Source organism: Mugil cephalus, chromosome 19, assembly GCF_022458985.1.
Source record: "Mugil cephalus isolate CIBA_MC_2020 chromosome 19, CIBA_Mcephalus_1.1, whole genome shotgun sequence".
Taxonomy (NCBI): domain Eukaryota; kingdom Metazoa; phylum Chordata; class Actinopteri; order Mugiliformes; family Mugilidae; genus Mugil; species Mugil cephalus.
In genome coordinates, this window is record NC_061788.1 from 1,311,589 (window position 1) to 1,452,782 (window position 141,194).

Genomic DNA, 141,194 nt, shown 5'->3' on the forward strand with positions numbered 1-141,194 from the left:
TGTAATGTACGACTTTGAGGAGCAAGTCTTTCCTCAGCACTTAAAGAAAAAACAAACACATCCAGTTAAAAATGCTCACGAGTCTCCACACATTGATCAGTCCAGGCTGAAATCACAACCTTGCGTTGCTTCTGGTAGAGGACTGGAGTTCACTGAAACACAGCAACAAGGAGTTTATTTATTTATCTGCATAAAGAGTCGAAACGTTTTAAATTGGGACTTTTCTCACCAACTTTCAGGTACTGGAAAACAAACACGACCACCACAAAGAGCAGGTTCATGATCTCCTCTGGACTCAGGACACAGACTGACGCCTCCAGCTCCTTCATTGGAATAAGTCAGATCAGCTGTGAGCTTCAGAGGAGGCGTCTCCTCAGCAGGTCGACAATGAACACATGAATATTAACAGATAAATGCAGAAAAAAAAAATAATAGTTTTACTTTTCCAGCTTCACAAAGATTCAGATTTACAGTTTTTCCTTTTATTTGTTTACATTTAAACTTGATTTTAATGAATTTACAAAAGTATAAGTATTAAAACTAAACTAAAAGTATCCACTGTTTATGCAGGATGATCCGTCATAATAATATGAATTAAGAGTCATAATTAATAATAATAATAACAACTTATTTTATTTTATTTTATTTTATTTTATTTTATTTTATTTTTCCAGGAGTCTGCTGACAGGAGGCGCCAAAGCGCAAGAAATTCACAGACGAAGAAGAAGAAGAAGAATCAACACTGCGCATGTCCGTGGGAGAAAGCTACTTCCTGTCAAAACACAAACACATGGGATAAAAAGTCGTGAAGGTAAAACAGCCTAAGTTCATTTTGACTTTGCTTGAAGTTATATTTTCACAGAAAGTTATTTTTATCTCGTCTTTATGTTCGATTATCAATCGAGTTTTCTTCTTTATTCAGCGAGAACAACAGTAGCAGCTACAAACTGCTAAAGGCTAATGCTACATTTTGTTTGTATTCCTCAGTTATTTAAACTAAGAAAAGGAAACTATCATTTAATAGAGTGTAAAATGAGAACAAATGTAAAATACAAATGTGTTTCAGTTTAGGACGTAAATAGATGGAAGGAATAAGTTCAGGAACGAGTTGAAGTTATATAGTTTGAGTTTTAAGAAATAACGTAAAATAATGAATAAATATTAATCGTGATTCTTTTTCTTTTATTATAAGTAATTTAATTTCATGTGTTTAGGGCAGAGAAATATAAACCTTACGCTATGATTTGTTAATTTATTAATTGATTTATTTTTGTGTGAAATGTTTGACATTTGACATTAATGTTGTAATAATTAAATATTTAGTTTGAAATCAATACAACTACACAAGAACACTTAATATAAAGGTATTTATCGATATTAATATATGATATTCATGATGTTTTAAAGCCACTTTCAGATTTGTAAAACCTTTATTTAATTTTACAAAAGCAGAATTAATACAAATGCACCTTAAATAAGATGCTTTAGGACAGAAGATGAAACTTATCAGCTGTCCTAACTCTGGCATATTTATTGCATATTGATGCTTTTTGCTGATGTGTTGATGAATGTGCATCGTCCTAATCAAACAATCAAACAAACAAACAAACGTTGTCAGTTTAACCCCAGAATGTTTCCGTTTTATTTAGTTTCTACTTCTCCAGGCGTTGATCTGCAGTCATGACGCGATGGGCGAGAGCCAACAACGTCCACAAACACAAACCAGCAGAGGCCACTCCCTGGAGTCAGCTGAGAGGAGGAAGACCGAGAGGAGGAGGAGGAGGACGAGGAGGAGGAGGACGAGGAGGAGGAGGAGGAACTCAGAGCGACCGTCTGAGGAGGACTCAGCCCAGCGGCTCGGATGTGAAGAAACCGAACCGTAAGAAGAAGGAGTACATCGACGAGGATGTGAACGGCTACATGGAGTATCTGCAGCAGAGCGGACGGCAGACGCCTTCAAGAGGAGGAGGAGGAGGAGGAGCAGGAGGAGGAGGAGGAGGAGGAGGATGGAGGAGGGAGGAAGAGCCGGGGCTCAGGGAGGAGCTGGAGGTCGCCCTGAAGAAAGACCAGAGGAGGGAGGACCGGAGGATAAAGAGGCAGACGGACAAGAAAACCAAAATGGTGAGTGGGTTCAGATCAGAGAAAACAGGAGGAAAATATTTCTATGTCCGTTAAAAGAACAAACCAGAGACGTCAGATCTGATGTTAAATGTCCTGAAGTTCATTATCTGTAGATTCCTGAAGTCTCCTCTTGTCCTAGAGTTTGACAGGATTCAGATCATCTCATCATTCAGGACGTAGCCAGAATAAACTGAACGCTGCTCATGAACATGTTGGATCATTCATGGTCTTTGTCTCTTTTTAAAACCAAGACTCTGAAGTTTCTATCACTAAAGTCAGAATCTCTCTAAGTGGTTTAGTTCTGGAGGAATCAAATCTAAAAAATAAGAAGAAGTTAACGGGTTCACTTGAATTTTGATGAACTCATTGACTTACATCAATGAAACCAGAAGAAAATGACATATTACATCATGCAGCATTTACTCAAACACACCTGACAGAGTCCAGAGCTCTGATTGGTTCATGAAGCTGCTGCTGTCACATAAACCACCAGAGGAACCATGGAGGGTTCATAAAGCTCATTATCGGTATCAGATAAATAATAATAATAAGTTTGTTCTTTCTCCTCAGCTGTGCTTTAACTGCAGGAAGCCTGGTCACGGTTTGGCCGACTGTCCCGAGGCCGACAGAGACGAGGAGATGGGCCGAGGCATCTGTTACCGATGTGGCTCCACCGAACACGAGATCCACAAGTGTCGAGCCAAAGTGGATCCTGCTCTGGGTGAGACTCAGCGCCGACCTCTGGTCTAAAACACTGTGTCTTTAAAGCTGCTGTAACCATGTGGTCTCTCTCAGGTGACTTCCCCTACGCCAAGTGCTTCATCTGTGGACAGACTGGACACCTGTCCCGGTCCTGCCCCGATAATCCCAAAGGACTCTACGCTCAAGGTGCAAACACTCTGCAGTGAACTGACTCCTGTTTCAGAGCTAATGTCTAACATGGATTCTATTATGTGAACAATGAGAGACCAGGGTCCACAGAGACCAGGGTCCGTAGAGACCAGGGTCCACAGAGACCAGGGTCCACAGAGACCAGGGTCCACAGAGACCAGGGTCCGTAGAGACCAGGGTCCACAGAGACCAGGGTCCACAGAGACCAGGGTCCACAGAGACCAGGGTCCGTAGAGACCAGGGTCGGTCCTGGAGCTGGTCCTGATTTGGTCCTGATTTGTTCCTGATTTGTTCCTGGTTTGTTCCTGGTCTTTCAGGAGGCTGCTGTCGTGTCTGTGGTTCGGTGGAACATTTCCAGAAGAACTGTCCAGAGCATCAAGCTGCCAGTGAGTCTGTTTGAGTCTGTTTGAGTCTGTTTGTGTCTGTTTGTGTCTGTTTGAGTCAGTTTGAGTCAGTTTGAGTCTGTTTGTGTCTGTTTGAGTCAGTTTGAGTCTGTTTGAGTCAGTTTGTGTCTGTTTGTGTCTGTTTGTGTCTGTTTGAGTCTGTTTGAGTCTGTTTGTGTCTGTTTGTGTCTGTTTGTGTCTGTTTGAGTCTGTTTGAGTCTGTTTGAGTCAGTTTGTGTCTGTTTGAGTCTGTTTGAGTCTGTTTGAGTCTGTTTGAGTCTGTTTGAGTCAGTTTGTGTCTGTTTGTGTCTGTTTGTGTCAGTTTGTGTCAGTTTGTGTCAGTTTGTGTCTGTTTGTGTCTGTTTGTGTCTGTTTGTGTCTGTTTGTGTCTGTTTGAGTCAGTTTGTGTCTGTTTGAGTCAGTTTCAGTCTGTTTGAGTCTGTTTGAGTCTGTTTGAGTCTGTTTGTGTCTGTTTGAGTCAGTTTGTGTCTGTTTGTGTCTGTTTGTGTCTGTTTGAGTCTGTTTGAGTCAGTTTGAGTCTATTTGAGTCTATTTGAGTCTATTTGAGTCAGTTTGAGTCAGTTTGAGTCAGTTTGAGTCTATTTGTGTCAGTTTGTGTCAGTTTGAGTCTGTTTGAGTCTGTTTGAGTCAGTTTGAGTCAGTTTGTGTCTGTTTGTGTCTGTTTGAGTCTGTTTGTGTCTGTTTGAGTCAGTTTCAGTCTGTTTGTGTCTGTTTGAGTCTGTTTGTGTCTCAGATATTTGTTTTTGTCTCTGTCCACTGACCCCGGTCCTCGTCCTCTGGTCTCCCCCCTCCAGCGAACTCCATCACCGTGGGCTGGTTGTCCAACAACATGAGCGCGGACCACGAGGACGTCCACGTCCCAGTGAAGACGGTCAAACCCAAGCAGACTAAAGTGGTGACGTTCTGATCTGAGGACGAGGTCTGTCTCTCAGACCGTGTCCTCAACACGGACTAATAATTATAATAAGGAACTTTATTTAGCTGTTTCATTAAAATAAACATTTACATCATCATCATAAACTCCAGAGACTCTGTCACAGGATCCTCAGGCTCCACCTCAGAAAATACTTATTTCTATATAAATTAAAACACGAGGAAAAGTCTGATGTGCACAGAAGCGTTTTTACATCCTTCAGAAATTTCTACATTTCTGCAGAAAATTGACTGAAAACATCAACAGATATTCAGAGACAAGACAAAGAAAAATGAAACTTAAGAAATGAAAGACGAAAGACCAGACACAATAGAAAAGACAAAACAAGCCATGTCTGTCTGTCTCTGTGATATTGTCTCATTTTATCGTCTGATGTTTACATGTGTTCAGTCCGTGTCTGATGTTCTTTTTTATTTAAACATATGTAGTTTAATGTCTCATTTTACTCTGAAATGAAAGTAAAGACCAAATAAACAACTTTAAAGACAGAGTTTAAAAAAAAAGTGTGAACACACTTCATTCTTTCTTTCTCAAATGGAAATCAAATATTTTTCAGAGTTCTTGTAGCGAGCTTTGCTTCCATTCTTCACAAACCAGCTCCACAGGGTTAAAGTCTAGACTCTGTTTCCATGTTTTCAAGCTTTCTGTCTAGTTTTTATCCTGAGGTGGTTCTGGTAGAGCTTTGACTGAAGCTTTGGGTCATTATGTTGCTGTAGGATGAAGCTCTGACCAATTACACCAGAGGAGACTGATGCTGTAATGTACATGTTGCACACATACATAAAGAATATAAAAAATAGTGTAAAACGTGGAGTAAAATGCAGTGGGATGAGGCTGAAATGTAGGAGCCTCTTTATTCTGTGGCAGCTGTGATGTGGAGACGTGGCCACTGGGGGGCAGCACTGGTCTGAGCTATGAGCTGCAGCAGATGTTTGTGGCTGGTTCTGGATTTTTTCCCCCAGAGACTCTGATGAGAACTGAAGACACACGTCTCCTTCTGGCCTCGTTCCACGTGTTTCATTTATTATTTCTGGTGATTTGTCCTTTAATTCAGATAAAGTGAGGATCTAAACGTCTGTTTATCGTTTTCACGTTGAATCGACTTCGTCCTGAACTAAACAGCAGCCGCCGCCTCGTAAACACATCATTTCTCTTTCAGACGCTCCACATTTCTCCTTTGTTTTATGAGGATAAATCTTTTACAGCCTGAGTGGAGGAGGAGGTCTTTGTGTTTTTGTTTTTTTACTCCCCTCCTCCTCCCTCCTCCTCCTCCTCCCCCTCCTCCTCCTCCTCCTCCCTGGAGAGGGTGATAAATGCTCCGTCGTCACTGATGATGTAAAAGTTTTCCCGTTCGCTCCACAGAGGAGAAAAACACTTTCTCTGAATCCTGAACGCACCGTCCAGACGACTTGATGCTTTTACAAGTTGGATTCGGTCGGACTCCAGGAACAAGTCCAGGATCCTCTGGTCCAGACACTTAATTAACCAATCAGAGGGCAGGAACTCAAACATGAGGCCCGTGGGCTAAAAGCAGCCGCCAGAGGATCTGATCCGGCCCCTGGGACGGAGCGAAGAAATTACATTTAAGATATAAAGCGTATTTTATTTCCAACAAAAGTAGATCGATGAACTAGTTTGGATTTGGAAAAGTGGATTAACCTCAGTTTCAGTTAGTTTCAGGTCTGATAAATAAAGCTAAATACAAGATGCTAACGCTAAGAGCTTCACTGAGAAGAACAGTTAGTCGTACTAAACTGTAGAGACGTGATCACAAATATTCACTTTATTGTTTTATTGTTGTAACTTAAGAAGTAAATGTTAAACTGAATAAGAGATGAAGTAATAACTAACGAGATAAAAACAAAGCAAAAGAACTAAGAAAAACTAAATATCATTATAACAGCGATTACAAATAATTCTTACAACTCAGATACTGCAAACAAACAGAAATAGGCACAAACTAAAACAGCTGAATTACTAATGTTTCTCAATTTATTTTTAAAACCAACTTTGCAGATAATTGAGATACTTGACTTTTAGGATTCGGTTCCAACAGGTGATATCTCTGTTTTTGGTTTAGACAACTTGAAACATTAATTATAAGTAATTATAACTGAGCCTTGATAGTTCCAACACCATGAGACTTTATAGTGGTTGTTTCATTAAGTCATTCATTTATCTGTTGATTATTATTATTAATATCATTAAGACCGTCCTGTGCCTCTGTGAATATTTGCTTGAAAAGGAATAAGAGGAACTTTTGAAGAAGTAAATCTGTGTTTCGGTTGTAGTGGAGGTGAAGTGATCTGCATCCAGGCGCCGGCTGCTCGCTGCCAGCTCTCGTCCTCCGAGGCCGTCGATTGCACAATTTACCCCCGAGTTCCACAGAGCGAGCGCCGAGTTTGTCTCATAACAAAAAGCACAGAGGCTTCATTCACTCACGTCTCCTGGTTCCAATTTGAGAGAAGCTGAGAGGAGGTCGTTTCTGCAGCTATTGTCTCTCTGCCGCCGCGTTGCCCAACATCCATCCGTCGTCAGAGGTCGGCGCCCCCCCCAGGACTGTCATCGGCAGCGTTTAGCAACAACGGGCCCCCGAGCACCTCGCTGACGTGAGGAGGCCCCTCGGAGGATATTTAACTCCCCTTGTAACTGGTTTGGAGTCGTTTTCATCATTTTTCAGACTTGTTGTTGCTTTTAAACTCTGTATAGAGGTAGAGCTGAAACCATGGCAACTAGACGTGTTTACGTTTTGTTACACAGCTAATATTAGCTCTTCCTAGCCTCCCAGCTAATATTAGCTCTTCCTAGCTTCTTAGCTGGTAGTAGCTCTGATTATTTTCCTGGTCTCCCAGCTAGTAGTGACGCTTCTTAGCTTCCCAGCTAATAGTAGCGCCTCCTGTTTCATAGCTGTTCCTCAAGTATTAGCACTTCCTAGCCTCCCAGCTAATATTAGCTCTCTCTAGCTTCCTAGCTGGTAGTAACACTTCCTGTTTCATAGCCTTTCAGTTAATATCATCTCTTCCTAGTTCTCTAGCTCTCAAGCTAATATGAGCATGGTCTAGCTTCCTAGCCTCCCAGCTAATAGGAGCTCTTTCTTGCTTTCTAGTCTCCCAGCAAGTAGCAACTCTTCTGAACTTCCTAGCCCACCAACTAGTAGTAGTTATTCCTAGCTTCCCAGCTAACAGTAGCACTTCTTGTTTCATACTTGTCCAGCTAATATTAGCTCTTCCTAGCCTCCCAGCTAATAGGAGCTCTTTCTTGCTTTCTAGTCTCCCAGCAAGTAGTAACTCTTCTGAACTTCCTAGCCCCCCAACTAATATTAGCTCTTCCTAGCCTCCCAGCTAATATTAGCTCTTGCAAGCTTCCTGGCCTCCCAGCTATTAGTAACCGTTTCATAGCCTTTCAGCTAACAGTAGCTCTTCGTAGCTTTCCAGTAGCCATTACCAGCCATCAGTGACTGTGGGAGGCGTCCACATGAACCTCAGGTGAGTAGTGTCTGTTTATGTTGTGTTGTCGCTTTGCAATCGCTTCCTATCCTCCTGTAGTTGTGTGTTTCTTCGTCTCCTGAAGGTTTGTCTCAATAAAGTCATTTTGTTTGGTGTCTTCTTGCACTTCTGTCCCCATTGGACATATGTCTGGTTCAGCCCTGTCCACTAATCCAATGCTAAGGTTCACGCTAAGCCCTCCATTCAGAACTGATGCTAGAGTTTCTAGGCTCGATGACGACCGCTCATTGAGATCCCTGCGATGGTAAATATCTATATCCCTGCTAACGTTCCCAAACACCCCGGAGACACAGATCCAGGCTCTGTTGCCCCTTTTCCGGTGCCCCTGCCTCTAAAAGAAGTAGGCCAGCGCTAATGAACTCCGCTGCCTGGATTTATAGACTGTGGTTAAACGGCCTCCCTGTGAGAGATGCTGAGAGAGGAGAAGGAAGAAGTCCAGCTTTCTGTTTCTTCTTCTAATGTAGCAAAACATCACAGGTTAACTGTCTGGACCGGCCCCCGTCCAAACCTACTGCATGGAGCCGTAATGGAAACCTTACTTCTCTTTGCTGGCTGGTGGCAGGGAGGTTTGTTTAAAATGTAAAATCACCAAAGTCTCAGTGGGTTTTACAAGAAGCCAGCGAACCAATAAACCACTCGACACTCTGCTGATGCTGAGGAACTGTTTGACGGGATGAGTCAGAAAATTATCTGCTGCCTTCGGGGCCGCGACACACGGAGAAGAGAATAAATGTTGTTTTTCATCTTCACCTCATGTCAACGTTCAAACACAACATAAAGGTCTAGAATTAATTAACTGTAGAAAAAAACTCATCAGCTGAGTCAGGAGAGGACGGCTCTGTGTGATGGTTCGTAGCTCTTCCTAGCCTAGCCACCCAGCTAATAGTAGCACTTCCTAGCCTCCCAGCTAATAGTAGTTCTTCCCAGTTTCCAAGCCTCCTAGCTAATAGCAGCTCTTCCTACCTCCCAGCTAATAGTTGTTTCAGCTAATACCTTCATAGCCTCCCACCTAAAAGTAGCTCTTCCTAGCTTCCTAACCTTCCTGCTAATAGTAGCGCTTCCTAGTTTCCTAGTCTCCAAGCTAATAGTGACCTTCCTAGCTTTCTTGTATCACAGCTAATAGTAGCTCTTCCTAGCCTCCCAGCTAATAGTAGCTCTTCCTAGCCTAGCCTCCCAGCCTACATAATAGTAACTCTTCCTAGCCTCTCAGCTAATAGTAGCGCTTCCTAGTTTCCAAGCCTCCTAGCTAATAGTGCTCTTCCTAGCTTCCTAGCATCCCCGCTAAAAGTAATTCTTCCTAGCCTCCCAGCCAATAGTAGTTCTTCTTAGCCTCACAGGTAATAGTAGCACTTCTTATAGTATCTCTTTCTAGCTTGCTAGCATCCCAGCTAATAGTACTCTTCCTAGTTTCCCAACCAATAGCAGCTCTTCCTACCTCCCAGCTAATAGTTTTTTCATCTAATAATTTCATAGCCTCCCACCTAATAGTAGCTCTTCCTAGTTTCCTAGTCTCCAAGCTAATAGTGACCTTCCTAGCCTCCTAGCAGCTAATAGTAGCTCTTCCTAGCCTCCTAGCAGCTAATAGTAGCTCTTCCTAGCCTCCTAGCAGCTAATAGTAGCTCTTCCTAGCCTCCTAGCAGCTAATAGTAGCTCTTCCGAGCCTCCTAGCAGCTTTATCTTATTTGTTTTCAGACTGAATCCATCGAGGCCCGTGCCGGTTGCTCAGGAGTCGTCTTGAAGCTGCCACCAGGAAACGCTTGTTACCTAAAGACTGAGCTGGAAGTCATTACTGCTCGTGTCCGCTCGAGGCTACGAGGTGCAGGCGATGCTAAAGACGAGCGGAAGGAAGGATCCCTGAGTGGTGGAGAGGAGGAGGGAGAGATGAAAGTGAGTTCCTGTTAATGACGCTGGAGAGGAGATCAGAAACTCGAGGCCCCGTGTGGATCTGTTAGGAGCCTATTGGAGCTAATAAGGTCGTCTGCTCGGAAACGTGTTTCTGTTTATCTGATCAGCCTCTCGTTGTGTATCACTGTGTCAGTTTGCTCTATAATATCCCTTATTCTATCTTTTTTGATGCCATTGTTCCAGCTATCATCCCAGATAATAATAAATAAAACTAAAACAGTCTCCTAAATACAAACACATGTAAACTCTGACAAAATCAACAATGACATATCGTGTTGCCAAATATTTAAATAATCCTCTGAGTTACGACTTTATTCCCATTTCTCATCTTATATTGGTTTAGATTAGGTTTAGAAACCATAGCTGAATTAGTCCAAGAAGAAAACTTCCTCTTATCTTTTCCCTCTGATGTCTGAATCTTTATTTATCACAGTAATTAGAGGAAAATACTTTTTTTTTAAACTCACATTCAAACTAACAAATATGTGCAGCAGGTTCAGATCTGATTCCAGATTTCTGTTGTTTCTGTTTCTCGTCTCCTCTGCCGTCTTATTCTTTTCACATATCTGGTTGTTTCTAACTAAAATATGACGCAGCCTCTAACTATTACTCTCAACTTTATCTGGTTAATAATGTTTGTTGGGTTAGGGTTATTTAGGAGGCACTGGATGCAAACAGATAAACAGGAAGGAATTAGTTTTATCCCAGCAGCTTCCACCACTGCAGGGTAGGAAGCTCAGAGTCTCACCAGACTGAGGCCGAGAGGGACGAAGGCGTCAGAGGTCAGACTGTGGACGTCTGATGTCTTCGTGTCTGTTCATCCAAAACAACTCAAACATGTGAAAAAGATCTTTAATGTTTAGTTTACAGCTGATTAATAGGCGGCTGGTTTTGGTACAATCAGCCAACAGACATCAGACATAAATTAAACTTGATTTTCAACAGTAAATTCTGAATTCTACCAGTGAACTGAAAAAGAAAAGGACATGTGGAAGGAAGGAAGGAAGGAAGGAAAGTGGGTGATGGAGGAAGACAAGGAGCCCAAGAACACCAGTGGTTCCTAAAGAACAGTTAAAGAAGAACCAGATGAATGTTTAGGAACGTTTCATGTGTTTGTCTTTACTTGTTTTTAATCCTTGTGTTTAACACGTTTATCATTTTTATGAAGAAACTTAAAAATCTGTGAAGGATTCAAACACATTTAATCTGCTCTGTTTATCCTGGTTAACGTGTCTTTGGCTCCTCTGGGTCAGACTGAAGCGTCCAGATGGTTCCAGGAACCACTGCCTCTTCTTTCTTCTTTCATCCAGAGATGAAACTGAATATGTCAACACACACATGTGCTGTTGAACCTGGGGAGGCTGCACAGGTTCCTCCTCACGTTTCTCCAATCATGCAGCTACTATCAACCCCCCAGAGAAGATCAGCTGATGCCTCAGTGTGTGTTTTAACTCTACACAAAGTGCACTGTGATGCCTCTTCAAGTAATTAGTGGTGGGATGAGCGTCTGTTTGCAGAACTCAAATCACAGTCCAGAGGAAATCCCTTCATTTCCCCCCTCGACTACATGACTGCGAGGCCTTGTTGCTTTAGCCTCGTACACTGATCCCCAAACAACTCTCATCACATGAAAACGGACTTTGCTGATTTCCTGATTGCGTGGATAAACTGCTGCGACGTTCAAACTATCAGAGAATGAATGGAAGAGATTCAGACACAGAGGCTGAGATGGAGGATAGTGCTTCTCTTAGACAGGCTCTACGGCTACTTATTGTTCATCTCCAGCATTTAGCAAACAAATTAATAAAGGATGAACTGGACGAAACAAAACGGTCCCTGGAAAAGCAGCGTTCTTCATTCTCATGTTAGATGGAGGATCCTTCTCTGAGAAAAGGATCCTTCTGCTTCTGCAAAGACAAACGCCAGAATCAGACACAGAAGTTATACAACTCATTGGAAATGTGATGCACAACACTCACCGTGAACCTGCATAATTAAAAAACACGTATAATAACTGGCTGCATGTGCAATGTGTAAAATAAACCAAAAACTATTCATATTTTCAATCAAACTCTAATTAACCATCTTCATTATAATGTTTAATATTCATATTTGGTTCCTCTGATACATTTTATATATTAATATCTATTAAAATGAATTAAATGGGCTGGAATAAGTAGTTACTTTACTTTTAATCACTTTAACTTGAGTAGATTATCATTTTATAATGATTTCTCTACCACTGACTCTGTAAAACATTTATTTTTTGTTCAACTTATATTGTCATGTTTTTGCCTGTAAACCCGTTATATAATAATAATAATAATAATAATAATAATAATAATAATAATAATAATAATAATAATAATCTCTATACACTCGGTGCTGACAGCCCTGAGGGGATCAGCTGTTCGCCCGTGTCGCCGGGTGATGACGTAGTAGCCTGCGTTTCTTCCCGTCGCAGCTTCGTCTTGTTGTTGTTGTTGTTGTTGCTTCAAACTCCAAACGTCGGGGTTTCGTCCAGAAGCTGCAGCCGCCGGAGGCTCCAGGTGAATCCGCAGGTAAGTCCGCAGATACCGCGATGTTCTCGGAGGTGACAACGAGAGTTTGTTCGCTCCTGTCGTCACGTGTTTTAGCTCCAGATTCAAACAGCGCGGTGCGCGTGGACTCAACAAACCCAGAACACTGAGAACAGTAAGAGTCACTTTAATGTGTTTTTAAATGGGACGTTAAGATTTTATCACTGAACTCTGACCAGATTTTAAATTTAGTCTGTTTCTTCTCCTCCTTCAGCTCTTCCTCCTTTTTTCTCATCCTCTTCCTCCACTTTCTCCTCCTTCATGTTCTAGATGAATTTACTCAAAACAAACTAAAACAGTTTCTGTGCTTCTCTTGATATGAACTGAAAACAAATGTGTTGAACTCAATGTTTCTTTGAGCTTTTCTGGAGACGATAAACGTCATTTAATGTGTTACTGACGAAAGACTAATTACCAAGAAAACCCCTGCAACTCAAGACTGGACAGAAAAACTCACAGAAATATCTAAAAATCCACTAATGTGGAATAAACGAACGCATATTTTAAGATTATATATTAATCTTTCAATAAACCAGTTTAATTAGTTTTATGTAAAAAAAAAAATAAATGCTTATAATCATTGTCATTTTGTCAGGAAGAAAGCAGAAATCATTGTGAAATAAATTAAAGGAAGGACTGAGGTAAATGACCACATGATGATATAGGAAGGACAGAAAGAAAAGGAATGAAGGAAAGAGAAGAAAGCAGAAATATCAGGAACAACATAAACAACATTCTTAACGTAATATTTTCAAAACAAAACTAAAAAGTCTGTGACGTCTACAAACCACAACCTCCACGATGAAAAGACAAAAAAACGACATCTCAGTTATTTGAAACTAATGCTTCAAAATCAACTGAAAACTGAAAGTCTTCATCTTTCTGGCCGTCGACTGGATAAGACTTTTTTTTATTTGTTTTAAAGAACCTGTGTGTCCCAAAATAAACCTAAAAACCACCAGGAATAAAGCATTCGTCATCCGATATGCGCAGACCTGAGGAATGGAGTTATGTAATTGCTAAACACCGGTTTTCCTTTAGTGCCATTTAGTGGCGTAATGGAGCAAAGTGAGCGAGGCAGGTTGGAAATGATGAGTCGAGCTTCATGCAACCGTGTCATCACCGCTCCGGCCTCTCATTAGGGTCTAAGTAGAGACCTAGCAGCCGCTCCGTTAGCTGCTCGCTAATCACCGACCACATGCTTCACATTTAACCACATCCTTCCAACACCTGCTTCATCCGACTCTAAATACGAGCACAGGACGGAGAAACCTGTGGAAATGAGATGCTGCAGAGTTTTAAGCCTCTGGTCTTTGCAGCAAGAGCTTCTCCTGTGGTAGTTTCCATAAAATCTGGTCTGCATGAAAGTTCGGGTGTTCAGCTTTAATAACCGAGAGTTGAGTTTTTAAAGCAACGCCTGCTTTCTATTAAACTCAAATAACATGTTTGCATTAACTTGTTCCGAATCTGAGTCAGCCGAGTAAGAAAGTAAAAATCTACCATAAAAATGTTTGCAGGTTAGGAAAAATCAAAACCTTTGGTTTTAGGAGTTCCACAAGGCTCTATTTGAGATCCTCTTACTTTTAAGATAATGTGTAGATGTATTTTTTTTAAATGTGTTCCTTTTGTATTATTTACGCACTTTTCTAAAAATCGATAACACATATACACTCATCCATCGGCTGCTTCATTTTTGAAGCTGTTGTCATGATTTGAGGAGATGATTCATATTTTAGAACAAGATGTAAAGTCTCTCTCACTCATTCAGAGCAAAAACTTTATTTTTTTCATTTTTTTTTAGTTTTTTGAATTTCAACTAAATATCAAATAACAGTTTTCGTTATTTTTAGTTTTAAATGAAAACTTGAAATAGAAAAAATAAATAAATGAAAATGCACCCGCCTTTGACTTAAATTAAACCTAAATAAACTCAGAGGAGGTTATTTAAATATATTAATCGACAGCTGATAAGATCCTGATTTAGATACGGTTTAATGGTGGAGTTTCCTCCTCCTGCTCGTTCTGGACTCCTTTAAATCCACGGTTGTGGTTTTTATGTTTGGCTGAGGCTCGAGGGGGAATCTGAAGGTTTACACATTCACTTTCTCTTCTCTCTGTGAAACTAAAGATGTTGAAATCTGCCCCGGATGAATCCACGACTCGTCACAGACCAGATCCTGGTCCAGTTCTGACCGACGCCAGGAAAATGACGTCAGACTTGTTTTAGAGTTCTGGAGGAAAAGACGGAGAAAATGAGATCATCACAAACTGGCTCCTAATTTTTAATTTCTGAATTTAGTCGAATTATGACACAGTCCAGACTGAGGAGGAGGAGGAGGAGGAGGGAGGAGGCTGTGGTGATGGTAACCATGGTAACCTCTGCTAATTAATGATCTCCTCATAAATAAATGAATGAAGCATCAGAGAGAGGAATTTCCAGGCGCATTCTCCTTCCTCCTCCTCTTCCTCGGTGAATCTGGTCGTATCCATGGTAACGGGCTGTCTCTTTGCAGGGATGCACACGGAGGTGCGCCGGCTCCACGTCTCCTCCCAGCCCGATGACTCCGCCTACTTCCTGCGCGTGGACTGGAGGGGGTGGAGCTTAGCTACGGGCTTCCAGCTGCTGCTGACGGACGGACGGGAGGCGTGGAGAGGAGGAGGTGAGAGATTAACGGGACGGCTTCATGTTCTCCTCACCTAGGCCTCCTTTACTCCTCCCTCCACCTGATGGAGTTATAGCTCAGGTCAAAGGTAAAATAAATGAGGAGGGACTGAGGAGGAGGAGGAGGAGGAGTAATGACTAAGAACTAAGAATTAATCTGGTTCACGTCTCCTGTCTTTGAGTCTTTGCTGGTCTCACCCTCCTCTTCGTCTCCTCTTCGTCCCCGTGCAGTGACCCAGGAGGAGGTGCGTCAGGAGGCCGAGGAGCTGGAGATGGAGACGGACCGATACGTCCAGGACCTCCTTCAGGCTCTGACCACGGAGGACACGTCCTCCTACAGCTTCACCCTGACGCCTCCTCCCCCCGTCCACAGCTCCACCCTCACCCTGGACTACGACAAGAAGCAGCAGGACATCTCAGTGAGTGTCCCCATACTGTCCCTGTAGTGTCCCCGTAGTGTCTCCAAACTGGTAAAAGAAACTGTCCAAAATTTTAAATTGTCTTTTTACCTTATTTAACTTTTTTCAGATTTCCCACCAATAACAAATTACACCAATTAAAAGGCTACATTTGAACGCATCATGACAAAGAAATTGACCATCGCCCGATGCTCATAATTACTGAGTAGAACTTGAATGCGTCATAATACGGTTCAATGCTTTACTGAGGCACTGCCCATAGAGATAATATGAGAAACATACAGATAACCTCCAAACTAGTAACGTTCAGTTAGCTACACTAGGAATCGTTGGTCTACGATGAACATATCCAGAGCCTCTGCTCGGCTCTGCTGCTCCTACTCCTGCCCTCCCTCTCAAGTCTTTTCTGGAGTCCAGATTTATGGTTTTTTTGGGGGGCATCATCTTAACTGTTCTTCTTTCTATGCTGCTTGTTCACGCTCATTTAATCCACATGTGGTAGAACAAACCGTGGACCAAACTGGCTTTGTTTTAGCTCATATTCCAGTATGAATATATATAATAGTTATGTTTATTGCATTGTCATCAGCTTATACGACAGTGCTGCGTCTGGTCGCCCTTAAAAAAAAAAAAGGAGGACGAGGAGAAGAAAGAAAAGGAGGAGGAGGACAAGATGACACAGAAATTGACATAAAAGTAAAAAGGAAAAAAGGAGGACGAGATGGAGAAGGAGGATGACTAGAAGAAAAAAAAGTGATGATAGGGAAGACAAGAAGAAGAAGTAGAAGAAGAGAAGAAGTAGTTCTTTGTGTGTTTGACATGTGAGAACAGTTTTAAATCCGTCAACGGAAACATTTCAGCAACTTTCGTAAAGGACGTGACTGGTGTGAATCATTTCATCTGATTTTAGACAGAATCAGGTTTAAAGTGAGGACAGAGCAGAAGGACTGAGTCAGAGGAGAGGAACTGGAGGGATGCCGTCCAGGACCAGTCGTCCTGGGTTCCTCTTCCCTAAAAACAGAAAGACTGAAGTGAGAAGTGGTAATGAAAGGCTTCTGCGACGTCGGCTCGTTCCTCCTCTAATCTCAGCTCCAGAGCCCAGGACGGTGCAGGTGTTACCTGAGGTGGTTAGCATACCATCCACCAACCTGCCCCCCTTCACCCTAAAACCCCTTTAACAAGCTTCTCTGGGTCAGAATCCTTAAAAGAAGCCTCAGATGTACCAGAGCTGGGCATCGTTTAAAAATTTACCGATACCAGTACCGATACCAATTGAGTACTTCATTCGATTCTCTTAGGAATCGATCACTCGTCCCCAGGGAAAGGGGAAAATCTCAGATTACTGTTTTTATTTAATAACTGTATAAACATGCTAGTATTATTTGGGCTTTGTAGTTTCATCACAACCATGAACCAATATCTTCTGACACGATGAAACTCCTCATCTTATAGTTGATAATTAGGTTAAAGTTAGCGAGCTAGTTAGCGTTAGCACACACAGCTGCTTGCTACAACGCGCTGAGAACGATTTACTTAACAATTAATGTTTTACCACACAAAGGATGAGAGCTGTTGGCCTGGAAGCCGTTTATATACTGAACCCTGAAGTTATTTGTAAACACAGAGCAACACCTCAAGTTTCCTCCCTGTTTGGTGACGTGTTTTATCCGGTTGCTCATATTCCCCAAAATAATCTTGCAGCGTTTTCTGTATGTACTCGTACCAGCAGGTGTGTAGTACAGTCATACTTTTGAGACTTTTGGCAGCATCTTGGACACTGAACAGTCACGCTGCAAAAAAGGAAAAGGAAAGTTAAAAACGCTCGTATCAAAAAAATACATCTGTGGCTCAGAGACAATAACTTTGTTATTGTTGAAAACCCCATTGGCAGATTTACTTCTCCTGTCAGTGGTCATAATGTTGTGGCTGATCAGTGTATATCCCTAATCAAAGCTGAGACATTGGGTCTTGTTGGGTTTTCTCCAGACTTTTCAAACAGACAACATATTTCATATTCTTAGAATAAAGTGGTAATTTTAGCCGACCTGAGAAATTAAACGTTTACTTTGATCACGTTTAGACGTTTTTGTTTTTTTTTATATAAACTTGTGCTAAGGTCCCGACACCTTGTTTGTTAACAGGAACATCACATCCAGGCTTTTAGTTCTGTAAGTGTTGCTTTTGGTCTTTTGTGGAGTTTGAGTCTAAATTGGCTCCAAATAAAAATGTCGTGCAGTAAACTGACCAATCAGAGCAGGGCTTTGAAAAGGCGCGGCGTCTCCATGACAACGGGAGAAACCGTCGCCCGAATCAACACTTGGACCACGAGTTCTCAGGTGACGGGAGTCGCTGATGAGGCAACAACTGGGAGAGTTTAGCAGACACAAGGTTATTTCCAGCTGTTGCAGTGTTTCAGCCTGAGGTTTATTTACTTAACATTTGTGAGAGCGGGTGAAGTAATGGCTGGCAAATACGAGGCGCTGCAGAAGAAGAAAGACAGAGCCGGCAACACGACAGAGGCAAACGTTTGATTTTCTGCAGGAGTTGGGGGAAAAAAAAATGGAAAAAGAAAGACGGCGTTGACCACATAGAACGTTTGAGGAGATAAGGTTTAGACTTGTGGCTCTTCTGGCTGGTTATTTAAGGAGCTGCTGGTCACGAGGGTCAGCGGTGATAATTCCCTTCTTATCTCTGTGAAAACATGTTTGAGAGAAGACTTGGCTTCACTCAGAGGTGGTGGGTGGTTATTTCATGACGTCCACTCAAAAGATCTCAGAGCCTCGGTTAGATAATATATTTAAATCATTTGTAAACCAGCAGCTGTGTGAAACGTTTAATAATTTGTGGTGTAACCATGGAGACGCTCCATCTGGATTACAGCTGATACAGGGAAAATAGAAATATTTCAACTAATTCAACTCCACTCAGATGACGTCTATGAATAATGTTACTGTTACTCTATGTCCATCACTGCATTAAGCCCCGCCCCCTGTCGTTAAGCCCCGCCCCCAGACGTTCTGATTGTTGTAGCTGCAGCTCTGAATCGTAGAACATCGTGGTGGTGTTGGTGTTCATGGTGTCTTGTCTCGGTTCCTCCTCCAGTTCAGACTGGGCTCCGTCCAGCTGAAGGCCGTCGCTGAGCCGGTGGAGGCGGTGAGGGAGTTCCTGACCCACAGTCTGCAGAGAGGAACCGTTCTGCACCAGCACAACCAGGAACTGGAGGAGGAGAACCAGAGGCTGAGAGGAGAACATCAGCGCATCGCTGCAGAGTAAACGCCCTCAACACACGTCATCCAATCAGTGTCGTATTGGGGAATATTTTGGAGGTTTTAGTTACAGGTATGAAGTTCTGAACGGTGCCGTTAGGTTCTCAGTGGACAGGGTCAGGTTCTCAGTGGACAGGGTCCGGTTCTCAGTGGACAGGGTCCAGTTCTCAGTGGACAGGGTCCGGTTCTCAGTGGACAGGGTCCAGTTCTCGGCTGTAGTTGACCTCTGTAGCACGAGACCTGTTTACATCATGTTCTAGTTCCAGTTCCTCTATCATCCATCATGGGGGTTCCCTCTGAGTCACCTCACGTTTCCCGGGACGGTCCACTTCCTTCAACCCTACGTCACAGCTGTGAGGCAACGTCCACCATGTCCTCAACGTCCACCATGTCCTCAACGTCCACCGTGTCCAGCTCCACTCATCTAGAACCAAGTCAATGTCTCTAAAGTCTGATGGAGCTGATTTAATCCTGGATTTATTCTAATAAAACATTTAATTAAAGGATAACCTCATCTTCCTCCTCCTACTTTTCCTCCTTCTCCTCATCATCATCTTCTTCCTTCTTCTCCTCTGTCTCCTCTTCTTCTTTCTCCTCCTCTTCCTCCATGTGCTCTTCTTCCTCTTTTTGCTATGTATCATCTTCCTCCTCCTCCATTAGTCTCAGTCTGATGCTGAGGAGCGCTTGTTTTGTACTCGGTGATGCTGAGGAGCGCTTGTTTTGTACTCGGTGATGCTGAGGAGCGCTTGTTTTGTACTCGGTGATGCTGAGGAGCGCTTGTTTTTTACTCGGTGATGCTGAGGAGCGCTTGTTTTTTACTCTGTGATGCTGAGGAGCGCTTGCTTTGTGTGTCAGGATGCAGCGATACGTCGGAGGTAAGGAGGCGCTGGAGGAGGAGCTGTTCTCTCGCTTCGTCCTGGTCCTCAATGAGAAGAAGATGAAGATCAGGAGTCTCCAGGAGACCGTCACCAGCCTCCAGGAGACCAGGTCTGGACTCCTCCACCTCCTCCTCCTCCTCCTCTTATACCACCTCCTCTTCTTCACCCCATTTGTTTTTCCCTCCTCCTGCTTTTTCTACATCTTCCTCTCTTTCCTTTTCTTCTTACTCCTCTTTCTCCTCCTCTTCATCTTCTTTCTTCTCCGCCTTATCCTTCACCTCCTTCATATTTGTCGTCTTCTTATTTCTCCTTCTTTTCATCCTCTTCTCCATCCCATTATTTGTCCTCCTCCTCCTCCTCCTCCTCCTCCTCTCTCCTGTCTAGTCTCCTTCGGATGAATCATGTCTGACCTTTTGCTGCAGGAGCTCCGATAAAGAACAGAAGAAGACGACGAAGAAGAAGGAGAAGAAGAAGAATGAGGAGGAGGAGGAGGGCTCAGTGAAGTCAGCTGACGATGAAGAGGCTGAGGATGATGACTATGGAGGGAGCACTGATGAAGAGGCACCAGAGGAGGAGGAGGAGAAGATGAAACGTCCTCCAGCCTCCGAACCATCGTCCCGGGGTAACTTCTTCTTCTTCTTCTTCTTCTTCTACTACTGTTATATTTCTGGTCCCGTTGCCGTGGAGACGTTCCTCTTACGTCACTGATGGAGTATGTGAGCGGTGAAACACCTTTAAAACATGAGTGTTGACATTATATTACCCCCCCACAGACGGCCTGGGTCTGATTAATGCGGCGTCATCATGGGAGTGTAAGGTTATACTTTAAAAGGGGCGGAGCCTCCACTGTTTACATGGCAGGTTTTTCCACTTTGTAACGTTCCAGCTCATATTCGTTGTATTATTTTTATGCAGGACTGTGGAGGTGTTGGGCTTCCCCTCCGCTCTGATGAGGGGAAAGTTGCATTTGATTTGTGTTGTTTCTGTTGCTGCGACGACGGCTCAGAGAACCAGTGAGATGTGGGGGGGCATGAATCTAGTTTCATTATGAGCAAAACAGTGGCTCAGTTTTACAATGAGTTAGACATTTAGAAACCAACTAGAGTCTAAACACACAGGACCAGGGACGACGGGACGACTCTGACATTTGGGCATGAAAATATTCAGACTATGGATACATGGGCCGATTCATTTTTTACATTTTTCAATAAAGAAAACGACGAAATTCTTTTGATGGATTAAATGTAGTTCCATTTTACTGTTTTAAAATACTTTTATTATCAGAACTTGTGAATAAATCTAAAACATGTCTGTGCGTTATGCTAATCAGCTCTGGTCTTATTATTATTAATATTATTATTACTGCACATTAATCAACATTTTGTGTAAATGTGCTGGAATTAGCACAAATTCTAAATGTAGCCTGGTAGCATGTAGCTTTGAGCTCTGTTCATTTCTGTTTTGTTCAAGAGAAACTCCTAAAAATAAAGCCCCTCCCCCTTAGATCCCTCTACTCCGAGCCCATTGGACGACAGCCTCAGTGACATCACAGACGTGGCGCCCTGTCGGAAGCGGCGTTTTCGTCAGCTCCGGTCGGCCCCGGAGGCCCCGGCGGCGGCGGCGAGGGCGGAGTCACGGCAGCAGAGCTCGGACCAGAAGAAGAAGAAGAGGTAACGCCTCCCTCTGTTCGTGTCTGACGGCTGCCGCTCTTTATTTGTTTTTACAGCCTGTAAACCGACGTTTTTATCCGCCCATCAGGGCGACGTCTTCCAAACTAAAATAGAACACGCTTCATTTACAGGAACTTTTACTGCGACGAGTTAAATGAGTTAAATCCACCTCCTGGTTCACTGCAACAAACAAGAGAACAGAAAACCTCCCCGAGACCCAAACATACATCCATCCTTTCCTTCCTTCTCTTTCTTTCTTCTTTCCTTCCTCCCTTCTTTCCTTCTTTCGTTCCTTAATTCCTTGCTTCCTTGTCTTTCCATTTCCATTCCCACTCTTTCTTTCTTTCTGCCCCCTCCCATCCCTCCTCTCTCCCCCCTCGGGATCCTGTTCAATGGGAAAATCAAACATCATAAACGTTCCCTCTGTGAGAGGACCCCCCCCCCCCCTCCATCTACGAGAAGAACACACAAAGAGAAACACAATGAGCAGCGTAAACGTGTGGAGGAATGTGAGGAGCTGGATCACAAAGAGTCTGTTCACACAAACAGTCAATGAACAGTGATCAAGGTTCTTCTTCCTCCAGCGTCTTTTAATCCGTGAATCAAACGATCACGTCTCTAACTCCCCATTAATCACATTCTAGATGCCCCTGAAACAGACATTTCAAAGTTTCGAAACAATGGGGATGAATAAAATGTGATTGCTTCAGATCTGTTGTAATTATTGCAACAATCTGTTCTGCAATCAAACCTCCTCAGAATCAGCTTTCAATTTCTTCTTCTTCTGGGATTATTAGCAGCTTTGACGCCATTAAAATAGAAGAAGGAGTTTAGATGCTGCAGGGACGTGGTTCTGGTTTATGGCTCACATGAAATGATTAACTACAAAATCTGATTTGATTATTGTATAAATGTCTGGATCTGCTCTGATACCGGTTGGGATGAAGTCTAAACGTTCATTAACCTCCTCAGACCTAAGCTCTGTCTTTATTTGGGATCAGTAGGACTAAGAACTTTAAAAACGAAGCATCGTCGAACAGGAAGTAGTTTCTTACATGTGGACACTGGGATTATTTCACTCAGTATTATATATATAAAACTGTTCATTTTCATTCATAACAAAGTCCCAACGTCCTCAATCGAGTACTTGATAATTAGCGAAGTTATAGCTCGTTACTATTGATGAATTTGCATCTGTATTAAACTAGAAAAGTTAATAATCATAAATAAACAAGTTTCAGCTGTAAAATCTGATGAGGTTTTTTCCATGTCCACGTTTGTTACGTGATCATCTGTAGAACAAATCCACGGAAACGACGCCGTCATGTTTTTACACCAACTAGTATCTGGTCAAGAGGATAAAAGTTAAGATCAAGTAGAAAGATAAAGTAGTACAAATATAAAAACAGTAGAAAGCACCATAAATACAGCTGAACTGATCTAGACCAGCATCAGTCTCCTCTGGTATCGTTGGTCTAAACCAAGAGAATGATCCAGAACTTTAGTCCAAGCTCTACCAGAACTACCTGAGGATAAAAACCAGATGAAAAGCCTGAAAACACGGCGTCTTTAATGGAGCTGGTTTCAGACAGAGATGTGACTGGGATGAGTCCAAACTTAGGACAGATTCTGGGCTATATGTTGATTCCTTGATTATTATTATTACTGTTTGACCAGTAGTGTCTACATACAAAGTTAGTCTATTAGTCTCATTTATGGTCAGTAAACTTTTGGATAGTAACCGATGGTTTGTGAGTGTGATTCAGGTGCTTGGTGGTGGAGAGTTTTGGAACATGCATGGACTGTTTGTATATATATAAAACACCACAGAGAGGGAAGGAGGCACATGATTGGTTGATGAGTCAGAAGTGTTGATAAAAGAAGAAGAAGCAGTTTGACCTCGTTCCAGTTTCTGAACTCTGGAAGCAGCAGTTTCCATCCTGGTCCAGCTGGAGACCTTCAGGGCGTTATCACGTTTACGGGCTTCTTCTGGGAAGGAATATCAAATTCAGCTCTTGGAGTTTATAGGTGATAAAGGACCACCGTCGTCCTGCAGGTTTATGATTTGTGCCGGTCTGTTTTATCTGCTTTGAGGAGACAAACACATGCTGCCTTGGCTTGAGGCTGGACAGCTGGTGATGAGCAGGCTGGTGGTTTTTAGCCTCGGGAGAGAAGAGCTTTCCACTCTGGGCTTTATGTGAACACACAGCTCCACTAATGAGGCTGTGGAAAACATCTGACCTCTCGTGTCCATATCTGTGCATGTGTCCACGCTGGGTCCAACCGCTTTTTTCACTAAATCTCAACAAAATCAAAGTATTTTCGTTAGCTTGTTAGCTTGGTTGCTAATGGACCAATACATCTCTCAGACGTGTGATGTAGGACATTTTTATTTCCTGGTTTGGTCTTATATTTGATTTTCAGAACATCCAGTAATCTATCAATCAATCAATCACTCACTGACTGATTATAAAGATGGATGAATCCTCCATCAGTCTCCATCTTGGCAGTGTCTGGCTCCTGTCAATCAAAGAGGCCACGCCCCTTAATTCTGCAGAATTTTCATCCTTTAATTTCAGCAAGTGACTTCTAATAAACATTCATCATGAACAGAGAAATTATTTCTGGTTTAGCAGCAGTTGATTTATCGTGGAGGTCGATGGTGGAGCCTCTAGTGGACGTTAGAAGAACTACAGCTTTTAGAGCATAGTTTTTAAGCTTTGGAAGTTTCTGCTCTGGAGTCTGTTTAAAAAAACGTCACACAATAAGGTAAACTGATAAACTCTCTGACATCCCGACAATGTGCAGTAACGTTTTGCGGGAGCCTCTAGTGGCCGTCGGAGGAGCTGCAGCCTTTTGGCACGTCGACGCTCAGACTTCATGTTTCCAGCCTCAGACTCTGCTGCTTGGTAAAGTCGATGGAGGTGGTCTAGACATAAGTGAGTTTTAAATGTGTTATTTTTTTTTTAAAGCAGTGAAAGCCATTATTCACGGGGGCCGCAGAGCAGCAGGGCGATTTCTAAGGATGTGAACTGAGGAGCCAAAGTCGATCACTGGACTCAAAGAAACAATTATGCAACTTTCTTCTTTTCTCCTCGAAAGACAGAGCATCACACAGCTCTGAAACCCGCTCACAATGCCCCCGCTCTTGTGCCTGTGTCTCTTATTCGCCAAGTATTTGGGCATTTAGACAACATCCCAAAGACGTGTCTCAATCTGACGTTGTTTCTCCAGCGATGCTCCAACAGGGGGGCGAGTATATCGCGTCCAAGCGTCTCCCTGCGAGTGCCAGCGACTGTAAACTGTGCCACATGCAGATGGCTCTAAGTGTTGCCATCCATCCTCGGCTGCTCACGGTGGCCGCTGGTTGTTGCCATTAGCCGGAGCTTATTAGCTCCAACAAGAAGCAGCAGTGAGCCGATGAGCAGCTGGAAGGACGTTTGATTTCCCCCCCTCAGCCTCGGAGCTGGCAAACACAAAAGAGGCTGTTAACGTGCCTGTTGGCAGTCCCACACCCAGCTATTGTTTTTCACATCTCCATCACCACTCAACCCGTTCACCTTCTTCTGTTTCCTCCATGTTTTTGTTATTTCTGCATGCAGGTCTTCCATAGGGAGGGCTGAGAGCAGGAGGCGCAGGAGGCGCAGGAGGAGGAGGAGGAGGAGGAGGAGGGACTAAATGAAGGCCACATGAACAGAAGAAGATTGATGGCTAGTTAAAGGCATTGCTCAACGTTTTGAGAAATAGTTGCTTGACATCGAGTTGCTTTGTCCTGCAAATGGTTTAACGTTGGAAACGTCTTCTGTTTGGTTAGAAAAGACTCGAGTGGAGGACGTCATCCACTCACAGGTTAAATACTGTGAGGTTCCAAAGACCAGACAGATCATAGAGCACAAAAATCTGTTCTTAAATAAAGTTGGCCCTTTGTAGCCTCCTCAAGTGTTTTCTAGAGTCGACAGGATCCAGTCCAGTAAATGTTCTGGTTCTCCAGCGCTGCCATAAACTCCCTAACTCTCTCTGCAAGATTAGTCTCCAGGAAACTTTTCTTTTACATGTTCAGTGTTTGTTGTTGTTTGGCTGCAGCCTTTAACCCTCCGGAGTCGATGGTTCGTCCAAATCACGTGACCAGTTTAAGACGATGTAGCAGCAGGAAGCAGCGTCGCTGAGTCTCTGTTTCAACGTTAGTAGAAAGTGATAACTTCAACCTCATTAGGAAGCAAAGCGCTAGCAAGCAGATATCACCAGCCAGCTTCAAATGCAAGAACAAAACACAACATAACAGCCTCTTTCCTATTGGTGGAACATGCATCCATCAACCAATCGGGACATGATGTGTCAGTGGTTGCTAAGCAACAGTGAGGCTATATTCAGTCTATGGAGACAGGAGACAGTTTAGAGACATTTAGACATTATTACTGGTTGGACACCTGATAGTTTGTAAATTGTTGTAAATAGTTGCCCCCTGCATTTTAATGGAAATAGTTGTAAATAACTTTGTTGTCATAAGCTTTTGAAATTTACACCTTAGATTTACAGTCAAGTTATAGAAATGTTTGGTTCAACATGTTTGTGGTTTTCATAGTGAAAAATCAAACTTTTTCCTACTGGGATTTGATGGTTTTAGTTTGGTTTTAGGTCTAATGTGTTAATACAGTTTGTCACAATGAAAACATAATTGTAAAATGACACAGGTGAGGCTGAGCTGAAAAGAACGAACCGAACAAGGCAACAAAACGCTACAAGGTTCAGCTTCAGCCAGAACACAACACGTTTTAAAGACGTTTTCATTCCAAAATGCAGTTTAGATGTAGTTTGAATGTATTGGTGGTACAGAACAATGGTCTCCTATTCCCATTGATACTGCTGCTACTACTACTACTACTACTGCTACTACTGCTACTACTACTACTACTACTACTACTACTACTACTGCTACTACTACTACTACTACGTCTTTTTCTGGTTCTTCTTCACAAATTTATAAATGTCAGTCTGATGTTTAGTTTGGCAGCTGCGACGCTACACGACAGCTATCCAAACAGTAGAAGAAGAACGCTACAGGGACACGGTTTATTTTTGGTAAAACTAGAGAAGTTCAGACTTGGCTGAAGCCTGATTCTGATCCGAACATTTTAAAAATGCTTTGATAAAAACAGCCCAACTAATTATTTATGGACTTAATGGATATTGTATTGATTGATATATGTCATCGTGCTAAGCTAAGCTAAGCTAAGCTAACAACATCCTCCTTAGAGATTTACTTCTGTTCCAAAGTGTTTCTCTAACGAGGGTTTAACACTTCCTCAGACGACTTCTATAAACTGCTGATCTTGAGATTTTCATTTCTGACTCACTTTGGTTCCTGTTAAGTGTTTGTGTACTCGCAGGACACTTTTCCCATGAAATGAAAGTCCTTCACACACACACACACAGAAACTGCTGCTGTAAACCATCAAACATCGCTGCTGGCCATCACAGATAATCACTACAAGACCACTGAAGCCAAACCCCCTCCTGTGGGTTTGCGTTGTGCTTGGTACTGGGACCTGTTGTGTTTCTACTGTGTAGTGTGAGAGGTTTCCTTCACTGCGCCAGGACGACGGCAGCAAACCTTCACGAACCACGTCCACAACAACCGATCATGATGCTGCTCAGATTCTAGAGAAAGTTGAGTTCTTGTTGTGTTAATTCAGTGATGTGGTTGTGTCGTAGCCTGATGTTCACCTTCCTACGAACTAAACTACGTAACAGTGTTCATCATCGTAATGAATTGGAAATATTTTTGCACAACGTTTGGGTGTGATTGCCCTCAAAAGCGTCTCAACCCCCTCGATTTAACCTGACAGAGAAAACAAGCACAGTTCAGTCCACTTACACTTAGTTTATTCCATTTGACCAGAAAACCACGTGTTACGTTCAGGTACATACTCTGAACAGGCTGCTAAACGTTTCTAAATCCTAAATTAACGTCATTACGGTAACTTAATGACGAACTCTTATTCTACGTGCAGACATTTCATTAACTGTATGAATTGTTTTTAATTGGTGGGATCGTATCATAATTTAAAAAAAAAAATAACACAAATAAAACACCAGGTCTCTTGTCACAAAGTGATTATGTCATTAACAGAAGCTCAAATGATGTAAAGAATAAAATCCTGATAAAAATATCTGTCACCTTCAGGCTCATTTAAAGTGCTGCCGGACACTCGCTGTGTTTCCATTACAGCTTTTCACAAAATAAAAGCAGTATTTCTCAAATTTTGATAAAATCCAGTTGTTTCCATTGAAAGGTGTTTTGTGAATAAGCTGTAAAGGCTACATATCTGGGGATATCCCATAATTCTCTTAAATTCCCATCACTTTGAGGAAGATGCATCATCTCCAGTCCTGATGGGGAAACACCAATAAAGTGTTTCCATTGCACTTCTGAGATAAACTTTTACATCGATACGTCTGAAAAACCTCCTCATGAGAGAGTAAAAGTGTTTTAGCTTTAGATATAAGAGGTTTTTTGAAATGTAGGCGTTTCCATCACCAGTTTATTATTGAGGTTTAGGTTTTGCTCATTTCTGGGGGGAATGGAAACGCAGCAGTTGTCACCATAACTTGTGAATGAAATCGTAATGTTGATGTGAGTCAGTTCTACCTCGTCAGTCTGATTCGGTCTGTAACAACTTTTTTTGCCAGTCGGGTAAATTTTTGTTTCCACTTCCTGCTTCACTTTCAACAATAGTGAAACTTTCACCGAAGATGAGTCGTACAAATGTTTGTTTCTCCAAACCTCCTCAGTTAACCTCACCCATTCTTACTAATTATCCAAAATTATCAGTATCACAGCTCTTCTGTTCTGCATTGCTACGCAATATGTACGACGTGACCCCGAACCGTCTGATACCAGCTAGCTAGTGAAACACAGTCTGTCCTAGTTGTCCTCCAGTATTTCTTTTTTTTACGTATCCCTCTCCAACTCGTTGTTTTCTCCACGTATCTGGAACAAACAACTTTTTAGTCTCTAATCAAGACTATTCTTTTAAATCGAGACCTTTTTTTGGTCCAGTTTGTGCCCTTGAATTTGACGTATGGTGTTTCCTTCTTTGCATTTAGTGATTCCAGTGGAAGAAGTTGTAACAAACGATTACGTTTTCCTGATGAATGTTATTCAAACATAACAAAAGTTCAGATTTATTGACTTGTTGTGTTTTTTTAATCAACATTTTAGTGTTTTTCTTTTGTTTCCCGTCCTGTTTTTGGAGCTTTTTGAATTTACCTTCAGTCTGATCACACCTTCTAAGAGACCAGATGACATATTCATTTATTAGTGTCATATATTTATCTCATCTAGACCTAAAACTGAGGCTAAAACCAACGTTTTCTGCTCAAACGTCCTGTCAGAATCTGACTCAGCGTTCCTTCGTGGGGTCAAATCTGCTCCTGCTGGTCCAAACTGAATCAACCCTGTTTAGTTTCTTCACATAGAAACTAGCACGTACTTGCTGTGATGTGTTTTTCGGCTCGGTGAGGGGCCCCTGCAGCGCCCACCACCACCCCGAGCTCAGCCTCACCTCTTGGGATTTTGAAATCGCTCTCGTCACGTCCCCCTCCGATGAGTCTCTGGTGGTCCTCCGTGGCTCAAACATGCCTCTTGTTCTCTTAACTGGTTCCAGCAGCGCAGCGCTGTTTGTCATCCATTTGGTAACGATTTGAACAAAGCTACGGGGCCTCTCTTCTCCCCAGCTCCCTCACGCCGGCCTTTTCCTCTCGGGTCCTGTGCAGCTAATCGCTATCACATCAAGGCCGGACCTCAGGGAGAAAGTCGTCTAAGGCTAATGTTTGAATAAAGTCTGATTATTCTTCAAAAAGTAACTTGTTCCTTAAAGGTGCTTCTCTGGTTTCTAATTTAACACTAAAGAGACAAGATGACAGAAGATTCTCAGCTCAGAAAAACCTAAACGCTAAAGAGAAACACTTTCTCAGACTCTAAAGTCCTAATACTACTATTAACCGGGAGGCTAGGAAGCTATGACGAGCTACTATTAGCAGGGAGACTTGTAAACAGGAAGAGCTATTATTAGAGGGAAGGCTAGGAAGCTACAAAGAGCCACTATTAACTGGAAGGCTAGGAAGAGCTACTGTTTGCTGGGGGACTCGTAAACAGGAAGAGCTATCATTAGCATGAAGGTAGGAAGAGCTACTGTTAGCTGGGAGACTAGAAGAGCTACAGTTTGCTATGAGGCTAGGATGAGCTACTGTTAACAAGGAAACTATGAAGTGCTACTATTACCTGGAAGGCTAGGAAGAGCTACTGTTAGCTGGGGGGCTAGGAGGAGCTACTGTTAGTTGGGAGGCTAGGAAGAGCTACGGTTAACAAGGAAACTAGGAAGAGCTACTATTACTGCAAAGGCTAGGAAGTTACAGAGCCAATATTAGCTGGAAGGCTAGGAAGCTACAAAGAGCTGCTATTACCTGGAAGGCTAGGAAGAGCTACTGTTAGCTGAGGGTTTCGTAACCAAGAAGAGCTATTTTTAGTGGGAAAGTAGGAAACAGTAGCTAACAGTAACTAAGGGCGGGGCTAGCAACAGTACCTAAAGGGGGCGGGGCTTTAGAGAAAGGCTATTTCAGGTTTTCATTCATTAAATTTGATTAGTTTGAACATTTTCTTTGGGTCTTGTCATGAAGGGGGGGTGGTGGGTGGTGGGTCCGGTTGAGAACCACTGACCCGGTGTGTTTGGTGTCTTTGTTCCAGGACCGACCCCCCTGCAGGAGCCAGGCCGACCCCCCCGCCCCCCCAACGCTCTGCAGACGCTGCTGCAGTCGAGGATTTGTTTGACGACTTCTGACTCTAGAAAGACTAAGACGCCACATTTTATTTCTTTTTTATCCTGGATGAATCCCGGTTTTTAAACTAAAGGACGTGTGTGGGAGATGTATGTGAGGCAGGAAATCATCTATTTTAAAAACCTGCTGAATGAAAATGAAATGTGTGTTTTTTAATTTTACATCATGAACTCATTGTGACAAATTCATTGTGTTGTTATTTTAATGTTTCTGCCAATAAAGACCTTAAATGACACATTTTCGTTTTATTATTATTAAATGACAGCGAAGGGAAAAGTTAGTCTGTAAAAACAGCAGTTAAATGTCTCCTCCTCCTTTTCCTCCACCTTTCTCTTCTCCTTTTTGTTTTCCTTCTCTTCCTCCCTTTCCTCCTCCACCTTTTCATGCTCCTCCTGCTTCCTCCTCTATCTCCTTCTTCTCCTCCTCCTCCTCCTCCCTTTCCTTCTGGGTCGCCTCCATCTCTGATGAAGTGTTTCCATGGAGACCAGATAAAATGATGTGACCAGATACAGTTCACATCTAAACATCTTCACTGATGAAGAAGAGCATCACATCTACTGGAAATAGACCAGAAGAAGAAGGAGGAGAGGAGGAGAAGAAGAAGAAGGAGGAGAGGAGGAGAACAAACTTTTTGTTAGAGCCTCTAGACGTTGGAGGAACTGCAGCATCGGTTTAATTGGTTAATTTCTATATATAACGCTACGTCTGTCTTCAGACACAGAGCTGTCAAATACCTGCACACTTTGCTTTACGACCAGATTCCTGGAGGTGGCGCCTCTGGTGGACGTTAAACGCTTTAACAGCTTCAGTTTAACCCTGAGATTATGTTAGAGTCAAGTTAAAATGTGTAAAAAGTACATTTTCCTTGTTTTTATGAGGACAAAGCTTCATGATATCCTCAAGAACAGATATTTTAACACAACAAAGGAATTTTTCACCATCTTCTGAAAGTCTCTGAAAAAGAAAGTGACGTCTGTGGTTTTATGGGTCAAATATGACCTGTGAAGAATATTAGTTGCAGCCATGCATCACAGAAAATGTTTTCAGTTACTCTGTGGATCAAATTTGGATCAATTTACGCTCTTTTTTTAGATGAAAGACGCCGAGTGGTGTATTCAAAGATAAAGAAAATAATATTTAATACATATATACGTTATTAGTGGTGGATATGAGGTGAAAAACAAAACTGGATGATTGTTGTGGATTAAATTGTGGATCTGTCCTGACCTGCTAACTTGTAAAGAGATGGGCAGATTTCTGTCACATTATAAGGTTAATTAACAATAAATAAATAAATAAATAAAACTGTGTAATGGGAAACTAGGCTCCAGTGAAAGTCAGTCAACCTCGTAGTAAATTAACGTAGCTCTCCTTTAATGTCTCTCTGTGTTTCTCATTTGTTTTCCCTAACTCCTTCCTCCCTCTGCGCCTCCCCCACCCTCTCCTCCTCCTCCTCCTCCTCCCCCCGGCCTCCCTCCCCTCCCCGGGCCTGGGCGGTGCTTCTCCTGGCCACTGAATAATAGCGGGCGTAAAGTGGATTTGAACTTGCAGCCAGCGCTGAGAGCTGGAGAGGAGGACGCCTGTTACAGAGAGCAGAGCTGCGGTGCGTTTGGGAACCTCTGAGAGGTGTAGGAAAAAAAGTTTTAAGTGATAAAAGTTATAATAACACTAACAACAACCCCTCAAACCAGCTGGATCTGTGGACTTCTTTTTTCTCTTTCTCTCATTTAAAGGTAGGACGATTATGTTCCTTACACTTTAAGTTCATTTTCTAAATGTGCGAATTACATCTTCTGTTACCTTCTTTTTTATTTTGGGGGGTCAGGAATGTTCCCACCCTGATAAAGTCTACTGATAAAAAACCCTCATTGATAAAAACTGACCCTGGGGAGCAATTAATTACCTGGGCACCTGATAATAAGCCTTATCACTGCAGCTGTGGGACACATCTGGATCCCTTTAACTCGCTGGTGCACAGTTAAGACCATCGCAACATCCTGTAAAGCAAAATGTACTCACTTCTTAGAAGAAGTTGTTTTAATATAAGATTATTTTTCACATATACACACCAGTCAAAAGTTTGGAAGCACTTTCACATACAACTGAAGACGAAGGTGTGTCCAGACTTTGGACTGGTTGTGTATATGTGACAGAAAATCTGTGTGATGACTAGAAAATGTCACAATTTGTTTTTATCTGTGTTAATATTCTGGTAAAACTGATCTGATTTATGTACAGACAGTAAATAAGCAGCATACACTGGTGAAAGAAGCTCAGTGATCTACTGCAGATGTACCTTTTTACTCATTTTTGTGTACTTTTAAATTTATTGTATTTTTATTTATTATTATTATTGTTATTGCATTTTATTCCTTATGACGGAAAATTTAACAAAACATAAGAACTATCTCGATTCATTTTACAAAATTTCGTGTTTTTAGACGTTTGTGAAAACCTGTGGATTTTTAATTTAGTTGTTATAATAATTTTAAACAATATATCAAAATAAGTAAATAGGTAAAACTAAAGATTATTTATATTTATTGATTTTTCCGCATGGTTGTTATTTGTAAGTGAAATATATGTGTTTTTTTTTCTTCCACACAAGAAACTAAAGCACCAGTTGAATGAAGGAATGAAGAAGCTAAACTAAGCTAACGCTAGCTAGCTTAGCTGGACTCATTAGCCACCATCAGCTACATGATTTGGTGGTTACGTTAAATTTAAAACATGCACTCAACTAATTAAATATTTGTTAATAGGTAATTAATTTAAATGTAAATAATACCAGGCATGAGACACTTAAATTCACATTTTACGTATTTTTTTTAGCTTCCTATTGACGACCAACTAACAGAACGCTGCTAGCGGCTAACCTTAGCTAAGGCCAACTTTAGCTTTAGTTTCTTTTAATTTTGCTAGGTTGTTATTTTTGATTTAAAATATTTGTTTTAACGTCGCCAGCTTGTTGTTCCACACAATAAAACAAGACAGTAGGAGAATGAGCGCATTATTAAGAAGAAAAAGAAGAAGCTAAACTCCTGATAACGCTAGCTAGCTTAGCTGGACTCATTAGCGCCGTTAACGATAGTTACATGATTTGGTGGATACACTACCTTTAATCTGTCTTAAACTTGAGTTGCTGAGTTGATTCAATGTGTTAAATCGATTGAATATTACTAATATAGGACTAATAGAAGCACTGAATTGTTGTACTATGTTATATTCTTCAATTAACCAATTAAAAAGAACGAGACAGAAGTTTGTTTGGTTCATTATGCAGATTTATCACTGAACCTCACTCTTGTAATTTAAATTTTTCCAGATTGTGTCGAGATGATTGGACACGTCCTCACACACCTGCTGTGCCTGGTGTGTCTGTGTTCAGCTCGTCCTCCAGGTGAGTCCAGCCACTGAATTCATGCACCTCTACATCTAGAAGATCCCACGTTTCCCTCCAGCACTGGCACCAAAGAGCTGGAGATGGTTTATGTTTTCCATCTGTGGCGGCTGACGCAGGATTATGATTGTTTACAGCATGAAGACCTTCTTGAATTTGAGCTTTCGGCAGCGTTGGGAAACTCAAGAGGTTTCAGTTGTTATCCGTCGTGATTAGGGAGTGGTCCAGGATTCATTCATGGCAACGAAGCCAACATCCAGCTGGAGGGATGAAAGAGCCCAGACTGGGACTCTGGGAGAAGTCAAACAACTTAAAGGGCTCTAAATCTATTTTTCCTGTTGTCTTCCAGCTGCTCCACAGACGCCCCCCCAGCCGGAGAAGCCCTCCCCAGTCGTGGGCTCTCTGTCGGGGAGGGTTGTGCTGCCGTGTCACTTCTCCATCGCCTCCACTCCACCTCCTCTGGGCTTCGCCAGCCCCCCTGATCAGGTCCGCATCAAGTGGTCCAAGCTGGACGGGACCCAGGAGAAGGTGGTGCTGGTGACCCAGGACGGGATGGTGAAGGTGGGCCAGGACTTCCAGGGCCGGGCGTCGGTGCCCACCAGCCCGCTGATGGAGGGGGACGCCTCCCTGACGCTGGTGGAGCTCCGGGCCAGAGACGCCGGCCTGTACCGCTGTGAGGTGTTACACGGCATGGAGGACACGCAGGAGCCCGTCAGCCTCCACGTCAACGGTGAGTTCATCAGCTGTTACCTGACTGTCGCCCAGGTCTGGGTCTGGTTCAGGTTTCATCCGATACCAGAGACAAACTGGTACAAACTCAGTCCAGAAACGGTGCCTTTTTATTTTTGAGGCATTTTGTGACGTGCAAGTTGAACAGAATATTTAATTTAAATAACATAAATACAACTGAGACCAAGAAATAAATCAACCAATATAAAATGTCATAATTATTTTATTTTATTTTACAGTACATATTAATAAACATGATGCCATTTTAAATGTTTCAAAAACCCCCATGACTTTAAACTTTCAACAGTTTTTCTGCAAAAAAAAATAGCATGTTAGCATTTCTCCTCTCCAGGGATGCTGCTAACTGGGCTAGCAAAGACGCTACATTTCTGGGTCTTTCAGTAAAATGCTATGTGTGGTCAGATTTTGAATCTAATTCCGGGTGTTACCTCCCCTGTTGCAGGTTGACCAGTCTGCATCTTTAGAGGTGAAGTCCAGACAAAGTTTTGCTTTTAGACATTTTGAAGCTTCACTTCCATCTATGCAGCAATAGAGCTAAGGAGGCTAAGCTAATTAAACACTCACTGGCACCAAATGAAGCACCCAGATCAATCTGGTTACTACCATGAGCATCAGTACCGTTAGCATCATTATGGTAGCCAGTATCAGGATACATCCCTATTTAAAATAGAGTAAATTATCCAAAACACAAGCTGAGAAAAACTCATCTGGACTAGAAGACGTTTCCTCCAAGTGTCCATCTCTACATGACTGGTGGGAGTTCAGGTTTTAATCAGGAACATCTGTGGGGGGAGTCCACCTGGAGGTCATTTAAAACCCCAGGATTCACCTCCTCACAGAAAACATAAGATTTAAGTGGAAAACTGAACATTTAATGAGGAAAATGAGAGATTTGAAAACAAAAAACTTTATTTTAACTCACACAAACAGAGGAATCTGCTTTGATCCTTTAATTACATATTTAAGTATTAAATTTATTTATTTATTTATTCTTTATTAAAAATGAACATTTCTTTTTGACACTCCATTAGCATTTTCCTGAGAAATTTGAAAATATTTTCAATGTTTAAATGTTTTTCTGAATATTTTATTTGTATTTTCGTATTTTTCAAACATTTTTCAAAAAAATTTTAAAACAGACTTCCATGGTTTCAGATGAGTATTTCTTAATTAACGGACTAAGCTTTAAAACAGAAAACTTAAAGAGGAAAATGTAAGATTTGATTTTAAACTTCCACGACTATATGTTTCTTACATATGTTTAATTTCATTTGTATGTGTTTTGTTTTTTTTTGGGACATTAGTATTGACCCAGGTTATTTTATTATCATTTATCAGCATTTGGTTAGTGTTTGGTCAAATATGAACATTTGAATGATTTTTGAAAATATTTCAACAATATTTATTCCAGCTATTGTTATTATAGTTATTACTTTTCATTGTGAATTCAAAGCAAGTAGAGCTCCCCCTGGTGGCTGCAGGCTGCAGTATAGGTCATAAGCTCCACCCCCTCCATGTTAGTGGGCGGGGCTTTGTTTGAACTAAAACACTACAATACGCATCAAGTACATTTTTTATCAAGGATGGTTTTTGTCATTTTATGTAGTTGATATGTTTATGAATGTTCAACTGTCAATTAAAATAAAAATGTTTTAGTTCGTTATTTGATGCTGTAGAAACAGGATGTGATGTAATGGCGACCACCAGTTGCCATGCCAACCCAAACGTTTTTTCAAAAGTAAGTTCAGCGTATAATCCAACATTTCCTTAGCCATCTTAGCTGGTGGAGGTAACAAAAACACCTGTGAGTCTGGAGGGATTGTGGGCGGGGCATCGATATCGTGGCTCCGCCCTCAGAGCTCCAAGCTCACAAGATGGCACCGCCTGCATTCCCGGGAGAGGAAGTGGAGACATGGTGTCCATATTTATATACAGACTATGGTGGAGACGTCTTAGTCACAGAGAAAAAGGTCATTGACTGATATTTTTCATCTTCATTAGCAAAACAAACGCACTGATGCTGGTGAGCGAGTCAAGTCAACAACAGGTCAACAACAGGAACTTTGCACCGTTTCTCTTTTTCTTTGTGGAAAAATCTGGATCCAAACAAAGAAAAGCTCGTTCTTACAGGGAAACATTCACGCTCTGGTAAAAGAGATTCGTTCATGGACTGAAATACTAATAATCACCACGTTAAGCCCCGCCCACGACGATGCCAGACTGTCCGGACTGATCTTTGTTGGAGCAGAATCAATTCCCAACAGAGTGATTCCAGACCAACTTCCCGACCAACAGGAAGAAGAAAACTGGAAACTGGAAACTGGAAGCAGGAAGTAGGAAGCAGGAAGCAGGAAGCAGGAAGCAGTTAAAACCGATTGAAGATTGAAGTTTAACTTTTAGACGTCCTTGTTATTGACTTCCTGTCAGAAATAAACATGTCACCAGGCGTCGGTTCATCCCAGACCGGACCAGACTGGACCGGACCGGACCGGACCAGAGCCAGGACTCTGGGGCATCATTTCCACAGATTCCACATTAACTCTGAACAGGAGTCTTTGTCGAGCAGCTCCAACACAAAGGCTCAACAACAAGTGTCTATTTACCAGCTGAGATGTCCTTTCACGTCGTCCCTCTGCTCTGACAGGACGTCCTCACAGATGAGCAGCGACCCGGCTCAAAATAACCGACCTAATGACTCGGGACAACAGCGCCCACAGTCAGGATGACAGCTGGAACGACCCGACGGGTCCAGTTTCACCGAGTTCCTGACGATTCGAATCGTTTCTGAACCGGAGACATGAACGGAGACCTTTGTTTGTTTCTTCTTCTGCGTCTTAAAAGTCATTTCTCAGTATTTCTGGAAACTGTAGAAGCTATTTACAGATATTTTAGTATTATTTTTCAGACGCATTTCACCCATTTAATTTAAATTTCTGTTGAGACCTTTTTTAACTTAGATTAAACTTAGATAATTAGAATTTTCTAGAATATTATTTATATTTTTTGGATTTTTTTAGACATTTCTTTGATAGATTTGTTTTAAATATTTTTGAAACCATTTTTTCTTGTGTGTAGAAATATTTTCATATATTTTAAACGTATCTTAAAATATTTGAGACTTGTATTCTAATAATATTCATTTATTCATATGCTTTTAGATATTTTTTAGATGTATTCTTCACATTTCTTTAATAATATGTAGGAAATATATTAATATATATTATATTTATTATATTGTTGTTGTTTATATACATTTTCTTTTTATTTCTGACTTTTAAAACATATCTGTATTTATTATATTTAGTTTTAGGGAGTATAAGAAATTTTAAATATTTCATATATTTAATTAATATTGTGAGACCTTTTTTTTCTTTCATATAATAATATTCTTCAGACATTTTATTCATATGTTTTAGATATATTGTTCACATTTCTCTGTTTTTTAATATTTTTTCCCTTGTGGATCATTAAAGTCTAAGTTTATATGTTTATGGCCCATGTTTCTGGATTTTTCTTTCATTCTTACTTGACATTCTCCACATCTTTAAGCTCATATTCCTGATTCCTGCTGTTCCTCTCTGTCCAGGTGTGGTCTTCCACTACAGAACCAACAGTGACCGCTACAGCCTGGACTTCCCTAAAGCCGTGGAGATGTGTCGCGACATCGACGCCACCATCGCCACCGCTGAACAGCTGTCGGCTGCTTTCCAGGACGGACTGGACCAATGTGACGCCGGCTGGCTCGCCGACCAGTCCGTCAGGTACAGCCGCTCTTATTACATTCATCACCCTAAAATAACAGATTTATTTCTAGAAAACAGAAAACATATGGGTTGATTTCTGTTGGAATCAGGTTAAAACATGTATTTTCTCCACTCTAATCATATTATAATATTAGAAAAATAATATATGTTATTTAGATTTCGTGACATATCTCATACCTTTTATTAATATGTTGTAGACATTTATGTCCTTGCATTTTAATAATTCTTTTTTTTTATTTTATTGATGAATTTTATTTCCTGCAATTTATTTATATTTTTTTAAACATTTTATCCATTTTTTCTTTCCATTGTTTCTTTTGCTGAGTTTTTCATATTTTTTCAATATATTTCTTTAATTGTTCATTTTTTCTTGAATCATAATATTTATTTTCAGACATATTATTTCATAATTTTTTTTTTATTATTATTTTTTTAAAAAAATATTCATATATTTCTTGAAAATTTTCATACATTTTATTAATATTTCTACATTTTTCTTGACTTTTTTTATTGGCAATTTAATAATAGTTTCTAAGATATTTTCTTGCAGTTTATTGATATATTTTTTAAAAATTTTATCCATTTTCCTTCGTATTTTTTTATTTCTTCTTTAAGCATTCAGACATATTTTTCTTGAATATAATATTTCTTTTCAGACGTATAATTTAATTTATTTTAGGCATTTGTTTTACATGCTGTTAATATCTCTCCAACCTTTCTTTCATACCAGTTATGGGCCCAATGAGTTGATTTCTGTTGGCAGCTGCTTGAAATGTCTTTTTTTTACTTCATTAACATCAGCTTTGTAATAAGAAACTATTCTTCATGTAAATATGTGTCATGATGTAAAAGAATTCCTGTTCATTTTATGTGCTGCCGTGTTTCTGTGATTATTTGTCAGGTATCCGATCAACCAGCCGCGTCCCGGCTGCTTTGGAGACCTGTTGAACCGTCGGGGCGTGAGAACGTATGGCGTCCGCGACCCCACAGAGAAATACGACGTTTACTGCTACGTAGATGAACTCCACGGTAACCGTGTGACCTACGGGGCGTTAGCTTAGCTTAGCTTAGCTTAGCTTAGCATAGCATAAAGACTGGAGGCAAAGGGGGAACATGTGGCCTGGGGTTTGGTATTAATATACAAATATGTTACATACTTTATTCACTTATTTCTTTTTGTTTCATACATTTTGTTAATATTTTTTATTCTATATTTATTGTCTTGTAGTTTATTATATAAACGTTATTAATATGTTTTGACATTTTTCAGACATTTTATTAGTATTTCTCACGCCTTTTTTTTATTGTCATTTTAATATTATGATATAAGATATTTTTCCCTGAGTTTATTCGTATTTTTCAGACATTTTATTTATATTTCTGAACATGTTTTGTACATTTTCTTCATATTTCTCACACCTTTTTTTATTGACATTTTAATATTAGTTTCCTGTAATTTATATTTTTCAGAATTTTTTTTTGAATCTTAATCATATTTTTCTATAATTTTATTCATATTTTCTGTCATTGATGTTTTTTTCTTGTTGATATTTCTCTAGTTTTTTTGTTTTTCTGTCATTTTATTGTATATTTTCTAGAAATGAGCTCAGTTTTGTTCTCCTCCGTCTCCAGGCGAGGTCTTCTACCCCCCGTCCCTCGTGGATAAACTCACCTGGTCGGAGGCGAATTTCGAGTGCTTGAAGCAGGGCGCTGTGATTGCGTCGCCCGGTCAGCTGTTTGCGGCGTGGCGGGCGGGGCTGAACCGCTGTGACTACGGCTGGCTGTCCGACGGCAGCGCCCGCTACCCGGTCACCGTCCCCCGGCCTCAGTGTGGGGGGGGTCTGCTGGGGGTCCGCACGCTTTACAGGCACCAGAACCAGACCGGGTTCCCAGACCAGAACGACAGGCACGGGGTGTTCTGCTTCAAGGGTGAGAATCAAACGCACCTCCTCATCCTCAGCCTTCACAGATAAAATGTCTCAAAAATATACAATAAATTCCTTGAAAAATATCTAGAAAAAAAAAAACTGGTAAGTATAAAGAGCGCCATATAAATAACGTTACTGAAAATTATGTTTAAGGTTCACAAAAAAAGAAGTCACAAAAATATTTGGAAAATGTGTGAAATATGTTTGAAAAACATAAATAAAATGTGAAAAATATTAATAAATTCTAGGAAAATATCTTAGAAACCAGCATTAAAACGACAATAAAAAAAAAAGCCTGAAAAATATTAAGAAAATGTGGAAAAAAATCTCCAAAGAATATTAATAATGTGAAAAAAACATCCAGAAAATATAAAATTACAGAAAATATAGTCAATATTTGCAAAAAAAGGTCTGAGAAATGTTAGGAAAGTTCATATTTAATGTAAATAATGACTGACTGATTAAAGGACAGTTCCTGCTCCGCTTCCCTTCATTGTTGGTCATTTTTCATCTCTTAAATAAAAGCTGAGCCGTCCCCTCAGCTTCCCTAAAAACAGGTCATTTTAATGCTTGGTTTGCAAAACTTCAGTGGAAGCAGGAAAATAATAATTATTTTTTTTTTTTCTGTTCGTCTGAATGAATCAGCTCTGGACAGACGTTATTCTGCTTCCTCCAAATGTAATTTAAATCCTGGATCCATTCAGCTGATAACAGAGCAAATCTTTTTAAACGCTTACAAACTTTACACAGAACCAAATTCTGTAAAAACAGCAAATCTTTGAGAAAACGTTCCACATGAATCATGTTTTTTTGTTACTTTCTTTTTCCACAGTTTGAGAATTAAAGCCGTTTGTCTCGATGAATCTACTCAGAGCAGACGTTAATTTGCTTTTTTCGTTTGACCAATTTCACCAAATTTGGATCCATTCAGGTGGAAACTGAACAAATCATTCTGAACATTTGCAATATTTGTGCAAAACTAACTTCAGTGGAAGAAGCAAAATAAAATATCCAACAGTTTGTCTGAATGAATCAGCTTTGGACAGACTTTATTTAGTTTTCTCTTTTGACAAATGACTCCAAATGTAATTTAAATCCTGGATCCATTCAGCTGATAACAGAGCAAATGGTTTTAAACTTTATGCAGAATCAAATTCAGTGGAAACAGAAAAAACATGAGGGAAACATTAGACATAAATCAGTTTCTTTGTTGCTCTTTTTCCACGGTTTCACTTTGACTTTGTGAATTAAAGCTGTTTGTCTCCATGTGTTGGCACAGACACAAATGGGCACGAATCATTTTGAATGTTTGCATAATTTATGCAAGCGAATGGAAACAGCAGAAGACTTTTAAAACAGCAGATATATGACAGATTTCTGAACCTGCTGCTATGAAGCTACTCACTTCTAAATCGGTACCAAAGCTGATGATGATGTTTAGGAACAGATCTGGTTCTGGTTCTGGTTCTGGTGCCTGGAGGTTTAAACGGTCCAAGAAAAAGATTCTGTTTCTTTGTTAACTTATAATAACTTTTCTAAACCCACTTCACGAAGCACCTGTCCAGTGAAACGTCCAGATGAGTTAAAGCTCGGCTGACAGACGCTTCACGGCTCCGACCGACCAGAATGAGAAGAAGAAGAATAAACTCCCAGTGCTGTGTTTGTGGCGGGCGGATTATTTTACGAGGGGAAAACCCAACATGTGCACTCTGACAGCTGGACCCAACCCAACACCGAGACGGAGGAAGTGGAAAAGAATGGGGGGAGGACAGGGGCAGGGGGAGTCTCCCATAAGAGACATCACCATTAAAAGGGTCGGCGATAGCCACATGTCTGATGGAGCTGTGCTAGTTTCTGCAGAGCGATGGCTACGGTGGCCCGGAGGGAACTGAATGCACAAACCAAAAGATTCTAGAAAGAATAAACGTTTAAATGAATTATAAAAGTAAAAAGCTAAAGGCTAAATGAGGACGGTCGGTTACGTTTTCGCTGCCGTTGGGAACTGATTACATCTAAAACAAGTCTAAAATCTACTGGGATGAGTTCACTCAGCTTTGGTTTAGATAAAAGTTTCATTTCTAAGAATAAAAACCAACCAGATGTGTTTAACCTCTCAACATTCCAGTCAATCTAGAACGAGGCCAAAGTAACTGAACGCTGTTCATGAACACGTCGAAGCTTATTCATGGTCTTTGTCTCTTTTTAAAGCCAAGACTGAAGTTTCAGAATCTCTCTAAGTGGTTTAGTTCTGGAGGAATCAAAGTTGAAACACAGTTAAAAAAGAATTCAATGTGTTTGAGTTAATGTAGGTGAACTCATTGACTTTCATCATTGAAATCAGAAAATTAACTCAAACACAACTTGCAGAGCTCTGACTGGTTCATAATACAAATGTAAATACACGGGCTCGTCCGGGATTTGAACCCGGGACCTCTCGCACCCAAAGCGAGAATCATACCCCTAGACCAACGAGCCATATTTTAATGTACAGAAGATGCTGTTCCATGTTCTGGTCTCTGCATTTACTGTCATGACGTCTTGTCTTCATGGTGGACTTGGATTCTGATGCGTCTCCCTCTCATAGAGTTTTCTTCATTCATAGTCTCCTGGAGAAAAGCAGCTTCCAAATACCTGAAATAACCTTCTTCAAAACATCTACACTAAACTCATCAACAGCCAATGTGTTTTCATGCATGTCCTAAAAGTAAATGAGGAGAACCCAGTAATATTCAAGAACATTTCTGTTCTGTTCGTGAACACGTTGGAGCTCATTCATGGTCTTTGTCTCTTTTGAAAGACAAGACTCTGAAGTTTCTGACTGAATCAGAATCACTCCAAGTGGTTTTGTTCTGGAGGAATCAAAGTTGGCACACGTTTAAAAAAGAAGAGGAAGTTGCTTGAATCGTCTGAAATTTGGTGAACCCATCGACTTTAATCAATGAAACCAGAAGAAAATGACATATTGCATAATGCAGCATTTGGTTACCAGATTCATACTCTTGTTAACTTCAGTCTAAATATTTATGTTGAAGTCTTTACTCGTGCATCGTCCATTTTCACATGTATTTTCCTGGAGCTGCACGTGCGTCGAGCCATTTGCTCTTTTTCTTTGAACGCGGTGGCCGAGCTGCAGGAGAGACTACAGTGAAGTGACGGCATGAGGACGGACGGCAGCCAAACACATGAGCTCATACCTGGGCAGGGCTGAACATGCAGTCAGGGTCTAAAGACCGGAGAGTCAACACCTTCAGAGTGTGCAGCTGTGGAAGAAGTAAAAAAACTGTAAAATATGTAAAGTCACTCGCAGCATTTATTGACTTTGACCTATGCTGCAAAGGTTCTGCAGAAACGTGGGGGAATGACTCAGTAGATGAATCTGCTGCAGGCTACGAGCAGAAAGACGAATCCTCGGTGCATCCATATGTTTCTGTGACAGCAGCAGGGAGGGATGCAGGACCTGGCTTTATTAAAGCATCATGTCGGTGACGTTCAAGGCCACATACGAACACAGACAAAGAAGAGCATTGTGAGCTCGTTAACCAGGTCCCAGTCCTTCCTCATATGGAACGTGTTCCTTCGTATCCAGATAGAAATCTTTGCTTCAGCATCACAGGCTGTTTGGAGGAGGTCGTGACTACGAGACCCCGGGGTCCGTTCACAACAGTTATGAGCTGTGTTTAGAGGAGACACACAAAGGCTAATGGAGCTAGCTACCAAAACCTTCTCTGCTGTTATTCCTCACATTCTAAGCTGTTCCTTTATTATACGTCCTCATATGGGGACGTTAAGTTTTAGGTTTGTGGCAGCTTCTTCTGCTTCATTTGAACCTAATGTCCTCATAACATGTAAAAACATGATAGCGGGCGTTTTAGCGAATTCGTTCTGCAGCCAATCATGGGCCAAAAGTGCAAAAATGTGCAAAACCTCATCAAATTTTGCAGTTGAAACTTGTCTGTTTACGCTTATTAACTTTTCTAGTTTAATGTGACACAAAAACATAACGAATTCTATCATTAGTAATAAGCTATAACTTCACTTATAAGCAAAAACTCATTCATTATTTGCAATTCTGTCTTTAAACAGTCATGTTCAGTTTTATAATTTGTTACATATTGGTGACTTTTTTATAATATACAGTGAAATAATCCCCATGTCCACATATGAGGACTTCATTTTTTTCCAAAAAATACTTCCTGTTGAAAGATGATGCTCAGTTTTTATACTTCTTAGGTCTTAATAATCCCAAATACCTTGGGAGAAATTAAAAATGCATAGTAAACAAATATGAAAATAAAAATAAGAATTATGTCGGAAAAGAAAGTCTCAAAAATAATACTCAAGAGCAAATGCATGAATAAAATGCTAACCATCCAGCTTTTAGGTTTTGTCAATATCTTTTACACATTTTTATTGTATTTTAATCATAATTTTGAGATTTTTAGAGATGTTTTTAATATTGTTTGCACTTTTTCTCGTGCATTTTGTTCATAGTATAACGGACTAGCTACCAAACGTCTCTGACTTTTCTGTTCAGCAGCGGCTGTTATTCTTCAGACAGTTTTATTCCTGACATGTGACTTCATGTCTGAAAAATCAGCGCTGCTACGTTTCCTTTTATAGCTGTAAGCTAACGGCAGACTTGCAGGCGGATGGTTGGCATTTTCCAGATAGCGTGGTTTCTTTTGAATGCTGATTTCTTCTCTAAACATTTGTTCTGGATTTGACTCTCGTTCGCTTCACCAGACTGTTTTAATAGCACCAGACTCATAGTTGCATTTCCTTCGCAGACAAATTATCATGTAATTTACCAGAGCATCCAGGTGACCTTCCACCTCTCTGGGCAGTGGTTAATATTAGCCGCACAGGATGTAGGTTTTGGCTAAAACCATGGTGCTGCATTTTTTTTTTATCAGCTCTCACATCTGATGGTGAACTGCAGCTGTTTAAAAAGCATTCAAGAAACTTCTTGTAGCATAAACAATGAACCGTTTCATTAGCAGTGGGAGTTTGCTGCTAATTTGCTAATTGTAATGTGCTAAATTTAGCATACGTTTTGCTTGACGACTGAAAAGCTCTATAAGGCTAACAGCAAGCAAACGAGCAATTTGATGTTTGCCAACTTTAGCATAATTCTAGCATCCTAACACAAAGTGAAACCACGCCAGGTTTACACTGTTACCATAAAACCTGTTAGCAGGCTGATGTTAGCATGTGGACGTCACCAAGACCAACGGTTGCCTACGTGCTCTATTTAAAGGCGTCGTTGTACATAGTATCGTGTTGAGCTAAATGCTAACCACTAAAAATTACACAGTAATGCTTAACATGCTTACATGTTGGTTGAATCTTGTCTTTAGCATGCTAATGCTGTTTGCATTAGCTAAAAACAACCTCTAGGCTTGAAACACGACTAATAATTTGGCTTAAGCATCTTTGTTTTGGGTTCTGTTGTGATCATTTTGTGATGGTTTTGTCTCTTTGTGGTCATTTAGTGTCTTTTTGTAGTTGTTTTGTGTCTGTGTGGTCATTTCATGTCTCATTGTGGACAATTTGTGTCTCTTTGAGATTGTTTTGTGTCTCTTTGTGGTCAATTTATGTCTTTTTGTGGTCATTTTGTAGTGGTATGACATGACGTCTTTGTTTTGTATTATTTTGTGCGTGTTTTTTTTAACGCCAACTACTAAAAATCTGCTAAAATTTGCATGCTAACAAATTACACAATAATGCTTAACATGCTAACATCTTGGTTGAATTTTATCTTTAGCATGCTAATGCTGTTTGCATTAGCTTAAAGAACAACACGACTCATTTGATTCTGCAGTACCAGCCTTCACCACTAGAGCAAACTCATCTCACAGCCCAGAGTTGTTTCAAGGTAACAGCTTTGTTGTGTCCCGCTCTCTTACAGCTAAGCTACCAGAGCCGACCACCATGAGTTCACAGACACCCCCCCCACCACAAAGAGCCGGAGTCCAAACAGGACCAGAACCCTACTCCCCAACATACCCCCCCTCTCCGGCCTCCACCACCTTAGGAGACTACGACGTTCAAGACTTTAACATCAAGTTGGAGTCGCAGCCAGTTCGAGGCGACACTTTGGCCCCCATACAGATTCCTCCGTTACCCGAACCCGGGATGAAACCAGAACGCCTCGACATCTCCCACGGGGAAGAGGAGGGGGGGCAGTCGGGGTCGGGCCGTGGAGACGGAGGGAGCAGCGATGACGGCAGCTCTAGTGGGGCTGAGACGCCAGAAACGGCAGCGAGTCCTGACCACGTTATTCCAAAGGGTTTCACACCAGACGGACAACAACCCGCCGTGGTTTTCAAAGAGGAACACACCCCATCGGTGCTGGACCTCGGGCGCATTTCGGGCATCGCAGTGGGTGGAGAGTCATCAGCCAAACCGCCTTTCCACGTCATCATCGTCAACGTGCACAGCCAGAACCAGTCAGGTGAGCTAATGGGTCAGTAAACCAATTAGATGTTTGGGGGCGGGGCTCAATGTGGTGGTCATACTTTTCACCAGAGTGCGCAGACTTCTCAAAAGTTTTATTCCGAGGTCATTATTTCTAACTGGCATATTAGAGTATGACACTGGTGAAAAGCATTCTGGGAAACCTGGTTGTATCCACAGACTGCAGCTCCTCTAAGGCGAAGCCAAAGCTACTAGAGCTCCCCCTGGTGGCTGGAGGCTGCAGTGTAGGTCATAAGCTCCACCCCCTCTATGTTAGTGGGCGGGGCTTGTGCTAAAAACTAAAAACACTACAATACATGTCTGTCTTTTTATGTAGTGAATATAATGTCGATGAATATCCAAGTGTCCTTTTTTTTAGTTTGTTATTTGACATTATAGGAACAGGATGTGACATAATGGAGACCACCAGTTGCCATGCCAACCTCTCCTTAAGGAAGTATATATGTACATTGTACAGCTCAGTGTATAATCCAACGTTTCCTTATAGCTGGTGGAGGTAGAGCAGAGCATAGGATTAGTTAAACACAAAAAAGAGTGAGTCTGGAGGAAGTGTGGGCGGGGCATCTATATCGTGGCTCCGCCCTTGGACCGTACTGATCAGACTCTGGCTACAAACTCACAAGATGGTGTCGGCCGTAACCCCTGGAAAATAGCATCAGTTTGGACCAATGAGAGGGAGTGGAGAGGTGGTGTCCATATTTATATACAGTCTATGGGGGAGAGGTGTTTGGTCCACATACCTTTAAGCGAGGACATTTTTCTTCCAGAACCACGTCCCGTTTGTTATGTTGTGCTGTCGAGGACTTTTAGGAAACAGCCTGTGGTTGCGTTACCTTTGTGTCTTTGCACGCTGACAGATTCCTAGTTTTCTGCCGAGCCAGATGTGGAAATTATGAAGTCAGTCGTCTCTGAGTGGACAGTTTTGTAGCTAAACACTTCCCAGAGTGTCTCCTCCGGGACATCGGCTCAGCCTTCCCCATCCTTCCCGTCTGTTCTTTTTTCTTTCTCTGGTGGTGGTCCAGCGCAGTGATTATCCGTGGTTGTGTTTAGTGTGTCGACTATTCAACTGTCACATGTTAACGTCTACACACAGAGTCAACAGCAGCCAGACTGTGGACTTTAATTGTCTTGTGTCCAGAGAGAATCCTTCAGAGACTAACAACTTGTCAAACAGCGTCTGCGCCGTGTTTTCCCACATTCGTCTGTATTAGCGTTTCAACACGGACCGAGGACGTCTCACTCTCCAAGAAAAACCCCAGACTCTTTACTATCTTCTGACCATGTTTGAACTCTCAGACAATGGACCCCGGTACAGACTCAGAGGGGACCCCCAGACCCCTAGACCCCCCAGACCCCAGACCCCCAGACCCCAGACCCCCAGACCCTGTAGCCCCTATAGCCTCTGGGCTACCAGGGCTCCAGCAAAATGGACCTTTGGTCCTTTAGCGTCTCCTTGTATTGATTATTAGTGTTTCAGTCATCGTCTTCATCTTTGTGGTTTTTGTCTCTATGTGGTGGTTTCATGTCCCTTCTATATCTCTTTTGTGTTTCATTTGTGGTCCTTTTGTGTCTTTTTGTAGTTTTATGACCCAGCATGTTTGTTTATATCCTTTTGTGGTTGTGTTGTTCTTCCTTTTTTAGTTGGGATCTTCCTCTTTGCGTTTTCTTTCAGACTCTTTGTGATCTTTTTGTGTCTCTTTGTAGTTGTTGTCTGTCTCTTCGTGGTCTTTTTTTTGTGTCTCTTCGTAGTTTTATGACCAAGTATCTTGGTTTTGTCGTCATCATTTTGTGTCTTTTTGTAGTTGTTTTGTGTCTCTGTGTGGTCGGTTTATGTCTCTTTGTAGTTTTATGACCCAGCATTTTATGTTTTTATCATTTTGTGTCCTTCTTTTGTGTCATTTTGTGTCTCTTTATAGTTGTTGTGTGTCTCTTGTTGGCTGTCCTGTGTCTTTTTGTAGCTTTATGACACAACATCCTTCTTTTTTATCTCTTTGTGGACATTTTGTGTCTCTTTGAGGTTGTTTTCTGTCTTTTTATGGTTATTTTACATCTCTTTGTTGGATATTTGCGGTGTTTTTGCAGTGTTTGTAGTCTCTGTTTGTAGTTTTATGACCCAGCATATTTGTTTTGTATTATTTTGTGGTTTTGTGTCTCTTTGTCGTTTTTTTGACCTGGCATCTTTGTTTTTATAATCTTTTGTGGTAGTTTTGTGTCTCTTTGTGGTTTGGAGTCAGACCACTAACATTACCCATCTTTGTTCAGGGTTTCATGTACACGTTAAGATAAAATCAGCCTGATAGTTGACGAGTGTTGAGGAGTAATTATAAATGTAATAAAGAAGGAGCCCTGGGCCTCTCGTCAGGTTAATCCAGCCACATGTAAAAAAAAAAAAAGGATGTTTATATGAACCATAGGAGTAAAATAAGAGAGAGGCCCCATGTGTGGATTGAGTTGAGGCCCCAGAATCAGCCACACCTCCGTCCACTCACTCAGATTACAGGTTTGTTGAGCCCGGTGCCGAGCGGTGCCATCTTCCAGCACTGCTGTTTATTATTGATACATATATCATCGCGAGGCAGGCGCCGCTTCCAATGAGGCGACGTTTCCACGGCGCGAGGAAATTTACCAAACCCAGCTCTTATGTTGGGTCACGTTCTGACTCCGTTCCCCCACAAACCAGCTTCCATATGCACCATAAAGTCCTAATGAAGAGACACAAGCGTGTATTGTTTGAGAGCCGCCGCTGGCACCGATAGACCTTAATCATAAGCAACACAGGCCCCCCGACTGTTAACCATCCAGATACGCTCTTTGGCTCCTTTTAATCAATGTCAGAAAGGAGCTGCTGTGGGATCCTGGCACAGCAACCAGGACCCAGATCCTTCACTTTGTGTAGCAATAACAAAACACTCCCAAAATCCTACTAAAGTAGAGGTGGAGAAATATTATCAGATGTTACAGTAGGTCAGAAACTAGAGTTTCTTCAGTGAAATAAAACTCAACAGATTCAAACTCTTTCCTTCTTCTTTTCTTTATCCTTTTTTTTGGGTGTCGGTAAATACTATTATTTCTAAACACCTGAAACACGAGCTTTGTTTAACAAACCAACACTGTGCTTTCATATTTTTAAATTTTAGCTTTGTGTTTTCTGATTCAAATCTTTTTCACCGTCCTCGTGGTTTAAAAGTACAAACTGAGGAATTAGCGCCACCTGCTGTTTGTCTCAGTGAAGCGCTGTCGTAAAGCAGCTACTAGCGACTAAACCTATAAAAATAACTGGAATTTATTAAAAACGTGTTTGTTTTAGTATTTTCGTTAAAAAATGTCTCAATTTATGATCTTTTAAAGTCCACGTGATTCTCTATCAACTATGCGCCACATGGTGACTAGCCTCACAGAATCCGAGCCCCTCAGTGTCTTAAATAGTTCTTCGCCTCCATCTTGCGGGAAAATGGTGGAACTACAGATAATAAACACAGCATAGCCATCTTGTAGTGAAATTTAGCTTAGCATTGATACGTAGCCTTGGTGGCTGTTTTTTTTCTGGGGAGCTACACTTGCGAATAATATGGAGAGAAAACCAATATTCTTACGAATTGAAGGCTAAATAAAATGTACGTTGCCTCCTGTAGCGAATCAGTAGCATTTTGGAACCAGATTCATTTTCAAGACATAAAAACCCAACGTCGAGGAACTTTGGGTTCTTTGGTTTGTTTCAAATGTCCAGAGGGAGAGTGGACCTGGTTCTATTTTTTACTAGAACCTTTGGAGAACATGTGAGCTCTGTGGTATTTCTAGAAACTCTTGGTCTAACCTATCTATGGAGACCAGGGTCCATGGAGACCAGGGTCTATAGAGACCAGGGTCCATGGAGACCAGGGTCAGGAACAAGGACCTGTTGGTCCTGATTTATTTTGGGTTATGTCTTTTGTTTTTAACTCTTTTGTTTCCCATCTGTCTCTAGTTGAACAGGTCCTGGACATCTTGAACCAGCCCCTGATGGGACTGCAGCCTCACATCCCTCACATCACTGACCTCAGCCAAATTAGCAGCGTCGACGCCGACTCCCTCGAGGCCTCCCCCATCCACCTGACTCCGACGGTCAGCTTCGTCAATGGAAAACACGAGGTATTGTCCTTACGCTGTTTAAAGAGACAGAGGTGACCACAACTCAAGACCAGAGAGGTGGTGGTGGATCAGACAGAAATACCAAACCTTCATCCAGCCTTTCCTGGCGTCCTTGTTTTCATGGTTCCAGTTGTTTGTTTTGGTGCTGCTTCTTCTTATATAATCTGGACTGTATACTCTGTTTTCCTTTTAAAAGCCTTATTCTCACGGGACTGGTTTTATCTGGGACCTCTGGGTAATTTGTAATAATCACGGAGGTTGTCTGTGATCTTAATCCTGTGCGAATCAGCCATTGACGTGATTTAGGGGCCAGACTTTTATTTTTTCAAGACTTTTGTTTTATTTTCAGCTTTTTTTTCCGCCTCTCGTCTCATGAAGGATGTTTAATAAATCAATGTGTGGACAGATGTTGTCCACACGAGATGTCTCTGATCCATTCACCCATTTACGCCAGGGATGAAATCATTAAATCCAGCATTAATGTGTTCATGTGGTTCAAGGTGGAGCTGGTTGAAATACTGACAGGTCCTTGGTCATTTCTTCTCCGGGATCAGTAGCATCAAAAATATATTTTTATAATCCATTAGAATTTGTGAAGTAATTAGAACCATCTGACATGTGGTGGAAAGTAGCAGAGCCACAACAATGGCTAATATTTGAATTTCCCCCAATGGGGATCAATAAAGTATTATATTATCTTATCTGACTCACAGGACGTCCCAGGTAAAACTAGTCCTGTGTGAATATGGGTTCAGACTGGTAGCGCTAGCTAGGGGCTAGTTTTAGCTTTATGAGCTTTATGAGCCCGTGTGTTGATGAAAGGAGGCCAAACCTACTGAGGTGAGATTGAACCAACTCGTCATCGCTCTGTGTCCTGATCCAGGTCACGTTCGAAACGAAACAGCCAGAGGAAGTCAGGGGGGACCAGTTTGAGACAGCCACCCCTGTTCGAGTGGACGACATCCACATCTCCACAGATGTCATTTCCAGTCTGACCTCTGACGGGAGGGAAGGATCACCACCGTCCTACCCCCAGCACCTCCCACCCTGACGACATGGAGGGATCTGCAGGCCGGACCACGGACGATGGTTCTGCAGAAGGAGCTCCGCCCACCCCGGCCTCAGACAGCCAGTCCGGTGTGAGGACCGATGAGACGGAACTCGGAGGAACAGAGGTTCACGCTTTTACCCCAGAGCCACGAGAATCCACCACCTCCACGGAGGACTCGGACGGGTCCGGTTCTGGAGAGGAGACCTCGGGGGAAGGCGTTGACCCCGTGGACACCAGCACACCGTCTGTGGATGAAGACACCGAAGCAGATGTACGGCAGGTATCCAGGCAACCTTCTTGGCAGAGAGGAGGCCAAACCACCAAAGAACAATTTTACAAGCGTCCGACCACAACCTCTGACCATCCCACCACCAGATCCACAATGAGTATGAGCCACACCACTCTTTCCACCACAACTTCACCTCTTTACACCTTCGACCAAAACACCCACTCAGTCCCCCAGTGGGCTCTGAGCCCAGACCCGGACGCCACCACCCTAACAGACGAGCCCTTTGAAGACTACGACATCACCCCAGTGCTGGTGGAGTCCCGACCCCAGAGACCCAGGGACTCGATGGCCACAACGCAGCCAGACACCGACTCAACTCCTGCTGTGGAGGCCGTCACTGTGGACGTCAGAGGTACGAGAAGTCTGCATTTATTTCACTTCTGTCTCAGGCTCAATCAACAGCAGCCGGTGTCTAGACTAAAAACTGAACTCTGCTTTGTTTGAACGTCATCCTGTTGGCGTCGTCCTTATTTCCAGACCAGATCTGAATCAGAATAAGAAAAGGATTGATAATGTTACGTACCACTCTTTGTCTTCCTAAGAGACGAGATGAGTAGTAATAAATATGAAACAAACATAAAAAATGTAAAATAGCAGATTCAGTACAGAAATAAATAATGTGAAGCATTAAATTAAATGAGGACATGATTGGGGCATGATTTGTATCTTCCTCTCTTTTTGAAATTTCCATTGGTTAAAAAAGAATTTCTTTGCACATTGAGGTTTTTCATAGATGTCAATGGAAAGTGTTTTGTTGCAATACCAGCAGTGGCCACTGGGAATAATTAGTAGAGCTGCTAAGTCGTCCTTGATGCCTTTTATGCCTTGTTAACCTTGTTAGCCATGATGCTACAGTTTTACAGATGTTTGGACTGGGGCGGGGGAATATTTTAGAGCTGCAATACCAGTAGTGACCACTAGGATAGTGACCATAGTGTCCAATGTCATTGTTTTGCTCCCAAAAACAAACTAAACAAGCTGCAGACGTCAAATTAAGAGTGTTTCTAACTTAACATTCATGCTCTTAAACCCTTTCTATGTAACTCCGGTCTGTGTTTGCACCGTGCTGAGCAGCAGTGTGTGAAGAAGCAGTTATTGGCGGGTTTTTGACCATGTTGTGTTCTCGTTGCAGATCTCCTGCCGTGCTCAGACAGTGTGTGTTACAACGGAGGCTCCTGCTACGAGAAAGGAGATGAAAACATCTGCGTCTGTGCACCTGGATTCACCGGACGACGCTGTGAGACAGGTAAATATTTCCCGTGAAAGTCGACTTTGTATCAATATTTGTGAAGAGCATCTAGATGGGAAGTATTTCTGATGTTTCTGCTGAATGTGTGAATGTTTGCAGACGTTGACGAGTGCCAGTCGAACCCGTGTAAGAACGGCGCCACCTGTCAGGACGGAGTCAACACCTTCACCTGCCTGTGTCTGCCCAGCTACACCGGACAGCTGTGTGAGCAAGGTCAGGAAGCAGAGCTAACAGAGCTAACGCTAACATCTGGAACAGGAGGAGAGAGAATGTTATCGGTTATGATCAGATGTTAGGACGTCTGATGTTTATTCATCCTCCATCACAGTCACTAAGATAATTAGTTAAACAAGTCTCATCTAAGTTCTATGAAGTGTCTGTATCACTTTAATTTGAGGCCATGTTTGAAGAGGAGCACGTCCAGGTTTGTTTCTCATTTCTTCTCCCTGTGGATTCTCTTCATCTTCTTTTGATTTTTTTTAGAACCAAACTACAAAGATAAGAGTCTGAACTAAACTAAACTGTGACTGTGGTTTAAATATGTGGAACATGTCTCAGCTCCGAGCTACGTCCACACAGGTAGACTCACATATATCGATCCTATAAACTGAGCGTTTGCTCCTCATCTGTCCTCCAGCGCCGGGCGTCGGCTCCTCGGCGGATTAGTTCCAACCTCTGGTCCAATATTTCTGTCATTACTCAGCAGCTCGTGGAGCTCCAGGCTCCAGACGACTCGGAGGATTAATATTTTCCATGAGAAAGCAGCGGTTTGCAGCGGCCAGGTTTTCAGTTTGCTGCTTTTCTTCTGAGGAGCTGATAAGGCCTCGTTGTTCTCTGGGCAGCGCAGTCACGCACGGAGCAGGCACCACATTTATTAGTCACTCGTTGGATATTTTTAAATTCGTCCAGTTTCCCGTCTGCAATCTTTCATTTAATGTTGACTTAATGGATGGAAACGGTTAAGTTTAGTAACGTTTTTAGAAACACATGTTTCCAGCTCTTCAACCAAACTGATCAGATTTGTCTGGGAGCCTTAAAACAACATGGAGCCTTAAAACACTGGGTTGGATCTGGATCTGGATGTGCTCAGATCCAGATCCAGATCCTGATCCAGATCCAGATCCAGATCCAGATCCAGATCCTGATCCAGATCCAGATCCTGGATGAAGAGGAGCAGAAGAAGAAGAAGAAGAACGTCCAGCCTCAGAGGAGCAGGAACCATGTCGTGGCGCGTGCATTGTATTTAAATTCTGTATTTTATTTTATTTTTTTTAATCTAAAAGACAAAGAGCAGAACGTGACTCAGTCAAACTTGTGTTGAGCGGCTGCAGAGAAACAGCTGTAAGACTCTAAACTATCGATGTAACCGACAAGAAAACTGATCTGGAACAAAACAATCAGTGATTTAGAGGAAAGAAAGCTGCAGTGATTAATGTTTGTATTGTTTGTGCCTCCATTAGTCAGTCCTCAGGAAGCTTCGTTTATCCACAGTCTGCACCGGCTGCTCTGGTGGAGACATTTCTCCTAAAACTCTAAACTTGTGGTGTTTATAAAGTCTGGAGCTCATGTTGGAGGTGATAAACAATCAATGAGAAACGTTACACAACAGAACAGGAAGGAGACGAATGAGGAGATGAGAACATCAGGATCAGAACCAGGACCAGCTGGAAGGAAAGGAGGGAAGGAAGGAAGGAAGGAAGGAAGGAAGGAAGGACTGATGGAAGGAAGGAAGAAAGAAGGAAGGATTGAAGGAAGAAAGAAGAAAGGAAGGAAGGAAGGAAGAAGGAAGGAAAGAAAGAGAAGGAGGGAGGGAAGGAAGGAAAGAAAGAAGGAAGAAGGAAGGATTGACGGAAGGAAGGAAGGAAGGGAGGGAGGGAGGGAGGGAGGGAGGGAGGGAAGAGAAGGAGGGAAGGAAGGAAAGAAAGAAGGAGGGAAGGAAGGAAACATGGAAGAAAGGAAGAAGGAAGGATTGATTGACAGAAGGAAGGAAGAAAGAAGGAAGGAAGGAAGGATGGACGGAAGGAAGGAAGGAAAGGAGGTAGGAAGGAAGAAGGAAGGATTGACGGAAGGAAGGAAGGAAGGAAGGAAAGGAAGGAAGGAAGGAAGGAAGGAAGCATCAGTGTGTAGTGGAGTTGGTTCTCGTCACTAATGAACAGGCGTCTCTGGTTCAGGTTCATTTCTACCAGTGGATGAATGGATGAGTTCAGGATCTGGTTTTTAATGGGACCAGGACTCATTAAAGTGGGTTCACACTGACCAGAGGAACCAGGTCACATGGGTCCAGACCCCCCTCCACAATGTGGACCGAGGTCTCATGGGTCCAGACCCCCTCCCACAATGTGGACCGAGGTCTCATGGGTCCAGACCCCCTCCACTATGTGGACCGAGGTCACATGGGTCCAGACCCCCTCCACAATGTGGAACCAGGTCACATGGGTCCAGACCCCCTCCACAATGTGGACCGAGGTCACATGGGTCCAGACCCCCTCCACAATGTGGAACCAGGTCACATGGGTCCAGACCCCCCCCACAATGTGGACCGAGACCAGATCCGTGTTCACTCCTGGACTCCAGTGGTATGAATGACGTAGATCCGGTTTTAGTTCATCACAAAAAGAATTGTCTGGTACATGCGTCACAGTTTCTGGTGTGTTGTGAGTCTGTGGCATGATGCAGGGACTGGAGAGTTTCCCTGGTCCACTGAGAGGTCACCAGATGTCCACATGTCCTCGTCCAACCTCCTGCCAGTGGAAACAAAAGACGGATCATTGCTGATTCTGCCAGAGCTGCAGCAGCTGTGGATGTGAATCCGTTGACTTGTGCTCCATGTTCAGGCCTCACCTGAGCCTCCAGGTGTGTGAACCAGGTCCAGTTATTAAGAGTCATTAAGAGGATCGACCCCGAGGCCTCGACAGGAACCGTCCACAGGAACCGTCCACGTGTCCACGCTGCCTTTATTCTGCAGCCAGAGACACAGGGACACAGCTGATTATTGTATATGAAGCTAAATGTGACCTGGACACAACTGGATGTTTGTGAAGGCTGATGAACCCGGACTGAGTCTGACTGAGCTCATTCATGGAGGGGATCATATATGCCCCCCCCCTTAACTCGGTCTGATGAGAAACATGAATCAAAGCCGTGGAACCACGTTAGAAACATCACAAACACAACCACCAGCAAAATAAAAACATTCATTCATAAAAAGGGAAAAAAAGATTCTACATCTGTGTCGTGTTACACTCACTTTATTAGGAACAGCCGAAACACAACCACAACTAAAACTACACAACTTCACAGCTTGACCCAAAACCTGGATCATCTCCCAGAAATCTACACTAGGATCTACACGATCCATCCTTCCTTCCTTCCTTCCTTCCTTCCTTCCTTCCTTCCTGGAACACATGGTGGCGCTTATGAAAAACAAACAAACAAACAGGAAAGTCGCCATAATTTGTGAATTCTCATGAGCTTTTAGGAATTTTCCCACTTTGAACCTTTTAGTTTTAACACAGCTTTGTGTTCTGCTTCTCTGACACTGAACGCTTGTGTGTTTGTGTGTCTGCAGACATCGAGCTTTGTGGGTCCGGGTGGCAGAAGTTTCAGTCTCACTGCTACAAACACTTCACCCACCGTCGGACCTGGGACGCCGCTGAGAGGGAGTGTCGCCTGCACGGAGCTCACCTGGCCAGCATCCTGTCGGATGAGGAGCAGCTCTTCGTCAACCGTGAGTGGTTCCCACCATGAAGCATGAAGAGTTAGCTTAGCCTTAGCTTAACAGTTAGCTTAGCCTTAGCTTAACCCTCCTGTTATTTATCCTTGCAGCCAATTTAACCCCATTCACTGTCTCTAAATTTGCTTCATATTTAATGACTTTTCCATATTTAATGGAGTCACTGACCCGACATAATATATGTTATTATTCTTGATATTAGTTTTTTAAACCAAATGTTATAGACGAACATGGACTTAGAAATGATATAAAGAAACTTAAACACATCTTTTTCCAATTTAAAGTCAATCAGTGAAAATCTTTTTAACTTTTTTAGATGTCAAATTGACACCAATGATAAAAAGTGATAGAACATTTGAAGGTAATAGGAGGTTTAAGTAGAATATTATTTGAAGTCTAATGTCTGAAGGTGGATGGAGGATGTTCTGAAGCTCAGCGTTGCGTCACCATCTTGACCATCTAACTCCACTTAGCTCCCAGCTAGTTCAGAAATGGCAATAGTGGTGGAGCTAATTAGCTCTGGGTGACCTGATGGGATATTTACATCCAGATGTGTAACAGTCTACTGCTAGCTAACTGTTAGCATGATGGCTAAAGTGGAGACATGCTGACTGACGGAGGGTTTGTGTTTCCGTGCAGGTCTGGGCAGCGACTACCAGTGGATCGGCCTGAACGACAAGATGTTTGAGAGGGACTTCAGATGGACCGACGGCCGAACGCTGGTGCGTCCCTCAGCTAAGATTGAGTAACGTTAGCTGAGCTAAGCTAACAAGATGTTCAGCATCTGATTCGTTTATTGCGTAATTCAGTTCAATCTTTATTTAAAATGTTAATTTTCAGTCTGAACAACCATAGATCCCTGTAGAGATGTGATGTCTTCATGAGTAGATGCAACAGAGATGAGATGAGATGAGATAGTAAATGTTGCCGTAAAATTAAAGATTAGATGATAAGTAGAAACAGAATAGGTAACAAATAAACAACATAAAGACGAGTAAAGAGTTCAAGGAAGAAAAGTGACTAGAGTTTGAAAGCAGAGTTTAATTTGTTGAACATGTTGAACATGATGAAGAACATTAACGCTCCAGAGTTTACTTCAGCTGAGAGCAGATACCACGAATCTGAGTGTCTGCAGCTGTTGATGCAGCTGAAATAACCAGGCCTGATGTTGACATGTGATACTAGAGGAGAAGGAGGAGGAGGAGGAGGAGGAGGCCGGGGTCTGGGGTGGGCGGGGGGGTGGGGGCTGTAATGATGCAATGATTTTAAGGTTAATACAGACACACCCAGACTGAGAGGTGAAGTCTGTCCAGAGACGTGTTGCACTGCTGAGAAACTAAAGAAACTAGAGCAGAGCTGAAACTGAGATCCTTCTCTTCGTAACGAGCGGCGGCTCCCCCCTCTGGCTGCTCTGTGAATTACACCCACATAACACAGGAGCCGAGAGTCCATGGACAAAACAAATAAATAACTTTAAAGATGAGGAGGAGTCACATCTACTGGGGACAGAATAGAAGGATGAAGAAAGGGAGAAGTAGGTGGAGGAGAGAAAAACAGGGACATGAGGAGGAAGGGCATGTCCTCCTTTCATGTCCTCACTGTCTCCACGTCTCCATCGTCTCTGTCCTCATTGATTCCATCTTCCTCCATGTTTCTGTCCCTCAACCTGATGATGATTATTGGAGGTTACCATGGTTACCACCTCCTCCTCCTCATTTCGTCCTTCACATGAACAGAGAAGGCCACCTTTTAATAACAGTCTCAGTAAATGAGTCTGAAGAGCTGCGTGTAGTGTTGTTGGGTCCAGTTTGAGTATAAAGAGGATTTCTTTTTCTTTTTCTCCGGCAGCAATACGACCACTGGAGGCCCAACCAGCCCGACAGCTTCTTCCAGTCGGGGGAGGACTGTGTGGTGATGATCTGGCACGAGGGAGGACAGTGGAACGACGTTCCCTGCAACTACCACCTGACCTTCACCTGCAAAAAGGGAACAGGTACAAAAATATCAGAGCTTCTCCTGCTCATCCCAAACCTTCTCTATGGAGTTCAGGTCTGGTCTCATGCTCCCTGAACCTCTTCCTCTATCTGAGCCCCATGAATCCTGGTGGAAGATGGAAGAACCTGCTCCTTCAGTGTATTCAGGGAGTCAGCTGACCTCATTCTCTGGGACCAGTGTTGATGAACCTGGACCTGAGCTACTGCAGCAACTGTACATCATAGTTAGCTCAAAAATGTTAGCTAAAAAAAGACAGTTAGCTAAATAACGGTTAGCTAAAAACAGTTTCTCTTCTTCCCCTGATGCCCCATCGCTCTGGACCAGGTCCAGTGTGGTTTCCTCAGACCTCATGACCTTCCTCCACATCTCCAGAGTCTTAGTGCTGCTCCCTAGCAGATTGGAGCCTTTTTTTCCCGGTTGTCCTCCCTGATTAGTGGTTTTCTGTTCCCTTCACATTCGTCCATGTTGTGTGAACCCTGGTGGATAAACTGGTGCTTTGTCTCCTGTTGTTCAGTGGCCTGTGGTCAACCTCCCGCGGTGAAGGACGCTCGAGTGTTTGGGGCCATGAAGTCTCGCTACGAGATCAACTCCCTGCTCCGCTACCACTGCAAACAGGGCTTCATCCAGAGACACGCCCCCACCATCCGTTGCCGGGCCAACGGGCAGTGGGACACGCCCAAAGTCACCTGCACGAGCCGTGAGTGTCCAATAGTCACACAGAAAATAAACATTAATGAATTTACCACACATGCTTCCTTAAGTGGTGAACACATGTCAAACAATCAAATCTCTGTTATCTTTATTTATTATTAGTTATTATTTATTAGCAATTATGCAGAAGTCAGTTATCAATGATACAATCACCGTGGAGATAAACAAGTTTTTAATACGATTGGTTTTACACCGAGGCAGGAAGCAATTAATCAAGAGAAGTCTCTATAATCTTTGTGCACTTTTGTAGAACATCAGAGCTGATTCAGACTCTTGTCAACATCATCACATTAGAAACATTAGGACACTTGTTCTTCTTCATGGTTCCTAATAAACCAGGTCAGAGGGGGACCTTGTAGACCACATTAGACCCTGATTAGACCTGAGGATGGTTCCTGGATCTTCTCTGATTGGCTCAATGAAAACCACATGATAATAAACCTCAGTGAGAGGAACCAGGAACCACGTTACCACATGTGGTTCCTTATGGTCTCATAAATGGTGAAACTGACTCTGGTTTCTTCTCAGCCGCCACCTACCACAAGGCCCTCACCCTGCGACGCCGCTACAACCAGGACGCTCAGCAGAGCCGACACAGTCACCACCACCTCCGTCAGACCAAGGCTCAGGAGAAACTCCACCGGGACCAGGAGCAACAGAGCAACGGCTTCAACATCCTCCAGAGCATCTGGGACCAGGGCCGAGTCCAGCAGCCCCTCAGGGAGAAGAGGCAGCTAGCGGACCCGATGGGAGGACACTGAACGGGGTTGTTTTTTTTAATTGTCCCTTTGTTTTTTTTATGATTTGCGTTCGGGCCTCTTGGGTCCAGAGCCACTGATAGACAGAGTGTAGATACTGAGCTGTCTATCAGTGGCTCTCAGAAGAACGAGGGAGATGATTTTCACCGACGTCCACAAACGCTCCACCATCTGAACCAGGCAGGATTTTAGTTTGTAAAGTCGACTCCTTGATTAAGTCTGTGAGGGTTCATCCAGGTCACGGTATTTATCCAGGAAGGGTTTAAGAAATGCAACTGGACTCGTAGAGTTTTATATGAGAAGATGTTTTCTGGTTTCTTCTGAGTAGCTTCTCTGAATGTACTGAGTGAGACATGTCCACCTACAGCCGTTTCAGCCCCATTCACACCTTGAGACTGGAGCCTATGACTGATTCTGACGTTAATTTACACCAGTCCAGTCAGTTTCTGATGGTTTAACCCACAGAGTTTTTATTTAACCCTCAACTTCCCTCCAGTCCCTTCGAACTGAAGAAGCTGCTCAGATGAAACATGAACTTGTCCAGTTGCCTTTTTCAAACGCTTGTTGGAAACTCCTCGATTAATTTAGTCTGCCCCCGATTTACCTGTTTTAGCCATAGACTGTATATAAACATGGACGCCACGTCTCCACTTCCATCTCATGACAAACAGGTTTTTACCCAGAATGCTATCGTTCATATGCTAGCATAGCGTGGTCTGCTAACGTTGGTCCAGCAGGAGCCAGGTTCTGTCCTAGTCTGGTCTGACTGGTTCAATCTTTTTCTACGTTATAACTGTGATGATGCTCGTGATTCTATGCAAACTCCATTTAGGAAACATAACAACAACATAAGCACAACCAGAAGTGGAGCAGCTCTGCTGATCTGACTTGGTCTTCAGGGTCTTTTTTTTATTTCAGCTACAGTAACGCGTTTTTTACCCTGATCTGATTGAATCGACACTGTTGTTGTTCTTCTTTCTGTAAACTCAGCTTCGACCCGGACGTCTCGGTTTCCTCCTCGTTTCTCCTCGTTAGGGCTCATTTCTACCGACTTCTCATCGAGATGTGTTTGTTTTTGTTGTTTTTCTGTTTTTTTTGTAAAGCTGTTTTCAGGCGGCGTTTTAGAGGGAGGCGTGTAGCACACAGAGGAGGCGTCAGATTGTTGTGAATGTGTGGTTGTGTGTGCTGAGACTATTAATCATAGGAGATATAATATAGATACTCTATGAAGCCATATGAATTTAACTTATTGTATCATTAAAACTATGAATGGACTGTGATATTAAATAAAGTGAATTTGTTTAAGGACGACGTCCTCGCTGTCTGCAGGTTCTTGTCATGTCGTTGGTTTTTATTTTTTATTTTTTTGGGTGTTTTGGGACATTTTTAAGATGCATCATGTTAAGCAGCGTTAGCTTGTTAGCTAGAGAGAGAGAGCTCAACAAACGGTATCATAAGAAAACGTCTTCAACAGTTTGAGAACATGTTAGAGTTGGAGACCAACTTCCTCACACACAGATATTTAATGTTTTTGTATTTCTTGTAATTTATGACCTGTACTGCAACCTGCCACTAGGGGGCGATAAGATAGTTTATTAGCCTAGTAGCTAGAAGAAATGAAAATGTTTCTCTTGGGAACAGTCGGATCTGTTTGGAGGCGGAGCAACATAAAATCTTATTTGTCGATATTTTCTTTTACCAGCTATTGAGGGAAATATTTGTCTCTTTAGCCGCTAAATGCTAACATGCTAATCGTGCCAGTGGCAGATTAACAGCAGATGAAGAGGAGGAGGATGATGATGGAATAAAACTGCGTCAACAAATACAGTCACACAAATGAGAAATGTTGATTCGTTTGGCTCCAAAAAATGATGAAAAGTCTCAGAATGATCATTTAAATATCATGAATGGCGTCAATCTGCAGATGCATTGTTTGTTCCATCAGATTAGATTATCTGAGTGATTTGAGTGTTGGAGCTAATAAAAAGCAGATTATGAGGAAACATTTAGCTGCGATGAAGACGTTTTCTTGCGTTGGTCTCTCGGCCTCTCGGACTCAATATCAACTGCTTCTGATTATTATCACGTTCTCGCTTCATGTTTCGCTGCAGATCTGGAATCTGTTCTTCCATCCGTGGAAAAGAGGAAATGTGAAACAAGAACACAGCTTCAACTCACTTCACCAGATTATTTTTATTCGAATGCTTTTACCTTCTGTTCATGTTTATTGTGGATGTGTTTTTGTTTTTTTACTGTATCAGTGGCACATGAGTGTATTTTTCCTGTAATCACTGTAAATCTGTTCATCCATCATGTCACATTAATGCATCAACTATTGTCTGAGTAGTCGAACTTTTCCCAATAAATTCTCTTCAAACACAATGACGACGTATTTAAACACGAGATCTATGAATGAAAATCACATTTTAAACTTTTAATAAATAATAAATTCCAATAAACATTCAGACTTTACTGAGAGTAATTAGGAAAAATGTTTTATTTTTTATTATCTTAATGTCACTTCAGATACAGAGTCAACGCTGATACTCACTCAGCAGAGTAGGATGCTAACCACTGCTAATGGTTGCTAATAGAATAATCAAACATGATTGGTTGGTTGGATTCTCCTTGTGGCTCCGCCCTCATTAGTCTCACCTGTGTCTCGTTAACTCCTCTGCCCAGGTGTGTGTATATATATTGTTATGGGTAGAGGTGGGTTGGAAGCTCCGCCCCCTGATCCACCTGGATTGAGTGCATTTGAACTCGTTGCACAGCTGCAGCCGATCAGCCTGGTTAGGTTATAAAAGCAGAATGAGTCCAGCAGCTCAGATGTGTGAGTGACACCGGAGGGTAAACACCTTCAGTTTGCTCTCTCGGTTGTGTGTTGTGTGTGTTGTGTGTTGTTGTGGCATCTTTATTTTGTGAAGAGGGTTTATTTTCCACTAACATCCAAACAGAAAACCTTCCTCCCAGTGACTCCTTGTTTTCTGTTTTTTGGGTCTTTCTTTGTTCATCTGTTCTTTTGACAGATTTAGTTTGTGAGTTTGACTTTATCGTCTTTTAGACCCAAAAAGACCCAGTTCCATTATTTCTTGTTAGTTTCCCCATTGTGACCTCAGTTTGTGATTTTGTTTGGGGGGAAACGTAACAATATATATATATATATATATATATATATAGTCCCTCATTTAAAGGATTAAAATCCTCAAAATGATTTTTCTTGCACCTCATCCCTTCGATAGCTCAGCGGTAGAGCGGAGGACTGTAGAAGGAAAACATGGATATCCTTAGGTCGCTGGTTCAAATCCGGCTCGAAGGAGAACTTTATATTTCCCTCTTTAAACTTGAAGCAAAGATTGTTAATTAGACAAATCACTCTGGAGGCAGCTAAGCATTTGAAGTGGAGCCACTGTTTATAGTTTCCTTTGCTACGTTACTTATTAGTACTAGTAGTATTTATGTACTATTACTTATTTATGTAGCTTCTGGACGTCTTTTGTCCCTTCAGCAGTCAGACTCTTTAACATGAGGTTTTCTTAGCTCCGCTGTTAGCACTTTAAAGATTCTGTACCGTCTCCATTTTCCCACAAGGTTTTATTGAGTTTTAATCTGCATTAATTACTTTTTAATGTTCCTGTGACTAATCAAGGCCCTGGAGTAAAATGTAAACACATGGTACAAAGGAAAGTAGATGTGGAGGATCAGGCATCCATCCCGCTACCTCTCACATGCTAAGCGAGCGCTCTACCATCTGAGCTAATCCCCCGTATTAAGTTAGATCAACATGCAGCAAGCAGACCCACCTACAGACACTAACACCAGGGCTGAACATTACAGTCACTTTCACATCAAGAGGAAAACACAGGTCAGTTCATGTCAAACAACCCTGGTTTTTATCAGCTCAGCTTCAATGTAAACAGAATCGCTGATGTAGCTGCCTGTCACATTCTGATTTTATCTGACTGTATCATTGTAGAAGCTCCAGCTCAAAAACAGAGTTAAGTTTTGTTCTACTACAATAACAACTGAGCTCTGGAGGGCAGAGATTATTATTTTTTTTTTAATCCAGTCAAACAAATCAAATGTGTTGTTACTTGATCATTAATGAAGCTCGTAGTTGAATTAGTCCTACGTCATGCTTGGGAAATCGCACAGATCGGGGAATGCATGTGTGACTGTGTATTATATGCAGCTTGTATAGTGGTATCGCACACTTTATGATCATTGCAGCGCACTGACAAAACCATGAGATCCACGAGCCGCTCTGCATCTGAGGAGAAGAGGAGATTCGGTGGTTTGAAAACCAAACGCGAGTCGACCTGAGACTTTTGATGTGAAAGGGTTGTAAGAGATATATTGAGATATAATCTGCAATAAAAATAAGTTCACACCTCCACATGTTGCTCCATCTTAATATGGGGGATTATCTAAATGGTAGAGCGCTCGCTTAGCTTTCCTTTGTAGCACGCGTTTTGGATGAACCAACACACTGACAACTTTTAAACTTCCTTAAAGAAGCTAGAAACTTGTGATTAAAATCCGCAATACGACTGTTTAGTAGTTTTGTAAAATGCTGCAGTGTTTTAAGAGATTTATGCAGAAAAAAATATATCAGTTCAGTTTTTATAGCTTTATTGTAGAAATGGACATTTTTGTCCTTAATGGCTAAAGAGAGCAGTATTAGTACATTTACACTGTGCTGCCATAAACAGTTTGTTCTGTGTCATTTTCCCACGAGGATCAGTTGTGTTTTATGTAATGTTCCTGTAACTACTACAGTATAATGTAAACATGTGTTCCAAATGAAAGAGGATGTGGAGGATGCGGGCATCGATCCCGCTACCTCTCGCATGCTAAGCGAGCGCTCTACCATTTGAGCTAATCCCCCATATTAAACCAGTTAAACATGCGGCTAACGGACACATTAAAGATTCAATAATGGCCAGAGACTCACGGTGTGACAGAGGGTTGTACTTTTTTCAGAAGGTGTCAAGAATCCAGGTGTTTAGATGCAGTCAGGAATGATTCCCACCACCACTCACATGCTGAGGTAGCGCTCTGCCATTCAAGCTAACTGGACCATTAATTCACCACTCTGAAAATGGCTAATCATTGTATCCCTGGTCCTTATACCAAGCTCTGGCTAATAAACACCATCTGCCTGAAGATGGAGCATCACCTTCGATAGCTCAGCGGTAGAGCGGAGGACTGTAGAGAGACAACATGGACATCCTTAGGTCGCTGGTTCAAATCCGGCTCGAAGGAGATTTTTGTCTTTTCCCTTGTTCAAAAACGATTATTAATCAGACAAACCACTCTGGAGGCAGCAGAATGATTGAGGGGGAGCCATTGTTGTCTCAGTGATCAGATCACTGTTGAGTTTGAGTTTTAACGATGACTCCCAGGCTCTGACCAACTCTAAACCCGGGAATAGTTCGGATACTCAGCTACAGTTGGGAACGCATTGTTTTGTGCAGATTTTTGGGGGCGGGGCTTCATGTTTAAATTCTCTCCATCAGTTGAAACTGTCCTCATAATGAAATCCAGATGTCACCTGATTCTGATAGAAGTGGCCTTGCCAGGCTACAAGCTCCAAGCTGCTGGTTTTATCCTGATCGGCTGAGGCCTGTCCAGCTGCTCCAGCCTCTCAGAGAAAACACCGTCACCAGCAGCATGCCGTCACTGGCCTCATAAAGCCGTCCTTTACTTTGGCAGCACGTCGTGTTTGAAAGCAGCACCATGAATGGCCTCGGTGTTTCTGCTGGGAAAACAGCTCCCCGCCCTTTGGAAACATGTCGAACACATTACTGCATCGCCCGGGAACTACACCTCTGCAAACAGCCGTCCTGAGTCCGGACTTAAACCTTCTCAGACTTCTCCTGAGCTGCTGAACTCAGTGACGCTGGTAAAAAGAGACGGAGGCGGTCGTGGTTTATCTACTGTTTTATTGTCCTTTTGTCTTTGGGTCCCCGAAGGTTTCCTTCAACGCTGCAGTTATTAACAAGGCAGTCAGACAATACACAACATAAAACACGTTTCTCTTAAGTTTCTTCAAATCTTTTTTTTTTACATATTTATTTTTGGAAAATACAGTTGTTTTATTTTCATTCTTTCACAAGAAGATTGGTTCCACTTATCAGGCGCAGCATCGACCAAACTTATCTCCTAATCTACGTTAATCTTCGGTATGAATCTGCAGCTCTACATCTTTTTAATTTTAACAGGTCTTAATTCATACACAACCTGAAATATGTTCATTCTTAAGGTGTTATGAGTCGGGTACGTTTGTGCATTTGTGAAAACATTTCAGGGATAGAAAAGGAACAAGTTCAGTTTTGCAGAAGACTTTTGTTTTAATCGTAATAAGACTCTCAGGTCTGTGGCGAGTCTAGCACCTTAGCGGTGATACAGCTACAACACATGAACGGACGTCCGACACTTGTAGCTACACGATGGGTGCAAAGAAGAAGCCATGACAGCTCCTCTAACCTCCTGAGACCCAAGCATTTGTTTGGAATGCATCTTGAGATTAAGATATTTAGGTATTTGGGATCAGCTGGACCTAAGAAGTATTAAAAATAAGCATCATCTTTGAACTGGAAGTAGTTTTTGAAGAAAAATTCTGTGAATTATTTCACTGTACATTACAATTTAAGTCACCAATGCAGTGATAAAGTGTATTGACCCTTCACTGCCAGTAGATGGCAGAAAACAGTGTCTCCTTATGAGGACAACAGGTCTAAATGAAGCAGAATAAGAAGCTGCAACAAACCTAAAACATAACGTCCCCATATGAGGACGGCGGGTCTCAGAAGGTTAAAGTGAATCCCAAAGCATGTGGAGCTCCCCCTGGTGGTTGGCTGCAGTACAGGTTGTATAAGCCCCACATCAACTAATCACATGTTACATCTTTAACATGTTTTATAAACGGTTGATGCTCGTCCCAAGGAAACTTTACAGTGCGATGCACCATGATCCTACACCAGGAACTAGTCTGGACCAACTGGGACTGTCAATGTGCAGCCATGACACCGTACATTATTCTCGTATCGTATGTTTTCCATCTGCTGGTACATGTACTAGATGTTAAAACACAACATCTGTGCATTAGTTTTCTTAGTGGGAGTTGGTTTTGCTGTCGACTAATCAGACGTCCCTAGACTTTCTTTGACCGGATGGGTTATATGATCTTCTACAAGATGTGTACACTTAAAACCCCCGGTGAAAACATGCCTCGGGGATCCTGATCTGTGCAGTGAGCTTGATGGACATTAACACCTTACATGGAAGAGGCCATTAGCGCTAGCATGCAGGAATTCGCTGGTGTTGTGCGTGTATTGTGTTTCCGTCTCATTCAGCAGCCTGGTGCAGGTTGGCTGGAGGCCCGTGGGGTCCGGGGGGTGATCTCAGTCCTGCGGAGCTCAGATAGAGATCAGGGCGCCGGAGGCTGCCAGGAACACCGAGCTCAGTCAGGGTCTGGCTTCACGCCGAGGGTGACTTCAGCTCAGGGAGTCGGTCACAAACACTCCACTTATCGGGAATGACAGGTATAGGACCCATGTAAGGTCGTCTAGGTGGAGATGTGAAGGAAACTAGAGGGAGATGAGATGGAGATATTCTCATTCCCTTTAAGAAACTACAGTATTTGTATCAAAAATAGTAGTTTATGGAGCTACGTGGAGAGATATATAGGTATATAGATAGATAGGGAGGCTAGGTCTACCGTGTGCTCGCTGAAGCTACGTCATGCTCTGAAATTCAAGCCAAACAGCGCTACGCTAACACAGAGTTTACTCATGCCAGGCGCTTTGTGTTGCTGCTGCTGCTCAGGAGGCTTCTCTCCTCTTTAAGCTTCTAAATGTTCAGTGCAAAACGTGTTATTGTTTCATGTAAACCGAAGAGATTTGGATCGTTTGGCCAGAAAGTCAAAAAAAGTCAAACATTTCTACAGTATATCCAAAAAAAAACAACAAAAACCCAACAGTAATATTAATCATAATAAATTCAGTAACAGATTTCTTTAGATCATCACGTCCTACATAGAAAACATAAACTTCTAATTCATTTTAGGCGATTTGTATAAAAACGTAAAATACCGGACGTTGGGGGCGGAGGACCAGTCGTAGCACCTTGTTAGGACGTGGACAGAGATCGGTTTAGTTGTTTTCTGCTCGTCCTCGATGAGCGATGAAGATGAGTTCTCTCTCTTCATCTCGTTGTTTCGTTCCAGATTCATTAAGTGCGCAAAGTGTCGTCCAACCAACCAGGAGGCGTCCTGCTCTTAAACCCATGTGTCCGTTGTCATATGACAGAATGACTGTAGCTGTGATGTCCTCCCACCCTCACCCTTCACCTCCCCTGTACAGTAACCCCCCCCAACCCCCCCTCGAAGGCATTGATTAAATAATATGAACCTTAAATATGTGTAAACTATCTCTCAACATGAATCTTTCTGGTTTCCCATGAATGAAAGTGTCACAGTTTGAATGTGTGTCTTCATCTTCATCTGTGTTTTGCGTGTGTTGGTGCATGCTTCATGTTTTGTTGTGTGTTTGCGTCTCAGTTGTTGTCGCCCTTGAAGCAGTACACGCCGTACAGCTTGTGCTTCTTGTCGGGGAACCCGCTGAACCGGACGGCAGCCTCCGTGGGGCTGCAGCGCCTCCGGGGGCGGGTGATGGGGTAACGGACGCTGCCGTCCTCCAACCAGCCGGCGTCGCAGCGGTCGTAGCCCAGGAGCTTCCAGGCGGCGTACATCTGGCCGACCTTGGCGATCTGAGCTCCGTCTTTCTGACACGCCCTGACCGCCTCGTCGTAGGTCAGCTTGGAGCGGTGGATCAGGTAGTAGAACCGACCTGGGAAGACAAACGGACGTCCATGCATCAGATTCCAAAGATCGGCTGATGCCTGAAGTTTAATCGCCAAGTTTAGACTCAAAGAAATCAAAATGAATGTTGCTACTAATCATTGACATGTCCAAGGTCTAATAATGCTCCCAAGAAAATCCACTTTGCATTCACATTATTGAAAGGGGATGGAGTCAGGAATTAATCAAACTTTTGGTATTTGGGTTTAGTACAGAAGTCTCTCATCATACCAAACAAAAAAATTCCTATTTAGGACGTAGCCAAAAAAAACTAAATATTGTTGATGAACATGTTGGAGCTCATTCATGTCTTTGTCTCTTTTAAAAGACAAGACTCTGAAGTTTCTATCACTACAGTCAGAAACTAAAGTGGTCTAGTTCTGGAGGAATCAAAGTTGGAACACAGTTAAAAAAACAAGAAGAAGTCAATGGGTTCACTTGAATTTTGGTGAATCCATTGACTTTCATCAGAAGAAAGTGACATTACATCATGCAGCATTTGCTCGAACACTCTGCTCTGTGTTTGAGCTCTGATTGGTTCATAAAGATACTGATGTCCCATAAACCACCCGGAGGAACGATAGAGGGTTAAAAGATTTACTTAAAAAAAGTATGAAAATATTAACAAAGTGTGAAATCCAACTCACTCTGAGTCAACTGGTTGGATAAATTCCCATATTTATACTGATGTTGTGCAATAACACATGTTCACTTCATATTCTTGTAAATATTTCTTTATATATTTATTAGACTCTATAAAGATTTTTTCCCGCTGTGTAATACCTCATATTTAATGTTATTTTAGAGCAACTACTTGGAACTTATACTTGTACATACTGTTTTATATATATGTTGTGTACATTGATGCGTGTATTCTTATTATAATTGCCTTCTTATATATTCTTATTGCCTACTTGTTCTTTGTTGTGACCACTGGGACACTTTCAATAGAGGTTAATGTAATAAAAAGTTATTTCCCCTCTGCATTAATAAAGTAACTCTGATTCTGAAATGGAGAATTATGGGATTTGAGTTTGTAAAATTAAGGTTTTCCAGCCAGGAACAAATAGAGAATGAAGGATTTTAATCCTGTGTAAATCACATTGGTTCCAACACTGAGATCTAGTTTTTGCTGCGTTCCTGTTACAAACTGAATCAATCAAGACGTGTCATTGAGTTTCCATTTGTTCATCCAGCATCATTAATAGAGATCTCAGCCATCGTGCTTCTACCTTTGTAGTGGGAGGTGAAGCAGAACACGTCGTAGTGGTTCTTGTCCTTGTCTCTCACGCCGTAGTTTCGGATGCCCGGCACCGTGTTCTTGCCACCACAGGGTTCTCTGGGCGTGGTGATGGGATACTGGACCGAGCCGTCGTCCAGCCAGCCGGCGTTGCACCAGTCCATCCCTCCTCGCCAGGCGTCGTACAGCTGCTCGAAGGAGGCCACGATGGCGTCCTGGTCGCGGCACGCCCTCTCTCCATCGTAGAAGTTGAGGTTGTAGCGACCCAGGCGAGGGAAGTAGGGGAAGACGACACCTGCACGGAGGGAGAGAGGGAAGACAGATGTGATGTATGAGCAGCAGTTAGGAGACTAAGTGATGATCCCTCCTCTGGGCTTCATGTTTGATCCCTTTATTTGACCTAAACACTCAAAGTGCATCTGGCTGTGTAAGCTTGTCAGCCTGGTGCCAGCGGTTCTGGCTGGTGTCTCTGCTTTTTCTCAAACATAATGAAGCTGACGTACACTCTCCTCCTGACATTCCCCCGAGCAGTCTCTAAATTTAGTGCGACTGCAGCCCGTCACCCTGAAATGACATTTAATAGACTGTCTTTTGTGTTTATGCCTCATTCCTTCCCACATTTTAAGGGGTTGCTTCACCCAAATATTATACCTTCAAGGTCGAGGGAAACCACCACGGTTCCATCCTCCAGACCATCAATCACTTCGCATTTATATCTCCCATAATCCTCCAGGGTGATGTCTGTGATAACCAGGGAGGCGTCCGTGGGGGAGGATCCTTGTAGGTAGACACGTCCGTGGAAACTGCCATAACTCCTTTTGTGGTAATCCATGGCAACAAACACGTCCACCTAAAACAAACAAAAAAATATTATATATAATATTATCAATATTAAATGTACAATGATAATAATAATGTAGATTTATTTTTAATTAGCACTATAATATAGAAGACATTTAGTAGGTAGGAGGCCTCTCCTTAATCTCTACATCAGTTTGGGGCCTGAAAAACCTTGAAGACCTCTGATTTAAACAGATTAAATTAAAGATTAAGTGTTAAATAGTGTAGGATACTGGATGGTGTTCTGCAGAACCAGGTGGGATGACTAGACTTATGATTAGCAAACACAGAGAAGAACACCAGTATTTAAAGTTTAAGTTATTGAAATGAGCAGAACGTAGACTATTTGTTGTGTGAAGCTCATAATAATACAAGAGTGTGTCATCTGCGTAAAGTGAAATCCTTAAAATGATTCAGAAATCATACTAACACATTTTATCCTCGGAGTCAATTTAAACCTTCAGAAAATGTTAATGTTCTGGTTCTCTATAACATATATCATGTCTGGTCCCATTAAATTAGGAAAAGTACATTAAATATGAAGCACAAAACATATGTATCATATTTTTAGTGATGTTAAACATTGAAAATCGACCCCACAGATAGATAGTAAGAGTTTACTCTATTCTAGTGTAGCTGGGTGTTTCCCTGAAGCTAAAGCTCTAATAACTAAATAGTTGATGTGCAGCCTCCTTCTGTCTCTTGGTGAAGTTGTTAACTGACTTCTGTCCAGAGGATTTGGACCATTCCTCTGCTAGCATTAGCATTAGCATGTCTTTTTTTTCAGTAGTACTTCATTTGTATTGCACGACTGATATGTCACGGCAGAATGAGCCTCATCTTTAGTGAGTTAGTGAGTTTTCTGGGATGTTGTTGTTGTCACGTGACCAGTGACTAGTCTGTAGCAGAGACAGAGACAACAGTACAGATAAAGGTTGACCTCTCTCAGGTAGTCTGAGGTCAGCTTGGTCCATTTGATCCTCATCTTGCGATTGGGAGCCAGTGATTGGTCCCTCAGGATCTTGCAGGGTAGAGTCGCGTTCCCCCCTCGTCTCGACACCACCTTGGATTGATCTGCCGCCACCGACAGTCTGGGGCCATCCTCTGCAAAACAGCAACGTCATTACAGCCAAGAACCCGGGTCTGGTTTCTCCTAGACTCACACAGACCTGGATCAGTCAAAGCTGGGATAACATTTTATTGATGCTAATTCTTTATCGATTCCTTTGTCAATTCCTCCTGTGAATTTTTAGTTTAGGTAAAGTAGGTGTTGGTAGTTTCATGTAAAAAACATGTTTTATTGAGTTTCTAAACCGGAGACCAGACCTTGTTTAAGGAAACAAACAGGAAACTGGTCTCTGGATCCTCTCTAGCTCTGCTCCGCTGAGACTTGTTGACCAGAGATCGTCCAACTCATTCAACAATGTGCGTCGTCATCAAATGCTTCATCATGTTGCTGGTGTTGATCTTGCTTTATATTAAAGTTGTGCTGTTACAATCTCTTCTGGTGAAGTGAAGCCACATTGGACCATTTCTCTCCGTTGCGTCTTCCTTGTCGTCACGTGATGTGAACGACGTAAATATTGAAAACAATCGATAAGCATAAAGCTAATGATGTCGATGAATTGAACCAGCTGGAACTCGATGCCAAGCTCTAGTTTAGCCTCAGGAAGAGAGAGTTTTTTGGAGGAATTTGTTAATAAAAAAGTTATGAGATGTTACGAAGGTCTTCCAGATAAAAGCACAACTAAATTTTGTCAACAGCACAAACCACTGTAAGTTACGTTAATTTAAAAACCACAAACTTTAACGTTGAAGATATGTTCGGTTCTAAAGGGTTTAACATATCAGATGAGACCCTGTGGTGGTGGGTTGGTTCTGGTCGTAGGTTCGATCTGGTCTAAGTCTGACGGACTCAGCGTTTCCCTCCAGCTGCTGTATAAGCAGACGTATGTTGTTTGTCAGTGAGAGTGAGTGAACAGTGAAGGGTCATTGATCCCGTGTCCTGCTCCGAGAAGACGTTCGTTACACGGACGACTTCATTTCTCTGAACTGCTTCTTCAGATGGTTTTAAAGCTCAACTAGAAAAAAAACGACCTTTCAGTCGTTTTCTATGAAGTTTACAACCATTAAAATAGTTAATTTAATGACTCAGTAGATATCTCATAGTTTCAGTTGGCATTTGATTTTTTTTTTTGCAGGTAAATTAATAATAATCCATTTTATTTGTTGGCGCCTTTCAAATAGTGAAACACACCTTAAATAAATCATCCTAAGAATAAAACAACCACCACACAACATCATCATAGAAGCAGATTAAAGTAGAAAACAATGAGTGGGTTAGGTGGAGTAAACTATTAAACCATCTATTATAAATAATTATTTACATAAAATATTTGTTTTCAATTAATTACGAATATATTTTGTCTTTATTGTTTTTTTTCACTGTGAATAGTTATTTTATATTTTTAATTTAAATTTTGATGTTTTTGTAACTGGTTAGCCCAAATATTTTTATATTTATTTAGTAGTTAGTGTAGATTTTACTTTATTTAGTTTAATCAATAAATAGTTTTTTTTGTTTGTTTTTTACTATGTGAAAAGTTATTTTATATTTTTATTTATTATGTTTTGTTTGTTTTTATTATTATTAAAATGTTCAGTATGTTTAATTCCTATTTATTTGTAATTAGCTATAATGAATAAATCATTATTTGGTTTTTAGTTCTTGGTGTTTATTTATTTAAATGTTTATTTTATTTGGTCATTAGTTACTTGTTTATCCACATATTAGTTGTTACGTTGATATTCAGGTAAATAGTTTTTTTTTAATTTTATATATTAATTTATTAGCTAATTTATTTTTGTTTTTCTAGTCACATAATTAGTTTGTGTTTCAGTTTTTTTGTAATTTGTCAGTTCATTAGTTTGGTTTCAGTTTGTTATTTATTGGTTAATAAATAGTTATTCTTAATTTCTAGGAACAATATTATATTTATAACTTCGTTAATATTTTCTTCTGTTAGTTTTATGTCCCTCTGGATAAATTAAAAAAACAAACTACATGTTCATTGGAAATAAATCTCATGCTACTTCCCGGTCATTGTCATATTTAATCACTTTAAATGAATCCAGCTGTTGTTTAGTGTAAATAAAATGAGTTCAGCGTTTTCTCTTCCGATGACAAAGTTTTCATCTGTGAGTCTAATGAGGTAACTTTATCCCCCGTCGCCTTGTCGCTCACAGAGCTCCACAATCAAAGCTCTGATAAACGCTGCAGAGCGAGCGTCGACAAACGAGACACGGAAATCTGCAAAAACCGGTGAAGGACAAACTCACCTGTGACATAGATGGTCCTGGAGTGCTCCAGCTCAGGATACAGGACGTCCAGGTCGGTTTCTGCCGCGCTCAGAGAGACCAGAGCCCAGATCAGAACAGGAATCATCTTCACTCACCAGATCTCTGCAGAGACACAGGGAGGGGGTGGTTGGGGGGTTATGAAGGGATAAAGTTTGCCTCTAGACAGCTGCAGGATTCATCTGCAGCTCTGTGATGTCTGTCTGATTGTGACTGAGCTTCACACGTTAGAAATCCCAAAAAAAAACGTCCCTGAGACGGGGACAGAAACGGTCCCCGGTGCAGGAGAAGCTGCAGAGGACGACGACCGAGCTCAAGCTGTACGTACTGTGCAGGGAAGAGCGTGTCGTCCAGCAGCATGTCCCGAGGACACCCACAGTCCACAACTTCTGATGGAGGCTGCCACACTGCAGCGTCACCCCCCCGCACACAACAAACCAACCTTTGTGAGGAGGACAGTCCTTGACATAATGCAGCCCCCCTTATCTGAGCCTTAATCTGAGCCTGGAGCGTCCAGCAGCAGCAGCAGAGACGTCCTGAACTAAAGGCTAAAGAGACTAAAATGTCCTCAAAGTCCCAACTGGTCCTCACAAAGACAGACTCTCACAAACTGCAGCCCATCCTCTACACACAGAGGATTCTACGGAAGCTCAAAGATGCCAATATTATTACTATTACTGTTTTTACAAATTCTGATAAAAATATTGTGAGCGTGACTCTAAATTGACCCTAGGTGTGAATGGTTGTATGTCTCAGTGTTAGACCTGCGAAAGGCTGGAGACCTGTCCAGGGTGGACCCCCATGTTCTCGTTGTAACTTTTGCCACAACTGTGGTTGTTCGGTTGCCACTGTTGTCATTGTTGCTGCTGTCGCTGTTATTCTTTTGTTGTTGTTGTTATTGTTGCACTTCCAGCTTCAAATAGCAAATGAACCAAGCCAAGCATACGTTAGTCGGGGATTCTGCTAGCACTTGGGCTAACGCTAACAGGCTAACAGCTGGAGACAAACCAAGACAAAGACAAGCTGCCAATGCTGCTGCTAATATGTGTCCACTCCTGCAGCCACTGTTCACTGGGAGACACTGTTCTCAATAAGAAGCGTCAGCTCTCCTCTGGTTGGACAATGTCAACAAGTTAGTTTGTCTCCGTAGCAACAGGGACACATTCATGTGGACATTAATGTGGAGTTTGCTCATCAACAATGAAATGCATCAGTAGAGATTAAAGAATTAATGTGAAACATTTAAATCATTCGCATTAATATACACATATATATAAATACAGTTTAATACTGGCACCTCTGGGCTTCCATACCCTGTTTTACTGCTTCTTACATCTGTGTGTGTGTGTGTGTGTGTGTGTGTGTACGCGTAGTCTTTCTGATTGATCCACCTCCACCCTTCACCCCCCCCACTTATCTTCATTCACTCTGAATGTGCTGATGCTCGGGCCGCTCTGCCAGGTGGAGCTCCTGCAGTCAGCAGAATAACTGCAGCACACTCACACATCATTTCACTTCATGCCCCCCCTCCCTGCCTGAAAACAGTCATTACAGGGAACAGGATGGCTGGGGAGGGAGGGGAGGGAGGGAGGGAGGGGGGGGGGGGGGTAATGGGGAGCAGATTATGCGTTATGTCCTTTTTTAAGAAGGGTAAAAACTTCAGAGTCAGACTCTTCTCCTCTGCAGGACCAGGACGAAGAGGAGGTGATGTGTGAAATGAGATGAAGACGATGAGATACAGAAACAGGCTGGAGGAGGAGGAGGAGGAGGAGGAGGAGGAGGAGGAGGAGGAGGAGGCTGCTGCAGCTGCAATGATGCAGGGGAAGGAGGTTTACTGCTTCACTGGTTTCGTTAGCAGGTGTTAACTAAGAGAAACACAGCATTTAGTTAATTATTTAGTATTGTTATAGCAGGCGGGGGGGAGGTCTCCCAGTGTCACAGAGAATAAGCAACTGCTTTGGTTTAAAGTTTTCCCGATAGGAGCCCCTCAGGGAGGCTCCCTACTATTACTGAAAATTCAACAAATTACCACAGTTGAAAATTTGTCCGGTGAGATGAAAATCTCCTTAAACCACTGAGCAGTAAGCACATCCCCACTGCTGTAGTTTAACTTGTGTCAGGTACTGATAAATTCCCTGTTAAAACCTTGGAACATTGCCACTGCTGTAGCTAAATGTTTGTTAGATTTGGGGGGGAAAAAAAAAGCTAATTATTGCCTTAATCTGACTTTAACTAGACAACGCGTGTGCACATGCTCCACAACTGCTGCACTGAATGAAAAAGCTGAACTATCATCCATCTGGTTGTTGTGTGAAATGAACAACATTGTTTATTATATGACGTAACAGGTCAAACAGAAAGGAGCCGTATTAACCTGCTGAACAGACACATATCGCCCCCTAGTGGAGAGGAGGAGGAGCACATGTTCCCGTCAGTACGTAAACTGGAACAAGGATTTCATTCAGAAAGATGAATTTCAAGCACAGCTCCATTAAGATGTGGATATAAACGAACTGACTGAGAACTTGAAGTTTAAATTTTTCAGTGAAAACACGTTTCCACTTTAAACCTTGGCTCATTGCTGCTGCCGTACTTTAAAGTTATTTGTGTCACAAACTGACCAGACGACACGTGGTGAAAACATCACCATGTGTGTGATCTCCGTCTGACTCTTGGCTGGTCGTCATGGCGACAGCATTCCTCTGGGTCCATCTGTGTGGAGGGTAAACAAGGCCGAGGCCTTTACGGGCCAGGTGTGTGTCAGCGTCTCCATCACCTCTTTGTCCTCAAGTTGATGTTTGTAGCATGACGACACTGCGCCCTTGTTTCAGGGGATAATAATTGTAATTATTTCTCAGGGTCTCAGTGTTGTGTTGTGTCTACGTCTCTGAATAAAACAGTGGATAAATTACAGATAGAAGTTATTTCCATTGATAAATTAAAGTCGTCTAAGTCATTTTCACACTTTGGGCCAGTTTAGACTCTGAACGGCTGCTTTTGGTCCATGGTCCAAATGTTTGACACTTGAAAATGAATCGTAATTTAACTGGATGAAGTTTGTGTTGCTGTTAACCTCCTGAGACCCTGCGTCCTCATACGGGGACATTAAGTTTTAGGTTTTATTGCAGCTTATTCTGCTTCATTTAAACCTGTTGTCCTCGTTAGTGGACGTCTTAGTCCGCCATCTAGTGGTAGCAAAGGGTCAATACCCTAGTCGGTAAAAACATGATTCATTATACGGACGATCACAGGACAAAAGTGGATGAGGAACAAAACCCCATCAAATTTCAGCCTCGTGAAGACTAGATGTAGTCCAAGTCTATGTTCCCTGGTAATAAAATAGTAAGTGAGTGTAAATTTAAATTGCATTTCCCTAAATAATAGAGATTTTTCTTTTCTCCAAATCATGACGACGATCTCAAAAAACGAAAACCCGGTTATTTTAGGCTGAAGCTGAACAGCAGAACCTTCACAGGGATTCGATTTAGAGCAGGACTGTTGTATTAGTGAGTGTATGAGGTATAAAAAGCAAATTAGATTAGATTTGGTGAATGCACCAGATTTTTTTTTTTTAAGGCTTAACACAAGAAACTTCTCCAGGAGCTGAAGTCTGTAAATCTATTGTCCCAGAGAGAAAACCAGGACTCGTCCCAAAGCCCTGATTGTTTTGACGCCCAGTGAGTGATTGGACGTGAGGAGACGCCAACACAAACACATGTACTCAGTGCTGTGGTGGATGGATTTGTTTTGGAAGGACGTGTGTGTGTACATGTACGTGATTGTTGTACTGGTGATAATTATTAGCCACGTCAGTTAGCAGAATGATGCTAAACAGATGCACTGGGTTTTATTAATATACGGTTGCTCAATGCTGTGGAAGTCGACTGTGGCCAATAAAAGAAAGAGTAATGAATTAAACTGTCATTAAATCTTATTGTTGTCATATATAAATTCACGCTTATGGGATAAAAAGTCCCATTTTTAAATTGACTTTTAAAATAAAACATAAACATCACTTTAGTCGTGATTTATTTGGATGTTTCTGTTTCAGTTTTCCTTTTTTTAATCTCACGTCCTCCTCCATCTTCTCTCAGTTTGAGTTGAATCAATAGCCATGAGGTTATTAGATGCAGTGTTTAAACACTGATGAAGTCTAATAAACAGTCTTACACGAGTTTAGCTGGATTAAAGGTCCACAGTTCATGTCGTTCTTGGAGCGAATGTGTTTTCTGAACGGACCCTGAGAGGTAAAACAAACAGGAGCAGCAGATGTTTCTTAATGAATCATTGTTTATCGTCTACGGTTACAGTGACACCGAGGTCACATCCTTAAATGATCGTACAGCGTTTACAGCCCTGGATCTAAAGGATTTTGGCAAATAATAAAACATTACAAGAATAAACCTCTTAGTTAAACTATAACACAATGAGACCACTCACTTAAAGTTTCCATTCCTTGTTTGGTCACAGACTTTTATTCAGTTCCTGAGCTCAGTCCTGCACAAAGACGTGGATCATCAGAAACTTTAGTATCTGACCTTTAACCTCTTCTCTAAAGGCTCATTTACCCTCTGGAGGGAAGAGCTCATATAAAACAAAAAGCTCTGGGTGAGGCTGCAAAGAGGCTGTTGCATCATGGGAGTAGAAGGCTCAGCTGTCACATCTATTTCAACTTGATATCTATTCACAGGAGGAGAAATACGTGTAAAACTTATTCCCTTTGGCCTCCAATGCACTTTGTTAGCATACAAATAAGCTAGGTGCTAAACAAAGACCTAAACAGTAATATTATGCTAATTCTAATGCTATTTAGCCATTACTGGGCCTTCAGTCTTCCACATTTCCAGACATATTTGGATCATCAGCAAGAAAATGAGCCAGGATAAACAATGTGTAATACTATGCTTGGTATTTTAAATCATTTCTATCTAAATGGAACCATTAGCATTAGCCACCAGAGCATTAGCTGCTTGGTGAGACCAGTTCCAGGTCGTTTTTCAGGCAGGAGCTCATTATTCTCCTCAAGAATGTGTCACATGTTCGATCTGCTGTGATGCTCTGTTGGTATTAACGGGAACCATCCATCCATCCATGAACATTTAAAACAATCTGGAACTGGATTCCCGAAAACAGATCCGTTCATTCAAACTAAAACTAATGTCGTTTTCAGACCTGATTCCTGCAGCTGTTTCCATGTTGTGATTCTGTTTCGTTAGATGTACGACCGTCTCTTTCTGCCACCAGGTTTTACTTCACAACCTTAAGAGCATTAAACTCATCTTTCCCCAGAGACCTCTTAGTCTTTACATCCGAGAAATGTGACACGTTCCAGATTTGAGGCAGTTTTAGAGCCAAATTTATGATGCAAGCTGCAAAAAAAACAAAAAAAAAACGGGGTGTCCTGACCCTCGCAAAACCTCCTTCAGAGGGAGAACTAACGAGGTGTGAAATGGCAAAAGCCTTAAAGTGCGATAGCGAGGAGAGAAAGGTGGGTGTGTTTGTTTGGTTTTGTTTTTTTGTCTAAGGAAAGAATTCACTGAAGCTCAACACGATCAGATAACAGAAAACACTGAGCGTCCAGGTCATAAATCCAGGTACAGATCGGTAAACGTGTAAAACATGTCAGAGTCTCTAGTGTTGAAAGCAGAAAGTCATCAAGCTGTAAACACTTTGGTCCAAACGGACGTAGTGTTCTGTGAGGACGCACTTTCAGCTATATGCTAATGTCTGTATGCTAACACGTTTAGCAGCTTTAGTGTTCATCATTTCACTTTTGAGATACATTATTTGATCATAAGCCAAAATATTGGTCCAATTACCCAATCTGTCTTCTTCTGGAGAACATAAACCGAACTACTGACACATGGTACAACAATGCTAACGGTGCTGATGCTAACGGTAGCGACCAGACTGATCTGAGTTTTTAATTAACTTAGCCTCGTTAGCTCTATCGTTGTGCCAATGCTATAAAAACTAAGCATCATCTTTGAACAGGAAGTAGCTTTTGAAAAATAATATATCCTCATATGTGGACACTGGGATCATTAAGTCACCCATGTGTAACAAATTATAAAATAAAAATAAAATTGTTTATTTGAATAGCTTTATCTGTGCAAAACCAACACTATTTTCATTGTTCAGAAATAAATGTGTTAATTTTCATGCAAACAATGAAGTCCCAACGTCCTCAAGCGAGTGCTTGCTAATTAGGGACATTCTAGCTCATTACAACTGGTAAAATTAGTTAAAGTTGTGCATCATATAATTCTAGAAACAATAATAAGCTTAAAAAAAAAACACTTTTGACCTGCGATCGACTGTGGAATGAATCAGGTGTTTACACTCACTAGTTTAAAAGAAGCATAATTGAGAATAAACTGCGACAAACCCAAAACTAAATGTCCCCATACGAGGACGCAGGGTCTCAGGAGAATAGAGCTGCACAGTGAAGAAGGGACACAGATGACACACAGCACATTCTCATACTCTAAAACATACTCTACTGTTGTTGTTCTGATTAATTTCAGTGTTATCGTTACTAGATGATGCATCAGTTTAACTGATGATCATCATTTAAGTTTGGAGTTCGGATTGTGGCAAAGCAAATTCATTGGGAAAGCAGTTTTTAAGGTAGTGCTCTCAGTTTTCAGTGGAATAAATGGACAAAGCAATTGATAATACTAATGACTAATAAATAATCAAGTTTTCATTGTACATTATTTAATCTTTTTAGGCCAACATGTTTCCTATTTTTTTAAAGTAAACTCAACTTATCTGGGTTTACAGTGAAATGTTCTTCATTTAAGTTCAGACCTTTAACTACCAGGTACATTATTATGTCATAAACCAAAATATTGGTCCAATTACGCAACTCTACTGTTGCCGTGGTGATTAATTTGTCTCAGGTCTAGAGCTTTCCAAACACAAGGCCTCCGGTGTGACGCAAAAAAAAAAACTCTTGAGACCCAGCAGCCGGTGAGACAAACGTATGGCTTCCATTACAAGCGTGTCCAAAGGCTGATTTGTGTGTTTAAAAAAGAAAAGAAAGAGTGGCAGAAAACATGACGTCAGACGGTGGATTATGTTTCTGTCTCAGTCATGTGTCAGAGAAGAGAGGTTGTGCTTTGTTAAGAAAATAAATAACAGAAACAATGGAGCCTCAACCAGTGTTAAACTTTTTATATTTACCAAGTAACGCATTAGTAACTTTAAATCTGTCAGGTACGTGTAGCAGGGTCAAACACCTAGTGACGTAACATGTGAAGTAAAGAGGACAAACCGTCTTGATCTCATTATAAACCCATCAGTCTTCTGGCAGGACGTTCCTTCAGATCAGAGTTTCATGATTTGTGACATTTCTCAAGGTTGTCGGTCTAAAAGCCTTGAAAAACACCAAACGACTTCCTAGCTTCTTAGCTAATAGTAGCTTTTCCTAGCCTCTTAGCCTTCCAGCTAATAATAACTCTTTCCAGCTAACAGCAGTGTTTCCTGGCTTCTTAGCCTCCCAACTGATAGTAGCTCTATCTAGCTTGCTTCTTAGCCCCCCAGCTAACAGTAGCCTTTCATAGATTCTTCACCTCCCAGCTAATAGTAGCTCTTCCTAACTTTTAAGACACCCAGCTAACCGTAGGTCTTTCTAGCTTCCTAGCTAACAGTAGCTTTTCCTAGATTCTTAGCCTCCCATCTAATAGCCATTCTTCCTTGCTTCCTAACCACCCAGGACAGTAGTTCTTCCTAGCTAATAGTAGCTCTTTTTAGCGTTCCTTGCACATATATCTCTTTATTTAGACTTCTGAGGCTTTAGGTGTTGATTATTTGGATGCAGTCACACCGAGGGTGAACTCTTATCTGCTTATCAGCAGTCGGTGTCTGCTGAGTGATCTGAAATGTTGTCCAGCGCTCTAATACGTTTGTAGGCCTTCAGTTAAGATAGCAGCAGGACGTTAAAAGCCACCATCGACACCACAAAGCTGTCTACCTGACCTCAACAACTTTGTTATCACGTCTTTGTGTCGTCCGTTAGTTTTTTTTGTGGTCAGGTTTGTGTCAAACTGACATCAAAGATCTGCCAGGAACCAAATGTCTGAGAAGGTTCTCATTCGTTCAGGTCAGGGTTTATCCAAAAAAATCAAAGTGAACCAAGGGATGCTGGACTTACAGGTGGTGGAAGATCTTCAAGAAACCATGGAAAAGTTCAGTGGCCTTGTTTCAGCTTCTTTTTCTTTTTGGGTTTATCAACAACAAAGGAAATTTGTAATGTTGCCTCACGTCTCCTTTGAATGAACCAAACAGTTGAACTAAGACTAAAGACAATGACTGACTGGTTCATACGTTCTATACTTGAGAGGAATTATATCAGCAGGTGGCAGTAGTCTGGATTTGTCACAGGGCTAAGGGGCAAACAAGAGCTACTATTAGCAGGGAGGCTAAGAATCTAGAAGGAACTGCTAGCTGGGAGGCTAGGAAGCTAGGAAGAGCTGCTATTAGCTAGGAAGAGCTACTATTAGCTGGGAGGAGCTACTATTGCTCAAGCTAGTTAAACAAAATTATCAGTAAACTGCTAAAATAATGAATAAATAGCTGGAATAGCTAAAAGTATTAAATGTTTAAATAAATAAATAATAATAATGAGGCATAATAATAACAATAACTACAATCATTTGTTATTATTATTATTATAAGCAGTGAGGCTACTGGACAAAGTTACGCTGTTAATGGTTAATGTTGACATAAATCTGACTCAATAGATGGATTATAAGAGTAAAAACGACACTAGTGGATTATGGGAAGACGATTATCTAAATGCTTTGCTAGAGCTAAGAGCAACTTGAAGTTTTTCGTTTTTACTTATCCACTAAAAGAAGCACTTATTTTTTTTCTACATAGCATCAAAAATATATTTTATTATCCATTATGAGTTGCACACTAATTAAAGCTGCTTCTGACAGGCAGTGCAGTGAGGTGGAAAGTAGCATAAACACAACTACAGGTTTGTTTATCCTGTGTGAATGAACCACATGAGACGTATCTGAATCACAGGACGTCCTGGGTAAAATTAGTCCGACTAGGCCTTAGAAGTCCAAACAGAGTGTCCTCACTGGACATTCTGGCCTCTAAACATGGCCGCCGCTCACCGTCCCTCACAGCCCCACTGTGCTCGGGACTGAGGGCTCTTTGTGGCAGCACCGGTTTGAACCCAGCACGTCAACCGCCGAGGAAAATATATGTGCGATGAGGAAACTGACTGAGCTATTTGTGAATAGTCCAGGTTGTGTGTACACTAAATACCCCACCCATGGTTTTGTACTCCACCCACGCACTGAATACATACAAGCTCCTAATGAGTCCTGGAGAGTGTTGGGCTTTCTATTTTAAGAATGACGCTCAAGTTCTCCGTTATTTTAGCTTTTTTTTTTTTTTTTTTTTATCCACAAATATTTCCTCGGCAACGTGATCAAGAATAAATAAAATGTAGAACAACTGATTTAGGAGAGGGCACTTCTATAAGACGCTTTGTAGCTCCTCCTAGCCACACAGCTAATATTAGCTCTTTCATCTAATAGTAGCTCTTCCTAGCCTCCCAGCTAATAGTAGCTTTTCCTAACTACTCCAAATAGCATTGTTTGCTTTATGCTAGCATTACCTACTTACATGATCCCTAACTAGCCAACTTATTACTTTATGCCCTGTGTTTGTAGCGTTACTTGTTGGCAAACTATTTAAACTAATCTAAATATTTACTTTTACATTTTATCCTGCTACTTACTGTATGCTAACATAAATATTTCTGTAAATATGCCTGTTAATTATGGCTGAGAACTGGATGATGAAATTTCCATCTGAGGGTTAAATACAAGGCTGCAGAAGGCTTAGCTTAGCTTAGCTTAGCTTAGCTTAGCTTAGCTTAGGGTGACCAGACGTCCTCTTTTTGAGACCTACAAATGCATCAAACCCAAACTTTGAAACAGTTTCAAACTTGTCCAGGATTGTGTTTCTACTAGAGCCTCAACCATGTTTACATTGAACCCTAGCTTAGCTTAGCTTAGCTTACCTTAGCTTAGCATAGGAACTAGAAACAGGATAAAACTGAACCTGCACAGAAGTGACTAATTAAAGTGATTTTTTTTTTTTTTGCTGCAGATCAGAAACTGTTCACGTTTCCGATGTTAAATGATGTTTATTCGGTTTTTAAATCTCACATCACAAATAAATGATTTAGGAGGTCGATTCTAAGGTCAGAGCTTTATCGGTTTATTTGTCAAACTACTGTGTCACTACACAAAGTTGTAGACAAAGAGAATAAATCAGTGGAAAACAAACTTAACGATATGAAGGTTCCTGTGTTTAAACCACGTAGTTAATCTCATGCTTTTACTTATTTCCACTCACTAAACACAGAGAAGAGACTTGTTCATTCATTCATTCATTCATTCATTCATTCATATAAAAGCTCTTTCTACAACATGTCAGACTTCAGGGGTCTCAACCTTTAACCCTCCTCCTCACCCTCCTCCTCACCCTCCTCCTCACCTCTCTCCCACTTTGAGATGATAATCTACAGCTCGTCTCTTTAAACGTCCTCTAACGTGACCCCGGAGGAAACAAACTTTTAAAAGTCGCAGAGACGAGGTCACTGCAAGTCTAGCTCCTCCACCTCCTCCTTCTCCTTCTCCTTCTTCTGCTTCTCCTCCTGCTCTCCTCTTTCTCCTTCCTAGTTTCTGCTCCTCCTCTTCCACCTCCTCCATCTCCATCTCAACCATCTCCTTTACATTTTTATCCTCAATTTTTTTCTTCTCCTCCACCTCCTACTCTTTCCTCTTCTTCTTCTTCTGTTCTATTTCCAGTAGATGTGACGCTCCTGTTCATCAATAAACACGTAAACTCATGTAGCTGATGACATCACTATATCTAGTCTCCATGGCAACGGCAGGCCTCTCTCAAAGATAGATAGATAGATTCAAAATTAGATAAAAATTAAAATACTGGCTCATGCTAACGCTGTTAGCGGCGCTGCGGCTAATGCTGCAAACACGGGACCAAACAACAGCAGCTGACCTGGTTTGTGTTTATCTGGCGCCTGCAGCCTCGGCCTCAAATGTTTTTGCTTTCATTTATGTTCCTGCTCCACAGAGAGGAGCTCAGAAAGTCCTCGCCAAGGTGTGTGCAGCTACACAAATAAGTACGTGCAGACGCACAAACACGGCGTCTATTTAGGGAACACGTTAGTCGACGCCACAGAAACTCATTCATGAGGCAAATAGAGAAAAAAACTCTTTTAACCTGTTGTTTCCTGACTTTCAGTAATTGTGGCTGACGCTGAATAACACCCCCTTTTCATTTGGGGGGTTGACACGGGCGGCTGCAGACCTCAGCCTGACTGTGTGTTGTGTGTTGGGTGGGTGCAGGGGTAATGGGTGGGGGTCAGGGTGGAGCCGCCGAGTCTAAGCCAGCAGCACAGAGAGAGGTTGTTGGGCTCGGGACTCGTCTCGGCTCTAAATCACTCGGCCTCTTGCTGCACAGCGTGGTCGACCACAACTATGACAAGTTTCACAAATATGATCGCACGCGTCGGCCGGGAAGACGAGGCCTCGTTTGTCTCTATGTTTATCTGTGACCGGACAAATGAGTCACATCACTCACATCTAACAAGATAATGACACCAAACTAATTCACAGCTAGTGGGAAAAATGGGAATGATGGAACCGCCTGGTTAGCCTAGCTTAGCATAAAGACTGGAAGGAAGGAAAGAGAAGGGAGGGAAGGAGGGAGGAAGGAGTGATGGAGGAACAAGGAGCCCAAGAACACCAGTGGTTCTCCAGAAGAACCAGATGAATGTTTAGGAACAAGTCAAAGTCCTGACCTTCATCCAGTAGAAATGTTGGAGCATCAGCTGATGAGAGGAAACCACCAACATCTCACAACTCAACTGGTTCTGATCTGAGATCAGATTCCTCCGACTCATCAGCTGTTACCAGGATCATTAGGAACAAATAAGGAGCTCACAGACTCACACCCTGGACACAACAACATGATCAACACTGGACCAGTTTAACATAACATTTCTGTCTCGTTCGCCCATCGACTCAAGGTGATGATGTCACAGTGCGACCGTTGCTGCAACCGACAATATTACAAGTGCCCGTTTCCACCAACAGAACTTAATTTAGACCTTTGTGTCTTTGGTGGAAACTAATGTTCAGGAACAAACTTCCTCCTCAGTTCAGTTCCTGCAGCGGAAACACACACAAGTGTAAAATGTTTATCTGTTCTGTGACTCAGACCAAACCATCAGAACAGGATTCAACCAGCGGAATCAGTCACATTCTTTATTAGAGTCATGTTGTGTTTCAGATCCCTGAACCCCTGGATCCCTGAACCCCTGGATCCCTGAACCCCTGAAACCCTGGATCCCTGAACCCCTGGATCCCTGAACCCCTGGATCCCTGAACCCCTGAAACCCTGAACCCCTGAAACCCTGGATCCCTGGATCCCTGGATCCGGCCCTGTCCCCAAAACTAAACGTAAACACATCAGCTGTGACTTTAAACATGAACCAAACCAGGAAATAAACTGAAAACATTCCTTCACAGTAAATGCAAATTACTAGTTGGATATCAAAAACACATTGTTGAATTTATTTGATATGTTCTTTTAAATGAATTTTAATCTCCCAATAAAGCTTTCAACTCTCCTTTCTTCTCTAATTTGTGACGTGTTTATGTTTGTGGTGAACTCTTTGTAAGTCTTTGCTTTAGGAGAAATGTTTACAGATGTTTCCTTCTCTGCTAAATAATTAAAGTATATGAATTAAAAGCTCTTTACCTCTGTCAGTGCGCTGCGTCGCGGCGTGAAGTCTAAACTCTCCAGCGGCTGAGACCCGGACTGAAGCCTGAACGATTACGCGCGTCAAGGTAAAAGAGAGGGGGTGGGTGGTGGGGGTGTGTGGGGGGTGTGTGGATGTGCTCCGTGTCCTCCGTGGGCACCAACAGCGGCTCCTGTGCAGCTCGGTGTGGCAGGAAAGCGCGCGCCCCCCGCTTTTACGCGCAGGGAATGTCAGGAGCGCGCGTCGTGGACAGAGCTGAGCGCACTCAAGGTGAAAAGTGAAGGAAGGAAAAAAGAAACGGAAAAAGAGAGGAAAATATGAAACAAACCCCACACAGCGCGGATCCACAGCCTCGGGCTTGTTGGTTTATTCTGAAACCTTTGACCGAATCTCTCACACCCATTTCAGGAGAAGCCTCCAACAAAGGAGGTACCCGACCCTGTTGCTCAACATGTCCCGATGATTTAGAGACGTCTCCTCTCCTCTCCTCTCCTCTCCTCTCCTCTCCTCCTCTCCTCTCCTCTCCTCCTCCAAGGACGCTCCACTCAGATTTATTCCAAAAATTAAACCTTTAAGATAAATTCACCTGCTGTCAAAGTCTAAATGAGGATGAAGATGAGTCTGAAGACGAACAAGAGGATGGTAGAGATTTATTATCATCATCATCATTATTATTATTATTAATAAAAAACAGCTACTGAACTCATTCATCTGTTCATTAGTTACAGGACTTTAAAAGATTCTGAGAACAAATGAAACTACACACTGATCCTTCCTTCCTTCCTTCCTTCCTTCCTTCCTTCCTTCCTTCCTTCCTTCCATGTGTCCCTGGTTCTGGTCCAGTTGTAGGTAGAGATCCATCAGAGACAGCAGCTGATACAATATTCTACTGACCACATGGTGGCGCTGCTGCTGATTGACACAGAGGACGAATTAATGGAGACACGTATCAATTAATTAATTAACAGCAGTGAGATGAGACCAGGTGAGACTGTGTGAAGGAGGCCTCAGAGAGTCAGAGCTGAATGGAACGCGTCCTCCTCGTCCTCGTCCTCGTCCTCATCCTCGTCCTCGTCCTCCTTCCTCTGTTTACATGTCATGTCGTCTTTAGGATAATTAGGAACAGTTCCTGGGTGTCTCCTTTCAGACGAACCACATGCTGCAGGGAATGTTTCACAACGTACTCACCAGAGAATTAATTACACTCATTATCACATTCTCTCATCCATCCATCCATCCATCCATCCATCCATCCATCCATGTCTCTCTTTATCCCTGAAACTCATGACATTAACAGACTTGAAGCCAAACGTCAAACAGTTTGGTCTGAAAATAAACACGGAGCTGACAGCGTCTCCGGGCGTTAGAGGACATCACTGAGACGCTTTATGGACGATTGAATAAAACATACAAATGAAAATGTTCAGCTGGAGCTTGTGATGAATGAAGAGCGTTTAGTTTTCCCCTGGAGACCGTTGAGTAATAAACTGAAGGAAGCTTCACTTGTCTTAAATACACACATTCTTTTTTTTTTATTAGACCACAGTTTCAGCTGTTTTCCAGAGCGAAGGAGGGAAATGACAAACGACACAGAGGAGGAGACAATAAAGCTGGGAGACATGTTTGTTTTGGGGCGTTGTCGTCTCTTCATCTCCTTCTATAAAGTATTTGGTGTCTTTGATGGACGGTTTTCTGGTCCAGAGCGCGGCGACGCTACGAGCTAACAGTTAGCACGAAGCTCGGAATAATCTGGGAACATAACTCACTGTACGTGTGAAAAAACAAACCCCACGATAAGAATTTACCGTCTTGTAATAAATGTGATAAATGCAGGTTGATGACGTAGCTCTCTGTGGCTAACGGCTAACAGCTAACGGCTAACGAGGCTCCTCATCAATAATGGTTCAGATGTCAGAAGCTGGAGGTGGAACAAACTTGTCACATAAGCAAAGTTTGCTAAAAGCTAATGGCTAACGACAGCAACACAACAGATTTATTCCACCTCCTGAAAAATGACCATAAGAACCAGAAAATGAGAAAGCAGCCATGTCCTCATCCTCCGGTAAAAGTCCTCGATTCCTGGGGACAGTCCCCGTCTTAGATGAACTGTCCCCCGGCTACACAACTCAGGTTAAACCACAACACAGACTACGAGGCTTTTATGATGAGGAGGAGAAACATTTATAGGAATTCTAGTTTTTATCACCAGAACATTTATCATTGTAGAAGATTTCAGATTCATTATCTGTGATGAATGAATGTGATTTCATGCAGGAAAACTACAGAGGAAATGTTGGGATGTTGTTTCCTTCCTTGTGTCACAGCTGCTGAATCTGCTCCATTAACTGCAGCGTTGTTGCTGTTGTCGCTGCTGCTGTAGTCGTTGCGGTCAGCGAGCTTTCAGAGCAGAAGGTTAAAGTCATAAAAGGTGGAAAAGGTCAGCGATGGTCCCGTGAGCTGTGACGGATCACAGAGTAAATCTGACTCCGAACTTAATGAGCTTTGGTTTAAATAAACTGTGGTCATGTGACAAGTGAGTGGACAATATGGACACACAAATAATAATAACACAAATAATCCACCTGCCGAGGTTTATTACGGTTCTACGGGACATAGACGACGTAGCCTACGTACAAACGTAGCTACGTACGAACGTAGCCTACGTACGAACGTAGCCTAGCGCTCTTCTGCTATTTGGTTTCAGAGGTTGTTACATTTGTTTTTTTATGAAATTGTTTGAGTCACAGGAAGCTGACGTCTCCATGGTTACGGCCCCTGAGTGACAGGTGAACATGGAGATTAGCAGCATTAGTTTGGATCAAAGGCTTTAATAGCGTCTAAACTGAAAAATGAATTTAAAAAAAAGGTGAAGAGCTGTTGTGTGATTGACTGAACCAACAGTGTTGGTGCCACTAGTTCAAAGCTGTGTTATTTAAACTAAAGGTCTTAGTTTAGTGTCAGTCTGTGTTTAAATCAGCTCCATAGAAACATCAGAACTGGTTCATGGACCATTTATTATTTGGTCGTTCATACAAACCCTCCACACGGAGCAGCAGCAGATATGACGCTCGTTAGCTTAATTCAGCTCGTTAGCATGTTAGCAGCTAGATTCTACTGAAGGTCCTGTCCTGTGTGTGACCTCCACCTCCACCTCCCAGACGGAGCTTGTGTTTCATGCCTCCACCCTCCTCCGTCCTTGACCTCAGACTCTCGTGGCCGAGTGTCAGCTGGTGTTTATCTTCTGCACAGAGGCGACTTTATGAGGCAACACACGGAGTAAAGAATCAAGAAACATGTATGTGACTGCAGCTACGTCTGGGTGGAGGAAGGTGGAGGAAGGTGGAGGCAGCGGCCTCAGAAAGCAGCGTCTGTTTCTACTCTCACAGAGTCTGATTCAGGCCGAGGAGGAGGAGCAGGAGCAGGAGGAGGAGCAGGAGGAGGAGGAGGAGCAGGAGCAGGAGGAGGAGGAGGAGCAGGAGGAGGAGGAGGAGGAGGAAGAGGAGCAGGAGGAGGAGCAGGAGCTCCTCGGGCGTCGGTAGATAACAGAGACGTGGTGGAGGTGCGTCACATTTACATTTACAACTAAATAAAAATAACATGCAAACACATGGACGATGGGAAGAAAATATAATAATAGACTAGAAACAGATTTAATCAAATAAACAAAATAAAATAAACAGATAAATAAAATGAAACATTATAAAAGTCTAAAGTATTTCTTTTATTTTTTATTTTATTAGTACATGAACAGACACATGCACCAGATTCAGCCTCCGACACCACAAACACTGCATAAAACACACAAAACACTACACACTACACACAATCTATCATGTGCTCCTCATGTAAATTAGTCTGTAAATATCTACAGTTCCTAGTTAAAATGCTTCACATTCATTAATGCCTAAATAAAGTGGCTATAAGATAATAAAACTAGATGTAAAGCACCGATAAAATGCACAACATGTTTCCCTCAGTCTGAACAGTGAACAGAGCCTCGGTAGGAGGTGGGTGGGGGGGCGGTGGTGTTAAAGTCTCTGTGTGCGGTAAAACTCCACCCTGGACCAGCACAAACACCCCCTGTCCACCATGTTGATTTTTCTGAATTTTCCAAAAACCTGTGAGTAAAACTGAAAGTCAGGAAACTCTAAAGAAAAAAGAGAGAGAACAGATGTTCGGTGACTCTACTTCTGTTTTGTAAACCTGCTGCTTTTAGAACGTATTCCCCTCAGATTTATTCTCCCTAAAATAAAACGTTAAGACGCTGCATGGTCACTGATGATGATGGTTTGATTTGACCAGAATCAGGTTTAGTTCCAGTCTGATGAAGATTTGCTTTGATGGTTCATTGTAGTTCATCGCTCTTTTTTTCTGAATAGTAGAAGTTTATGAACATGTGGACACTGGGATTATTTCATTATTTATATCAGAATAAAGTCACTAATGTGTGACAGGATATAAACCTGTTTATTTTAATACCTGAACATGACTGAGCAAAGACAGAACAAAGTCCCAACGTCCTCAAACGAGTACTCTCTAATTAGCAACATTGTAGCTCGTTGCTGTTGATTAAATTAGTTACATTTACGAATCATATGAAACTAGAAACATATATAAATAAGTTTTAACCATAGTATTTGTTGGGGTTTGCTACCACTAGATGGCAGACTAACGCGTCCACTAACGAGGACGATGGGTTTAAATGAAGTCAAATAATCTGCAATAAAACCTTAAACTTAACGTCCCCATATGAGGACGCAGGGTCTCAGGGGGTAAAGACAAACCTTTACTCTGCTCAGACAGAATTAATCCTCCTGTTAAGACTCGGCTGAGTTCAGAAAATGGACAAAGAAACAATCTGAGAACGACTGAAGGGACAAAACACGACTTCCCATAACTCGGATGATTCGTGGCCACTTCATCTCACGATGAAAACACATATTTGTACATGAACCGTCCCACCCTGTTGTTGTCCATCATCTTTAGGAGACATGAGGGAGATGATCCTCTGCAGCCGGGTGCGGTCCTCTGTCGTCCTGCGTCCTCTCGTCCACCGTCCTGGACACAGATAGAGGTTCTGTCCCAGCCTCTATCTCAGCAGACACACGTGAGAGCGGAGACGAGGTCTGAGATAAACCAGACAAACCGGTGAGAAAGTGTCTGTGGGAAGGACGTGATAGCGGACAACAATGGACGGAAGTCTTTGAAGAGACTCGGCGGATGTGGACACGGTGGAAAATGCTGGTTGAAGACTTATCAGATGTTTAGAAGAAACACGAAGGTTCTCAGTGGGTGTTTGAGTTTCTGGTCCTCAATAGGTTAAAGAGACACAGCTCAGTGAAATAACATGTTCCCTGAAAACTACACTAATTATCAGTAAAGAGGAAAATTAAATTTTAAACAACCTGGAGTATTAAAGCATGTGTGGAATGATTTAGAAAACGACAAACAATCCGCTCTATTTCTACTATTTTAGACTCTATTATGTTGTCTTTGCATAATCACTTTTACTAAACTGAACCTGGTCCAAGTCCATATTTACATTCATACCACTGCTGCTGCTGCTATAAAAATGTATCTTTATAATTTTTACTCGGCCCAAATACAACATGACAAAAACATCTTAAATAGAATGAATATATTTAAAATATACTGTACATATACGTCAAGATATAAAAAATTATAAAAATGTCTCACTGTCGGAGTTAGGGACCTGTCTTAATAATTATAAAAATAAACTCATTTTGAAATGAACAATTAAACAGGTTCATTATGGTTTTGTTTATCTTACTTCACAAGAACGTTTGACATTAAATTAGTCTGATGTGATTGTGAAGAAGACGCAGGATCATAGAAGAACTTTTGCTTCTTGAATGAAACAATGAAACTTTGACATGATGATGTCCTGGTTTTGTTTTTTTATTCTTTTATGTTCAAGATGAATTTTAATAATAAACAACATCCTCTAATTTACACAGGAAAAACAGCATCACTAGAAAGAAGCAAAATATTCATATATTCAATCAAATCATCTTGTATTAAGAGGAAAAATCTGCCAATGAGTTTAAATTCTTAAAATCAGCACAAAGTCTCTGAACTAAATATAAGATGTATTTGTTATTTACAAGGATTTTGTGCAGTGTAGGTGAGGTTGTTAGTGGGGACTCGGACCAGCCCTGGTCAGTAGGTGGTTTTTAATGGGACCAGGACTCAGGAATGAGGTCACATGGGTCCAGACAAACCGAGGACATCATCATCATTTGTTAACAGCTTGTTCTCGGTCACTGTTGAAATGAAACACGCAGGTTTTCTGTAAGGACGCCCACATTTTTTGGAGGGAACGCAAAAAATAAATAACAAAATGACTCAAGGGTGAATGTGCAGAATTTAAATGAGGAACAAAACAAAGGTCAGTTGTGGGACCAGATGTGAAGAATCTGTGCACGTGCATCTGTGGCCTGAGGGCTGGTCCCCGTATTTAGTGTAATGTGCTTATAAATGACCTATTACACAGAACATTAAGCTTTATTTGTTTAGTTAGAGATTAAAATCCAGGAGGAGCAGGAACAAACAAAATACATCAAAGGTTTGATGGAAATGATCATTTCATGTTAATATATTTTTTTCATTTATTTGGCAAATTTCAAAATAAGATAAAACACAACAACAATAACAGTAATGGACGTACATGCCGGGGAAACCCCAAAAAACCCTCCAGGGGCTGGAAGAGGAGGGGTCGACTTCAACCAAAGAAACGCAATGAAGACAGAAAACAGACGACAAAACAACAGACAACAAAAACAAGACACAACAAGAGGTGATGGATTATTCACAGAGCAGAAAGATTTTGATTGAATGTTTAAAAGTTTAACCAAGTGGAAGGAGGAAGCACATTCCACATCCTGAGACCTCTTTTTATTTTATTAAAAAAAAAAAAAGAGACTTTAAAACTTTCCTGTTCCAAACTGTTCTTAATCTCAACAGTCACTGGACTCGTTTTTTTTTTTAGAAACTGTTTTATTTCATAGTTCCTGGTGTTTTTATTTATTTTATTAAAAGGTGCGTTGTAAATAAATTAATATATAAATTATTATTATTATTATTATTATTATTATTATTGTTATTATTATTATTATTATTATTATTATTATTATTATCATTATTGTTATTATTATTATTATTATTATTATTATAAGTAATTCAGTACTTATACAGCTGGAGGCGATATTGTTCCGCTTAAGGTTTTAATTGCAGTAGAAGAAGAAGAACTAGAGCCGCTCTAAGCCAATCAGAGAGTGTTTTACTGCTGCTTAGCGACCAGCGACCAATAGGAAACCAGGAAGTATGAGCGCGGATAAACGGATTTGTTGTTGTTGTTGTTGATTCTGTCTCGTTTAGCGACAAAGACTCGTTTCGTTGAAAAAGGTTTAAACTCCAACACGATGAGTTTGTCTCTGAGGTGAGTTCGTCCGGTTCTTGCTTCGTTTCGACACATTTTAATAACAAAAAAAAGCTACGCTTCATTTAAACGGGATGTTGCTAACTAGCAGTTAGCTTCTTCTCTTAACTGGTGGATTTAATACATGTAATGAAGGATAATGAACAGGCCGTGACCTATAAATGTGAACTAGTTTATTTTGTCTTTGCACAGTCACTGTTTGTTGGAGTTTATCTTGTTCTTACATTAATAATCTGTTTTTAACCTGGTGCAACACATGTTCACATTTATACCGGTGCTGCTGCTGCTATAAACATGTATTTTTATCATTTAAAGTCTTCCACGATGCCTGATAATATGACAAAAACATCTTAGAAATAGAATAAATATATATATAAAAATATAAAAAGATACACATAAAATAACTAGTGATAAATGTCCATGTGGAAATCGGTCACAGTTAGAGTCAGAAAACCCCTCAAATCCTAATTTAGTGACAGAAAGTCACATGATTTTGTCCAAGTTGAGATAAAAGGTCAAATATTTAACATGACTCAATCAATCAAGATTTTATGATCAAGTGAGAAGATTATAGATGTAAAGCTTTTATTTATTCTGCAGGAGTTTCTGATTATTTTGTCAGAACAACAATAAAATGTGGGACAAACACTGAACAAACCATCACATAAAGAGAAATAAGTAGCGTTTTATTACGTTAATGTAGTAAAACAAAGATCCGCTGTGATGAGGTTTGGTTGAAGCTGTGTTCGTCTCCTCAGAGCTGAGCTGCCGGTCGATAAAACCAAGCGTAAGAAGAGGAGAGAACTCAGCGAGGACCAGAAACATGAAATCAAAGAGGCCTTCGAGCTGTTCGACACGGACAAAGACAAAGAGATCGATTATCACGAGCTGAAGGTGAGAAACAGAGGACGACGTCGATCCATCGTCACAAACTGATCACACACGACTTTCTCTTCCATAAATGTCCATGAATGAATGAACGAAGTAAATAACTGTCACTGTTATAAACCAGGATGTAGAAAAGTGGATCGTGAGGCCACAGATTAATGAACTGATTCGTAGTTTACATTAGTTCATTAGTGTCATTGTTTCCTCCTGGTCCAGTAACATCAGAGATACGGTTTAATGTAGGTTTATATTCCTTCATATGTGATGATTATTTTACAGCTGCAACAAACTGATGTTTCATTTGGTCAAATTAAACTATTGATTATCCTTTTTTATGTTTCTTAGTAGTTGAGTAAGTCATTGTTATTATTTTATGTATTTTTAAATGAGTCTATAGTCTATAGATAGTCTATTAATCTGTTCTATTGATTATTTTTTCTGTTCATTAATTAAAGTATTGATTGTTTTTTATATCAGCTGTTTTTCCACGTTGCTGATTCCTTTTCTTACCCTCTGGATAATTAACACATCTTCCTTTAATAAATGTTTTATTCAGATATGATCAGAACATAGTTCAGTATTTATTTTCCACCACCAGAAGTTAAACCTGATGTTCAGTTAGTCAACAGAGTCGACTCCATGTTATTATTGCACCTTATTAATCCTTCCTATGATTATATCATAGATTTACATTTGTTAGTTTCTGCTATTTCATTTAATTGTACTATTTTTTTTTCTTATGTTTCTAGATTTGTGCTTCTGTTTTGTTCATTTTTTTTCATTATTTTCTCAGTTATGTGGTGAATCAGTTGTTCTGTTTAGATGAAACATGATCCAGATTAAATATCTGAGTAATATGAACAGAATTTGCCTGGTTTATTCTGATATTCTGTGAATCAGAGTTTCATTTCCCCTCAGGTTGCGATGCGTGCGCTCGGCTTCGAGGTGAAGAAAGTCGACGTCCTGAAGATCCTGAAGGATTATGACAGGGAGGGAAACGGGAAAATAACCTTCGAGGATTTTAACGAAGTCGGTGAGTTTGATAAACAGCAGAGAGGACGGAGGCTCCTCAGCGTCTCCGTGAACGTTCATCATGTTCCTGCTCCGCAGTGACCGACCGCATCCTGGAGCGAGACCCGAAGGAGGAGATCATGAAGGCCTTCAAGCTGTTCGACGACGACGAGTCGGGGAAGATCAGCCTGAGGAACCTAAGGAGAGTCGCCCGAGAACTCGGAGAGAACATCAGCGACGAGGAGCTTCGCAGCATGATCGACGAGTTCGACACCGACGGAGACGGAGAAAGTGAGTCGACACCAACGCGTTAAAGGAAACAGACGCCAACACAGGACAGAATAGAATAGAATAGAATAGAAAGTTATTGTCAGTGTCACAAGTTTAACAAAATTAAAAGTTTTCTCAAATCAATGCATCACATCTAAAAGAATAAAAAAAACACTGTCACTGTGTAGAAAACAGTAGGATGCACATTATGTTCTTGTAGCATTGATGGTTTTTATGGCGGTTGGATAGAAACTGAGTCTGTTTGTATTTATTTATTTCTGGACGTCTCAGATAAAGACTAACGTGTTTACATGCTCTTAAATTGTCCAGTTAAAGACGGATTAAGGCAGTAATTAGTTGTTTTTTTACACGCTCTGAGTGAGAGGAAGGAGGAGGAGGAGGAGGAGGAGGAGGATGAAGGAGGAGTAGGAGGAGGAGGAGGATGGAGGAGTAGGAGGAGAAGGATGAAGGAGGATGAAGGAGGAGGAGGAGGAGGAGGAGGATGAAGGAGGATGAAGGAGGAGGAGGATGAAGGAGGAGGAGGATGAAGGATGAGGAGTAGGAGGAGGAGGAGGAGGATGAAGGATGTTCAGAAAAGGCTGTTGATTCATCAGCTGATCAAAGGTTTAAGACCAGAACTCAAAAAACTAAACGAACAAAACCTCAAAACAGAAAGTAAAGAGTCATGAAAGGAATCAGTGATGAGCAGCTCCTCCACTATTTAACTGTTCTTTAATGGTTCTTTAACTGTTCTTTAACGGTTCTTTAACTGTTCTTCATTCTACCTGTTGATCAGCTGATGAATCAACAGCCTGATTCTTCTCCTCCACACGTCTGAGTTTATATTCGATGATGTTGATCCTGGTTTGTTTCTTCACAGTAAACCAGGAGGAGTTTATCTCCATCATGACGGCAGACTCCTGAGGAGGAGGAGGAGGAGGAGGAGGAGGAGGAGGAGGATCATCTCCTTTCATCTGCTCCTGAGGACTTTTCTTTTCTTTTTCTTCTTTTTCTCGTCCACATCGTGAGGATCTGAGCTTCCTGAGGTTTGTTCTAGATTCAGAACGTCGGCCACGTTTCTGAACTCGATCGCAGTCGAAGACGAAAACGTGGACGTAACCAGCGTCTGGGAGGTGATTCCAGGCTTTAGCCGTAGCCTTTCTGGGGGGGGGGGGGTTTAATGGCTCATTACGAGTGGTTGTATTTACAGTTTTCATGTTTGTGCTATTTATTTTATTTTTTACACATTAAATCGGTTCATCAGGAAGTGTTTTTTTTTTCTTTTAGAGAAAATGTCAATAATCTTTATTTCTATTTTAGAACCAGGCCAGTGAAACAAAGTTTAACTAATATCTCGTCCTGCTGTGTCTCTGCTGACCACTAGATGGAGCCACTCAGTCACTCTCTGCTTCACTGCATCATTTATTACATTTATTTCAGTCACTGTAGATTATTGTAAATCAAGATTAAGAAAGTTTTTAAGACAAAACTTTAAAATTTAGAGTTTAAATCTCAAAATACAATTTCCAGAAAAAATAAATAAATAATGGAGCAGAGTCATACAGTGAAAAGTTTTAAGATTAAGACCACGCTGGTTTTCTGACCCTATTTACTTTGGTAATAACTTGAGCCAGTTACAGTGTAGAGGTGGTTTCTCCTCCTTTAAGGTTTCTGGGGGTGTTGGTGGTAGTGGGGGCGATGGGTGGGATGGGTGTGTGTGTGTGTGTGTGTGTGTGTGTGTGTGGGGGGGGTCATGAATGGAAGTGATGCAGTAGTAAAGAGTCTTGTTCGTACTTTTGTGTGAACACACTCCAGCTGAAGGTCGGTGATGGAGACTCGTCCTCTGGCTCATGCTCAGCTGTCGGTTCAGAAATAACTGGTTCCTCCCTGGTTACAACCTCAAAGTCGCCCCCCCCCCCCTCACACACACACACACGCACGCACACACACAGACACACACACACAGTCTATTGTGTTGCCCGTAGTGATGTGTGTTGATGAGTCTATAAATACTTCAGTCCAGCCTCAGTCTGATCCTTGGTTTACAGGCTAATAGCATCGGTTAGCTCCATTGCTAATGTCTGTGTACGCTACATGTGTGTGTGTCTGTGTTTATACACAAACATATACATAAATATATATATATGTGTGTATATGTGTGGATATAAAGCACCACTTACAGGTTTTTGCACACTTCAGAAGTCATGAAAGAACTCAGTCAAAATCCTTCCTTCCTTCCTTCCTTATAATAATATTTCACTTTCACAAGTGAAATATTATTTATTTTAGTTACATAGTTTGTCCACCAGGAGGCAGTAGTTTAGTACGTAGCTCATAATTTGTATAATGGTTAAAAAACTAAACAAGAAACAACATTTTGTCAGTGTTTATTAAAATAAGAAAAAGAAAAATTAGGCTAAATATTTCTGTGAACAAAAAATGTATGATTTTTTTTAAAATTTATTTATTTATTTGTTTTATTCAGTCCCAGTCCAGTAACTTTCAGACAAACGTTATGATACATTGAGGAAGCCTTTAATATTGATTATTGATTATTGCTTTAATGAATTCATTTATTTTTAAACATAAACTGTTAGAGTTGTTTCACAGATACAAACAGGAAGAAATTCCTTCTCAGGTTTTCGTTTCCGTGTCTGATCGGAGTCGGAGTTCAGCTCGTGTCCACCTGTCAGTCATTAGAGGAACTATGTCGACCTCCGACCCCGAACGAGACCGAGACCGAGACCAGGGAACGTGGGACTCAGGTCCTTTCCACCACTACAAGAAATAAATTAATAAAATAAAGGTTTTCACTTCCATAATTAACAATGAGCTTCTTAAGCTTTGTAAATAATAATATTAATAAATAATAAGGAACGGTTGTGATTAAAAAGTCTGATTTATGGCATAAAAAAATAAATTTTACGTTTACATATTAGATTATTTTTTAACAATGAGAATAAGACAAAGTTAAAATTACATTTAAGTCACATTTCTAAAATATTTTGAAATTATGACAAAATAAAAAGTGTGAGAATTAGTTTTATAACCAAATCTAATTTTGTTTTGAGTTTTAAACTCATAATTTTGAGTATGTAAGAGAAAATATAGAAATTAAAAGAATGACATAAGAAATTATTGGCTAAAAAATACCAAATTTTATGATATAAAAAAGTAAAAATTCTGATTAAATACTCAAGACTATTACAAGACTGTAAAAAGTATCAGACGAAAAATTGAAAACAAAAACAAAAAACAAATTATGACAAAAAATTCTAATTTAAACTTTGAGATGTAGATAAAAAAATGTTTGTCATATTTTTTGCACAAAACTGAAATTAAGATAAAATCTTTTTTTTAGTAATTTTGGCAGCGTTGAGCCTCCGTAGATCTACGCTGCGTTAAGATGCCTCACGTTGATCCATCCGTATAATTTGTAATTCCTCCTCACTTTTCTCCACCACCGTAAAATTGAGGATTAAAGAATTTCTTCGCTTCGTCTTGTTGTCGCGTGTCGGTCGGTCACGTGACACCGGGGTCCAGGTGGCGGCCGTGACCTTTAACCCCGCCCCCGTCAGAGCGGCCTCAGCGTGCGCGGAGTGAAGCTACGCCGTGAAATGATCGGCATCTCAGGCAGCTCATCAGCTTTCAACTGACGGGGAAACATTTCATAGGTTCAGGCAACTTTATCTGAATCTTTCTCTAACATCTCTAACGTCTAAACCAGCTCCTCCAAACAAAGACAGATAGAAAAAGAAATTTATTTGCCATTTGTGCGTAAACACATAAAAACGTGTAGGAACTCTTGTGCCGTTGTTCAGACACAAATATATGCATACAAACATATCAAGTATTATAATGTTGTCGATCTAAGGAGGCATGAATGTTGCAACTTTAAACTAAATGACCAATCAGGTTGTTTGGGGGCGGGGCCTTATTTAGGTGATGGACAGAAGAGTAGAACAGTAGTCAAACGTGGGCGTGGAGATGAATTCATTTAAAACAAAATGGCCACCGCCAGGCCATCTGTTTCCATACGTATCAAATTATCTTCCAAGAACTTTATTTTTATTAAAAACTTATCAACTAGCGTTTTGAAAATATTTCCGCTGTGTGCACTGTTCACCCTCCATCAACCCCGACCACCTGTACAAAACTTTATATCTGAGCAGAATTCAGACAGAAAAGACATATAAGTCAAAGTAGAGTCTTTCATTAAGTATCTGACAGCAGATGGAGGAGGAGGAGGAGGAGGAGGAGGAGCAGACGTGGGGAGCGAATGCCTCCAGACTTGCGCTGGATCGCGGACTATGTGCGGCAGTTGGGTGAGGACGGATCAGTTTACACTCGCTCATGGCTTTTTCACAGTAACTTTATACCTCGGACATCCCGGCTTCATCCAGGCCCTCGGCTCCCGACAACAAAACTCCTCCTGGAGTCCACAGCACCGTGAACTCCTCCTCGCCAAGGTGGAGGTGAAGAGGAGGAGCTCCACGTTAATCATAACAACACACATCTGGTTCCCTTTAGCTCGTAGCCTCCGACTTCGCTTGTTGATGTTTCTCCAACACCTCATGAACCGAGCGTCTGAGCGCGGACGACGTTTTCTTTATGTCTCTCGTGTTTTTTCTCCACAGAAAAACTCAAAGTGCAGCTTTAAAACCATCGGTTCAGACCAGACGATGGCTGAGCGCTAATACCAGAAATATATGTTTAAACACATCAGCTCGTCTCTCTCCCGAGCTAATCGCTAGGTCATAGACCACACAGGCTGATTAACTGTTATTTTATTAACTTTTATAAAGAAGACAAAAGAACGTGACCTATATCTATATTTCTACTTCATTAGTTCCACCTTCTATTAAAGGCCGAACCATAGACTGTATATAAAGATGGAGGGAGGACCTGCTCCTCTAAAATGAAGCCAAAGCTAGCAGAGCGCCCCCTGGTGTCGGATGTGTCGATATTTTAGTATCAATACGCACTTCACAAGTTACTAGCGTACCTAATGATCTGGCCAGTGAGTGTGAATTTAAATTATAAGTCCTCAGTAATGATCGTGCCTTTTATTAACAGAGAGTGAGTCAACGAGACGTTAAAACTTGACTGAAAATGTTGCATCATCTTCCAAAGTCACGACCAAAACCAGATCAGAGCAGGACTGTGGTCACCAGCGTTCCTAATGAAGTGGCAGGTGAGTGTTTTAAAACGCATCCGTCACTATAAAACTTTATTAACAGTGTTTCTGCTGCTGTGGAGGAACAGAAGAAGAAGAAGTTTCTCCTCCACCTGAATTTAAACAGTAGAAGACGAAGATGTTTTCTCAGATCAAATGATCGAACCAGTGATCAGATGTTTTTATACAGTCCTGACTCCTCCAGGCTACGTGTCGTCCTGTCGGTCGCTGAGGATGTGGAGGTGGAGAAGAAGCAGCCGAAGCGTAAAAGGATTATTCCACCTGAAAATAAATTTTGTGCATGAGTTCCCTCTGACAACACGCTGAGAGGCGTCTGCCGGCGTTTCTGCCTCCGAGGAATGTGTGAAACATTCCGACGTGTTTTAATTTCCCCGCCGTTGGTTTGCATCCATCCTTCACCTCCTCCTGAAAAAGAAATATTCTGTTCATTCAGCCCGACCCACCCTCCTCCTCCTCCTCCTCCACCTCCTCCTCCTCCTCCTGTCTGCACCGTCCACAGAGGAGGAAATGAAAGGAGGTGTGATTGTTTGGACTTGACCTCAGGAAGAACAGCAGATGTTTGGAGGTTCAGACTAAATCCAGCCACAGTTTTCAGACGTTTATAAATCAGTAATGACGTTTTTAAACAGAATCATTTATATTAGTACCTTTGCAAATAAGTTTCCTTTGGTCCAACCAACGGTTTAAAGATCAGAATTAAGTTTCGTGTAATTTAAGACATTTGTGTAATATTTAAACAATAACTTCTATTCAGCTTTAAATCAGTGGATTGAGTCTAAACTGGAGCAAACTTTTCCTTTCTTTTAAAAGTGTGAAAATAAAACTTAAACCCTCTCAGTTCATTAGGTTCGCTAGTTAAAATACCTGCACTAAACCTTCACCCTGGAAGGAGGGAGTGACAGGACTTATGCTACGTTTAGCGACGAGCTAAGGGCTAGTTTATAGACCACACGGACCGGCTAACTGAGCCCGGCTAACTGAGCCCGGCTAACTGGGTTTAACGACATTATTTAATGAACATTTATGGAGAAAAAAAGAATGTGACCTTTATCTAAAAAATGGCTCCAGTCTGTATTTGTCCTCCGTGTTAGTGGGCGGGGCCAAACTAAAACACTAAAATACACATCAAATCATTTTTTTCCAGTCATTTTATGTAGTAAATATAATGATCAACGTTCAAGAGTCTTTTTTTTTTAAGTTAAGTTTCATTATTTGACGTGATAGAAACAGGATGTGACATGATTGCGACTACCCGTTGCCATGCCAACAGCTTCGTAAAGATCCAGAGGGACCATGAGAGTTTTAAAACCTATTTTTAAAGTCAAGTTTATTGAATAATCCAACGTGTCCTTGTAGCTGGTGGAGGTAGAACAGAGCGTAGTGTTAATTAAATGAAAACCAGTGAGTCTGGAGGAAGTGTGGGCGGGGCATCGATATCGTGGCTCCTCCCTCGGACCGTACTGATCAGTGGCGTCCATGTTTATATACAGTCTATGTTTATTAGTAGAGGTTAAAAAACCTGGAACATAAAGCAACTTCAGACCAACTTCCCTCTCCAGCGAAATAGTCTGAAGGATCCTGCTCCTGTGGAATCAAACATCTAGTTAGTGTAAATGTCTCTGATTGGTTGAAGGTTTTACTTTGTTTCTCTCAGTAGAAACTCGCCTCTCGATGAAACCACGTCCTGATCGTCACGGCTGCACCAGACTAAAGGGTGTGTTTGTTTTGTGGGTTTTCAGGTTGTGGCTCTTGTGCCAGTGTCGGGTGGTTGAAACCCGGCTCCTCTTCCTGCCTCCGCTCGGGGGTCGGGGGGGTGACGGGGGTGGACAGCTGAGGGTAATCCTCCTCGTCCTCCTCCTCCTCCTCCTCCTCCTCCTCCTCCTCCAGGCAGATGCTCTGAGCGCTGATATCTGGGACATGCTGCCAGGTTTGATCTGGCTCTATCTCTGTGTAATGTGGCCGTAATCCTGGGCTCTTACCCCGAGGCCCATAGAGGCCTAGAGAGGCCCCTCCCTGAGTGTCAGCGACACATTTCTCTCCTCCACCACCTCCACCTCCTCCTCCTCCTCCACCACCTCCTCCACCACCGCCACCGCGCTGGCAGCATCACTGACACCTCGCAGCTAAATTTACCTCGAGTGGCAACGACAGGTGAGTCGACCACAGACTCGGACGCTGGAGGTCACAGGGTGTGAGATACTGACGGGGGGAGTTTGGGGGGAGGATGGGGGAGGTTTTTGGGGCGTGTAGACTAACACCACCGCCACCGCTCAGACCGAGCTCAGATACCAAACGCTGCCCAGCTCTGGGTTCCCCCCTCTCTTCTAAGCCAGCTGGTCTGGCTTAACTTCCTTTCTTTAATTCACTTTTTAGTTTTTTTTTTTTTGTTTTTTTTTTTGCTTCATTTTATATAAATAAAAACCAACAAAAAAACGTCCCGTCTTGTTTGATACAAGGGATTCGAGGAACAGACCCACAGCTGGAGCTGCTGGGGGAGACTTCCAGGTGAAGACTGAAGACGCAGCACTGGTGAGTGGACGATTATTATCAAGTCATGTTAGAGAAGAACGGAAAAAAACAAGTGTTTGATACAGAAACTAATTAAGTTAAAGGAATAACATGTTGTTTTTGACCACTGGGTGGCAGCAGAAACAAACTAAACACCGAACTGAACCCGTTTTATTTATGTTACTATTATTTATATGATATAAAACCAGGAGAGTTGAGTTGTTTTACTTTTTGACATTTAAAGTCACTCATTCATAGAAATAAGTTCTAAACGTTCTCTGTTTGTCAGTTTGAAGCGGTAACGATGGAATAAAAACCAAAACAACGACTGAAAGAGACTAAAAGGGTCTTGAGGGAAGCGCTGTGATAATTCTCTGTGGGTTTATAAAAATATTACCAACAATACTTTCATTTATAATGAAACGGTACAAATAAAAGATTAATACGTGAAATTTACTGTCAGATGCTTCAAATAAAAACATATTTAAACAAATTTTACGATCAAATAAATATTCACATTTCATGAACTGTTACTGGAAAATTTGATTTGTGACAGTTTGTTTAAGTGTCAGCTGCTTGATATAACAAAAAAAAAGTTAAAATGACCAAATATTCATGATGAAAAATGTGAAAGTTTTACCAAATTTTAAATCCCAGAAGCTGTTTTTGGAGAATTTGTGGCATTAATCTGTTTTTAAAGTGTTTGTCACGTCAGCTGTTGTTGCAAATTCAGTTCAAGTTCAAGTTTAAGTTAGTTTAATATTAAACCATTGATTAGTGCAGCTTTAAATATTGTTTTTATTGTTATTGGTTTGGAAATGTTATGTGATTTGTGGTAAAACCAGCATCAGTGACGAGGTTTTGTTTCAGTCTGAGGCTGAATGTTTGTGATATGGAAACATCATTTACATATGTTTTTATTCTTATTTTGATCAAATTAAATGCAAGAAATCAAGTTAATTGAAATTTTTATGTTTTATTTTTAAACCCACTCAGTAATAAACCTAGTATTAGTGTTACTCAGACTGAACGGTGTCACTTTTAAAACATTTAAAATAATACACAAATGTGTTCACTATTTAAACAGAAATTTGCTTTTCAAGAATTTAAAAACATCTTTTCAGAAGCTTCTCTAAAACCATATTATTATTCTTTCTGAACTAAGATCTGACGAGTTCATCCTCTGCTGTAAATAAAGGTGAATCTTAGTTTTATTGATTTAGTCGTCCTCATTTTTCATCGTCGTTCATAAACTCTAAATACGTCTCTGTGACGGCGCCTGGTCTGGATGTAACATGACGACGAGTGTGAAGTGAAGAAGTTGACTGTAAACAAAGATGGCCGCCGCGGCCTCCACGTCTGAATTCTTCCCAGATTTGGTTTCTGTCGTTACTGGAGCAGAATCAGCTCCAGACGTAAAGAAGTCTGAGTCTCGCTTCTCGGCTGCAAAACATCAGCTCTGATTTCAAAATGCTGAGTCATAAACGACGGACACACACCAACGGTTTGGTTATGGCTTTGTGCAACAGTTTTCAGGGTTTTATAGGGAACTGAGTTTTAAATCACACACAATGTGGAAGTCGACAATTCTTCATCATCCAGAAGTTTTGGGAGAATTTGTGCAACACTCACAAAGTTTATCAATTGTGGGCACAAAAACAAAAAAATAGAAAGAAATTGGACAAATTTTATGACATTTCAGGAAATTTATAGCAAGAATAAAATTTTAAAGTGGTTTCCATTTCAGCTGTTTGGATTTGAGGCGTCGCAAAGTTATTTTTGACTTGAATTCTTTACTAAACTTTGTGACCACAGATAAAATGTAGAAAGTATCACATATTCACACGTTGAAAACCTGTTGCTTCTTGTCAGCTGCCCGGATTCTTTTGATCGAATTAAAAGAAAATTGGATTTAAAAAATAAATAAATTTAACCGAAAAGAACTAAAATTTGGATTTTTGTTTTATTTTTATTTTTTTAAACAAATTAAAATCACAGTTTTGTTGGAGGAGCTGATCGATAAAGGTCGACATGATAAAGGTGCAGCTCCAGTGTCTTCCAGTGGGGGCAGCATTTTGATTTAAACCTTGATTCTAATAGAAAACTATAGAAAATAAAAACCTGTTTGTGGGAATTTGTGCAACTAATAACAAAGCTGTCTTGGTGTCAGTGGATGGTTTTGGTAAAGTTAAGTTGAAACCAACCGTATTTAAATTGTTTTAATAACTGATGAACTATCAGGATAGTTTCTATTCTGAATGTAGGATAGTTATTAAATGTTGAGTATTTCTTCTTTGTTGCTTGTAAGTAAAAGATGTGAATCACAGTTTTAATCAACTTATTTATCAGTGATCGGTCAACGCGTAGTTCCAGTGTCTTCCACTGGGCGGCGCCATTGATACTGATTTAAACCTTGATAGTAATAGAACCTGTAGAAAATAGAAATAAAAATGAAAATAAATAAGTTTAAAATTTAGTTTTACGGTCATTTAAAATGCCTAATGTTTTCTTGCACCTTTAATTATTTACTTATTAGTTTATTTGCGTGGTTGCTTTTGCGTGTGCGTGCGTGACGATGCCGCCTCCTGACGTCCAGGTGTTCCAGGTGTGGACACGGATGGACTGAACCGCTGGACGGAGACACGCAGCAGGAGGAGCAGCAGGAGCAGCAGGAGGAGCAGGAGGAGCAGCGAGGGGAAGTCACGAGCAGAGGGAGGACATGCGGGACTGAGCGGGTGGAGGTAAGCTGCGTCTGCTCGGGCCGTGCGTGTACATCGGCGCGCGTGATGTCGTGCGTGATGCGGGCTTGAAGAACAACAGGAAACAAACAGAAGTGAGAGAAGCTCCGTCTCTCTCTCTCTCTCTCGTTGTGTCCTCGGCGCCGGTTGTTTTCTAGTCGCAGATCAGATCCCGGAGCTTCTGCTCGGGTAACGGGCTTCGTGCGTATCCGCGGACAGGTCGCCTTCTCCGGGCACAGAGCGGTGGAAACACGCGGGGATCTTTATTTATCTTTTTTCCCATTACGGATCGGAATGAAAGCGAGTTTTATTCCTCCACAGCAGCAAAGGGTAAGAAAAAAAGTTTGGAGGTGATGGATTCAGTGACGGATATTGATCTTCCGAGCGGCTCCGCTCCACGGCCGGAGTCGCTCCTTCGGGGGCCGCGGGGCAAAACTTTATTGGACCCCCGAAATAACAAATTTCAACAAATTTAAACAAAAAATTTAAATTTAAAATCGTAGAAAATGAGAAAAGTATGAAATATGAGGATCTGTGGTGTGAAATATGTTAAAAGTTGTTCCTTTATCAGCTGATTGGATTCTATTGAGAATGAAGTTAGTTTTTATCACAATCAAAAGAAAAACAATTTGCAATTTTGCAAATCTACATCCAGAAAAAATGTTTAAATTGACATTGTGGCATTAATTGATTTTAAAGTTGTGTCTATGTCTGCTGTTTGTATTCAGGGGTTGTTGTGTTTGTTTGTGTGTTTGTTTTTTAATCATATTCTTCAAGGATTTTTTTTGTCTGTTGAACAGACCAAACATAAATTGTGACGTGTGATTTTTTTTATTTCCTGGATGGTGGGTGTTGTAAAGTGACGGGGTGTTATTGAGGGTTGGTCAGACCAAACAAAAACTAAACCAACCGCTCCACAGACGAGTATGTGCCCGTGCCCTGTCATTGAAAAATCTCTGTTTGGATGTTTGTTTGGACTAATGTAGCTGCCGTAGTGTGTTTTTAAAGTTGTTTTTCTGCTCCAGGTTTCTGGGTTCTGGGTCTATTTTATCAAATATTTCATTAAGAATCAAGAACATTGAGTTTTATTTGGTTCTGTTGAGACCAAAGGGAAGTGTTCACCACCACAGATCAAGCTGTGAGTTCAAGTGCTAATAGTAAAGGTTCGTTTGTGCTTATAATGTAGATACCAGCTTCTGAAAGGTCCGTATTTTCTGGTTTTGTCAACTCAGATATCTGAATATCAATCGTTGTTTTTTTACTGTCGCTCTAATTAAACACGGAAACTTTCATATTTCCACATCCTGGAGGTTTTTAGCTGAATTTACAAATTTAGCCGAATGGACTTTACCTGTGTAGTTCATAGTCGTCAGAAACCAGAGAACCTGCAGAAATATTCACATCTGAGAAGAATAGTTGTGTGTTTAATGTTAATCTGTGGCGTTAAATGGTTACAAAGAGGAAAACTGTATCAGAGTAAATAAGCAGAAGCGTTTTCTTTGCACAGAGGGAACGGTTGTGTCCTACGAAGACACAAATATCAGTGTGATGTCTTTCACTCATGTTGAGCATGTGGTTTAGTGTCTGTGCCACAAAGTGAGTCACGGCCCGTTTATAGAGGGCTGTCCCAGACCACATGTATCAGATCAGGTTACCTGCGCCGGCATCCGACGCCTTAGAAGGAACTTCAGGCAGTAATTCAGCCGCTGTTTGTTTGATAAAGATGCTTCGTTTTGCATCGTGTCATTTAAAGCCTGATGTTTTTTTTGTTTTTTTTTCTTTGCTCTTTTGAGACATTTAGGAGTCGACCTTTATTCAGGATCAGTTCCTGGAACTTTCATATATTTCCAGGAAAACTTTCCCCACCATTTGCATTTCCACAGTGGCCACAAAGACCTGGGAATATTAAACAAACGAGTTCATGTCAAATGGTGAAATTCCATTAAACGTCATCGTCTGTAAGAATAGACAGAACAGTGTAGACGTTTAGCTACCACATTACAGTAATTTAGGGGATTTCTTTTTTTTTTTTTGCTAAATATAGAGTTTACAGTCAGCTGATTGGATTTTCGATGTCGTAAAGTTTTTTTTTCTATCCAATTGTTCGAGTTTGCTACGACTGAACATGTTTAAACCAGTGAGGTCAAATCAGAGTTCATGTCTTCAGGAGTGTTTCCATGAATGTGATGAGACTCAGGTCCTGGTTCAGTTTCTATAAATCAGGGATTTGTCTCATGTTTGTGTTGAAGTGTGTGATGACAACAGATGAAAGGAGCTTTGTGAGGAGCTCAGAAAAAGAGTTGTTGTTGCTCATCAGGCTGGAAAAGGTTCCACAACCATCTGTAAAGAGTCTGGAAGCCACAAATAATCCACAGAGAGTCAGACAGATTGAAGACGACTGTTCCCCTCCACAGGAGTGGTCCACCAACAAACATCACTCCATCATAGTGGGAGAGGAACCAGAGGAACCAGAGGAACCCGGCTTAGTTCCTCTAAATGTTCCTGTCCAGGGGGAATTCAGTGTTTGCGTGCTTCTAATCTAATATTGTCCACAAACAGTAGCCTCCACAGACGATCGAAGGCCTCAAAACCACTCGAACTGTTCTCCATTTGATGCACTTCATGCTCCTCTCCACGGCCATAAAGACGGTTTGATGACACGCAGCGCTGCAGGCGGCCAGGACAGAGCTGCGTTTGTTTGTTGGGAACGTTTAAGTGACATTAAAACATTATGTACTGTGTGTGCTTCTGGGGAATGCACCCTGAGGTCTGTAATGAAAACAATTCAGACTCATTATCACCTCATACAGCTGAGCCTGTCTTCAGGAAGGCAGCGCTGCAGGAAGTAGTAGTAGCTCTGGTTTGGTCACGACTGGTGTCACGATAGAGTTAAGATCCACTGACATTATAACATTTACTCTAAAACCAGATGTGAACAGATCCACCATAAACCTCAAACTTAGAAGAGACATTAAGCAGGAATTTCACCACGACTTCTTTAGATCCGTCCCCGGGATGGTCCATAAGTAACCGAGAGAACCAGAACCACAACAACATGATGGTCTAGAATTAATAAACTGCAGAACAACTGATCAGCTGATTCAGGAGAGGCCAAGTCTGTACGACAGTTTGTAGCTCACCCTAGCTTCTTAGCCTCCCAGCTAACAGTAGCTCTTCCTAGCTTCCTAGCCTCCCAGTTAAAAGAAACTCTTCCTAGCCTCCCAGCTAATAGTAACTCTTCCTAGCCTCTCAGCTAATAGTAGCTCTTCCTAGCTTCCTAGCCTCCCAAGTAGTAGCAGTAGCTTTTCCTAGTCTCTCAGCTAAAAGTAGCTTTCTCTAGCCTCCCTGCTAATACTAGCTCTTCCTAGTTTCCTAGCTTCCCAGCTAATGGTATCTCTTCCTTGCTTCCTAGCCTCCCAGTTAATAGCAGATCTTCCTAGCTTCCTAGCCTCCCAGTTAGTAGTAGCTCTTTCTAGTCTCCAGGTCTTTTATTGGCTGTAGTCTACGTGGTGCAACATTTTGGTGCAGACATATTGTTATAGTTGTTCTTTGATGTGGATTTATTGTGTTTAGATCTTAAGGCTGGTACATTCTCTGCGATAAGCATTAGAATTTTGTCCTTGGACGTTCTCACAGCTTGTTCTCGATGCATCAACCAGGCAGAACTTTGTTTTTCTCGTATGGTGTCTGGCAACTATTCTGTGATTGGTCAGAAATTGGTAGTGGGCGTGATCTCCCAGATGCTAATATTGATATATCACCATATGACCGCTAACTTGTGTGTAGGTGCGCTCTGAATTAACAAAGTCATTAAAAGAAGAAGAACAAATTTCTAACTTCTTGTGGAGTACAAGCTTTAACGAAGGGTTTTAAGTCTCCGATCTTATTCCACAAATATTTCTGCCACTTTTCATGTGTTAAACCAAATGTAACGAAGTCTATTCTTCTATCTATAGACGGAAGTTCTTTGTTGGTGTGATGGTTTGTTTACACTACGATCGAGATATTATAATAAATATCACCCACACAAAGGAACTGCATCAAATCCAGGAAATCAGTTGCATCACCCGGCTGTAAAGTTGCCACAGGACTAGCTAACTAGCTAACTAGCTAACGTTATTGACACATCACATGAGAACAGGTGATTGGTTGAAACGTGTCCCTTCACATCGGCAGCTTCCATTGAAAACTCCCGACGCCCCATAAAACACTCGGCAATCACATGGGGCCATTCACAGCTGTCCATCCACCCTCCCAACCCTCAACCCTGCAACCTCCACCCACCCCCACCCTGTCCCAGACATGCAGACATGCACAGTGTCCTGCCAAGGAATACAAGGGCACTGCCACATGTTTCGCTGCTGCTGCTGCTCTTTGTGCAGCACAGTTGAGAAAAGAGAGCAGCTCTTCAGACGAACGATTTCCTCTCGCCTCAGTGTGTGTGAACCAGAAACCAGTCACATTGTTGTTCAGGGGTAAAAAGTTCAATCTTTTATTTTTGGAAGTCCTTCTGCTTTTACGCTGGGTCTATAAATAGCCGGGAGGTCTGTGTGCGTGGGCGAGCTTTGGGTGGAGATTTGCCGTCATCCTGGGGAAGATCAAACTCTGGATTCAGTTTGAAGAAAAAACACAGAATTTATCGTTTTACGCAATCTTGACAGCATCTGCGTTTGGACCAGAAGTTCCCTCAAACATGCTGAGTGTGCTCGCCTGTGACGGCTCTAAATTTAAACCGTGTTGATCCTCGTCTTGTTGCGCTGCGCTGACTCACGCAGCAGATATTCATGTAACGCTGTCAGGCCGGCGTGTTGCTGCTTGTTGGAGATCATTTTGATAATATCACATCACTTCTGTTGTTTCAAAACAGATCAATGACAACGAGTGTGTCTCCTCAGAAGACGAGATCACGTTACACAACTCAAATACTGGTTGTATTTTGTGCAATCTCAGGAGTGAAAGTTTTATTCAACAAACAAGTGGAAAACTTGGTTAATAACAGTCAGTAATAAAGACTCAATAAAAGGTTTGAACTGTTCTCTCAGATATTTCTTCTCAGATATGAGACGAGTGACCGACTGAAAGCAACGCGATCGTGACCTCTCGTTTAGCTTTGAACACCAAGCAAACGGTCGATCACTGGTACTAGTTGGACTCACGGCAGCTTTTAAACTGGTTCAGCAGTTTGTATCTTAGCTTCCAGTTAACAGTAGGTCCTCCAAACTTCCTAGCCTCGAAGCTAATAATAGTGCTTCCTAGCCTCCCAGCTAATAGTGGTGCTTCCTAGCCTCGAAGCTAATAGTAGTGCTTCCTAGCCTCCCAGCTAATAGTAGCGCTTCCTGGCCTCCCAAGTATTAGCTCTCTTAGCTTCCTAGCCTCCTAGCTAATAGTAGCTCTCCCTTTTTCTCTTTTGAATGATGAGTCCAAACTACTGCCACCTGCTGGTATGAAGAGTTATTTGTTCTCAGGCGTAAAATGCATGAACCAGCCGGTCGTTGGTTGTTTGTGGTGCGTTCAAGTGCAACTTTTTGGTCCAGACACAGGAGACTTGAGAAGAAATTCTAAATAATAGAGCAGTTGTCCTCTGTAGATAATTGATTGAAGCTGTTGAGGATATGGTGCAATGATTCTGACCGGTTATAATTAGTTTTTAAGACTTTTGGTTGAACATGACTCTTTTTTTGCAGACACTGCTGGTTTCCTGTTTCTGTCAGGACAGAATTTAAAGTACTCTTGTCTTGTCTAATGTTAATGAATAAATAATTTAATAATGAGGGTAATTATGAGACGAGGCTGATAAAAGCAGAAAACTAACTGTGCTCTGACTCCTTCCCCTTTGTTCGTCACACCTTCGTCATCGTCTCCGCTCGTCTTCTTCTTTCTGTTGAGCCTGAGGGCGGCCGCCTCCTGAAAACAATCACGCCTCTGCTGCTTCTGCCAAGAAAACCTGCCGTGTGTGTTTTTGTGTTTGTGTGTTCGTACGTCTCAGCGTGTTGAACATCCACTTAACTCTGCGACCTGAGCTCTTAAGCTTCAGGACTGAGGCGAAGTTCACATGGCTCCTACACTCAGACCCGTGTCCCTGTCTCCGTGAGGACGTCCATTCACATAATGCATTCACTCTGAGGTCTAAATAAGGTTTAACCCTCGGAAACTGGCCCTACAATGTTACTATTCCATGAAAATATAAGACCATTGACTTATATACATGTATGTAACCATATAACATTTACTCTAAAACCAGGTCTGAACAGATTTTATCCCTTCAGAAGTTGTGGAACTGGACGTTGTTCGGGTTGGTTAGTTAACACGATGGCAAAACAGTGCCCTAACTCTAACCCTAATCCGTCTTCCAAAGGACTCTCCATTGACATAATGTGTCCGTAGCCCCAACAAAGTGTCTAACTCTAACCTAACTTTGGCCTTTACCCTTAATATACTAACAGATTTTGGTTTTTAGTATTTCATATAAATTGGTCCCTACAATTAAATAAAAACAAGATCAACCAAGGACCTTCGATTCACGTAATGCGTTCCCCAGCCCGTCTATCTCTTCAGAAGTTGTGAGACCCTGTATTTAGGGTCGGCTAAGGTCCCACGATGGCAAAACGGCCCCAACGGTTTAAGTATACTATGAAAATTGGTCCTCACTATTTAATAATACCCTAACTCTAACCTTGATCTGTCTTCCAAAGGACTCTGCATTGACATAATGCGTTTCCTAGCCCCAACAAAGCATCTCACCCCGACCTAAAAGTAGCCTTTCACCTAAAACTACTAACAGGTTTTCAATAAAAATCAAGTCTTCCACAGGACGATTAACCCTTTACCCTAAAACCAAGTCTGAACAGGGTTTACTCTCTAACATTTTGGGGTTTCTAGGGTTTAATAAACCTAGAACCATGTTGTCCACTAACAATCACCCCTGAAAGCTTAAGAAATCATCTTTCAGTGCACATAATGCATCTTTTAGACCCTAAACTACCTGTAGTCTTTACCCTAAAAACTAATCTGAACAGGCGTCAACCCTCCACGTGTTGTGGGTCTCTCGGCTTCGGGTTAACCAGGGTAAAATGGACCCACAGTGTTAGTGCTCCATGAATATTACAACCCAGAACTTAACAGAAACAAGAGCACTCGCCCAGAAACACAGAATCACACTAGTTTCATTTATACCATTTTCATTTATACTTTTGCCTCCATCTTTTTCTCTCTTTTTCTTCATTCATAAAATCACTCAAACAACGAGAAGGTCTCGGCTTAAAGGTTCAGTGTTTAGTGGCGTTGGTGTTTCCACATGGTTAGAAACCCATCATGCATGTTAGTCACCGGCTCATGATACACGATGAGCAGCTGGCAGCGCGTCCTCACACCGCAAGCTCGACGTGGAAGTGGCTTAAGAGAAAATGTTGCTTCGGATTTTGTGGATTCATTCACACAGAAACGCGGTTTGTTTGGAGATTAAACTGATATTAAGTCAGTACAAACACTGACTTAATGTGGCTTAATAGGATTTTCAGGAGAATATTGTGAAAAGATTAAATGCTTCTGTTGAAGACTTTTCCACTTTTTCTAAATTACAGTTCTGAACGTTGGCTGATGGTGATTCTTATTAAAGCCTGTGGTTCGGCTGCTAAACGTTAATGAGCGGTGAGTTCGAGTTCAGCCAGAATGTTTCCCGCTCACTCGTCTTATTTCAGCTCCACCCAGAGAGGAAGTTTTCTGGCGAGCGGTTAAGACCGAATTCCCGTCTTGAAGTGTGGTTTTTCAAAACCTGCAGATGTTTTTATGCAAAAAAAAAAAAAAAAAAAAACATCCCCAGCTTCTCCGTCTTTATTATTTGCATTCTGACATGCCCGACTGTTTCACTTCCTCCTGAGCGCGGCAGTAAACCCCCGAGGAAGCCGGGTCGTCGGGTGTGTCGGGGGGATACAGCAGCAGCCAAATGCAAACAGACAAAGCGCTGCCTGTCGGTGCGTGCACGGCGGTTACACTCTGCACAGCAGCATGACATGATACCCACACAATCCACTTTTAGTAATTACATCAAGCGTTCATACATGTTTCTGTTTTGAGGGTTTGTTTTGTTTGGTTGCTTCTTAAATCTTAAAACCTGTTCCTGTCATCCATGCGTGCGAAGCTGGAGATGAGACGCTTCCTAATGTTTTGTGCCTTGACACAAAGGTCGTCTTTACAAAACGCACCTGACGTTATCTTTTAAAAAGCAAACGTGTGTGTGTGTAGAAGTTCCTTTGAGAATCTGATCACGTTCTGTTGTTGCTGTTGTTGTTTTCCTGCAGGAGCCAACGAACAGTTTGTGGGACTGAAAAGTGAAAAGGTTTGAGGGCCTGGACGACGTGAACTGACGGAGCCAGAAGAGACGAAGCTTTAGGAAAAAAAGAAGAGGAAAAGGAAAGCGACGGGGAAAAGGAAGCGAAGATGGGGAGAAAAAAGATTCAGATAGCGCGGATCATGGATGAACGCAACAGACATGTAAGCTAAAAAAAAAAGTTTCCAGAGGTTTGAGGCGTCTCCTCCATCTTCTCCCTCTAGTTTCTCATCTCTCACGTCTTTACTTTTATCATTAGACTTTTTAAATACGTTTAAATCTCAGAGTTGGAGCTTCTGTCCTGATCTAGATTTTCATCACACCTCCACTAATTTAGTGCAAGATTTGTTGTGCAAAACCAGTCTTAAGAGATGCAGGATGCAGGAAATGGTCGTGTAGGATAGAAGCCTTTTTTTTTAATCATTATTAAGCCATAACAGAGATTAAAATGTGCCACCAGTTCCCCAAATTCAAAAATTCTAAAGTTTTTAATATTGATTATTAACCAAAATGACACAACGACTAAAACCTTCAGAATAACTGAATTTACTGACCTTAATCGGTTTAATGTTAAGACAGAAGAAATATTTTCTCTTGAAGAACTTGACTAAATGAAACTTGAAATAAATGGGCTCAACGTAAAGAAATGCACTCATGTGTGAACTGGTGGAAGATCGATGGATCATGTTTTTGTTCTGTTCAGATGTGAAATTGAAACCTTGAACCTTGAAACGCTGAATTTCTCTGTTTCTTTTCTCCAAACTGATGATTAGATGTGAGTTAATCTGCAGCTCAGACTCACTCGTAGTTCCTCCTGGAGCTCATATCATGTCATGTGTGAGTCTACATTCAAAATCTACAACGTGACTATTTGTCAATGGGACTTTTGCATGGTGTTGAACAAGTACACACACATTTGAATAAACACACACACACAAGTCCTGTCTGGGGGAGCGGTTCCTCTCTTCCTGTTATGGCAGGAAATGCAGGCACATATGCTTCCTGACCCCAATAACAGGGCAGCTCTGTCCTCACGATCCTTCCCTGGATGTAACCGAGAGATTATTAAGTTACAGACGAGGTTTTTATTTTACCAAGAAGAAAATATAAATGTAATCCATCAATCAGTCCTGGACAATCTGAACACAAAGCGTGTGACCTCATTCCTATGGTAGAGCCAAAGCAAGTAGAGCTCCCCCTGGTGTCTGGCTGCAGTACAGATCATAAGCTCCACCCCCTCCATGTTAGTGGGCGGGACTTGGGCCAAACTAAAACACTAAACTTTTTTTTGAAGGATGTTTCTGTCATCTTAGGTTTAATACTGATGAATGTTCAAGTATCTTTTTAGAAAGTTTTGTTTTAGTTATCCGACGCTATAGAAACAGGATGCGACATAATGGCAGCCACCAGTTGCCATGACAACCGCTTCGTAAAGTGGTTCCATGGTACTGTGAAAGTTGTAAGAAATATTTTTAAAAACAAGTTCAGCGTATAATCCCAATATGTCCTTGTAGCTGGTGGAGGTGGAGCAGAGCATAGGATTAATAAAACGCCAATGAGTCTGGAGGAAATGTGGGCGGGGCATCGACATCGTGGCTCCGCCCTCAGACTTTACTGATGAAAGACAGTAACCTTGTGTCACCGAAAAGACCACGCCCCCTTTGGTGAAAATAAACTAGGAGTTGCTGCTTGTGTATCGTCTCTCGAAACATTAAATCACTTTAAACTATAAACAATAAAAGGAAGTGGAGACGTGTTTTTATACAGCATTTATATGTAAACACACAATGAGTCCAGACTCATTCATTCAACCACTGGTAGAAATGAACCTGAATAAGAGAAATGCAGCAGGAGTGACATGTTTCTTCTTCTTCTTCTTCTTCTTCTTTTCCTCCAGGTGACGTTCACCAAGCGTAAGTTCGGTCTGATGAAGAAGGCGTACGAGCTGAGCGTGTTGTGCGACTGTGAGATCGCACTCATCATCTTCAACAGCACCAACAAGCTGTTCCAGTACGCCAGCACCGACATGGACAAGGTCCTGCTCAAGTACACAGAATACAACGAGCCCCACGAGAGCAGGACCAACTCGGACATCGTGGACGTAAGTGAGACGCTGCTTCGTGGGTTCATGATCCAGATCCTGAAATGGGAACATGGAGTCTTTGTAGAGCAGAATGCATAGATGAGTTTACCGCCATGCTTAACAGGATCTACTTTATAATATAATATTGGAGATTTGAAAACATATTATGAAAGAAACAGGACCAAATTTAGCTGCTTTCATCTTTTTCAATCCAATATTCTTGAATTTTTCATTGTTGGGCAAACAAAACAAGACAATTTATCAATTTAATCAATGCACAGAAATTCAATGAGAGCACATTTTAGGTCTCCAACATTCAGTTTGGTTTGGTTTGACAGCTTATAAAACTGGTACAATAATAGCTTTTGGGCTGTACAAGTTACAGGAAGACACCTACAGACGCTACAAGTCATCAGAGAGCTGAAAGTTTTCCCCTCTGGTGTGGGAGGAACCTAATTGCGTCTCCATTGTCGCTGCCACAGTTTTGAACCAGTTTACTGTAACGTCTCATGATGTTTGACTAGTGCGACTGGTTTGAAACCAGCTGGTCGTTTCTTTGACCTCTTTGCTCTAGAAATTACGAAATCATAATTTGGGGTTTGCAGAAAGTGTAGTGGAGCCCGGTTTGTGTGGACGGAAACTTTCCGGCGTTCGTTGAAGCGTCGGTGTGTGCGTGGATGCGTTTGACGGCATTAGTTGAACAGCATTAGACGCCGGACTGATCCCTGCTCTGCCTTCACTTATGTAACAGTGTTAGGAGAACACAATAGTAGCGAGTGCATGGCTCTGCAGACACATGCAAACACACACTCGGTGTGCGTCGTAGCCTGTGAACGTCGCTAAGCGCTCCCTGACACCGAGGTCACGTTTAAGCTGTCACAAGTCAAAATCCAGACAGGAGCTTTTATTCCTCCTCTACCTTCCATCTGGAAGCTTTTAAGAGCTTGGATCAAAACACGTCAATTAAATGCACTGTTGCTGATTATGGAGACGTTTATTTTTTTTATAATTGGAAAACACAGCGCTCTATTTTTAAGGTCCTTTGTTTTTATTGCTAATTCCCCAGAAACACGTTATTTCCTACATATTCGCTGGATCTTTCCATGGTTGAGGTTTTGGAGTAAGACTGACCTATATATAATGAAGTCATTTCTGGTCGGCCATGTCTCTGTAGCCAACATTTGGTCTAGTGGACATCTCAGGCTCTGGTTGCCTAGGTAACCCTCTACAGTTCAAGCAGAATCCATGGTGAAGCATGGTGGTCACAGCATCATGTCCTGGAACTGTAAGTCAACTTTTATTTTAGGAAAGGTGATGGGAGCATGTCCAGTCCAGTCCACTTCATCAATAGTCTCATTCTCTGGTCTCTTCTTATGTGGATGAACTTTTAAATGTTAGCCTAAACTAGAAAACATTAGCCTAAAACAGCTAATGTTAGCCTAAACCGCAAATACTAGACAAGCTAATGTTTTATTAACTCCCATCCACATATAAACCAATTCTCTCTGACAGTTGGTCCCAGGGTCTGGTTGCCTCGGTAACCCTCTTGCATATTTTATGTATAAACTTCAGTTAGCGTGTCGACGGAGCTAGCTCTTCTTTGGTTTGTAAAAGACGCTCCAAGCTGCTATCGTCATGGTGAATCTGGTGGTAGGAACCAAAATGGAGGACGGGAAACGTTTGGGGAACTCTGACGCCCCCATTGGTCGTCAAAGGTCAGTTCACTTTGGCCCCGCCCACTTCTCTGTGTGTTACAGATCCACTAATTGATGTAAAATATTGATTTAGTTGTAGTTTATGCTGCATGTTGGTCGTGTTGCGTTCTTGCCTGTAGCTTTCAGTGGAAATCAAAGACTCTGTAAACATTAATCTCTGGTCAAATATTCAGAGCTTCCATCGGGGCCTCTCTTCTGAATCTGGTCTCAGACGGACGGTGTGGAAGCTGTCGAGAGTCCGTGCGTGTGCACATGTTTCTAGGTGAGTTCACCTGAGCCGCCCCGTCCACGGGGCCCGGCACATGGGCCGTTGGCCGCCGCGATCAGAACCGAGGGTTTACACGCTCTGTAATCCACCCTAATCTGCCACAATCCTGTTTAGCTCGTTACTGTAATCTGTCCAGGAGGCCTCTTCATCTCTGCGCCGTATCCACACAGTCTGAGCCCGGCCGGGTTATTTACCGCTGCATCTGTGCCCACTTTGACCTGTGAACCACATTTCCTCCCTCGCCGCTCTCCTGCTTCCACTTCCTGGACACTTACTCTGCCTTTGTCTCCTTTGTTTCTGTTGGTTTTGACCATCATCATCCAAACCCAGGATGGAAAGTGAGATTTCAGTGCAGGCGGATGATCAAGAGAGCTGACGCTGATCAGTAGATAGATGCCAATTCAGCCATCTGCAGTGGTTAAAGCTAATAATTGGATAATTTATTAATTCCCCAGAGGCTAGCAGCTCTTTTGGCTCGGTTAAAGTGGTACAAAATACTTTTAAATTTACTTAAAAATACATTTGGATCATGTTTATTATGTTTTGTGAGAAAACATTAGTTTGCAAAAGGATGAAATGAAGCTTTGACCATTTTTATCCTCTGGTAATGATTTTTATCAGAATGAGAATCAACTTTAGTGGCCAAGTATGTGTGTGCACATACAAGGAATTCAATCACAACTCGCACAAACGTAAAAATAAAAGTGTAAAAAATAACACCATGTGCAGCGTTCATGTAGAAAAAGAAAAAACAGTGTGTTGCTCCCACACATGGTCTCTGTGTGATTCCTGTGTTAGCTGATAGCGTTTGATACTCGGCCAAGACGCCGTGTTTAATCCTGCTGCTCTGATTGGTCGGTAGCAGGGATCGAAGCCTCATGTTTAACCTCGCAGGCCGAGGTAGTGGCGCTGAACGTGGTACCACATGGTACTGAGGCGGCGGCGCCAAGGTCAGCAGACCTCCTCTTAGCTTCAAAGATTTCAAAGGAGTAGTTGGACTCTAAAGAAAAGAAAAGGTTTTCTTTCTGAGGCTAACAACAGAAATCAGAGCTGCATTTCAACCCCCAGACATCCAGTGAATCTTTATCTTCTAGGTCAGGATGAGGTTAGCCTAGCTTAGCATAAAAAAGAGGAAACAGCTAGTCTGGCTCTATCGTAGAAATGCTCCTGCTGAGGCCTCACTGAAGCTAACTGATTAGTTATAGATAAACATAGATTATTTAGATTATTCCCTGGGTTAGTTAGCTTGCTAGCTAATGGGATGCTACGTTCAGACAATAATAGGCTAAAAAAAAAAACACCATTCGTCTTTAGGCAAACAACAGACATCAGAGCTACATTTCAACCCCCAAACATTCAGTGGAAACATGTGAATCTTTATCTCCTAGTTCAGGACGAGGTTAGCCTAGCTTAGCATAAAGAGGAGGAGACAGCTAGTTTGGCTCTATCGTAGAAAAGAGGCCCCTCACTAAGGCCTCGCTGAAGCTAACTGATTAGTTTGTAGACAAACATAAATTATTTAGATTGTGCTCCGGGTTAGTTAGCTTGCTAGCTAATGGGATGCTATGCTCAGACAATAAAAGGCTAAAAAATATAATTCTTGGGGCAGTTCATGCTGTAATTTTAATCAGTCTTGACAATTAAATGAACCTTATACACCTTTAAATCTAAGGCTCTTAAAGTTTTGGACAATGAAGACGTTCCCCTGGACTTTAAAACATGAAATAGATGCCGTCCCTCTCATACGACCAGGCAGTTTTCCTTCACTCGTGGAGGGAATCGGAGTCAGATGGGGGTTGTAGTGTGAGCGCTGGAAGGCTGTAATGAAATATTTGCCAGACAGGAATTCAGTAGAAGAGAGCCTCCTTTGTTTTGGTCATCTCTCTCTCTCTCGCTGTCTCTTTTTATTTTTTTTGTTGTTGTTCTCATGTGGCGGGTTGGCATGTGCGTGTTAGTGTGCGTACACGCTACAGGCCAGATAACTATCAGCTCATTGTCTCGTGTTCGCTCGGCCTGGGAACCTTAATGCTATTTATAAACCACCCGAGCTGTGCATTCCTCTTACTTTTACCCCGTTAACCGTATTCTGCTGCAGCCTCCAGATTAGAAACAGATGAAGCTCACACACCGGCTCCGGCTCCGGCTCCGGACTCCAGTCCAGTTCCTTTGTGTTGGCCGAGATCCCTCCCTGCTAAATGGCTGGAAACCGGTAGTGGCCTAAAAATAGCCCAGAACACGGCTAAGAATAGCCATGACGGGCGGTGAGTGTGAGCGACTGTGGTTTCTTGGTTTTTTCTTTTTTTTCTGCTGTGAATGACTGAGTGTGTGCGTAGAACTGAACCACGGGAGGAAAATAAAGAATAGGAAGAGGAGAAGCAACTTGAGGCTGAGTAACCGAGTCTTGAGTTCCCCACAACCTCCTTCCTCTTTCCCTTGTCTGACCAGGACACGGTTCATATCCGAGGAGGCAGAGGAGTGGATTTATTTAGAAAACCGTGAAAAACGCGTCGGGTCATCGGTTAAAAGTACCAAAATATCAACGTTTAAATCCGCCAGATCATCCAGAGGAAGAGTGAAACTTCAGTCTGATTCTGAGACGTTCAACAATCTTTAAACTGGTTCAGCTCCAGTAGCTTCTACGGTGGCTTTTAAGGACAAATGTAAGAGTGAAATGGGGTCAAATCCCACCAAGAAAAACAGTAACTTCAACCTGTTGTGTTTAAGTTTGATGCAACTTTAAGTTTAGGTACTGAAACTCCTCATGCTAATGCTACGGTAACTCTGTGGGGAAACATTCTGCATGTACATTTCCAGCTCGGCTCGATAAATCATCACAGCGACGCCTCGTTTCACACATTCCTCGTAGCTCACTCATCAGTTCATCATCAATATCGACGGATGTTCCCTCACGATAAATGTTCCAACGGCTTTTTCAGACCAGACAAGACGTAAAACACAGACAATAAAACCAAGACTTAACCCTCTTATTATTTATCTTTGGGATCAACGACCACATCCAGTGTTTAACACCTGTAAATACATGATTATTAGCATTTTTTGCTTCATATTTAATCACTTAGAAATGACGTTTGTTTTATTTAAAGAGCTTTTTAGGTAATTTACACACAAATATAAATTGCTGGAGTCCAGTTGACCCCTGTGATAAAAAACTGAAAACGGAAGGTAATAGGTGGTTTCTGGGACAGCAGTGTCTTTTTGAACCAATCAGAGTTTTGTACACGAGTTGTGTTTGAGTAAATGCTGCATGATGCAATATCATTTCTGTTTTTTTTTTATGAAAGTCAATGAGTTCACCAAAAGTCAAGTGAACCCATTGACTTCTTCTTATTTTATAACCGCGTTCCAACTTTGATTCCTCCAGAACTAAACCACGTAGAGTGATTCTGACTTTTGTGATGGAAACTTCAGAGTCTTGTCTTTAAAAAGAGACCGAGACCATGAATGAGCTCCAACATGTTCATCAACAGCGTTGGGTTTAGTTTGGCTACCTCCTAAATAGACGGTAGTGATGAGAGGTTAAAGCAGATCCACGCTTTCTGCTGCAGAACCAGGACTTTTATTTTGAAACGATGGAGTGTAATGGAACATCTGACGGTTTCCTACTTTTTAGTAAATGATCTGAATGCTTCTTCCTCCCAAACGCCAACTGTCTGGGTGTGTTTTGGCTCTGGAAATGAGGGGGAAGGTTGGTAGTAGGGCTGTGTGTTTGGAGGGCAGAGCAGCCTAGTGGTTTTATGTTTTAATAGCACAGCCAAGATTGACAGATTGCGAGGGAGGGGTGGGAGTGACGAGAAACGCTGCCGAGCAAAAAATAGCCTTCTACGGCCATCATCCCCTCCGGCAGCCACGCTAGCATTGGTGGCGGCGGCGGCTGCCTCACCCCTCCTCCACCCGAGCTCCACCCCAGCTCCCCCTTCACTCCACAGCAGAAAACAGGTGGACATGACTGGGATGAGTGGGATAGCTGGTGGGGGGGCGACACCGCCACAGTCATCCACTGACGGACCCGACTAATGGGCTGTGAAGTGCTGAAGCAGATGCACCGAGAGCCAAACCAAATACTGAACCTTCATCTTCATCTTCATCTTGGTCTTGGTCTTGGTCTGACACCTGTGAGGGAGGAGGGGCCTCACAGTCCTGACCTTTAATGACTTTAATCTCACTCATAACTCACTGGCTTTAATGTTCACTGCTGAGAAACTCGGTGTGAAGGCTCAGTGGGAAGATATCTGCTCAGACGGCGCCCCCTGCTGGTTTTTGGTTTTAATTCAGATTTATGTGAAGCTGTGAAGCTGCTTCTCTAATCACTGATCCACAGCTTCAGATCAGATCAGAGGGGACGTCTTCTACTCGTCACATTTACACCAGCGTCACAGAAAGTTCATTTCTGGATCCTGAAACATCTTTAAATCTGACCTGGAAGATAATATATTGATAATAAATAAATAAATCAGGACCAGCCTCCGAAACATCAGGTCCATGTTCCTGATCCTGGTCTCTATAGACCCTGGTCTCTATGGACCCTGGTCTCTGTGGACCCTGGTCTCTGAGGACCCTGGTCTCTGTGGACCCTGGTCTCTGTGGGTCAGACTTCAGTAACATTGTGTCTGATTAATTAGTGATGAACTAAAATATCTTCTAGATCAGAGACTAGAAACCACCCTGATAGTAACGACATCATTCTGATCATCCATTAACCCCTGGACCAGACCTGCACCAGACCAGGACCAGACCTGGACTAGACCTGGACCCAGAGTCTCTAGAAACACCACAGAGCTCACATGTTCTCCAAAGGTTCTAGTGAAACAGAACCAGGTCCACTCTCCATCTGGACATTAGGATCAAACCAAAGAACCCAAAGTTTTTCCTCCACGTTGGGTTTTTACCTCTTAAAGTGAATCTGGCTCCAAAATGCTACTGATTCACTACAGGAGGCAACGTTCACACAGTTATTATCAGATACTAACACTGAGCTCATTATAGAATCCATAAGAACAGAGGAAGGAAGGAAACTAAGAAACTAAGTCCTTCTGTTTGACCAGAGGATCCAGAGTCCAGAGTGTCATAGGGACAGAGTTCAGATCTTTTTCTTTTCTCTGATCCAGATGTTTATGTGTCTCCTGAACAGACGCTGCGTAAGAAAGGTTTAAACGGCTGCGACAGCCCCGACATCGAGGCCGACGACTCTGCTGGTCAGAGCCCCGAGTCTGACGACAAATACCGGAAGATCAACGAGGACATCGACCTGATGATCAACAGACAGAGGCTCTGTGTAAGTCCACACCCCGTCTGTCCGGAGGACGTAGCCTCCTCCCTTCGGTTCTCAACCCGTCCTCTCTGTCCAGCAGGGTCTGCCCCCCTCCAGCTACGACATGGGGGTGTCCATCCCAGGCGGCAGCCCCAGTGGACTCCTCTACTCCCACCAGGGCCTGGGGGGCGGCCTGGGGAACCACAACCTCATGCCCATGTCACACTCCTCCATGCAGAGGAGCAGCATGTCCCCTCAGAGGCCCCCCAGCACCGGGAGCACAGGTTGGTCCTCATCTGAATAAATTACCTGGGGGGGAGGAGCAGGAGGAGGAGCTTATCAAGATTCGTATGAGACGTAGACCTGGTGCAAACAGCTTTACATCAACAGATAATAGAAGCTAAAGGTTTCTAAAGGATTAAATTACGTTAATAGGACATGAGACATTATTTATTTATCACACGTATGAGAAGGAAGGAAGGAAACAGAGAGGGAAGGAAGGAAGGAAGGAAGGAAGGAAGGAAGGAAGGAAGGAAGGAAGGAAGGAAACAAAGAGAGGGAAGGAAGGAAATGAGGATGAAAGAAAGAATGAAGAAAAGAGGAAGAAGGAAGGAATTTCTGGTTAATTTAAACCTGGAAATTTCTTGATCTGAGAGAGAATTTGAGAAATTCAACGACAGCTCAGAAAGTTTCCTTTAAAAACCTACGAATAATAAAATCTGATTTTACTATTGAATGCAGTAGGAAGGAGCTGCCTTTAAAGCAAACACAGACTTTTAAGGTGTTACGAGATAAACCCAGAGCTACGTAAAAAAAAACAGAAAATCAGTCAGTTCAGTTTGGTCTATTTAAGTTTATAAGACATGACACATTATATCTTTATTGTCCCTGTCATCGTGCAGCTGAATATGGAAAGAATATACACAATAGACAATTTAGCAGGAAAATATTATAATGAAAATCTACAAAACTAAGAAATATAGGAATATAAAGACATTGTGTCTGTTCTGGGCGGAGGCTACATGGAAATTAGTCGCTGGGAACAAACTGTTTAAAACAGCTTTTTCTTCGTTGGTCATTTATTCGGTAGCGTTCACATCCTTAACCACTGAACCTGTGTTTGTCTCTGTAGGACTGATGTCTTCAGATCTGTCCAGCACAGTGGTCTCTAGTGTCGGTGAGTCTACACCTGGTCTCATCTACCTGGTGTTAATGAATTAATACGTGTCTCCATTAATTCGTCCTCAGTCAGAACCAGAGATCTGATCTCAGTCTGTGTGTGAATCAGCTGCAGCGCCACCATGTGGTCAGTAGAATATTGTATCAGCTGCTGCCTCTGATGGATCTCTACCTACCACTGGACCAGAACCAGGGACACATGGTTGGAGACTTGGAGACATGATCCAGATTTAGGAACCAGATGGAAACACCATCATGAAACCACGTTAAATATAGTTCAGAGAATAAAAACAGAGTAGTTTAGTCTGGGGCGCTAACGTGTTAGCGTGGATAACACCATCACTGGTTAAAACATTTTTAATGGTTCAGACAGAATCAACAACCAGTGGTGCATTCAAGTGCTCTCTCCTCCCCAGGAAACGGGAGCTACAGCAGCCACTGCACCTCCCCGGGGCTGATGTCTCCTGGAGGAGTCTCCAAGAACATGCAGGACAAGAGCCCCCCCACCATGAGCATGAGCCGCAAACCCGACCTCCGCACCCTGATGCCCCCCAGCAACAAGTGCAGCACCATGGCAACCGTGGTGAGGATGATGATGATGATGGTGATGATGATGATGTTGGTGATGATGATGATGATGATGATGGTGATGATGATGATGTTGGTGATGATGATGATGATGATGATGGTGATGATGATGATGATGATGATGATGATGATGATGTGGTTTAATGCTGCAGTGTGAGGACTTTGACCTCCTGCTGGTGAGTAGAGATTTGATGTTTCTAGGAGGAAAGATGAAGATGAAAATAGCTCCTCCTCCTCCTCCTCCTCCTCTAGAGTACCTGTGACTGTCTGGTTTTAGATCTGGAGGACTCCGTCTGGACGTTTGTTGAATCTCTGTTCTTTCTTTTTCTTTCTCAGAACCAGAGGATCAATCACTCTCAGTCGGCTCAGACTCTGTCCACCCCGGCCTCCTCCCTCTCCGCCGCCTCCCTTCCGGCTCAGGGTATGGCCGGGTATCCGTCCACGCTCTCCTCCTCCTCCTCCTCCTCCTATGGCACAGGTGAGTCCGACTCAACCAGAACCTGGACCAGAGGCCGGATTCATGAGGCTTGTGTTCGCTGACGGTTCTCATCTTTCTGTTTCCTCTCAGAGTTCTCCCTGGGCAGCGACCTGTCCTCCCTGTCCGGCTTCGGAGGTTCTGGTCTGGGGTCGGTGACGAACTGGCAGCAGCAGCAGATACAGAACCTCCAGAGCCTCGGACACATGGGGTGAGTTCAACCCCTGGACTAGACCTGGACCAGACCTGGACCCAGAGCTTCTAGAAACACCACAGAGCTCACATGTTCTCCAAAGGTTCTAGTGAAACAGAACCAGGTCCACTCTCCATCTGGACATTAGGATCAAACCAAAGAACCCAAAGTTTTTCCTCCACGTTGGGTTTTTACCTCTTAAAGTGAATCTGGCTCCAAAATGCTACTGATTCACTACAGGAGGCAACGTTCACACAATTCAACCTTTGGACATTTTATTTCTCCTTCGTTCAGTCAGATTCTAACATTGTGCTCATTATAGAATCTATAAGAATATTCCTCCATGTTGTTCACACATGAAACTCCCCAGGGAAACCAGTCACCATGGCTACATATCAATGCTAAGCTAACTTTCACTACAAGATGGCTGCTTTACATTTATTATCTGTAGTACCACCGTTAGTCCACTAGATGGAGACAAAGGGCTCAGATTCAGATTAGCTCCCTAGCATCCCAGCTAATAGCAGCTTTCCCTAGCTCTCTATTCTCTGTGCTAACAGTATGTCTCCATGTTTTACCTTCTGAATGATGAATCCTGGCTACTGCTACAAAGCTTTTCTTTTTTTAAAGGTGAAAAGGTGAAAAAAACAAAAACAAACAAACAAACAAACAGCACAGTAGAAGAAAGTGGTTTAACCCTGTATCGTTCCTCTGGTGGTTCATGTGACAGCAGCAGCTTCGTGAACCAATCAGAGCTCTGGACACGAGTTGTGTAAATGCTGCATGATGCAATATATAATCTTCTTCTTCTTTGATTCCTCCAGAACTAAACCACTTAGACTGATTCTGACTTTTGTGATAAAACTTCAGAGTCTTGTCTTTAAGAAGAGACTAAGACCATGAATGAGCTCCAACATGTTCATCAGCAACATTCAGTTAGTTTTTTAAGTTATTGTTCTTCTCATTCATGTTCATGTTCATCTTCTCATCTGAATGCAGTTTCTTGTCTTTGTTTTTTTAAATCTCTGACCCTGGTAGAACCTTTGCACCGTCTGGTTGTGGGATGTGGTTTTGGTGCAGCCGAGTTTTAAGAATCCTTTCTCTCATCCTCTAGGAACTTATGCCAGACATCGAACCTAAACCTCGCCCCCTCCGGTCACCAGAGCCTCCACATCAAGTCCGAGCCGGCCTCCCCTCCCAGAGACCGGAGCATGGGTATGATGGGGATGGGCGGCGTGACCACGGCCGGATACTCCACCGGCGTCCGGGGGCTCCACGAGGCGGGCCACTCCCCTGGGGACAGCGCGTCCAGCTGCGGCAGCTCGTACGACGGCAGCGAGGAGCGAGAGGATCAGCACGGACACGACGGCTTCCTCCTCCGACCTCTGCCCGGCCAGGACGAGCGCCACAGCCCGTCGGTGAAACGCATGAGGCTATCGGAAGGTTGGGCGACATGATGGGGGTCGCTCTGCAGCCGGAGGGCGACGGGGGCGTTGGCAAAGTTACCTTATAGTGTTATTATTATTATTATTATTATTATTATTATTATCTTCTTCTTGTACTGAGTGGGTGTGCTTTATGTGTAATGGTAACATGTACCTGAAGGGGGCGCAGGTTCTGCTGTATTTGCAACATGTACTGTAGTTCACACTAGAGGAAAGACTCCCAGATCCAAAGAAAGCTTGTAAGAAATGAACTCTGAAGATGAGAAGAGTCGGTTAAGATAGTCATGTGATGGGGAAAAGAAAATACCTCTGCATCCACTGGACAGTCCTCCAACCAATCACTGTCCTTCTTTTTACAAAATACTCTAAACATCTCACATTAAAAACAGTTAAAATCAAAAGTAACCAACAACTCCTGTTAGCTAGGAAGCTAGCAGGAACACACAGCTAGCCTTGACTAAAACAATTTTCATTTCCCATCGGCTGTTGCCTTAAATTAGCCTAGCATAGCATAGCTCTTATCAGAATGTTATACCTCTGCATCCGCTGGACAGTCCTCCAGCCAATCCCAGACATTTTGTTGTGAACTAATTCACCTCCACATCCTCAGTTCTTCTTCTTCTACTCTTTAATTTCCAGCAGAGCAGACTCCAGGAGGCTCATTACTGCCCTCTACTGGTCTCTTCCTATACACCAGTGTCACATGGGAATACACATGCTTAGTTTATGAATACTGTTCTACTCTTCTGTCAATCACCACATTAAGCCCCGCCCCCAAGCGATCTGATTGGCTCAGCAGATCTTTTCAGGAGCAGATAGAGTTCCCAAAACAACGTTGTGCATGTTATAGAATCCATAAGAATACTGATTTATCCTCCACACGAAACTCCCCAGAAAAAGGGAAACAGCTAGCCTAGCCTAGCCTAGCCTAGCCTAGCCTAGCCCTGCTCAAACATAACAAAATCCACCTCCCTGCACTTCTAACGCTCTCATGTTTAGTTTAGTTTGTCTCACATAGTCGACACTTCTTACAGGAGATGAAGAACAGCTGCAAACTGTGACCGTGGAGAAGAAAAAAATAGCTTTCAGGTATTAATTCATTAATTAAGTGACTGACGACGCTGTGATTTCACGGTTTCATAACATTTATAATAAGGACAACTTCCACCTTCAGATCATTTCTCACACATTTTCTAAGATCCGGTCCAGGAAGTCGTTCTAGATCCACATGTACTGAAGCAGCTGGAGGGTTCGATAGTGTACATGTGTTTTATGTGTGTGTGTGTGTGTGTGTGTGTGTGTTCAGGGAGGGGGTGGGGGGGTTAATGACTAAATAACACATATGTACATGTATGCAAACTAACACAAAGGTGACAGTGAAGAAGACCGAGTGCGAAGTCGCTTGGATCGACTGAGCGCGCTCGGTCCGCCGCGTTGCAGGTTCAACACAAGAAAAAAAAAACAAACAAAAAAACGCACATTTTAAAAGATGGGGCGGTGAAAAAGAAACGAGGAGACGGAGGGAGTTTGAGTACGTGAAGTAAAAGAGAAAGAGATGAAAGCATATGACTGAGGAGCTGTTAGAAAGAGAAAGAAAGAAAGAAAGAAAGAAAGAAAGAAAGAAAGACGGGAAAGTTCATTTGCAACCGGTTGCAGAGAAAAGAGGCAAATTTCACTTGATGTGACGACGCCAGAGAAAGAGACAGTTGAGGAATAATTATCAGAGCTGCACCAGTGAAATCCAGACACAGAAGTATGGAAGCAAAGAGAGTAGCTCAACATAAAAACTAACAAACAAAGTAGAATTTCAGTCATTTAAATTTATAATTTCCAGATCTTATCCGTGTGTTGCTGAGCTCAGGCTGCAGAACATTACAGATGATTTATTCATCAGGAAAGAGCTGCACGATTATATCATCAGAGAAACTACAGGAGTCCACGAAGACTTTAGGATCTGAGCTCAGTTAGAGACTAAAATCCCTGCGAACGTGATTCAATTTTAAATTTGCAAACTTTGAAATGACAAAAATAAAGATGCTTGATTTGCTTCCATATGAGACGGTGTGTGGCGTTAAGATTCAGGCGTCAGGGAGAAGGAGCGTTGAGCCCAGAGCTTTGCAGAAGTCACAGTGAGGATGTAAAAGCCATAAGGAGCAGGACGAGATGCTTCGCTGCACAAACTTTATCCTGTTGTGTTTTTGAAAACTTTTAGTCCTTTTCTTTCTTTCGTGTTGTATTAAATCGATATTTTTTGGATGTCTGTGGTTCTGCTCCATAAAAAAAAAAAAAAAGTTTGTTTTTTTTTTAAATTCAGGGAGTAAAGTAAAATAAATCCACGTTAAAGTCATGAGGCTGATCCACCGGGGTCCGACCCAACGTGAGCCCAATTACTGCTGATGCAAAAACATAAAAATGATAAAATACTATTATTACTCTATTAACAGATCATGTTTCCCAACCTGAGGGTCAGGGCCCTCTAACAGGTCACCAGATCAACCTGAGAGGCCAAATTTGATTATTCTGCTTTTTGAATCACATTTTCCTTGTAAATTCTGAAAAGTATTAATATTTAAACACATGTATTCATGTTTTTAAAACTCTAAAGGTGAATGATTTGTGCCTTGTGTGTGAGCTGGGTCGGACCCCGGCCGGCCGACGCTCTGCAGACTGACATCCAGGTTTCTTTTATCTTTTTTTTTTTATTATTATTATTATTTCTGAGGAGACAGACGTGGCTGGAGGTTGTTCACATTTGAATATTTTGGTTATAAAACTGTATATTTGGAACTCGAAACCTTCGGCCGCCGTCTGCAGCTAAAACCCACTGATCAAGGTCCCTGTAGCTGTCCTGGTGTGAACAACGCTGCTTTCTGTTTAGTGATTTATTATTATTATTATTATTATTTTTTAAATAAGGGCAGAGCCCAGACGAGTTTTCTTCCGCTCTCCTTTTATAAAAGCCGAGTGAAGGACGCAGGAGCCAGGAGCTCGTCCTCAGTCCCATCTGTCCCCCTCATGAAAATATTTAATTTAATTTGGTGACATGGGTGAATGTTCTCCACGCTGTAAATGTACACTCCCTCCCTCTTTACATGCACTAAAGCTTGGAATAACCGCCAGTTAGTTATTCTTTGTTAGCGGCATAAGCTGGCCTTTGTCGCCACCTGGAGGCAAATAAAGATAAATCATGTGCAGTCCCTCACTCAGAGATGTGGTAGTATTTGTATTTTGCAGAAAAAAAAAATATATATACAAGCTCTGTTATGAAATGTCTGCGTGGTGTTGTCGTCATTGTCTCTTCTGTTTCCTATAAAATTCAGGTTTTTAAGAGGATTAAGGAGCATTTCATGATGTTCAAATTAATTATGTTCAGATCGTTTCTAACATCAAACGTTTAGCTGATATTTTCAAAACTCAAAATACAGAAGTGCATTCACAAAAGTGGACATTTTGGAGACATACACTCGTTTTAAACTGGAGCAGTTCGGAATTATCTTGAGATTTATAGGATTTTAAGATTTCTTCAGGGTTAAACTAATTCTATGATGCCTGTCAGTGCATGGGATGGTACAAAGCAAATTCAAACGGCTAACAGAAAATTCAGCAAACTTGGTGGCACATAGGCTGAATTTACCCACTGGCTGTAACATAAGCTTCATTTAAGCCCCAAAACAAAGTTTGCTGAATTGTCTCTCGACAAGTTATGTTTACTTTGTATCACCTCATTTAGTAACAGCTGTGACTGAATTACTCTGACCTTAAGCTAATTCTGAACTGCACCTCACTGATATGTAATATTGGCTCATTCTCCTGAACAACTGTGATATTCATGTATGATTTGTTTGATTTGTCTAATTTCAGGACTTGTGTGAAACATTAAGTGACACCATGTTTCAGGGATGTCACGATTACTCGATTTCACAATTAATCGCGGTATTAATCGCTACAATTAATTGATCGTAACGTTTCCTGAATACCGTCAGAAAATAGTATTCCGGAACCATAGTTAAGGGCAACTCTAACGGAACGAAAACAGAGTAACACAACCCAGCGGCGGGTCACCAATCCTGAATCTTAGCCTCCTTCAAATGTCTCGGGTACTCGCGACTACAAAGGTAAAAAACAGATAATTATCTTTCTCAGTATCTACTCTTTGGGGTTTTTAATCTACCGGTTACAGTCACTTTGTAAACTTCCTCAAGTGTCGCGATCCGCTGGACGGCGCTCGGTTTATCAATAAAGACCCAGGTGATTGTGGCCCAGAAGTTTAAAACCACGTGTTCGTTTCTGTTTATTATCTCTGATGTTCTCGCTACATGCTGGTCTGTTGACAATATCACATGATGTTGGTGACCGACGCTACACGTTAAATTATCCGACGCTTCATGGGGTTGTTTTCTTTTTGCTCAGGTGCATGTGTGTACAAATACAAATATTGGATCATATAATTGGTAATATAATTATATTTTAGCCTGAAAAGATAGAAATAAAGGAAACGTTAAGACATTTTAGGAATGTTCATGTGATTTTACATGAATAGATTTGTGAAATTAATCAACGCATAATAATCGTGATTATCGTAATATCGTGATAAATTCTCTGACAATACTCGTACTAAGGAAAATTGTAATCGTGACATCCTAGTATGTTTGTATATATTCATGTAACAATAAGGAAAGAGAAAACCATGAGGTCGAGTTAATGTCTCTAAAATCTGTTATTTTGTTAATGCACTTCTGTATGAGTTTTAAACCACCTGCACTGAGCTTGTAGATTGCGGCAGAAATGATCTAAAATGTTTTATGATTTTTGAAATAAGGTCTTTTTTTTATTGTTATTTCTTTTTAAATCAAACCCTAAACCTTGGAATAACCTGTGAGCAGCACAACTTCATCACACAATTTATAAAAATACTGAAAAACGAAATCACTTAAACACTAAATGTCCTCTGGTTGTGGAGGAGCTGCAGCCACCAGGGGGCGCCACCGACCGATAAATGCTCCTACAGGCTCCTCTCTGTCAGAACTAAATACAGACCTTCCTTCCTTCCTTCCTTCTTTCCTTGCTTCTCTTTCCTTCCTTCCTTCCTTCCTTCCTTCCTTCCTTCCTTCTCTTTCCGTCTCTTTCCTTCCTTCCTTCCTTCCTTCCTTCTCCTTCCTTCCTTCCTTCCTTCCTTCCTTCCTTCCTTCCTTCCTTCCTTTTCTTTCCGTCTCTTTCCTTCATTCCTTCCTTCTCTTTCCGTCTCTTTCCTTCCTTCCTTGCTCCTCCTTCCTTCCTTCCTTCCTTGCTTCTCTTTCCTTCCTTCCTTCCTTCCTTTTCTTTCCGTCTCTTTCCTTCCTTCCTTCCTTCCTTCCTTCCTTCCTTCCTTCTCTTTCCGTCTCTTTCCCTCCTTCCTTCCTTCTCTTTTCGCCTCTTTCCTTCCTTCCTTCCTTCCTTGCCTCCCTTCCTTCCTTCTCCTTCCTTCCTTCTCTTTCCTTCCTTCCTTCCTTCCTTCCTTCCTTCCTTCCTTCCATCCTTTCCTTCCTTCCTTCCTTCTTTCCGTCCTTCCTTCCTTCCTTCCTTCTCTTTCTGTCTCTTTCCTTCCTTCCTTCTTTCCTTGCTTCCTTCTCTACTTCTCTGTCCTTCCTTCCTTCCTTCCCTCTCTTCCGTCTCCTTCCTTCCTTCCTTCCTTCCTTGCTTCTCTTTCCTTCCTTCCTTCCTTCCTTCCTTGCTTCTCTTTCCTTCCTTCCTTCCTTCCTTCCTTCCTTCCTTCCTTCCTTCCTTCCTTCTCTTTCCGTCTCTTTCCTTCCTTCCTTCCTTCCTTCCTTCCTTCCTTCCTTCCTTCCTTCCTTCCTTCCTTCCTTCCGTCCTTCCTTCCTTCCTTCCTTCCTTTTCCTTTCCTTCCTTCCTTCCTTCCTTCCTTCCTCTTCCTTCTTCCTTCCTTCCTCTTCTCTTCTCCTTTTCTTCCTTCCTTCCTTCTTCCTTCCTTCCTTCCTTGCTTCTCTCTCTCCTTCCTTCCTTCCTTCCTTCTTCTTCCTTCCTTCTCCTTCCTTCCTTCCTTCTTCTTTTCCTTCTTCCTTCCTTCCTGCTTCCTTCTCTTCCTTCTTCTCTTCCTTCCTTCCTTCCTATGCTTCTCCTTCCTTCCTTCCTTTTCTTCCTTTCTTCCTTCCTTTTTCCTTCCTTCTTCTTCTTTTCCTTCCTTCCTTCCTTCTCTCCTCCTTCTTTCCTTCTCTTCTTCCTCATTCTTACCTCCTTCCTCCTCCCTCCATGATCCAGTTTCTCTTCTCTTTCGTGTCCTGACAGGGTTTTACCACCTCCTCCACCTCCACCACCACCTCCCCCTCCTCCTCCTCGTCCTCCTCCACCTCCTCGTCCTCCTCCTCCTCCTCCTCTGTGGAGGTGCAGGGAGGAGGGAGGAGGTGTGAACTCTCTTCACCTGAGAATAGGTGAATAAAGGACCAGGTGGAAGGACGAGTTGCATTTCATTTTTTGGCCGATCAGCTGATCCGAACCTTTCAGGAAGTGGTCTCCGTGGACGACCAATCACAGCCGGCCGGCGTCTCTTTGTCTCTGTTGTTGTTTCTGAGGACGTTACCTTGACTCAGAACTACACAACACCACACATACCAAGGCGCACACAAGCCCGTGAGGTCACATGAAGGATGTTTTGGCTGTTGGTGTACGCCCGATAAACACAAACTGGTTTCAACTGGATGCAGCGGCAGGCGGCGGATAAGATCCAGCTTTTTAAGGAGACCTGCGGGTGTTGAAAGACGTCTTTTGTCTTTTGTCTCGGAGTGAAAAAAAAGAAACGTTTTGCAGGCAGAAAAGAGGCGGCTCAGATTTAGGTTCACCACTGTAGGGGTTGCACGAGGTCAGATGTTGGGCTGAGATGATGTGACTGATAAAAAAAAAAAAAAAAAGAAAATCCTCCACATTCTTGACCTGAACACATATGCTGAGCACAGATAGCTCAGGGGCTACGTACTGGGAGCTGCAGATATGAAAACAGGCTGCACCTTCTGCATGAGTTCTCTTTATGTTATTGAGGAACATAAACACCAAAGTATAAAGAGTATAAACCTGGATGTATTGTTTCCAGTGTGGCTGAATTATCTGTTAGCAGCTCCTGTTTATAAATCACTCATGAATATATGAAGAACTATCACTGGATTAACATGAGACTGAAGAAAACTTTAAATCAGAGTATTTCTCGAAGGAGTTCTGCAGCAACTTTATACCTTCTCAGCAAATAGGGAAATAAAAAGTATATATAGATGTATTTGCACTATTTAAAATGTGCCGAATTATCTATTAATAGCTCTTGTTTGCAAATCATTCATGAATATGTGAAGAATTATCACTGGATTAACGTGAGACTGAAGAAAACTTTAAATTATAACATTTCTCAAGGGAGTTGTGCAGCCTGAAATAAGTTTTATTTCTCTGATATCTTGTCTTTTCCTGGTGCTGGACACTAGATATTATTATATCCTCAGAAAGAAGAATTAAAATAGAATATAATTAACTTTTTGTCCATTTTCCTATTTAGACTATTTAGACATTATAACAAGTCTAAAGTATATAAATGTGCATTTTCACCATTTAAAGTGTGCAGAATTATCTGTTAGCAGCACCCGTTTGTAAAACACTCATAGATATATGAAGAAAATATCACTGGATTAATGTGAGACTAAAGAAAACTTAAAATTAGACTATTTCTCAAGGGAGTTCCGCAGCCTTGAGGAGCGTTTTTTCACTTGGTATGGTATTTTGGCAGATTTATGTACACATCTTAATGACAGACATCAGATATTTTCATGTCCTATTCACATAGAATCTAAAAATATGTTTGTCATGTATTTGTGTCGATGTTTGACTGAATTATGAGCCTTTAGAGGTCTCGTTTTAAGAATTTCGGGTTTTCTTGATTCGCTTAGGGACTTAAAAAGCAAAACTGTTGCATTATTTAAATTGTGCCGAATTATCTGTTAGCAGCTGCTGTTTGTAAATCACTCATGAATACATATAAAAATATCACTGGATTAACTCGAGACTGAAGAAAACTTTAAATTCTAATATTTCTCAAGGGAGTTCTGCTGAACTGATGCATTTTTTTTCTCCCTGAAGACTTAGTGGTTGATGATTCTTCTCACAGTGATAGTGTTTTAGTTGTGGTTTGGATTTTAACTGAACTTTTAGTTTATAAATGCAGTTCTAATATATATAAGCTGTTTAATAATTGCGTTACTGGTTCATTATCAGTCGGTTTCCAGCTCTTGTTGATTATTTTGCAGCTCAAGTGGAAACTTACGAGGAAGGAATCTTAAAGTAAAACCTCGTCCATAAATCCACCTGACTGTTGTTCTCAGACTTTAAATGTGTGAGGATTCTTTTTGTGAAGATCCGTCAAACATTCGTCCAAGGACTCGAGCGCACAGACGCGCACTTGTGTTCACGCTCGGGAACAAACAGGAATCTGGGCTGGTTTCCAGTTCACAGGACGTCCTTGACGACTTCTACAACAAACCAGGTTCTCTCTGTGTGTGTGTGTGTGTGTGTTGGCTGATTGCAAACATTTTAAAAACATAAATTAAACTGTGCATGAACCAGCAGGTATTTTAGTTCAGTTTCATTTCAAGTGTGAAAACCGTCGTCTTTTAAATAACAATTTATAAGAATGAAAAGAAACTGTGACAAACAGCTTATGAGTTTTTGTGAATATTTAATCGCGATTAATCGCAGTTAATAGGCGATTAATCGCAGTTAATAGGCGATTAATTAATCTGCAGTTTTTCTTAAAGTGAACTTTGACTTAAAAATATGTTTAATGTACAACAAAAGGATATTTTTTACATTTTTTTAATCATCCCCAGAAAACTTGAACCTTTCTTTCCATTTTTTAAAATCAAACTCATAAAATAATTAGTTTCCTTAAAGACCAGAAATTAAAGAAGTGAGTAAACTGTGATAAAGATTAAAAATCTACATGAAACATTAGAAATGAAAAAGTGTTTTAAATGCTTTAAAATGAGTTTCAAATCCAATAATCAGCTACTATTAAATTAATACTCAAACACAAGCCAGAGTCTGTGTCCAGATGTTATGTAACGACCTAAATGTAATTATGAAATGTCCTCTACGCTGAGAAAGGCTCATTGAGTGTGCGTCATAAGTTGCATCATTAGATTTACTGATGCATTCATGTGGAAACAACTTTTACTGATGTTGGTCAAACTGCAACTGGTGATTATTTTCATTTACAGGTGAATAAGATGATTATTTTATTAAAACGGGCCTAAAAGTAAAATAGTAAACATTTACTTTAGCAGTAGATGAGCAGCCAAACACAGAGAGACACATGTTCTTCGGCCACGTTTTCCTCTCAGTTGTGTGATAATCATTTGTTGATGTAAAGTCCCTCGAGGACTCTGTGTCCCGTCCTACATGCATCAAATCACAGTTTATCTCGTGGAACCGCTGCTTCTCCTCCGAGTTACAAAACTGAGTTTCATCAACTCCAAAAGCTCAGCTGCAACTTTTCCCTGCGTTGTGTTTGCCAGGCTGCAGCAGGAAGTAGGTCAGCAGCTCATTGAGCTCTGTCCTACATCTGGTCTGCAACAGGAGTCAGTGGAGCGGCAGCAGAAGCACATCTGCAGCAGCCAGTCACCGTTTACAGAGTCAAACAAAGAGGACATTCCCAAAGTCCCAAAGCCCCGGTAATAATCTTATTTAAAGTGTGGCCGAATTATCTGTTAGCAGCTCCTGTTTGTAATCCACCCATAAATATATAAAGAAATGTCACCAGATTAACTTGAGATGGAAGACAATTTTAAATTTGAGTGTTTCCAAAGGGAGTTCTGCAGCCAGGAGAAGAGTTTTTTTTCTCTCTCTGATATTTTTACAAATTTATGTACACATCTCGGGGATAGACGTCGGATATATTCATATCCCCATAAAGGTTTGTTCACATAGAATCTAAAAATATGTTTATCATGTGTTTGTGTTGAGATATGACTGAACTATGATCCGGAGAAGAGGTCTGATTTTAAAAAGTTTGCGTTTTCTTGATGCGCCTAGGGAGTTGAAAAGCATATAAAGCTGTATTTGTGTTATTTAAATCTTGCCGGATTATCTGTTAGCAGCTCCTGTTTGTGAATCGCTCATAGAAATATTAAGAAATATCACTGGATTAATGTGGGACTGAGGAACATTTAAAATTTGAGTATTTCTCAAGGGAGTTCTGCAGCAGGGATGAGAGATTTTTGTCTTCATGATTTGTTTTTGCAGATTTATGTACGGACGTCAGATATATTCATATCCTCATAAAGGTTTAATCACATAGAATCTAAAAATATGTTTATCGTGTGTTTGTGTTGAGATTTGACTGAATTATGAGCCTCAGAAGAGTTTTCTCGATGCAGTTAGGGAGTTAAAAAGTATAAAATGTGCATTATTTAAAGTGCGCTGAATTATCTGTCAGTAGCTCCTGTTTGTAAATCACTCGTGAATATATTAAGAAATATCACTGGATTAGTGTGAGACTGAAGAAAAGTTAAAATTTAAGTATTTCTCAAGGGAGTTCTGCTGATCTAACATGTTCTTCGTCTCACGATTCTTCTCACAGTCATAGTGTTTTAGTTAGTGTTGGATTTTAATTAAACTTCAATCTCATTTATTCTTTTATGTTTTCATTCATAGTTTTATTTGTTTTCTTTAAAATATTTCCACAGCTTCACTTGTTGCAGAATGAGTTTGTGACCACGATGAAGATGAAGATGAAGAAAACTCAGAGTCCGGTTTCATTATTTTATAAAATAAAACTTTTATTTTATCAAAAGTTGATCATGACAGCAAGAAGATCATGACAATAATATATATATTTATATATATATAATGCACAGAAATGGAATAAACAGCAACAGAGTATAATGAAAAACTAGTGCAAAAAAAAAAAGATTTACAAATACAAAAATATATTGCACTTGGTAAATTTGAAGTTTTAGCTGGAAGAAGTCATGTTTGAACAACATTCTGGATCTGATATATCTATATCTATATATCTATGTATAGATATAGTATATATATAGATAGATATACATGTTCATCTGTAAACACTTTATTTTTATGCTTTCTTTTCCATCTACAGCGAGAGAAGCTTCAGCTCAGAGCAGAAACAGGCGACCTGTGCTACTTTAAATCTTGGTCGGTCGGAGTTGTGCTTTTTATTATTTTTATTTATTTTTTTTTTAACTCTAGACCCCGTCAGGTTTTTTATTTCTCATTTAAAACACTCACTCAGTCTCTCTCACACACATTCACACTGGTTTCTTTAAGAGCTCGAGGTCGTTCTCTGGTCTCTGTCGTGAATTTCGTGGCTTCAAGCTCAAATCTGAAATGTGCCACTTAGAGTTCTGCGTCTACTGTAGCATATAGGCCTGCGGCGATCTGCAGAATAGAAAACCACGGGTAGAAAAAAAACAAAACAGTAATTACGGCATGTGCAAAATTCTCTGCGAGGCAGGAGGAGGCGTCGTGTCATTCGGAGAATGTTCGTGTGCCTCGTCTGGAGCGCAGGATGCGGAGGATCCAGCTCGAAGTCCCTGGTCCGTCGTGTCGCCAAACACTCTGTGAGCTCCGACCTTCTCCCGCCTCCTCCGACGGGTCCGGCCGGATTCATGGCGACACACGATCTGGTGAGAAGCTGGCTGTGTGTCCGCGGCGGCCGGAGGCCGGAGGCCGGCGGCGTCTCGTTTGTGCAGACGTTCCCTCCTCAGCGGGACGGGCACGTGTCCGGTCTCCTCACGTCCACGGAGCTGCACACATCCACCGGGTCCGGGTACGGATCCACCTGGGGGGGGGCACAGCTACATGTTTACATCCCAATCCAGTTTAATCAAAGGCACCAAGCAGATAAAGGACAGAAACTAAAGCTCTAGAAATGATGCAAAGTTGGAGAAGCTGCAGGAATCGGTCTAAAAAGTCTTTAACTTTATCATGTGTCTGGTTAAATACGACTTATTTTAAGGTTAATTTGGTTGAAGTGGTTCAGAATCATCTACCATCATCTCCTGTTTGTACGTTACTCATGGCTGCACAGACTGAAGGAAACTTAACATTACGAACTTTCTCAAGAGTGTAAATCTGGATTTGCATTAATTGTGCAGAATTATC

General features: G+C 41.8%; 8 protein-coding genes and 4 non-coding genes across 23 annotated transcripts in view; 7 read left to right on the forward strand and 5 right to left on the reverse strand.

The window, feature by feature from the left end:
- The window catches only part of LOC124996837 (low choriolytic enzyme), a 4,881-nt gene extending 4,527 nt beyond the window's left edge, over positions 1 to 354 (reverse strand). For both annotated transcript variants that reach the window (XM_047570179.1, XM_047570178.1), the window contains exons 1-3: positions 230 to 354; positions 120 to 152; positions 1 to 39 (exon numbers count right to left, since the gene is read on the reverse strand). The exon at positions 1 to 39 is cut by the window's left edge and continues 27 nt beyond it. In XM_047570179.1, coding sequence (XP_047426135.1) covers positions 1 to 39; positions 120 to 152; positions 230 to 329 — 172 coding nt within the window. In that variant the 5' untranslated portion in view covers positions 330 to 354. The remainder of the gene's footprint in view (positions 40 to 119; positions 153 to 229) is intronic.
- A 331-nt stretch (positions 355 to 685) lies between these two features.
- zcchc9 (zinc finger, CCHC domain containing 9) lies at positions 686 to 4,789 on the forward strand. Of its 2 annotated transcripts, none has more exons than XM_047569982.1 (6): positions 686 to 811; positions 1,665 to 2,121; positions 2,692 to 2,842; positions 2,917 to 3,009; positions 3,330 to 3,398; positions 4,211 to 4,789. In XM_047569982.1, the coding sequence occupies exons 2-6, from the start codon at positions 1,681 to 1,683 to the stop codon at positions 4,321 to 4,323; spliced, it is 867 nt and encodes a 288-aa protein (XP_047425938.1). In that variant the 5' UTR covers positions 686 to 811; positions 1,665 to 1,680; the 3' UTR covers positions 4,324 to 4,789. The 2 variants fall into 2 exon arrangements, with proteins under 2 accessions (XP_047425938.1, XP_047425937.1); XM_047569981.1 differs by having other exon boundaries at positions 723 to 811; positions 1,650 to 2,121.
- Positions 4,790 to 12,164: 7,375 nt separating this feature from the next.
- On the forward strand, positions 12,165 to 30,308 carry xrcc4 (X-ray repair complementing defective repair in Chinese hamster cells 4). Of its 5 annotated transcripts, none has more exons than XM_047570648.1 (8): positions 12,165 to 12,322; positions 14,854 to 15,000; positions 15,234 to 15,421; positions 18,524 to 18,690; positions 19,543 to 19,674; positions 19,988 to 20,187; positions 21,070 to 21,235; positions 24,838 to 27,706. In XM_047570648.1, exons 2-8 carry the CDS (start codon positions 14,856 to 14,858, stop codon positions 24,911 to 24,913), a joined length of 1,074 nt encoding a protein of 357 aa, XP_047426604.1. In that variant the 5' UTR covers positions 12,165 to 12,322; positions 14,854 to 14,855; the 3' UTR covers positions 24,914 to 27,706. The 5 variants fall into 5 exon arrangements, with proteins under 5 accessions (XP_047426604.1, XP_047426600.1, XP_047426602.1 ...); XM_047570644.1 differs by lacking the exon at positions 24,838 to 27,706 and adding an exon at positions 21,367 to 21,996; XM_047570646.1 differs by lacking the exon at positions 24,838 to 27,706 and adding an exon at positions 29,982 to 30,308 and having other exon boundaries at positions 12,166 to 12,322.
- Positions 30,309 to 31,613: 1,305 nt separating this feature from the next.
- vcanb (versican b) lies at positions 31,614 to 62,688 on the forward strand. Its single transcript, XM_047570081.1, is given in 17 exon segments — positions 31,614 to 31,806; positions 33,399 to 33,473; positions 33,823 to 34,203; positions 37,810 to 37,984; positions 38,889 to 39,016; positions 39,620 to 39,916; positions 45,824 to 46,369; positions 50,357 to 50,520; positions 51,404 to 51,568; positions 51,570 to 52,212; positions 52,993 to 53,106; positions 53,209 to 53,322; positions 56,678 to 56,836; positions 57,482 to 57,564; positions 58,691 to 58,835; positions 59,352 to 59,534; positions 60,077 to 62,688. Coding segments are annotated over 16 exon segments (3,594 nt in total). The 5' UTR covers positions 31,614 to 31,806; positions 33,399 to 33,409; the 3' UTR covers positions 60,310 to 62,688.
- On the reverse strand, positions 42,319 to 42,390 carry trnap-ugg. Its single transcript has one exon. It is a non-coding gene; the product is annotated as a tRNA-Pro (tRNA).
- Positions 62,689 to 63,538: 850 nt separating the features above from the next.
- On the forward strand, positions 63,539 to 63,625 carry trnay-gua. Its single transcript is given in 2 exon segments — positions 63,539 to 63,574; positions 63,590 to 63,625. It is a non-coding gene; the product is annotated as a tRNA-Tyr (tRNA).
- Positions 63,626 to 65,121: 1,496 nt separating this feature from the next.
- On the reverse strand, positions 65,122 to 65,194 carry trnaa-agc. Its single transcript has one exon. It is a non-coding gene; the product is annotated as a tRNA-Ala (tRNA).
- Positions 65,195 to 65,484: 290 nt separating this feature from the next.
- trnay-gua lies at positions 65,485 to 65,571 on the forward strand. Its single transcript is given in 2 exon segments — positions 65,485 to 65,520; positions 65,536 to 65,571. It is a non-coding gene; the product is annotated as a tRNA-Tyr (tRNA).
- A 663-nt stretch (positions 65,572 to 66,234) lies between these two features.
- Positions 66,235 to 87,792, reverse strand: hapln1b (hyaluronan and proteoglycan link protein 1b). 2 transcript variants are annotated; one of them, XM_047568949.1, is made up of 6 exons: positions 87,429 to 87,792; positions 74,589 to 74,711; positions 72,190 to 72,353; positions 71,061 to 71,259; positions 70,402 to 70,704; positions 66,235 to 69,158 (listed from the first exon to the last, which is right to left on the reverse strand). In XM_047568949.1, exons 2-6 carry the CDS (start codon positions 74,692 to 74,694, stop codon positions 68,866 to 68,868), a joined length of 1,065 nt encoding a protein of 354 aa, XP_047424905.1. In that variant the 5' UTR covers positions 74,695 to 74,711; positions 87,429 to 87,792; the 3' UTR covers positions 66,235 to 68,865. The 2 variants fall into 2 exon arrangements, with proteins under 2 accessions (XP_047424905.1, XP_047424906.1); XM_047568950.1 differs by lacking the exon at positions 87,429 to 87,792 and adding an exon at positions 74,935 to 75,119.
- A 6,957-nt stretch (positions 87,793 to 94,749) lies between these two features.
- cetn3 (centrin 3) lies at positions 94,750 to 98,324 on the forward strand. The gene is made up of 5 exons (XM_047570022.1): positions 94,750 to 94,888; positions 95,647 to 95,782; positions 96,695 to 96,809; positions 96,887 to 97,078; positions 97,938 to 98,324. The coding sequence occupies exons 1-5, from the start codon at positions 94,872 to 94,874 to the stop codon at positions 97,979 to 97,981; spliced, it is 504 nt and encodes a 167-aa protein (XP_047425978.1). The 5' UTR covers positions 94,750 to 94,871; the 3' UTR covers positions 97,982 to 98,324.
- Positions 98,325 to 104,525: 6,201 nt separating this feature from the next.
- mef2ca (myocyte enhancer factor 2ca) lies at positions 104,526 to 132,310 on the forward strand. 4 transcript variants are annotated; one of them, XM_047569721.1, is made up of 11 exons: positions 104,526 to 104,783; positions 107,359 to 107,503; positions 115,798 to 115,990; positions 117,724 to 117,927; positions 125,042 to 125,185; positions 125,259 to 125,445; positions 126,294 to 126,338; positions 126,757 to 126,923; positions 127,265 to 127,406; positions 127,497 to 127,614; positions 128,711 to 132,310. In XM_047569721.1, exons 3-11 carry the CDS (start codon positions 115,937 to 115,939, stop codon positions 129,051 to 129,053), a joined length of 1,404 nt encoding a protein of 467 aa, XP_047425677.1. In that variant the 5' UTR covers positions 104,526 to 104,783; positions 107,359 to 107,503; positions 115,798 to 115,936; the 3' UTR covers positions 129,054 to 132,310. The 4 variants fall into 4 exon arrangements, with proteins under 4 accessions (XP_047425677.1, XP_047425680.1, XP_047425678.1 ...); XM_047569724.1 differs by having other exon boundaries at positions 125,262 to 125,445; XM_047569722.1 differs by having other exon boundaries at positions 107,368 to 107,503.
- Positions 132,311 to 139,825: 7,515 nt separating this feature from the next.
- The window catches only part of arrdc3b (arrestin domain containing 3b), a 10,238-nt gene continuing 8,869 nt past the window's right edge, over positions 139,826 to 141,194 (reverse strand). For both annotated transcript variants that reach the window (XM_047570300.1, XM_047570301.1), the window contains one exon: positions 139,826 to 140,871. In XM_047570300.1, coding sequence (XP_047426256.1) covers positions 140,794 to 140,871 — 78 coding nt within the window. In that variant the 3' untranslated portion in view covers positions 139,826 to 140,793. The remainder of the gene's footprint in view (positions 140,872 to 141,194) is intronic.

What these genes read in the sequence shown, in the direction of transcription:
- zcchc9 (XM_047569982.1), top strand. Translation starts at nt 1,681, where the DNA reads ATGACGCGATGGGCGAGAGCCAACAACGTCCACAAACACAAACCAGCA. An exon ending in CGGACAAGAAAACCAAAATG is followed by an intron (nt 2,122 to 2,691) that starts GTGAGTGGGTTC and finishes CTTTCTCCTCAG; the next exon opens with CTGTGCTTTAACTGCAGGAA. An exon ending in CAAAGGACTCTACGCTCAAG is followed by an intron (nt 3,010 to 3,329) that starts GTGCAAACACTC and finishes CTGGTCTTTCAG; the next exon opens with GAGGCTGCTGTCGTGTCTGT.
- xrcc4 (XM_047570644.1), top strand. Translation starts at nt 14,856, where the DNA reads ATGCACACGGAGGTGCGCCGGCTCCACGTCTCCTCCCAGCCCGATGAC. An exon ending in AGAAGCAGCAGGACATCTCA is followed by an intron (nt 15,422 to 18,523) that starts GTGAGTGTCCCC and finishes TTCCTCCTCCAG; the next exon opens with TTCAGACTGGGCTCCGTCCA. An exon ending in GACCAGAAGAAGAAGAAGAG is followed by an intron (nt 21,236 to 21,366) that starts GTAACGCCTCCC and finishes CTTCATTTACAG; the next exon opens with GAACTTTTACTGCGACGAGT.
- hapln1b (XM_047568949.1), bottom strand. Translation starts at nt 74,694, where the DNA reads ATGATTCCTGTTCTGATCTGGGCTCTGGTCTCTCTGAGCGCGGCAGAA. An exon ending in CAGGACCATCTATGTCACAG is followed by an intron (nt 72,354 to 74,588) that starts GTGAGTTTGTCC and finishes GCTGTTTTGCAG; the next exon opens with AGGATGGCCCCAGACTGTCG. An exon ending in CCTCAGACTACCTGAGAGAG is followed by an intron (nt 71,260 to 72,189) that starts GTCAACCTTTAT and finishes TGTTTGTTTTAG; the next exon opens with GTGGACGTGTTTGTTGCCAT.
- cetn3 (XM_047570022.1), top strand. An exon ending in CGAGGATTTTAACGAAGTCG is followed by an intron (nt 96,810 to 96,886) that starts GTGAGTTTGATA and finishes CCTGCTCCGCAG; the next exon opens with TGACCGACCGCATCCTGGAG. An exon ending in CACCGACGGAGACGGAGAAA is followed by an intron (nt 97,079 to 97,937) that starts GTGAGTCGACAC and finishes GTTTCTTCACAG; the next exon opens with TAAACCAGGAGGAGTTTATC.
- mef2ca (XM_047569721.1), top strand. Translation starts at nt 115,937, where the DNA reads ATGGGGAGAAAAAAGATTCAGATAGCGCGGATCATGGATGAACGCAAC. An exon ending in CCCCAGCACCGGGAGCACAG is followed by an intron (nt 125,446 to 126,293) that starts GTTGGTCCTCAT and finishes TTGTCTCTGTAG; the next exon opens with GACTGATGTCTTCAGATCTG. An exon ending in CTCCTCCTCCTATGGCACAG is followed by an intron (nt 127,407 to 127,496) that starts GTGAGTCCGACT and finishes GTTTCCTCTCAG; the next exon opens with AGTTCTCCCTGGGCAGCGAC.